This window comes from Rhinopithecus roxellana, chromosome 5 (assembly GCF_007565055.1).
Source record: "Rhinopithecus roxellana isolate Shanxi Qingling chromosome 5, ASM756505v1, whole genome shotgun sequence".
Classification (NCBI taxonomy): Eukaryota; Metazoa; Chordata; class Mammalia; order Primates; family Cercopithecidae; genus Rhinopithecus; species Rhinopithecus roxellana.
Genome location: NC_044553.1, coordinates 154336290 through 154480468, shown reverse-complemented (window position 1 = coordinate 154480468; position 144179 = coordinate 154336290). Strand labels below are relative to the sequence as shown.

General features: G+C 45.2%; 1 protein-coding gene across 3 annotated transcripts; it reads right to left on the bottom strand.

Annotated features, from left to right (window-relative positions):
- Nucleotides 1-31631: 31631 nt before the first annotated feature.
- LOC104654483 lies at nt 31632-80743 on the bottom strand. 3 transcript variants are annotated; one of them, XM_010353693.2, is made up of 3 exons: nt 79952-80128; nt 61274-61405; nt 31634-34439 (listed from the first exon to the last, which is right to left on the bottom strand). In XM_010353693.2, exons 1-3 carry the CDS (start codon nt 79961-79963, stop codon nt 34254-34256), a joined length of 330 nt encoding a protein of 109 aa, XP_010351995.1. In that variant the 5' UTR covers nt 79964-80128; the 3' UTR covers nt 31634-34253. The 3 variants fall into 3 exon arrangements, 1 of the variants encoding a protein (XP_010351995.1); XR_004057394.1 differs by lacking the exons at nt 61274-61405; nt 79952-80128 and adding an exon at nt 80599-80743 and having other exon boundaries at nt 31632-34439; XR_746849.2 differs by lacking the exon at nt 61274-61405 and having other exon boundaries at nt 31632-34439; nt 79952-80367.
- Nucleotides 80744-144179: the final 63436 nt, after the last annotated feature.

Here is a 144179-nt window from a genome sequence, read left to right as displayed (position 1 = left end):
AAAAGCAGACCCCACATGCAATCCTTTCTTGATGAAGATGCTGAAGGATGAGGCAGAGGCACCACCCAGATCTCAGTTCTGGCAGAACTCAAGGATGCAGCAGCTGTGTCCTGTGCTTGGCGTCTGCAGGGCCTGTAGCCAGAGGCCATGAGATCCGAGTGAACTGTGAGCAGGGCAAAGGGGCGATTTGGAAGTTGTTCCTGGGCATGTGGTCTCCAGGCCCCAGTCTCTGGCCCTCTTGGAGATTCTGCAAACTCCTAACAATCTTTAATAAATTCCTCTTCCATTTAAATCAGATAGAGTAGACTCTGTTGTCTGCAACTTAAAATCCGAATGGGCACAAATACATCCTCATTCTCATCATCATCACAATCTCTATGATTTGTATCTTAGATATAAAATGGCTTGAACCGAGTGTAGTGGTTCATGCCTGTAATCCCAGCACGTTGGGAGGCTGAGGCAAGAGGATCCCTTGAGCCTAGGAGTTCAAGACTGGCCCTGACAACATAGTGAGACCCACATCTGGTCTCCTTTATTTGTTTTGAGACAGGGTCTTGCTCTGTAAGATAAAGAAAAAATTTAAAAATTAACTGAGTATGGTGGTGCATGCCTGTAGTCTCAGCTATCTGGGAAGCTGCAATGAGCCACGGTTGTGCCACTGAAGCCTGGGCGACAGAGCAAGACCCTGTCTCAAAACAAACAAATAAATAATAAAATGGAAGGTGGGTGTTGCTGTCCCTATTTTCTTGAAGTTCATTTTTCTTTTGAGAGGAAAGGTGTCCTGGTATTTTTCTTTATCTTACTTTATATTACATTGTAAACATGCAAGCTATGCATGTATAATAGGTGTTCATGGTGTTCATTAATGATTCGCTGGCCACTGGCTACCTGGGTAGAGACGTGACATTTCCGTGATAAAATGTGCCCTAAGTCTGATATTTCATTCTTGGTTGGTGTTCTTATTAGGATGATTTCAACTGCATGTAATAGATGACTCCATTAAAAGTGGCTTAAACAATTAAGGAACAATTTTGCATGACCAGAAATTGGAGTGGATCCAAAAGCAGGGTGGAGTCAGTCAGTATTGCTTAACTCAGACACTCAGATGTCATCAGAGCCCCTGGTCCTTTCCATCTTTATACTCTGTCATTTTTGTATGGTAGCTTTTATTCCCAGGCTTATCTCCTTATGGTCACGAGATGGCTGCAGCACTTCCAGAGATCACAGATAGACACCAAACTTCAGTAATACAAAACATCAAACCACATTTATGTCCTTCCTCTTGAGGTATCCCTTTGGAAAGTGATGATACCCTTTCCAGAAGCTCCCCAACAGATTTTCCTTCATGTCTCATTAGCCAATAAATTATGCCCTATATCCTTTCTTAAACCAGTCCTGGCAAAGAAATAGATTTGTCATACTGACATGTATCATTCAGGATTCATGCCTTGGGGCTGGGGATAAAAGATGAGAAGAAGGGAGGAGTGGATTTTGGGTAGCAGCAAAGTTGCCTTCAGTACACTGGCTCTCAAGTTAGCTACGTCCACATGTTTTACCATCTCACAGCAGCCTCCCTGCAATAAGCAGGTCAGTGTTGCTGTCCCCATTTTCTTGAACTTGAATTCAGGCAGTTGAAAAGTGATTTGCCTAAGGTTGCACAGCTAAATCATAGGAGAGTTGGGATTGGAATCTAATTGATTCCAAGTTCAGCACCCCCATGGTCCCCTGAGGGGAAAGCACTCTTCCCACAGTTTATGCAGAGGTTTTGCTAAAGCAAGAACTTCATCATGGAAATAACTTGTTAATTGGAGGAGGCAGCAGAAAAATGTATTCCCTTGCTGGGTTTAACTTTGTATTTTAATAAACAGTTTAAAGGAAAGAGAAACCGTTTCCTGTTGGCTGTTGAGAAGTCTGACTCTGTGCTGCTGAAATATTTACTCTCCTGTAATTGCTGGCCATCCCTCAGGCTCAGGCAAACTGCTGCACAGGAGAAAAGAATTCAGCAGTGACTCAATGGGACTTCCACAGGAAGAAACTCCTGCCAGTGGCGAACCGTGGTTTGCTAAAGGTCTCCTTGGGAAGCTCATTGGGGATTTATTTCTTGGCAGGATTAATTTCTTTAGAGAAAAAATCTCAGCTGCCTCTTCCAGAGGGGGTTGGTGGTGGGGGGAGAAGGGGGTAGAATTTTGGTAACTTTCTATATGGCATTTTCCTCCTAAGTGCATGGGCTATGCTGGCAAGTCGCTTTGGATTTGACGGCCGTTTTCTTTCTAATTCAGATAAATTCAGTTTATTTTAACTCCCATGTACTGGAAGTATTCACTGTGTGGAAGGCCCTGTGCCAGCAGCTGAGGAAATCAGGGTGCCTGGAAGGTCCTGTCTGTCCTAAGGGCTGCACTGTCAGAAAGGAGAAGGCACTGATAACCCAGAAACAGGCAAGTCACAGTACAGCACGGCGTGGGGCTGTGCATGTCCAAGGACACCCCTTGTCTCACTTGGGGAGGTTAAGGGGCAAGATGGAAAGGCTTACTGAAAGAGGTGACACCTGAGCCAAGTGACACAAAAGAGGGATATTTCAGGGCAAGGGAATAATATGGGAAAAATCATAAAGCCTAAGCTAGTCCCTGCTCCAATCCCATGCACATGTCCCACTTACGATGCTTTAAATTCTGTCGTAAGTTTTTTACATCGATAAACTTAATTCTTTTCTTTAATATCCCTTTGTCTAGTGTAAGAATTAATTCTTACACCAAGGTGGTGAGGTAGTTGTTTATTATCACTGTTTTACAAAACAAAAACAAAACAAAACAAAAAAACAGGCACAGAGAGATTAAACAAATTGGCCAAGTAAGTACATGGCAGAGATGGGATGGGAACTCCAGTAGCCTCTGCTCTTAGCCACTATGCTGTGACTCCTCTCTATGTAGTACACATGTAAATGTTATTCATACACCGTATGCATTTCCCATGGCAGCAACAGTTATATAGATGATAAGCTTGCAGCAAATTTAATCTTAAAAGATAGGAATTTACATTTTCTCCCAACCTCTCAGTGGATTGATTTGGGCATCTACATTTTGGAGACCACACCTCTGAAATAAATATCAGCTTATTTGGAGGGATATGAGCCACAACAGAGTGTGATTGGTACAAACTGACCAAGGGGGCATGCATTACAGCAAGTGACATCTGAGATGAAGAGAAAAATCTCCCCTGGTTTTGAGATCCTAGGATATGTTGAAATGGGCCTTCTGATGGTCCTTTCTCCTCTATGCTATTGGAGAGAATGACAATAATAGGCTATCTAGAAGAGGACTTTACAGTTTATCAAACATATTCAGAGTTTCCTTTGCCCCTCACTACCACCTTTAGGGGGAATCAGGTCCATGATCATAATCACCACCTTACAGAGAGGAGATGAGGCTCAATGATGGGAAGTGATTTTAGTTCATGTCAGACAGCAAGCAAGTGCAGAGCCAGCCCAAGAAGCAGAACCAGGAAGACAGATGGCTTCAAGGAATATAAAGGAGACTTTGAATTGGGAGTTTCAGGTACCAAGTGGAAGCTGTGTAATTTTAGGAAAGACAGCAAAGGTATGGATGATTCTTAACTCTTCCCTTCTGGATGCTCAGCCACTGGTAAGATCAGAATATCTTGTTTTGCACCTTCATTTTCTTTCAGGCCTGTGGAGTTTTTTTCCAAATAGAGGAGGTCAGAAGTCCACTGGAGCTTCTGAAGGCCTGGGAATCCTAAACCTTTAGCAAAGAGAACCTCAAATAGGAAGGGATCAAGAAGCATCTGACCTGTCTTGGGTGGTGACAGACTCAGTCAAAACATTCAAACAAAGAGACTCAGAAGTCAGGTAGGTTTGGGTTCGAAAATCAGAAACTTACCCTCTCTGGGTCTCATCGGTCAAATGAAGATAAAAGAAAAGCTATTCCAGAATATTAATTGAGATGGTGTATATACAGAATATGACAGTGCCTGGCATGTAGTACATGCAATCTATGTTGGTAATTGGTCACTGCATGTTGTTGAGATGCTTAGAAATAATGTACATAAAATGCTTCACTCTGTGCTGCTTAGCAATTGTGCTAAAAGTTCTTACTACTGCGCTAAGAGCTAATGTTTATTGAGTGCTTGCTTTATGCCAGACACAACTCTAAATACCTTTCATACATTAAGTCAATTACTGTATGATTAATTGACATTAAGTCAATTAATGTATGAAAGGTATTTAGAGTTGTGTCTGGCATAAAGGAATTATTCTTATGACACTATGTAACTTAATCATTACAATGACACTATGAGGTAGGTACTATTTTGGCTCTGCTTGTGGATGAGGAAGCTCAGAGAATTTGCGTAACTCACTGAAGGTCTACCTAGCTAGGATTTGGAGTTAAGTGTCCTGCCTTTGGAAACTGCATTCTTAACCACAATAGTATTTTGCCTCTTGCTGTTTAATATTACTCCTACTGTTGTGATGTTATTCTTATTATTCTTTTCTATTATTATTCTCACTGTGATGCTTCCCATCACAGTGACGTTTTCAAGAATAGTCTTTGTGTAACTGGTATTTTCTTTTGGTTTCCTTCATGCAATTTGGGCATAGTACTTCCATGTGAGCAGTGAGTAGGGGAGAAGTCCTTGGTGGAGTATCTTTTCGGGAACACATATGTGTCCCATCTTGCTGTAGATGTCACTTTTCTTCTTGACGAAGGTTTTTCTTCTTAACACAGGGCAGGCTCCCAGCTGCGGCAAAGTGGATCAGCACCATGGAGAGCTCCTTCCAGTCACCAAAACGGAACACGGGCTTGTAGTCAAGGGAAGTGAAATTAAAACTCTGTTTTTATAATGGCAAAAACCACAATTTGTGGAGTGAATTCTATGTGCCATACACTTTTCATACCCGATCCTATTTAATTCCCACAACTACACAGCAAGGGATGATTATTCCTGTTTTTCACATAACAGAGGACTAAATGTCAGAGGTGAAGCAACCTATTCTCCACTGCACAGTTAGCAAGTAGGGAAGTCAGAGTTAAATCAGATCTTCTGACCTCAGATTTCTTGCTTTTTTACACTAGGTAATGATGCGTTATATTGCCCTGGCAATACAGTTGTAGGTTTCACCCTGGCTCCCTGACCAAAAGCCACTCTTATAGGAATCTACCCTTAGCTGTCAGAGCCAAAGACAAGAGTCTGAGAGAGTCCGCACTAGTTGTTTCCTTCTGTCCTTACCTGGCCATTCTACCTAATTACCTGGGCTTATCCTCACAGACGTAGCTTGCCATGAGAATGGGCCATGTATCTATACTGTTTATTGATGTGGCACTGGCCAGCTACCAGCACATACAGCAGGCACTCAACTAGTATCTGTTGAATGAGTGAATAAATAAATCAACAAGTAAGTAAGTGGATGAATGAGTGAATTGCCTTCAAAGGATCTTCCTCAAAGGCCTGGCCTCCAGCTGTTTGCTCTCCTTTTTTCTCTTGCCTCCTGAGCTCCAGAGATCCTCCAGAAATCTGCATCTTTGTTTCTGAATTCTGATAAAGGAAAGATGAGTGATTAGGTGGGCAGGAAGGGGGCTACCCAACAAGTACAGGGAGCTGTCCTTCTGTGAGGTAAGCAATAAGGTCCAATAAACTTGTGGGGAGACAAACCACTCCACTTGGAGAATGTCTTCCTTGTGTGAATGTATTGGAGATGTGCCTGTAATTTCTGTTTCTTTATTGATCATTGAGCACCTATTGTGTACCAGGGACTGGCTTAGGCAACAAGAAACTGCGCCAGCCACACTCAACTTCTTTTGCTCTCCTATATATTCCACACCCTCTCATTTCTTAGGTGTCTTGCAGGCTGTTCCCTCTCTTGGGAATACTGTTCTATCATCTGGACCCTGTGCCTGGATAATTCCTACTTCTCCTTCAAGTCAAAGAGGAAGCATTTCCTTCTGTGAAAAGCCCATCTTCTAACTCCCCAAATCTGTGGTCAGTGCTCCCTGTATCATCGTTGACTTTTCTTATCACTGTGCTTCTTAGTGCTCTGTAATGTAATTTTCAGCCTCCACGTCTGCGTCTTTCCAGGAGATGAGGATGGGGGAACGAGGGTCCCTTTTGGGCTCTCTGTTTATATTTCTATAGCGACTGGCAGCAATATAGTAGGCATCTAATAGATTTGTAATTAAGTGGTTACAATAAAACATATGCATAAATTTTCTGAGCACCAGAATAACGTACATAAATGTAAATTATTTATATTCTTCTCCATTGGGTATTGAAAAGGATGTCACCTTCTTTCTGCCCAGTCTATTATTAAGACATGAACCCATTTCTCTGATTTTTCTATCTCAAATGAATATCTCTTCCCACAACACCTACTGAGCACATATTTGTTGACAGACATTGTTTTACACCTCCTTCTTATGTATATTAGCTTACTTGATCCTTAGAACAACTTTCTAAAGCAGGTTCTACTATGATTCCCTACATCTTATACATGAGAAAAGTGAGGCAATGTGAGGTCGATTAACTAGTCACATATGTTTTGTATTAAAGTTGTTGTAGAAAATAGGTAACACATACAAATTAAAGCAAGTTTAATAAAAGAACAATATATGAGGTTGAAACATATGAGACTACCAATATTTATTGATTTTTGACTTTCAAAAATAGCAATTTTATAAGTTTGAACTTAATGCAAATGTATGACCAGGGTTTAGGGCAAGCAGCAAGTGATGGTGCAGTACGCTGGGGCTAGCAACCCAGGAAGCTGAGGCCACTGCTAGGTCTGAAGGAGCTAGAGGAGGTAGTAGTTACCAGAGCCCATAGAGGGAGCCATGTGGACAGTCCACCTGAGAGGAGACATGGCTATTAGTTGAGCCCATAGTGATCCAGCAGGGAGACAGGGAGCTGGGAAAACACATTTCTCAGCCTAGTTATTCTCAATTTCTGCAGTGGTTGCCAGGGCTTTCCATTGGTTGAGCAACTGGAAGCCGTGGGCCCAAGGCGTTTGTTGCTGCAGTCCATAGAGTTCAGCCTGTTGGGCACAAAGCAGAGTGTGAAGGGTAGAGAGTGATTTAGAGGGACAAATAGAAGACATCTGGCACAGCAAGTCAGTGAGAGTTGGGTGAAAACCCAGGCAGCCTAGTTAAAAAACCATGCTCTGAGCCAGAATCTCTCATTTTGAACTTGGTGGAAAGAGCTGAGTCTATATAGTCACTGCTGCACCAAAATCTCCTCTGGGGATTTCGATGGAACTTCTCAGGCACTCTGATTTACCAATGAATTATTCACCCTTTATATTAATATTTGATTTCTAACAAAAGACCTGGTTTTAAGAGTGCTTTGGTGCAAAACGGAGCCAGTTTGAACCCAGGGATGCAGCCCACTTTTGCAGGTCTTGTTCGTCTTTGGTAGTTAAATATTTTAGTGTGTAAATAAAGGCCCATGTCAGGCTTCATAAATATTTTAGAAGTTGAGGCTGGTTGTTGAGACGATGGCACATTAATGAACATTGATGGTGTCCAACCAAAGGGGGGCAACTCACTTAGATCACAAAATGTCAACTCTGGGACAAATCATGTAAACCTGGAATTTTTTAAAAACCCATACTTTGAGGAAATTTTGAGATAAAAAACCCCAAAACACCAGGTCTGAAAGAAAAAGAGATGAGAATATATTTAGAATATGTGTCCTGGCATCTGTGGCAATAGTTTTCCCTGGGGCTGAGGACAGCCTTGTTCTCCTTCCCACTTTGGTACCTTTACAGTTGATGTTTCCTCTGGCTCAAACATCTTCCACCTTTAATCCCATGACAAAATCCTACTCGTTCTTTAAGTCTAACTCTCCTAGGAAGGATCTCATGATTTTCCATCTTGTCCTAGGCAGAATAAAGCATCTTGGGTAATAGGATAGTTACATATCTGTCTCCTTGACTAGACTATGAATTACTTTCTTTTCATGGCTAGAGACCATGCCCCAGGCATCTCTGGAGCCTCCAAGCCTAGCATGGTGCCTGGCACACAGTGGGCGTTCCATACATGTTGGATGAATGAGTAAAGGAGCCAATAAACTCTATTGTCTCAGAGGAAGCTGTCTTCAGTATTGGCGGAAGGCTCACTCAGGGTCTGTATGAAATTCCATGGGAAACTGCTGTGTGTGTTTTCTGGGTACAGCAGGCAGCATCAGCTGGAATTCTAAAACGACAAGTGATGAAAGAGATATGTGTGCACTTGGGCCTTAGTTTAGGCTGCTATAACAAAAAACAATACCATAGACTAGGTGAGTTAAACAATTAACACTTACTTCTCACAGTTCTGAGGTCTTTTTTATAAGGGCACTAATCTCCCATGAGGACCCCATCCTCATGACCTTATCTAAACTTAATTAACTCCCTAAAGGTCCTATCTTTTCAGATTGGAGATTAGCAAATTAGGGCTTCAACATTTAAATTTGCTGTGGGGGTTGAGGGGAACACAAACATTCAGTCCATAGACACTGAGATACTGGGTTCTGCCCCAGAATGCATGTGTGCCCATAGTCCTGTGAGGTCAGTCTATGCCCACCTTTCACCCCAGGGAGCAATGGCTGGAATTCTTTAGCAACACGAGTCCAAAGTTAGAAGTCTTTGGACCAGACAATGCTGATTCAAGTCCCAGCTTTGCCATTTATTAGCTGTGGAATTTGGTACATGACTTACACTCTTATTTGCTTCAGTTTGCTTGTCTTTAACATGAAACTGGTCACACCTAGTCCTCTGGGCTGCTGCAAGTTTTAAATGAGATGATATATGCAAATAGGCAGGCACATACTCAACAATGAGTAGTATTCCTTTTCTTTCTCTATAGGCTGTTTTACCTAAAATCAGCAGAATCAAATGCAAGGCTTTGCATGATATTATTGTTCAGATAATGTTTAGAGGGTGAATAAGGGCCCGTGCCATGCTTCATAAATATTTTAGAAGTTGAGGTTGGCTGTCAAGGTGATGGCACATTTGTGAACGTTGATAGCGTCCAACCAATTGAAGGCAACTCATTTAGGTTACAAAATATCAACTCTAGGACAAATCATCTGAGCCTGGAATGGAAAAGTCTACACTTTGAGAAAATTTCAAGATTAAAAACACCAAAACATCAGGTGAGGAACAACCCAATGTTACCAAATAGTGGCAGAAAGGGATGATGCTCTCTAGCAGATCACCAGAGTATCAGTTAACAGGTTACCATGTGTTTCTGGTGCTTCCCTCAGTGTTTTCCATTCTGGTGCTGATCTACATCTCCAATGCCTCTCATCTCAACCTGAGTGCTGAACCAGTTTACCTTACTCGGCCTGATTTCTATCACTTCAATCTGAAGTGTTCTTCACACTTAAGCCAGTTATGTTCCTACAACACAACTCAGATCAAGCCCTTGTCTTGTTTGAAATCAATGCCTCCTCCTTCCCAACTGAGCTGAGTCCAGGGTCATTATGATAGCATTCAATGCTTGCTAACATCTGGCTCCATTTTTTTTTTTTTTACTTTGTGCTACTTTCTCCACTTCATCCAATGCTCTAGAGAACTCATTTTCTTTGTTCTCTGCAGAATTCTGCTTATTCTAATTTTGAGTCATTGCTTGTGTTGTTCTTTTCACCTGGGGGTGCCATTTATCTCATCTTCAAATGTTCAAGAGTAACTTGGCCTTCAATAATAAGTTCCACAGCATTTGGAGCTAAAGGTAATATTTTCTTCCTCTGAACCTGAGTCTGTTTTTCTCTGTGATTCACATACCATTATCACCAGCACCACCACCACCATCACCATCATCCTCATCACCATCATCATAATCACCACTACCACCAACATCAGCATTATCACTGCCTTCACCATCACTATCATCATTATACCCATCAACCATCATTATCACCTTCAACACCATCATCATCATCATCATCATCACCATTATAATCATTATCAACCATCACCACCACCATCATGATCTCCCTCTTTACCTCTTATTATTTATTACAGTTTAAATATATCTTCTCTGTAATTCTTGGTTGACTGCACCTTGAAGTCAGGGTTAAAATCTGTGTGATCTTTCTATCATAGGTTATATGCCCAGTAGATAAGTGCTAATTTATGAGTCACCTAGCTACCACAGAATTAGATAGTGTGAGGGCTAGTAAAGTAGCAAAATGCGTGGTCCTTGTTCTCTCAAGGACCTTAGATCCAGTTCTATGAAATGGAGTATGAACCAGAACATGGTGGTGGTAGCCAAGTCTGTCTGTGGAAGCCATGGAGGGACACCACTTTCACCTCCCTTCAGCATAAAACTCACCATTGAGCTGCAAATAGTACAGTTAGTTGACAGCATCCAGCTGCAACACCTTCAGGATAGAGATCATCCTCTTCCCAGCCAATGATGAGCACTGCAAGGGTACTCAGGGACATTCCTTCCCAACATGGAATGTCTTCAATGGGCAACCTGATCCGGGGCTCCCTGATTATTTTGTCAGGCCAGCATCATCGTCCAAGGTGTTTTGCACACTCCTGCTTCCTCTCCATTATTCTTCATCACACCCCACTCCAATAAATCTTTTAAATTATTAACTTGGCATCAGCACCTGCTTCCCAGAGGATCCAATTAACATACTATCTTGCTATTGTATTTCTCGTACTTTGGCAGGGCTTGGAGCATAGTAGAGCTGCACAAATCTCTGTTGAATAAAAATGTGAACAGATGCAAAGAGAAGGTGATGTTCTAAGCATCGGGCTTCCTATGAGCTATGATGGGATTATCCATCCACATTCTGGTTCTTTTTAGTCAAACTTAAATTCTGGTCCTCCTGTCACTGTCAAGTGCTTGTTGAGAATTTCATCTCCCTGAAGCACTACAATGGCCCTCCTTCCTCATGAAATGACAAAGGAGCTTTTATGGATATATATATTTGCAACAGCTCCTTTTCATGGCCCGTGCCATATCCCTCAGCTTGAGGGGCATTATCCATGCATGCTGACTATGCTCTAGCTCAAGTGTCTACCTTGCTCCCCACTTCTTTCCCTTTTATTGAAGCTGTGGGAACTCATTCATTCCACAAGCCAGTGAGCTTGGAATTATAGGAAGTTAATAGCCCCAAAGCATCCCCCAAAATGGAAAATGAGAATTGGTGACCACATACTCCAGCCTTTTATCCTTAGAAGGAAGAATTCAAAAGCTTCTCAGCGGGACTGAGGCTCAGTTTCTCATGCTGGTAACCAGCCCTATAACTGGCATTTTCTCCTTCCTTGCCTCATTCTGTATTTCTCCCCACTCGTGTTGTCTGTTTTTTCCCAAAAACCATCTGCAGCCAAGTTGTTATCTCAGATTCTCCTCTCAGGGGAACTCAAGCTAAGATGGCATTAAATCTGCATGAAGTCTATGCTCCTCAGTGACCTTTGATCCATTCTACGGAAGAGTCCATGGCTCTCACTTCTGCACACAGCCCCATGGTTTGGAAGTCCTGGTGGCTAAAGGCCCCTGGGTAAGTGAAGCCCTCATGTTCTCCCCCGTCTGTGCCCTGTCCTGGTGCCTTCACCACTGGGATTATTTTCATGACACTGACAGGGCTGTTTTCAGCTGGAGACACTGAGTGGATAAATCAGCACATGAATGTGACTCCTTTCTTCCTTTCCCACCTATGGACTGACATGGCCATAGGAGAAGGTCCCATGTCCATGGGGCCCACATGTCAGCTGGCCTACTGTCTGCTTTTTTGCTTTCTCTCTGGCATCTTTCCCTTCTTCCCATCAGGCAGTTGAGCTGGGTGACTGTCCTGGATGCCCAGGTCACCTTGGATCCTTCTTGTGTATTGGCATTTTTCTGGTCCATCTCTAAGCTCCCATAAGTCTTCAGTATTGGCTTTTGACTTGAAGCTGCTGAGGCTAACAAGTTCAGGCATTAAGACCAGTCCACTCTTCCAGATGTGGCAGAGGCTGCTACAGGTTCACCTGAACCCATTTCTTTCCTTCCCGCTCACACCCCCAGGTGACTCTTTCCAGCCTCACTTGGAGCTGCGACATTGTGGCTGCATTTTAGCCAGTGGAACACGGGTGACTGTGATGCAGCGATGTCGTAGATTTGGCTCACAGTGGCTCCGAGAACTGGATGTTAAATTTTCAGGAATTTTGGAGCCTGTTGTGAAGTTGTTGTTGGCTTGAAATTGAACAGGGTGGAGCATTTACGTCATGAGAATTGGTAAATGCTACAAATCAGATTTTTCTCAGGAGAGCTGGTTGTTAACCATTCACCAGCACACCACTGCTTGGATGCCTCCTCAGGGACTGACTTATAAAGTTCTCCCACACATAATCCGTGTTCTTTCCCTTTCTGCCACTGAATGGAGAGAGCCATTGGGACCGAGGGGAGGCCAAAGCCACAAGATGGAAGAAGCCTGGAACCTGGAATGACCACATGGAAGACCTCTCCATCAGGAGCATCTACTTTGAATGATGATGCAGGAGATAAAATGTATTGTGTTCAGTCAACAAGAATTCAGGTTTTATGTTACTGCATGAATTAGTCCATTTTCATGCTGCTAATAAAGACATGCCTGAGACTGGGTAATTTCTAAAGAAAAAGAGGTTTAATGGACTCACAGTTCCACATGGCAGTGGAGGCCTCACTATCATGATGGAAGGCAAAAGGCATGTCTTATATGGCAGCAGCCAAGACAGAATGAGAGCCAAGTTAAAGGAGAACTCCTTGTAAAACCTTCAGATCTCATGAGACTCATTCACTACCACGAGAACAGTATGGGGGAAATCACCCTCGTGATTCAATTACCTCCCACTGGGTCCCTCCCACAACACTTGGGAGCTACAATTCAAGATGAGATTTGGGTGGGGACACAGCCAAACCATATCACTGCAGATAACATTACTCACACTGACTAGTATATCAGAGTTTGGGTAAGAGCAAAGTTTGCATATTAGCTGTATAACTTGAAAGTTATATGACCTTGGTCTTAGGTTGCATAACCTAGTTCTCTTTTTTCCTTCTCTGAAATGGAGATAATGAAAGCATCTATCTCCTAGGGTGCTTGTAGTTTCAAATGAGATAATGAGCATGAAGCCCAGTGCCTGGTGGAATAAGTACATAATCAGTGTCTGTGATTATTAATGTTATCCTCTGCGTAGAGTTTTGGGTCTAAAAATTGATATCTTGCTTTCCATCTGGCATTGTTCCTTGTGTTACGTATCCTCTAGGAACCTCATGGAGTGGGCAGGCTTCAGTCTGGAGCAGGTTCTGGGTATTTACCAAATCCTGGTTATGATATCTGCTACAAGACCTAATCCCACTGTCATTTTTCATGACTGACATAGTAATATTATGTAACATTTAACAGTGTAGAAGGCAGAACCAGCTTCCTCCCAGAAGAAGAGGGTTTCTTCCAGTGATTTCCTACTGAAGCTTTGCAAGCACCAAGGTTTAACATGCTGCAAATTCGATGACTGTATCTCAGGTACTTTGAGCAAGAGCCCATGCTCCCTAAATGAAAGCAAATTTAATAGGGAAGGTAAATGTAGTATCTTGGCATGAGCCCTTAGCAGATAACCTTGGATGGCTTTGGACATATATGCTTTCTGCTCCTGCCTCCCAGAAAGAGTTCTCCCTTTGTGAAAAGATAATTTATGAGCAGGTGAAAGAAATAAACTGATGCTTTGTCATTGCAGTGGATTTCTCTCAGGCACCATTTCAAACCAATTGGTTCAATAAAGATTTACTGAGCACCTACTATGTGGCGGGCACTGTGCCACTGAGGGCATCAGAGGGGAGTTGAGGATGGGTGTGTCCACAGGAAACTCTCACAGTCTACTGGGGACCAGGGTGTGTCTTCAAGTCCTCAGAAGTCAAGGTAGGTGTGCTACTGTCCCTCTCCCCCAGGAGGCAGGGGAGGGTGGCCAAGGGCTCCAGGGAGGAGGAACAGAACAAGAAAGAAGGGCTGGACCACATCAGACTACCTTGAATTCCAAGCCAGATGTTTTAGAATCACTGGTGGTTTTGAAGCAGAAAAACAACATGATCAGAGTTGGCTGTCAAGGAGAACAGCCAGACGTGGGGGCCAAGACAGGAAAGGTGGGAAGAGACAGAAAGCAGCGCAGTCATGGTGCAGCCAGGAAGCACAGTTGCTACTGAGCACGGGCTCGAAGGTCAGCTGGCCCAGATTCAAATCCCAGCTCCGCCAAGAATTGGTAGTGAGACCTTTGGTAGGTTCCTTAACCTTGCCATGCACCAGTTTCTCACTCTAAAATGGGGATGACAGCAGCACTGATCTCATCGAGTTTTTGCAAGCACCAAATGGTGCCATGATCCTGAAGACACCTGGCACAACTGCTCACTTGGTAACTTGAAGCTCTAAGTATTGTCATCAATTAAGAGCTGGGCACGGTGGCCCACACCTGTAATCCCAGCACTTTCGGAGGCCGAGGCGGGCGGATCACGAGGTCAGGAGATCGAGACCACAGTGAAACCCCATCTCTACTAAAAATACAAAAAACTAGCCAGGCGAGGTGGCGGGCGCCTGTAGTCCCAGCTACTCGGGAGGCTGAGGCAGGAGAATGGCGTAAACCCGGGAGGCGGAGCTTGCAGTGAGCCGAGATCGCGCCACTGCACTCCAGCCTGGGGGACAGAGTGAGACTCCGTCTCAAAAAAAAAAAAAAAAAAAAAAGAGCCTATGATGGGGAAGCAGGCACTGTTCTAGGCACTGGGGTAAAATTGAAAAGACAAACATGGTAATTGGCCTTGCTCCTGGAAGAGACAGACCAGTATCCTCATCCGCTAGCATCTATCGACTGCTCATCACTTACTATTCGAAACACCTAACATGCTTTATCTCAGCATCCTACGAGATGGGTACTATTACTTATCTGTGTATTACAGATGAGGAAACTGAGGCACAGGGAAGTTAAAGAACTTGGCCAAGGTCACAGAGTTAGTAAGAGACAGAAGCAGATTTAGCCCTGGCCTGTTCTGATGCCGGAGCCCAAACACTACGTTAACACAAAAGCAGTGATAACACATAGAGGGCCCCCCAGTGAAGATTTAGGGGGCAGAGAAGATTTCTCAGAAAACATGATGTCTTAACCAGGGCCAGAAGCCAGATGAGTGTTACCTTGCACACATCTCACCCATTCTAAGTGACTCATTTCCCTACATTGTAACATCTTTTTTTTTTTTTGAAACAAAGTTTTGCTCTTATCACCCAGGCTGAAGTGCAATGGTGTGATCTCAACTCACTGCAGCCTCTGCCTCCTGGGTTCAAGAGATTCTCCTGCCTCAGCCTCCCAAGTAGCTGGGATTACAGTTGCCTGCCACCAAGCCCAGCTAGTTTTTGTATTTTTAGTAGAAATGGGATTTCACCATGTTGGCCAGGTTGGTCTTGAACTCCTGACCTTAGGTGATCCAACCACCTCGGCCTCCCAAAGTGTTGGGATTACAGGTGTGAGCCACCACGCCCGGCCATTTGGAGTACATCCTACAAATGATGGCATGCCATATGCAATGGGCACTTTTTCTTCTTTCTTGGAGACACATACAATCACGCACACTAGAAAAAAAGGATTAACAGGTAGGGGTTCAGGTGGAAGAGGAGAGGGAGACGTGCATCAAATAAATGGGGGGCCTATGCACAGGACCGGGCCCCATGTCCGGGGAACATGTATGGAATCTCCTGTGCCCAGGGGTGGCAACTTCCCCTTGTGGTTAGCGATGAAACAAGGAGCTGAGCCTTCCAGGTGTTTTCTCTTGTGCAGAAGGAATGAATACTCCTGACCTTCCTCAGCAATCAACCCTGCTGAGATCGAAACAAGGAAGTGTTACTCCTGGCATCTCCATAAAGACTGGGAATGAGAGGCCCTGGGCTGCCAGTGGTGCCTGGCAGGACCTGCAATGGGGCCAGACCCAGCACAGACAGCCCTTTCTGTCTGAGTGGAATCCATATGACTTACCATTTTGCAGCCCCACACCCTGCAAAATGTCTCTTTTTCCCTCTGTTCCTCGTCCTTTTCATCCTGCCCTGAGATCTTCATTTTTCTCTTGTGGGCCACATTCCAGGCTGCCTCAGTATAGAATTATTCCCTTGCCCTAGAGAGAGCCACTGGGGGTTCGGGCTATATCTTATTCCTCATTATGACTCTCTCTCCACCCTGTGTTATGTTGCACAATGGTCTGCACACTGTGAGTGCTAAATAAATGCTTAGTGCATTGATACAGATGAAACCCAGAATCTCATTTCAGGTCACTGAACTTTATAGTGAATCATCACACTGATACTTATAAATGATCTGGTTCAGCGCAGTCCTGACCATGAAGATGCCATTGGGGATGCTTGACTTTATTTTATCAGCATTCCTTCAATCCTGTCCCCAGTAATGACAGCATGAGACCTGGGAATTTTGAAAAGTTCCCAAGTGTAATCTCTGAATTGGAAATATCATCATTTCTAGGAATGAAGCTGTGAATCTATATTTGTTTTAAAGAAAACACAGAAACCCATTGAAAATTGGCTTACTCGAAAAAGGAAATGTATTGATTCTTTCAACTGAAAATCAGAAGCGCACTGACATCAGGTGTGGCTTGATCAAGGGGCTTTGATGAAGTCATGCTTCAGCAGGCTCCCTCCACACAGTGCCCCTGCTGCTTTACATTTAGGAGGTCCTGAGTCAAACACCATGACATCTATGCAGGGCGAGAAGGAAGCAATGCTGTGACAGGTTTGTTTCATGTGCCTACCGCCCTGGAGCCAGGGAAGGGGGTTGGTTCCACACAGACCTTATGGATTAGAAACTGAGTTCTATTCCCAGAAAAAAAGGGAGTGGATATACTGGGTGGGCAAAAGAATGGCTGACCCTTTTGGCTCCAAGAGAAATTCTAATGGACAACTGGGAAGACCCAGGGCAGAAGTCAGAGCTGGCTTTGAGGTCAGACAGCCTGGGTTTGAATCCTGGGTCTGCTGGCTGCATGTCCCTGAAAAAGTCACTCTGCTGCTTGATACCTCTGCATTTACCACCATAAAGTAGGAAGAACAACTCTATGGGTGTGAGGTGTGGTGAAGTTCAAATAAAGCGGTGGATGTATACACCTGCCCTTATGCCCTTATACAACAGGCCCAACCCCAGCTTGCCACTATTCCCTAGAGACAGATCTGTGTGGAAGGGAAGCAGGGAAAGAGGAGGGACAGGAAGTGACCTCAGGCCCCTGCCCACCAGCCCTTCATTCACTCAAACCAAATCACAGCTGGGGAAGGAAGCAGGCTGGGGTTGTCCCCAGGAGGCTGGGAGGAGCAGCACTGAGGAATGGAAGGGTCCTGACCTCTGCTGAGAGAACCCAGGCATTAATTATGAGCCACGCAACCTCAGCCAGTTCTCAACCTTTCCTTCTCATCTGAAAGTCGGGCGGATCATTCCTGCCCAGCTCTGCTGTTGTGAGGTAAATTTTGTAGCACTAGGCACAGTGGCTGGGTACAGACTCAGTGCATGGACAACAGTTCTGTCTCCCCACCTCTACTTGGAGGGGCAAGGCTGGACATCCACTCAAGCCAGAGAGCTGGAATAGGAGCAGGATAGAGTGAAACTATTCATTCATTCACTGATTCATTCATTCACTGATTCATTCATTCATTCATCCATTCAACTAATGGTTACTGCACATCTCTTAAGTGCTGGACACCGTTTCTGGTGCTGGGCATATAGTGTGCACAAGTCTCACATAGTCCCAGCCCTCCCAGAGCTTCTATTTCTGGCATGAGAACTTCAAACACCAGAAAAGGTTAGAGGAGGCAGCTTGACACTCCTTGGCACTTCAGACCCAAGGTGTCATATATGTTGGGATCTTCCACTGACCCCCAGATCCACTCTCCACCCATCTCCTTCAATGATCTGCATGAACCATCAACAGGTGCCTTTGTCCTCTGGCTTCCAGCTGGTTCAGCCAGTGGAAAGTTTCAACACGGGCCAGAGAGTGGGAGGGGAGTCAGGGTTTGGCATCTGTGCCCCTTGTTCCCTCCCTGCCATGTTGCTGCAGGTTGGCTGAGTTTCCTGGTGCCTGTAGAGCACCCTCTCCTATAGCTGCTCTGTCTGGGACTGGAGGGTGGATTCCCCCCTTCTCCTTTAGGCTGGGGGTAACAGTTCTGCTCTGTTACTAGCCCTGAGGTACTGCACTGTTCTCTTCTGTTTAATTGAACTGGCCTAGACTTTTGAAAGAGTTCCTTCTGTACCCAACCAGCACTCTGGTCAGCTGACTTTGTGTTCTCTGAGACTGGAAGATGTCTAAAGCTGATTCTTCCCCCAAGAGGGCACTTTTTATGGATTCCTGAGATCCATCCTGCCTCAGTGGGGAGGGCCTCTTATCTCCAATTCTCTGGACCACAGCACTTGCCTTTTCTCGGGCTGTCCCCAGCCTCTGCTGCGGGCAGTCAACTCCACAAGGTTGCCTTTGTAGGACTTCCATTGCCTCTATGGGTGGTCTTCTTAGGTGGGATTGAACGTGGACTCACCCTGGCTCTCTTTCTCTTGAGTCACTCATGCAGTCCATGGGAAACATGGTTCCTATGTCCTGACAACCTCAGGGCAGCTGGTCCCAGTGGAGCCACCTCTTTTGGCTTGTGGTCAGCTCTTTTGACTTGTTGGTCAGTTGAACTCTTGTCCTTGGGACACCAGTCTTCTGTGTTACCCACTTCCAACCTACAGAAACCCCCTACTATACTCTGAGTCATCTCCTTGAATCCCATCTTTAGAAGTGAATGGGGAGACACTCCCTGCCCTCCAGGAGGGTGGGGCTTATCTCACATCCGGGTCTTTTCCAAAGAAACACTCCCTGCAAGCCCTCTCCCAAGCTTCATATTGACCCTCATATACCCTCGATGTAAGCAAGCAGTTGTCTAAAAATTCACTTTGCTATCCATTGTCTACTGTATCTTGGTACCTCACTCAAAGCTATTAGACATCCCATTGCAAAACTTCTGTGCAGTTATAGGAGAAGACTGGAGATGGGATCCTGTGGCTTAGAAAGAATCAGAGTGAGTGACAGAGGCTTGAGAGGTCTGCCCGTGGGATTGAAGGCAAGGGTACCTCTTCTCTGAGTCCCTGTTTTCTCATCAATAGGACTTCAAAAGCACTTCACAGGGAGTGATGAAGATCCCATGAGGCAGAGCATTGCACAGGACCATAGTGGGTTCTTGGTCATCAGAGTGAACCACTGTTCTTGGTCATCTGCATCTGTGAAAACTCATTTACTTCTTACAACAAGTCTATGTAGCAAGCTCTATTGTTAACACTCCTGTTTCATAAGGAAGATAATTAAATCATGAAGACGTTGAGTAACTGGTTAAGGTCTTCTTGTTAGTAAGCAGTAAAGACAGGACCTGAACCTAGAGAGTTGAACTCTGGGATGCTGCTTATCACTGTGCCTTATAATCTCCAGAGAAGTGATGGCTCCTTCCCTTATCCCTTGAATTCAGTTCAGCTAGCTTGATCCCAGTCCTCCCTGCCATGCATCCCACACCCAGCTCCATCCTCACTGTAGCTCAACAAGTTACACAATAGATTGTGCCAAAAATTTGGAGTTATAGCTTATGGATGAACATTTGGAGGAGTTTGCACAAATCTGGGTTTTGGAACAAAACTGGGTCTTTATATACTTTACAGCCTGCTTGCCAGACTTCTAAAGCCAATGTAATCTCTGCTTTTGGACAAGGATAAAATCTACTAGCCAGCTGTTAACAAAGAAAACATATATCTCATTACTTGCCAGACAAGAGTGCCACACTTCCAGGCCACATCAGAAAAACAGGCTGTGTGTGCTTTCCACAAGCTTGCTATCACCTCCTTGACAGGGTAGCCAGCCTGCAGCCCGCACATCAGGAGCTGCCCCCTGTGTCATCAGCCAGGCAGGCGGTTCTCACCTGGTTGTGCCTTTGGGCTAGTCACTTGCTTGGCCTGAGCCTGTTTCCATGGACTAGAGGATGCAGAAGGTCCCCCGGCTGTAACAATAGTTTGTTGCAGGACAGCGAGGGGCTCAGATACTGACATAGGTCCACAGACAAGCAGACAAAATGGAAGTCAGCATTTTGTAATCAGATGTGTTAAATAAAGGGGAAGGGGGAAGGAAGTAAAGCTTGGGTTCTCAGGATCTCAGAACCCATTCATATCTCCCTTCCCCATCTGATTGCACATGGACCGTGAGTGTGAAAGGAGATTCTGTGTAGTTACCTCTTTTGATTGAGGGTTGAGCTCCTTTGATTGCAAGTGACATAATGTAAACCATTCTTTTTTAAGTTTCCAGGACCACAGCCCGGGAAGGAAACGGCTGCACGTGGGGCTCAAGGACTCCTATGTATCTTTGCGTTTTACGTCCTCACTCTGTCCAACCATCTTTCCCCCACAGCCAGAAATCAAATAATGTGCTATGGAGTAGTGGGTAAGCATAGGGGCCCTTATATCAATCTGCCTGGGTTACAACTGCAGCCCTTCTACTTAGGGGCTCTGTCCCATGAGCAGGTCTATTAACCTGTCTGAGCCTCAGTATTCTCATCTCTAAAATGTGGATAATATGATAATAAGCTATCTCATAAGGTGCTGCAAATACTATTGAGTATATGATAAATTCTAGCTATGGTGATGGTGATGATGATAATGATGATTATGTTGGCATCTCACAGCTTTGCCATTCAAGGGACTCTGATACTCTTCCTAACCTTTTGTTCTAATTGTCCCAGCTGAGATCAGGTGACTAACACCAGACCATTCAACTCTGGCCACATGACAGGTTACTCTGATTGACTCATTCATGAGCCAGTTGAAAGTAAGCGGGGAATAGCAGAGAGGTGGGATTTAAAAGATGGCAGCTTCTGCTAGAATCACATCAAATTAGAGAAGAACACCACATGGAAGAAGGAAATCCTGTTTTTGCAAACAAAAGTGTGGGTATCCACTAATAGGTACAAGAGTTGATTCTCCATGAGGACTAATAGGACCTCTCGCTGAACAGAACTTCATAAAACACTGAGCAGGGCTCTGGCAATGTGCTCACAGGGCCATATGTTTTGCTAAAGCACAATATTTTAACCACTGCTGGTTAATGCTGCTATCTCTTTCCAATCTGGTTTCCCCTCCATTACATATTCCTTTGTATCTGATGACACTGAGGTATGTTTGAGCATTTCTGGTATCTGGCTGAATGAATTATCGAGTTAGGGACACATTTATTTTGAGTTTTATGAAATAAATTGATTTCATTCACAGTTACTTTCATATATATTCAGGCTATTGCTAGCAGGAAGAGCTTCCAGGAAAACTGCCACTCATTTAACTGATTCAACTGGCATCATGGCCAAAAGTGAAAAGAGGCCAGAGGTGGATTCTTAATATGAACATTATCTGTGGTACCCAGCACCAGAAGTGTGTGGTTAATGGAGGTGAAAGAAGGCTTGAAATATATAAGAAAGAAGCTTGTCTGGAAAAATTCTGATTCTTTCAAGCTTCCGGAGTCTCATAGTTGGATGGTTTTAAACATGACAATTGGGACTTTTCTTTAAAAAGATGAGGTATAATGAGAAAGTCTGCACCTTATACAACTGTTTAAGCTGTGTACTGTGGAGTCTGAGAAGCTACAACATGCAAAAACTTTATTCAAGACGTTGGTATATAGTTGCATTTTAAATTAGTGCTTCCCTGATAGTTAACGATGCTATCAAAAGATTATTGGTTACTTCCTTTGTGAAATGTCTGTTCAAGTCTTCTGTTCATTTTAAAAATTGGAATGTCTTTATTTTTATTATTGAGTTATATACAGGATCGTTATATATCCTGACTACAAGTCCTTTGTCAGATAATGACTATTCATTTTCTAATAGTATCTTTTGAGGAGTAGAACTTCCGAGTTTAATAACATCTAATATATTAACTTACTGTTTTATAATGAGTGTTTTCTGTCTCCAATCTACCCAAGGTTGGGTAGATAGTCCCTTGTGTTTGCTAATAGAAGTTTTATATATTTAGCTTTTACCTTGGTCTTTGACATATCTCAAATTAATTATACACATAGTATAAGGCGAAGGGTTTAGATTCAATTTTTCCCCCATAGCGATGCTTAATTGTTTGAGAACTATTTGTTGAAAAATCTCATTTCCCTATTAAATTACATGGGTACTGTCATCAAAATCAATTGGTCTATTAGGTATGGGCTTCTTTCTGGATTTCCTTTTCTGTTCCATTGATCCCTGTGTTTCTCTTCAAACCAAAGCCACAACATCTTGTTCACTGTAGTTTTAAAGTGAGTCTTGAGATTAAGTGCTATAAATTCTCACACTTTGTTCTTTAACAAACTGTTTGGTTATTATACGTCCTTTGAATTTCAATATATATTTCAGAATCAGTTTCTCAGTTCCAACCCAAAAAGACAGCTGAGATTTGAATGCATAGACCAAAGTTAGGGAAAACTGAAATCTTAAGTATTTTGATCCATGAACGTGTAATAATATTCATTTATTTAGATTTTTAAGTATGTTTCTTGGGCCAGGCATGATGGTTTACACCTGTAATCCCAGCGCTTTGGGAGGCTGAAGCAGGAGAATCAATTAGGACCAGCCTGGGCAACATAGCAAGACCCCCTCCACACACACACAAAAAAAATCAGCTCGTTGTGGTGGTGCATGTCTGTAATCCTAGCTACTCAGAAGCTGAGGAGGGAGAATCCCTTCAGCCCAGGAATTCAAGGCCGTAGTGATCTATTATCATAACATCACACTCCAGCCTGGGCAACAGAGTAAGATCATGACTCTAAAAATCAATCAATTGATCAATCAATCAAATGTTTATTAGCAAAGATCTATAGTTTTCATGCACAAGTCTTAGACATATTTTTAAAATTTATTCTTAATTGTTCCACATTTTTGGCATTGATATTTTACTTTCAATTTGGGGGGGAAGCATTTTGTTTTTCATCATAATTTGAGCTTATGCTTTTCTCTCTTTATTCTGTTAATATGATAAACTACATTGATTGATTTTTCATTATTAAACTAACCTTGTATTTCTGAAATAGATCTCATTTTTCTCTTTACTTATGGCAAAGTGTGATTTGCATAAGAGAAGCTTCCACAGAAACCAGTAAGGAGGAATGGGGTGTTGCTGGGTTCAGGACAATTCAAACTTAGAAGTGCCTGAAGTGGAAGCTTCTCCCTGTCATGGTGTATCCACCACTCTCTGCCTGTGTGAGTCAGCTAGTGCTCAAAACAACCAGAGAATCCCAGTGGTAGACAACATGTCTCATTCATATGTCTTTGGGTTGATGGGAGGTGGCTCAACATGTCTCTTTCACATCTTTGGGTTGACAAGGATGGTTGTGTGAGTTTCTTAGAAAAACTAGGATCCTGGTTGTATTAGGGTTCTCTAGAGGAACAGAACTAATGGGATATATATACCCACACACACTCTCTCTCATATATATATGTTTATTATATATTATATATAAGCTTAATATATACATATGTATGTATTTATTAAGGAGCATTGACTCACACGATCACAAGGTGAGGTCCCACAATAGGCTGTCTGTAAGCCGAGGAGCAAGGAAGCCCGTGTGAGTCCCAAAGCTAAAGAACTTGGAGTGGCAGGAAGCATCCAGCACAGGAGAAAGATGTAGGTCAGAAGACTAAACCAGTCTAGTCTTTCCACGTTCTTCTGCCTGCTTTTACCCTGACTGCTCTGGCAGCTGATTAGATTGTGCCCATCCAGATTGAGGGTGGGTCTGCCTTTCCCAGTCCACTGACTCTAATGTTAATCTCCTTTGGCAACACCCTCACAGACACACCCAGGAAAAATACTTTGCAACCTTCAATCCAATCAAGTTGACACTGAATATTAACCATCACACTAGTGTGTCATTTTCAGATTCAGGTTGCAGCAGCAGCGCCCAGAATTCATTCTCTCGTGGTGATGTCAAAAACTGAAAAGTGAAAACTCCAAATGCAAAAGCACATGCCAAGCTCCTGCTTGCATCATGTCCACTAACACTCCTTTAGCAAAGCAACCTATACAGCCAAACCCAAAGTAGACAGCTGGGAGTTTAAACTTTGCCATGCTTAGGCCATGGGAGATGAGGAAAGGGAGAATATATGATACTACTATAAAGAGTTAGAACCAATCATTGGATCTACTACACCGTCCATGTTTTCTGCTCCTCTTCTGGTCACCTTACTCAAGCCTTTACGCTGTGCATAGTCCCTTAGAGTTTCCCATTCCTCCGTACATCACAGGAGCTCTCAAGATATTCACCCTTCTGACCTAGATTTTTACTGGAAACTCCTATTTATATCTCTTGGAAACTGGATTGGCTCAGCCCATCTTTTTAAGCCAATCTATATACATCAAGGGTCCTTAGACTGTCAATGGAAAGGTCAAAGCTTGGGTCAAGCATCAATCCTTGGACCAAAATAGTGGCTGTACTTGAGCAAACAAGAGTCTGGTACTATTTTCCTGCAGATTACTTCCCAATGGCGAGACAGCTGCCACTAGAGAGAGGAAGTTGGGTGTGGATGACATCACAAAGGGCACTACTGCGTGAATCGTAAGAACTCCTACAGCAGTATTTGCCTCAAAGAGTCTTGTACCTGGCAGGATGCATGAGAGGTGGCCGGGGGTGGCAGAGGTTGGGAAAGTAGTAATGGAGAATATTGCAAAAGAAGGAGTTGTACTGGCCTCTTCTGGGAGGCCTGGGGATAGGATAATAGACAGGAACAAAGCAATATTTAAAACATCTACTCACCTGTATGGCATGGGCACCAGCTAATAAGAACAAGCTACTAACCAATCAGAACAGGTGTCGGCCATGACACCCAGCCCATCTGTACTGGTTCCTACCAGCTGAAGACCAGCTCTGGAAGGAGGAAAGGAAACAGAAGGGAGGATCTAAGATGAGACTCCCAAACCTTGTTGTACCTAACTTATTGGAGATATAGTTGAATAATATGGAGTATTTTTACTGCAAGAGGAACAATTAATCTAGTGTGTTTTTATCCATCTCTAGGGATTCTATTTGGATATCATCGCATCCTCTAGGCATAAAGTGCTCAGACAATTCATTTGTCTTAAATCCACATAGCTAGTAAGTGGTAGAACCACTCAGCTCCATACACTTTCCAGTGAGAGCTCACTTAGCAAGAGGGATCTAGAGTGACACGCTGGTGGTTAGAGGTGGTTACTCAGGTTAACCTTGAAGGAGCTGAATGGAGCCTGTTACTCCTATGTCTTTGGGAAATAATGATAATAACTTTCATTCAGCAAGCACCTTGCATGTGCCAAGGACCATGCCGAGTGCTGGGCATGCATGATCTACAAATCCTTACAAAGCCCTTGCCAGGTAGCATCCCATTTTATAGATAATGAAGCTGAGGCCCAGAGAAATGATAAACTTCAGAAATATAAAAGTCATCTAGTGGCACAGAGACCCAGAACACTATGGCGACTTCTTCCAGAATTCTTCTTCCAGTGATTGATTACATCTCTGTCTTCTTCTGCAAAAGTAAAGAGGCAGAGGAGGAGACGTGAACACTGGCCTGGGAGTGCAGGAAGGATGTGGCTAACTTCTGACCATGACTGACGCATGGTGCCCTGTCCCATCCACTCCACAAAGATTCTCCTGAGGACCCCCTGGAACAAAGGGGTTAAGGTATCTGTCTACACAGAGGGCTCTGAAATTGCAACACACACACCTTTGCCTTATGAATAAATATATCTCTGCTTGTTCTCTTTGAGGATAGAAGGCAGAGTTCAAATCTCAAATCACTGATGAAGAGATCATTGCACTCATGTTTGAATATGTAGCTACTTCCAAATTCCTAATATTTAGTTTTCCAGTCACATAGAGCTCTGCTACCAACCCAGGTGAAACCACACTTAATTTTGACAATAAAAGGATTTTGAAACATTATTGCATCTGAATCTTGTATCTTTATCATTCTTCAGTGAAAAAACTTAAATACACATATCGGTCTAAATATATCTATCTCTATACATTCTTTCATCTCTGCTATTTATTTACTTTTTATTTATCCAACTATCTATCATCTCTATATAATTTGTAATATCTGTGATTAACTGCTAGCAGAAGCACACATTTCTCAGTTCCCCAAATGATATATAAAGATGTAATCCACACAACACTGAGAGACCAGAATTATTAAACTCAAAACAAGAAAATGAAGGCTCGGCAGCACTGCGGGTGTGATCCAAGAGCAACAGCCCATACGTGGCAGCATTGGGACTTGAACACAGGTTTTCTGCTTCTGAATCCCAGTTCCATTTCTGGATAACTTCCTGGCCCTCAGAAAAAAAAGGGGGGTGGTCCTTGAGGAGTGAGGATTGGCTTTCTGCACACACATATTGCTTTAGTATTCACAGGCAATGGAATGATCCACCAACTCTTCTGGAGGAAAATGGGATAGGTGAGAACTATCAGCAGCTTGGGTGGCCAAGCCAACATCAAACCAGAACAGCCTCTTGAAGCTGAGTTCACATGACTCTTCAGTACTGAGGCAGTCTCAGAACCTCAGAACCCAAAGTTCTGTAGTACAGTCTTTAGAACTAAAAACACTAAAGAGGGCTCTTTAGAAATGAAAACAAAGTTACCAAAGAAAGAACATGGCCTCAGCTGGGAGCGGTGGCTCACACTTGGAATCCCAGCACTTTGGGAGGCTGAGGTGGGCAGATCACGAGGTCAGGAGTTTGAGACCAGCCTGGCCAACATAGTGAAACCCTGTCTCTACTAAAAATACAACAAATTAGCTGGGCGTGGTGGTGGGCACCTGTAATCCCAGCTATTCAGGAAGCTGAGTAAGGAGAATCACTTGAACGCAGGTGGCAGAGGTTGCAGTGAGCCAAAATCTTGCCATTGCATTCCAGTCCGGAGGGCAGTGTGAGACTCCATCTCAAAAATAAATAAACAAACAAAGAAATAAATAAAAGAAGAAGAACATGGCCAACCTTCGTCAGGCAGTGACTCCAGAGGCTGGGATGACAGAGGCTTGGGTGGAGAGAAGGGGAGACAGTGATGGTAACCGTGGGCAGGACGCCACACTGTGGCGGCTGCCTGGTTTCTGTTGTGAGAATTATGAATCTCTTTGGAAACTGACTGAGGGGCTAGGCAAGCTAACCAGGCATCCACTCCAATAGAAGCTACCACTGTTCATTCTGGCATGCACAGGCTCCTGAGGAAGCGCCTGAAGTCAACCTTCTCTGGCTCGAGGTCTCAGAGATGAAACGGCCTGTCTGCATCTCGGCAGCTTTGATTTGTGGCTGGCCCACACGGATGGGTCAGTCAATCTGTGCCTTTGACCTTTTGTGCTAGAAACAATGCCTTCCTGGTTAAGAGAAAGATGAGATAAGGGAGACATAAAGTGTAGGCTTTGGCTCTTGCCAGAATTAAGGCTGACTCACCTCTCTGTGTTTGTTCTAACTTTGATTCCTTTAGTCCCAATGAGACAGATACCAGTTAAAAGCGCTGTCGTCTTATTTCTGATTAACGACAATACTTAGGGCTATTCAGCTATGACCCCCCTGCTTCCTGCTCTTGGCTGGAAGATGGGATGTTTCCACTGCCCCAACAGGATGCTGAGTGTGCTGTCCTCTTGGTAGTCAGGGGTGGATGACACTGTTGGATGGACCGGCTTTGAAGCTGAGCATCTGTCCATGTACCTGGCGGATTGCTGTGTCAGGGAGGGAGGTGCGAGGACCTTTTATTACTTTCCCATGGAGACATGCAACTATGACTCTTACCCCATTCTGGAAAAGTTGCCCCATTACTCCCTAATGGAAGTGGAGAAAGTAAACAAATATGGCTCTTAACGAAGAGTCTTTTTTTTTTTTTTTTTGAGGCGGAGTCTCACTCTGTCGCCCAGGCTGGAGTGCAGTGGCCGGATCTCAGCTCACTGCAAGCTCCGCCTCCCGGGTTTACGACATTCTCCTGCCTCAGCCTCCCGAGTAGCTGGGACTACAGGCGCCCGCCACCACGCCCAGCTAGTTTTTTGTATTTTTTTTTAGTAGAGAAGGGGTTTCACCATGTTAGCCAGGATGGTCTCGATCTCCTGACCTCGTGATCCGCCCGTCTCAGCCTCCCAAAGTGCTGGGATTACAGGCTTGAGCCACCCCGCCCAGCCTTGAAGAGTCTTTTAAGAGAAAATTTACAGCTATATAATCTTGCTTCTCATGGCAACATGTAGCCCATCTTCTGGGAAAAGTATCCACAGTTTTATGTAACATATTTACGAACAACAGAAAATATTGACAGTCTGTTCATCCCATCTGCTTCCCATGACAGGGAGGAATCATTGCATAGCGTTGCCAGAGGGTCTCCGGGTCCACAAGGGGATCTTTCTGGAGGTGTCCTGTTATGGGGGTCCTGCCTTTAGGGAGATGGAGGCCACAGAGTCTCATAGGTGAGCTCTTTTGGAAGAGGAATCAGGAATTTGGCCTCTGGAACTTTCTCTTCCTAATGTGTGGCATGCTCCTGGCCAGTCTGGGCTCATGAAATGCGGGTAGGGAAGTGCCTAAATGGCCAGTGGGGTTGTCGGTGTGGAGAACAGTGCGACAGGGAAGGGGGTAGGCTTTCTCATGCTCTGCAGGCAGCTGGTGGGAAGGGGGCCCTGAGCTAAGCATGGGGGTGGCAACATGTAAAGGAGAGGAAAGTGAGCTGAGGCCCTGGTGTTTAGAGGAGGAGGAAAGGGAAAGAGAAAGAAGGAATAATAAAGAGAGGGACAGAGGGAGAAGCAGAGGCAGAGAGGGAGGGAGAGGGAGAAGAAGAAAGGGGGCAGGAAGAGGGAGAGGCAGAGAGGAAGGGAAGAAGAAGGAGATAGGGAGGGAAAGAGAGGGAGGGACAGAGAGGCAGAGAGATGGAGGGAGAGAGAGGGAGGGAGAGGAAGAGGCAGAGCAAGAGGGAGAGGGAGGGAGGGAGGGAGAGACTGAGGGAGAGGGAGAGACAGAAAGGCAGAGGAAGAGGGAGAGGCAGACAGTGAGGGAAGGAGAGGGAGAGGAAGAGAGAGAGGGAGGGAGGGAGAGACTGAGGGAGAGGAAGAGCAGAGAGACAGAGGGAGGGAGAGGGAGAGGCAGAAAGGGAGGGAGGAAGAGGGAGATGCAGAGGGGGATAGAGGGAGCAGGAGAGGGAGAGAGGGACGGAGGGAGAGGGAGAGAGGGATGGAGAGAGAGTGAGAGGAAGAGAGAGGGAGAGAGGAAGGGAAGGAGAGGGAGAGGGAGAGAGGAACAGAGGGAGAGGGAGAGAGGAACAGAGGGAGAGGGAGAGAGGAACAGAGGAGAGGGAGAGAGGAACAGAGGGAGAGGGAGAGAGGAACAGAGGGAGAGGGAGAGAGGGAGGGAGACAGAGGAAGAGAGAGAGGGAGAGAGAGGGAGGGAGGTAGAGGGAGAGGGAAAGAGGAAAGGAGGGAGAGGGAGAGAGGGAAAGGGAGAGGAAGGGAGGGAGAGGAAGAGGGAGAGAGGGAGGAAGGGAGGGGGGAGGGAGGGAGGGAGGGAAAGGGAGAGAGGGAGGGAGGGAGGGAGAGGGACAGAGAGGGAGGGAGAGAGGGTTATGTCCTTGAAGCTTGCTGTAAAGGACACCACCTGAGACCACTCTAAGGGGATCATGGAGGAGATATTGGCAATGCTTGGGATGCTTTAAAGCGCAAGGCTGCATGGTTTGTAGCAAAACACGGACAAGGGTCAGCAGTAAGAGAAGAGGGGAATTTGTGATGGTATGTCTAAACCACAGAACACTGAACAAACACCACGAGGGCTTGCCCATATAGATCCACTGATATGGAAGCATATTCATCATTGCCAATGACAAAATTATTTGGGGGCAATGCTCATAGCATGAGGCCATTTTTTGTAAATTACAATATCCAATCTATTATTTATAGGTCAATGTCTGGACGGCCATTCAAGGATGTCATCCAGAACATCTTGTGACCCAAGTTACAGAAATGTAGAGAGCTGTCCACTGTAAGACTGCAGGGGCCATGGGTGCAGTGGCTGAAGAGTGTGCCCTGCCTGAAGACAAAGAGATTTCAAAATTCAAGAAAAAATGGACTCACCAAACAGATATGCAGGCCACCTGCTCTATAAATTACACACTAAATATTAATAGTGGTTGCTTCTGGGTGGTGAGATTTGGCAGTTACCTTAATTTTAAAAAATGCTTTTAGAGAGTTTTTAGAATTATAATAATTTTTTGACCGTGACTATGGGTGTGTGATTTATGAAAAGACAAGAAGAGTAGGACCGAGTTGCCATGTGAACTTCCCTTTCTGTCCATGGCATAAGGCCCCTCTCTGGCCCTCCCTGCAGGCAAGGGCACCATGCAGACTGGAGAGAGCGAGGCCAGGAGGGGCCCCCAAAATGTATGTCCAACGGCTCCCTGACTACCTTCATGTAGCAGCAGGAGCTTAGCATGACCTGAGCATGAGCTATGGGCCAGGCCTGGTGGTGCTGGCAGCTTCAGCTGGTCAGGCTCCTTTAATCCTCACAAAGCAGCTCCAGGCGGGACCGTGGTTATCCCCTCTTACAGATGAGGAAAGCTGAAACTCAAGAGTTCCTGTGAGCTGCCCGCCATCACTTAGATTGAAAGACGAAGAGATGGGACTCAGGACCAGGAGGTTTCTGGCCATAGGGCAAGTGTTCTGTGGCCCCAAACCACCAGGCTACACTGCCAGCAGCCCGGCTGACCCTCCGCTACTGGCACCCAGCCTTTCAAAGTTGCCTTCCCAGAGGAGAGGTGAAAGGCCAGTTGTATTGTGATCAGTTGTACTGTGTATTGTGGTCAATACAGGGCCAACTGTATTGTAATCAAGAAGTGCCAGAGTTGATGGGAATCTGTGTATTGTGACTGGGCTAGCCAGATGGTTCATCACACCACCTGGGCCAAGGCAAGGTGCTGACGGTGGGTGGACGTGGGGCAAAGACCTGATTCTGCTGGTTTCTGGCTGTGCAATTTCAGAAAAGTCAATTGTCTTTTTTTCCTTGTCTTGCAAAGTGGGGATAAACACACATACATCTCATGGGATTGTTCTGTGTCCCACAGGTAAGTAGAAAGTGCTTGGTAGAGTATATGGCCCTGGCATTGTTTTGGGTATTGCTATTGCTGGCCAAGGCTGGGCTTGGGGCTCAACCTCAGATGTTGAGGATGGAGGGGCACTGCCTGACTCTCCCTTCCATGTCCCTCCGCGGTGGCTTCAGATCTGGAGGAAGCTATGAGTTTGCCCAGTGTGTGTTCATGGTCTCTACTAAATTAGAAAGGAAATAAGACAGGGCATGCTGGAGCTGTGGGAAAGAGTGTCACTGCTCTGTTCAACATTGAACAGGCAGCTTTATTTCCAGGTGTGGATTAGGACAACCTGGAAGAACCACCCTGGGAGCAGAGGATTGGAAAGGCACTTTCCCCCTCAATACATTTCAAATTCGTATACTTGAAAAATCACGGAGGCTTCTATAATCCACACAAAACAGTCTCTGTTTAACAGCATCACGTTCAGTTTTTTTAAAAAAAATAAATAAATAAACACTATGTATAGGCAAAGGACTGACATTGAAATGTTTCATATTCCACAATGTTGAAAGAAAAGACATCGAGTATTTTTTTCCATTGCACCTTTATTATTTATTCTGTTCAATGTTCAGAATTTTCATACAGTCTTTCTAGAATCACATAGAGCCTACTGAGTAGCTCCTTTCCCCTGACATTGCTTTATTTCTAACCAGCCTCCTCTCATCCCTTGTCCTTAGTGTATAATATTCTGCTAGTGTCCAAGGAGTTCCCAGGGTTGTTTTTACAGGGGAGGGAGAAGGGTGTACAGTGGTATCCTGCGGCTTTAGCTCCTCTCCACCTCCTCTCTTGTTCAGCAGCCTCCAGACCCCCAAGGGCTAAGGAATCAGACACATTGGGTTTGGATCCTGACTCCACCAGGAGCAATGTGATCTCAGGGACATTTCTTGATCTCTCTGAACCATTTTCCCTTCTTCTACAACGTGGGGGAGGAAAACCTCCCTCTCTCACAGGGTTACTACGAGAATTAAATGACTCCAAGTATCCAAAGCTTTTGGCACAGTGTCTGGGCACACGGTACACCCTACCTGCACCTTAGCTTCCTTCCTTCTGGCAGGGAAGAGAAGATATCTGATAAATCAATGCCAGAGCCAGCTGCTCAGGAGCATTTGCTTTATAAATGAGCCTGGTCCCTTTAACAGAGCCCAAGAAATGACTCTCTAACGACGGAATTTCAGACACCACAGCATGGGTGAGGGAGAGATCTGGAGGCATAGACTATAGAAGCCTCAGAATCATTTGAATCCAGCCAGGCAGACTGCTGCTGCTTTTGCCTAGGGGCAAGGCTGGTGATACAGTTTGGCTGTCACACCACCCAAATCTCATCTTGAATTCCCACATGTTGTGGGAGGGACCCAGTGGGAGGTAACTGAATCATGGGGGCAGGTTTCCCATGCTGTTTGCATGATAGTGAGTAAGTCTCACGAGATCTGTTTTAAAAATGGGAGTCTCCTTGCACATGGTTCACTTTTCTTGTCTGCCACCATGTGAGACGTGCCTTTCACCTTCCACCGTGATTGTGAGGCCTCCTCAGCCATGTGGAACTGTAAGTCCAATAAACCTCTTTCTTTTGTAAATTGCCCAGTCTTAGGGATGTCTTTATCAGCAGTGTGAAAACCGATTAATACAGCTGGCAATGGCAGAAGGAATACTAACCCTCTCTTTTAGGCCATGTCACTGTAGCCAGGCAAGGACCCATTTCAGGGAGCCAGGAGAAGGGAGCCAATTTGTTTTTATGCAACCATCCCTGCCAGAGAGGAAGTTGCTTCACGTGGGTGTAAACCAGGGGCTTTAAAAATGCAGCAGTCCTTTAGGGCAATCATTAAATCCCCTCGTTATGCCCCTGAAAAGTCACTTGTCACAAGGCTGTCCTCACAGCCTGAACCACCATGAGCTCTCATGGGGGAGTTCTTGTGTCATTTATACCCCACCCACTTTTGAAGAGGATCCCAGGTATCTTGCCAAGGAAGGAGTAATGCACCTAGTTCTGAGCTTTCCGCCTTGTTCTTCCCAACTGTCACGGTATATGACCACTAAAATCAAAATCTGATAAACGAATGGTCACAAGAATGAAACAATAACACTGCCAATAAGAAGCTGAATATTCTGTTCAAAAGTTCATCTGCAAATACAGCCACGCTCTTCTTCCTCAACAGTAGTCCTTTTAATTTTAAGCTGATCTATCACTCAGCCCTTATTCATGCATAATTCTCAGTAAAGATAGGGTGCATCTAAGGTCTGCATGCCCACAATCGTTTGACATCTCCGAGAGAACAACAAAAAGCCACTCAATAGACAATCTTGAAACATGCACCAACCAAAACCATGGCTGGTAGTATGGGAAAATGTCCTTCAGACCAAAGAGGCAGAGAGAGAGAAAAGGAGAGAGAGAGAGAGAACAAGAGCGCAAAAGTAAAAGATTCGAGATGAGACAAGAGGACTAGAATGGCTCCACAAGAGAACACCTGCAGTTGGGGGAGGACAAAGCACATAAAACCAAGGAAAGCTCTATGGATCTGGGAGTGCCTTTCCAAGTATTTGGTTCATGCTAAAAAATACAGCATATTTATTAAAAATATATATTTATAAACCTTGATATGAACAGATACACACATCAAGCCAATGAAAAAAGAAAAATAAGTTATCTCCCTGGTATCAAATAGTTAGACACTTTTGATGAATGGGATGCCTGTCAAAGGGCTGCCCCTGTGGTTTTTCCACTAAATAGCTCGTCAAGTGAAGATGAAACACTTGTCCTGGGAGACACACCTCTGAGCCGTGTCCGCCCTATTCATCTTTTCAAATATGTGATATCCGTCAGCGATCTGGAATAATGAATTTCTGCACCCATCCGCTCACCGATGGTGTCAGAGGCTGGTTGTCCAAGCATTCTTCTGGGCCCCCTGCCAAAGACGTTGAGTTCCTAGTGCTGTGAATGAGTTTTGTTGGAATCATTGTGCTTTAGTGTCTGCTCCCTGCAGCAGGATCGGTCTATTTGTGTGACCTTCTGTAAAGTCTGAAGGTGCATTTGACTGGGTGGTGTGGGTGGGTCAAGCCTGCTGGTTCTCGCAGGGTCTGGTCAGTGATACGCTGACACGCAGGACTTCCGTCTCTGGCCATCCCGAGGCCTCTGAGGACGCTCTGGGCCATTCACAGGGTGGTGTATATGTAGACAAATATGATCACAATCAGGTTCAGAATGGTCCCGATAATCCCCAGCATTGCCAAGACACTCTCCTCCTTACTTTCTTTTTCTTGACCTCCTCTGTCTTCATCATTTCCACTTGTGATTACCATCTTGGTTGCAAATGTCTTTATCTTCCTCGCCAGGCTAACCTGTAATTGGAAAGAGGCAGCACAAAAGATGATCACTTATAAGCACGCCCTCCATAGCCAGGCAGATCTGCAGTGGGTGGTGATCTGCTTGCAGGTCAGACCGTGCTGCGGGGATGACAAATCACACAAGGATCCTATCTTGGGACACCTTGCTCTTGGCCATGGGAAAACGGCAGAACACAGCTAATCGGTTTAGAAGATGAGCGTCCTGACACTGGTACAGAGAGAGGAGCCTAGAAGTCTACCCGGGCACCACCCACTTTGTTGAGCTGGTTTTCCCACTTTCCCTTGAAGGAGAAACTGGGTCAGCTGCACTGCAGTGAAACTAAGGTCTGCGCCCTTCGTCCTGGCGGTGGGAATTTCACACACTCTCACATATCAGGTTACACCCAAGAAACGTGCTGTCCTGAGTATCCACGAAGTGTGTAGGGGGAATCACGGTCCTACCATGCTAAAGCTCTGACTGCGATATGGGTAGAGATGGTTGGAAGCCAGGGAAGGCGATTCATGGAGACCAGGCAGGATGGTAAGGGGTCTACGCAGTGTGAATGAGTAGTACCATGAGAAATTATCACAATCCTTGGTAGAAATAGATATTGCTACAATCATTCCAGAAAATTTCCTGGCATTAGTCAGAAAAGTGAACAGACATATTCTACCACTGGACACCTGCTCTGCCAGGTGTATACCCTAGAGAAGGCCTTGCTTCTGTGCACCTGGAGACATAGATAGGACTGTTCCCATGGGCTTCATCTGCCATAGCAGAGAACTGGAAGTTACCCAGATATGCACCGAGAGGAGAGCAGATGAACATGTGGTGGTCAGTCTCTACAATGGAATATTATACGATGATGAAATGAATGAATTACAGCTACATGCAACAGGAAGAACAAAGCCCAGACACTTAACGGAGGGAAAAAGCACATGGCAGACAAATTTGTGCAGCAGCATTTGATTCATAAAGGCTCAAAACAGGCAAAACCAAGTCATCTATTGTTTTAGAGATGAGCTCTTTGATTTTCATAAAAAGTAACGGAATGATTAGCATCAAAATGACTAGCGTAAAACTCAGGAGAGTGGCTTTCTCCAGGCAAGAGCGGAGCAGGCTGCCATGAAGGAGGGGCACCAGTGGCCTTCAGATACTAGTCATCTGCCATCTGTTAAGCTTTAAACTGTTCCTTTAAACTGCCGGCATATCTTCCAGCTACTCTTTTTGTATGCATGATACATATTGCCATAATCAAAATAACTTTTTATTTTCGAAGACAAAAAACGTGGCCATCCAGGAGGCAGACTGGGCAGTCAAAGCCTTCTTTTCCACCAATTGCTGGTCCAAACCATAAGTAAAATAGGACTAGTGTGTGTGGTGGTGGCAGCCCATCCACTTGTGATGTGATGTGCACCAGACCAGCCCCATAGCTACATTTCCTCCACTGGAGGGCTGCAGCTTTAGAGCCAGAAGGCTTTTCATACTTCAGGGTTTGATGATGGTTAAATTTATGTGTTGGCTTGACTGAGTCATGCATGCCCAGGTAGTTGGTCAGGCGTTATTCTGGGTGTGTGTGTGTCAGGATGAGATTAGCATTTGAGCTGGGAGACTGAAGAAATCAGACTGTCCTCCTCCATGTGCGTGGTGACGGACCAATCAGCTGAAGGCCCGAATGAAACAAAAAGGCTGACGTTCCCCCAAATTCCTCCTGCCTGCCTGCTTTCAAGCTGGGACAATGGCTCTTTCCTGCCTTTGGACTGGACGGTCGATTTTCAGGCAGCTCTTCCTGGGCCTGGAGCCTGCAGGTCTTCAGATGGAACCACACCACCGGCCATCCTGGGTCTCCTGCTTGCTGACTCACCCTGCAGATCTCAGGCCTTGCTGGTCTCCAAAATCACACGAGTCAATTCTGTATAACAAATCTCTTTATACACACCTATATATATATCTTACTGGTTCTGTTTCTCTTATTCGAAAGCTACCTTAGGACACACATCCAGGAAGGATCACAAATGGGAATCCAGGAATGTGGGAATGTGAAACGAAATGGGAAATGAAATGCCTGCACGCCCCTCCCTCCGTGCACGTGGGCCCCGAAAGGGCTGGGTCGCTCGCACCTTACAGAGCAGCTCTGGATCCGGAGGACAGTATATGTGAATGAACATCTGTACGAAGGAGAGGCAAGCACATCAGTGAAGAATGGAGGAACCGATGCAACACGAAAATGTGCGTGAGTGAACAAAGGAATGCCCTAAAGGCAAGTTTCATATTCCTCACAACTTTGGTTTACTAGACAGACCTACAGTGGGTTCCTACTCCCATAGCTCAGTTAGGGAAAGCTTCTAGTTGGATTCGTTTGGTTTTCCTGCTTTTTCTCCCCTCGTATGCTTTTAATGATGTATAGTAAACACACAGAAAAGTCCACAAAGTGTGTACAGCTTGATACATTTTCATATCTGTTTAGCACTGAGATAAAGAAACAGAGCCTTCCAGCACCCAGGGGCCTCCCACAGTACCCCGTCCAGTCACTATCCCTACCTCCTGAAAACCATTATTGTGGCTTCTAACACCATTGATGAGTTTTGCCTGGTTTTAAATTCTACGTAAATGGAATCATACAGTATGTCCTCTTTTGAGTCTGATTTCTTACTTTCTACACTGTGCCTGTGAGATCTGCTCACATCTTTGTGTATAGCTGTGGCTTATTCACTCTCATATGTGAACAGTATTCCACTGGATCACTACACCCAAAATTTATGTCTCTATTCTGTGGCTGATGGGCATTTTCGTTGCTTCAAGTTTGGGGCTATTATGAATAATGCTGCTATGAACATTCTTGTACATATCTTTGGGCAAGCATATACATACATCTTTCCCAATATTTCATATGAAGTTTTTTAACATACAGCAAATTCGAAGGAATTTTATACTGAGCACCCATAAACTCACCATCTCAAATCCATCACTAACATGTTCCCATACTTGCTTTGTCACATATCTGCCCATTCCTTATTCATCTATCTTCTTTTTTGGGTGCACTTTAAACTACATATATCATTATTACTATTATTATTATCATTATTATTTTAAGACAGGCTCTTGTTCTTTTGCCTAGGCTGGAGTACAGTGGTGTGATCACGGCTCACTGCAGCCTTGACTGCCTGGGCTCAAATGATCCTCCTGCCTCAGCCTCACGAGCAGTTGGTACCACAAGTGTGCACCACTATGCCCACCTAATAAAATTCCTTTTTGTAGAGACTGGGTCCCACTATGTTGCTAGGCTGGTCTTGAACTCCTGGGCTCAAGCAATCCTCCTCCTGCCTCAGCTTCCCTAAGTGCTGGGATCATAAGTGTGAGCCACCATGCTTAGCCTAAATTGTAGATATTATTTCACTTGCCCTTAAACACAGAAGCATGCTGCATGTTTTAACTACAGTTCAGTATTTATTTACAGTTTTCTCTTTTAATGTAAAATTCACATGTGCATTTCCTATTGACTACATACATACCCAGAAAAAGAGCTGCCAGGTACAGGGTATGCATATGTTTGACGGTAGTGGATACTGCTAAACAGCTTTTCAAAGTGGTTGTGTCTGTTTGCTACTTTGTAGGTGTTAGTGGATCCCCTATTTTTATTTTAGCGACTCCATGGCTCAAACTTTGCACCAAGTCATGAGAAGTTGGTTGTAAGAACCTTAGAAATCCACTCCCTTTACTGCCCTGGACAGATGTCTATCCAAGCACTAGTCATTTCTTTAATGGAGTCTCTGGTTTATCATTCATCTTCTTAGAAAGACTGCAAGCCCTTGGAGGAAGGACTTTTGAATCCCCACCTCCAAGCGTAGTGCCGGGCATGGAGCAGGAACTTAAGAAAATTGAATGAGTGAATGAATGAGTGACTGAATGAATGAGTGGGTGCTCTGGGGCAACCTGGCATCTCCCAGTCTCTGCAGGCCAGGGAATAGATGGCCAGGGTTGGTTTAAGAAGATGTAATTAATGTTGCCTTTATAACCAAAGACCCATCATCACAGTCAGTCAAGCAAAACAAAGTGCCTGTCATGGAGGCTGCTTTGTTTCAAGGCTTAATTTAGCCTCTTTCCTGAGTTAACCCGAGATAACTCTGACTCAGGAGGAAGTGGAGGGGAATAATCAGGTCAGCTGTGTTTACTTTCTGAGGACTCTGAAGCAAACAAAGACCTAGAAGAGACCTTCTCCAACTCACAGAAGAGTTGCATCTCAAGCATCTGTTTCCAAGTTGCTTAAGTCGTCAACTTGGAAACTTGAATTCCCTTGTAGACACCATGTTGGGAGTGTGGCTTGATTCCCCGGGGAGTTACTGAGGGCTTCCTTAAATGGAGTGGTTAGAATATTGTTTTCTTTGGAAAAAGTTGTCTGGCCAGGGTCTGAAGGATGAAGAGTGATGGAGGAGACTCACAGAATCCAGGAGATTAGCCTAGAAACCAGAGCAATGATAGAGATGGGAAAGGAAAACAGAAACAATAAGCAACAAGTATAAAAATAACTGCACATTTTAAAATGAATTAGACAGTGTAATGAGAATGTTTGTAACTCAATGGATGGATGTTTGAGGGAATGGATACCCCATTCTTCATGATGTGTTATTTCACACTGTGTGCCTGTATCAAAACATCTCAAGTACCCCATAAATATATACACCCACTTTGTAGCCACAAAAATTAAAACTTAAAAAATAAAAGTAAAAAAATTTAAAAAAAACAAGCAAAGGCTGGGGCCAGTCAATGTCTGACATAACGTCTGCTAAAAGGTATATACATTCATTTATTGACTCAGTCATTTACTCATTTCTTCCTGCCAGGGGCTGGGTGGAGGGGGAAGTGGGGATTGGCTGATAATAGTAAAGGCATCTCTTTTTGGAGTAATAACAATATTCTAAACTTAGATTTTTAGTGACGGTTGCACAACTCTAAATACACTCAATATACTAAAGTCATGAAACTGTACACTTCCAATAGATGAATTTTGTGGTTTGTGAATTATATCTCAATCAAGATGTTCATTTTTTAAAAACAGTATTTGCAATATAATCTGAAATATAAAGTGCCCAGAAATAAATCTAATAAAGAGGTGTGAAATTTTTATAAAGAATATTGTAAACTTTACTGAAAGACATAAAAGCTGACCAACATGAAAAGGAAGATATACCATCTTCATGGAATGCCAGCTTCAATATGCAAGATTCAATATCCTAAAAACATCAGTTTTTCCTAAAGTGTTCTATAGGTTTGTTGTAGTTCCAGTCAAAATGTCTACCGGGTTTTTGGTGTTATTTGATAAGTAGGTTCTAAAATGTCTATCAAAGAGCAAATGGATAATAACAGCCAATATGTTTACTAAAGAACAAGGTAGGGAAATCTGCCTCATAAAACATCAATATGTCTTAGGTCTAAGGCTTATACAAGCCTTAGACAAATAGGCCAAAGAAACAAAAACCAAGTCACACATACATGGACACTGCTGATCCACAGGGGGAAATGGGTCTTTGATGAGCAATGTTGGAATAACTGAGTATCTGTATGAAAGGATAAATGAAATCAAACTAGTAGCTCATCCATTCCAGATGGATTATAGATAAGAATAGAAAGAGAACACTTCAAAATTTTTACAAGGCAATATAAAGGAATATCTGTATGACCTTGGGGTAGAGAATGGTATCTTAACAAGACATAAAAGCTCAAACTATAAGGAAATTTGACAACCTTAAATTCAATATCTGTTTATCAAAAAATAAAGTATCATCAAAAGCAGAAAGTTAAGCCACAAACTGGGATATATACTACACATCATTCTAGTCTCAAATGAGTAAGAAAATGATAAATATTCAGTAGAAAACTGGGCAAAACCGTGTCCAGGCATTTCTCAAAAAAGTATATAGCCATAAAGAACCTAAACCTCAGTATCAGAGAAATGCCAGTTAAAACACAGTGAGCTACCATCAAACAGCCATAAGATTGGCAAGAACTAAAACATCTGACAAGACCACCGAACACTGACAGAGTCTGTAGAGTAGCAGGGACTCTCCAGATACCTATTGCAGGAGTATCAGTGGATACTGTCACTTTGGAAGACAGGATGGCATTATCTTATAAAGCCAAACATACTCACACCCCAGTGATCCAGCCATGCCACCTTGAGATACACACCAAGTACACCTGCAAATGCGCAGCAGGGTACATGGATAAGAGCATTTAAAGACAGCAATGTCAGCATAAGCGAAATGCTGAATCCAGCATCAATGGCCATCCGCAGTGGCCTGGATCTACTGTTGTAGGTTCTCATGCTGGAATAACACAGAGCGTTGAGGAAAAAATGAAATGCTGGAATGTGCCATCGCACGGATGAATTGCAAATACAATACCGAGTGAAAAAGCATGTTGCAAAAGACCACAGAAAGGATGTTCCCACTTAGGTGGGAAGTTCAGAAACAGGGAGAATCTAACAATATTTTATATGGAGATACAAGTGTGATAAAAACACAAAGAAAAGCAAGAGAATAATAAACCCCAAAGCTAGTGTAGTGGTTCCCATTAAGTGGACAGGATGGAGAGGATGCTCAGGGACTCTCTAAGCCACTGGTAATATTTCTCAAGCTGGTGGTGGATACATGAGCGCCTGCTCTTTATACTTCCGTTCTAAATATGCTTCTCATATCTATTCCATATTTAATAAGTCAATTGCTGATTTAATACTTATTAGTTAACTACATAATTAACAATAAAACAATACTGATATTAAAACAAATAACTAATTAGCAAAAACCATTTTTTAAAAAAACACAGGGTTTTAAAGACTGGGCATATTAAGTGCTGTGCTGAATGCCAAAAGAAGCCCTGCATGGTAACCAGGAAGGGAGCCACTTTTCTGGAAAGACATAGTGCTCCTCATGAGCACCCCTACTGTGCCAAGGCGATGGGCAACTCACTTTCAAGCACAGTTCTCAGCAAGCCAGTCCTCTGCCGGGCTGCTTCCAATGAGCACACTTGAGAGTTTTTAATCATTTGCTTAATTAGGATGCATGTCTTGGAAAATAAACCACATGAATATACAGTGACACAGTGCTGTGCGTGGTCTGGGCCTAGAGGCTGCAGGGCAGCTCGGGAGAGCCCTGCAGGGAGACTCAGGGTTCAGTGTGGAATCCCAGCCGGTCAGGGCTAGAAGGCACCAAGGTCATGGCTCACTGGGCCTGCCCAGCATCCATGGTCTTTCTTTTGGGATCAGAGTCTTGATTTTCCTCTGGAAAATTACCCTTTCCAATGGAGGCTGTCAATCAAGCTGCCATGGGGATAGGTCTGGATCCTGGCTAAGCCTATAAGATGCTCTCTCTCTGGAGCTTAGTCTTAGGTAGGGTGATAGCAGGTGGGTTAACCGTAAACACTGACTCATCCTAGCCACAGTGCTGAAATGAGGTTCCATTAGCTGCTGCCGCCTGGATGCCTGGAGCCAGGCTGACTTTTGCCCTTTCTAAAGCTCAGTTCACCATTTCCTTCTATCCCATGAACTACCCCATATCCCTGCAAAAAAAACAGTGTTTTTGCTTAAGGCAGCTGGAACCCATTTCTTACCAGTATCTGTTGCATGCAACCAACGAGCTTTTACTTGTACAGAAGGGGTATTCAAGTTTATTTTGTTGGCTTCTTTGAACTCCCCCTAGAAGAATACTCAATGCTAACCAAGCCTCCTCTTGAAGACTTCCCATCATTCTGGAATTTACCACCTCTCAGGAAGTATATTCTACCAGCTGATAGCTCAGTCAGGAAAGCCCTTTACTTTACAACAAAATATTCTTGCTTAGCTTGCACCCACTGGATCTACTTTTATAACCAGGAACTAAACAAGAGCAAGTCCTTATTATCCTCTGCAAGGTCGCACCACGGTTTTTTAAAAACTGATACTGAAGGAATGACAACTCTGGTTTCAGATATAGCTGGGATCCAACCTTGTCTCAGTGGTTTATCAGGTATGTGACTGGGGCAAGCTGCTTCATTCTCTGAGCTTCAGTTTCCTCATCTATAAAGTGGGAATAATAAGCTTGTAGGATTAAAGATATTAGGTGTAAGTCTCCTAGCTTGATGAATGGCAGCCACTACGATTAAGTGGTGATGATGATGATGACGACAATGATGATGACAGGCTCATTCTCATGACTTCACAAGCCCTTTTGTCCAGCTAAGCACCTTCTGTTCCCTACTTGTCCACATAGCCACCCCTAATCATGATCCCTTCTCCTGGGAAGGCCCACCCTAAAAATCACAGCACGCACAAGGAAAACACTATTCCAGGGAAAGCTTTTTGAGCCCAAACTGGGCAGGATTGTCCTCTCCCTCCTGGATGTGGCACATCAATGGATGCTAATAAGAACCACTTCACTTTGGGGCCCCCACAGCATGCCGTGACTCATGAAGCTGCAAAGCCAAATTGCTCCCTCCTGTTCATGGAAGGTGAGCATTTTTAACCCAAGAATAGGACTTAGTATTTACATTACAGTCCAAGGGGCTGACCTCTGCCCACTGTGCCAATCTGTTGAGTTCACCTTGGTTCCCAGATGATTGTCTTCCTACATAGGCACTCTCCTCCCAGCTTCAGATCATCCACACACAGGATGTGCACACTCTCCATACAGTTGTCTAAATGATTCACCTTCCAGTTTTTGACTAGGTTTCCAGCTTGATACCAACTAGCTCATTAGCAGTCTTCCAAGGCTGTCAATTGGTTACTATTTGCCTTCTCCTCTGGCTGACATTTCTCCAAGGTTGTTATAAAGTCCACCTAGAGGCCAGGCATGGTGGCTCATGCCTGTAATCCCAGCACTTTGGGAGGTGAAGGTGGGTGGATCACGAGGTCAAGTGATCGAGATCATCCTTGCCAAAAGGGTGAAACCTCATCTCTACTATAAATACAAAAATTAGCTGGGTGTGGCGGCCTACACCTGTAGTCCCAGTTACTCAGGAGGCTGAGGCAGGAGAATTACTTGAACCCAGGAGGCAGAGACTGCAGTGAGCCAAGATCGCACCACTGCACTCCAGCCTGGTGGCAGACTGAGACTCTGTCTCAAAAGAAAAAAAAAATTCCATCTAGGACTTAGAGGTCGCTAGGTTAGTGACCCTGCTGGACAGACCATGGCTGAGCGATATCCAAGATGCTGGGTCCTGGCACTCTCTGCAGCCTCTATTTGCCGGTGAAGTTTCCTCTTTATTACTTCTCTAGACCAATTTCTCAGAGCCAATTCTAAGAATTGGAGTTCGTCCCTTGCCAAGCCACTCAGTGATCAATAGTAAACTGGGGAATGAAAAATTCGTGTGATTACGACTCACTGATGCATTACCTGGCAGTTGAAAATGATGGTGACCATTTTCAGCAAACTAACACAGGAACAGAAAACCAAACACCGCATGTTCTCACTCATAAGTGGGAGTTGAACAATGATAACATATGGACACAGGGAGGGGAACATCACACACCAGGGCCTGTTGGGGAGTTGGGGACAAAGGGAGAGAGAGCATTAAGACAAATACCTAATGCATGCGGGGCTTAAAACCTAGATGATGAGTTGACAGGTGCAGCAAACCACTATGGTACATGTATACCTATGTAAATAACCTGCAGGTTCTGCACATGTATCACAGAACTGAAAGTAAAATAAAAAAAAAAAAAAGAAAGAAAGAAAAGGATGGTGACAGAGACCATGTGGTAAAAAAAGGAAGATGCCTGGCTAGGCAAGGTGGCTCATGCCTGTAATCCCAGCACTCTGGGAGGCCAAGGTGGGTGGATCACGAGGTCAGGAGATCGAGACCATCCTGGCTAACACAGTGAAACCTCATCTCTGCTAAAAATACTAAAAAATCAGCTGTGTGTGGTGGCGGGCGCCTGTAGTCCCAGCTACTCGGGAAGCTGAGGCAGGAGAATGGCGTGAACCTGGGAGGCAGAGCTTGGATTGAGCCGAGATCGCACCACTGCACTCCAGCCTGGGCCAGACAGTGAGACTGTCTCAAAAACAAAAGGAAGATGCCCATGATGTGATAAGGGGAAAAACACAGGATATTAAAATTCAGTTCTACTTACGACTGCAAATAATTTTTTTAAAATTACTTAAATAGTTTATTTTTGTTAATGATGGGAGTATTTTCTCAGTAAGTTCAAACAATGTTATCACAGGGAAGGATAAGCTAACGTTAGATCTAGAACAGTTAGTACAGCATTATCTTGAAATTTCAGGGGGAAAAAGTGGTTGACTGGAACTTCATCTATCTTTTTAACCAAACAATGTTAAAATAAACACATTTGAACAGAAAAATGTTATCTAGTTCTTTTATATTTCAAATGTAAAATACTTTAATAGAGAAAATTCCATTTTTCTGCATCTATTTAGACAATATTACAATAAAAGGCAGTGTGGAATGCAGAATGTAGCTAGTGAGAATATTAGATAATGTAAATTTAAGAAGAAACTAGCTTTTCCATATTAAATAAAGTCAATGATCACATAAATTCAACATGATTACAGGGACTAAAGTAAAAATACAAAGTACAATATAGTGCAAGTAAGATTTTTAAAACTTACTTGTCTAGGAAAAACATGATGGGGGAAAAATCAGAAATGTTCTATAACATAGCTGATTATGTTAATTTACTTTTATCACATTCAAAGCAATCAATATATAAATAAATAAAACTACGAAGACTACGAGTGCTTCTGTTTTCCAACAATCCTCGAAGAACCTCACCAGCCAAGTGACGAGAACAATGCCAGCGTGCAAGGAGAAATCTTGGTGTCAGTATCTCTCTGCTTGAGAGGCTGGAATTTGAAAACCAAAAGGGGTCGTTGCTGTATGTGAAAAATGACAAACGAGAGAGGTTCTGACAGCTTTTCTATAATACAGCAGAGATGTTCAGGCTGAATGGGAGTTGGCTTTTGTGTCATTTAATTCTAGTACCAACTTGTTTGTCAAAATAATGTCAGTCTCAGAACTAAATCTGTGCTCCCTGATGTGCTAAAAGGTACCAGACATTCCGGAAAAGGAAGACAGGGACTATTCTATCCAAATTCTTTCCATCGCTTGCTGCCTGCTTTCAATGGAGTGGCTCAGGCTCAATTGTAATTCCAAGTGTTTCTCCATCTTGAGAACATTTCCATATTTTGGAGTGGGGAAGGTTCACGCTGATCCTATCTACAAGAACAAGCTCCTGCCTGGAAATTTAGCATCGCTGTTTGACAAATCTAGCAGGTAAGGCCAGAGCACAGAGGAAGTATCAACTTCTCCCCTCGAGGAAGAGACCTCAGTGGTCACCTGAAACATAGCCGCCCATAGCAATGGGCATATACAAACGGAAGACAACAGCTCTGGCCTTCAACAAGCTCATAGCCCAAGGAGGGGAAAACACAAATTGATCTCTATGGTGATGAGGGCTCAGGGCACTGCAGAGAGGGCATGCAGTGAACTGTCCCCAGAAGATAAAAGGTCTGAGTGGAGACATCAAAGGCCAGTAGGACCATCTCAGATGATGGTGGGAGAAGGGCACTGAGGCAGGGGACTGGCAGATGCAAAGAAAATGTGCAAGTATGGAATGCTACATCGAGGAGGTCTGGCGCAGCAGCATGATGAGGGGGTTGTCCTAAGAGCTGAAGCTGGAGGGGGGAAGCAGGGACTAGAACAGAGGCCCTTGTAAGTCATGCAAGGCACTTGTGGAATTTATTCATTAGATGCAATGGGTACATGGATGTTCAATTCCTGTTTATTTTCTCAATCACACATATACACTATGTATACTCTTGTATGCATTAGATACTTTATACTGAATTTTTGAAATTCACTTGGCTCCTAAAATCAAACCACAGAAAGTAAAATGGGTAACCGGCTCTCCAGGACTAAATGTCTGGACAGGGTGGCTGCCAGTTCTGGCAACATTCCACAGTTGCCTTCCAGGCTTTCAGGAAATGAGCTGGAAGTCTCTGAGTGACAGAGTCTGAACCCAGGCAAGGTCTTCATCAGGGGCTGGGCAAGAATTTTCCAAAGGACAAACTCCTCCACATGTGCCCATGCCTAGCACAGGCAGCCACAGAATGGCCTGGCTGTCATCAGACGGCCACTCAAGGGAGATGGCAGCCAGGCCATCCCTGGTGATAGGAATTACTCCCAGGAGTTCCAAAGGACCACTGAAGAGATAAAACATCTGTAAAGCATTTAGTCTGATCAACGAAGGTTCACAATGATTAGCATTAATTACAGTGCTTCCCCTCCCTAATTGCCAAGATGTTGCTGGATCTGGCTTTGTACTTGATATCTGTCATGATGGAGCCAGTAGCTACTTAGCTACTATCCAGCCACACATGATGATAAAAGTCATAGCTACTAATTAGTAAATACACAGTTCCTCCATCCATCCACCCACTCAACAAATATTTATTTAGTACTTATTCTATGCTGGCCCCATTCTATTTTGTTTTGTAGAGATGAGGTCTCACTCTGCTGCCCAGGCTGGTCTCAAACTCTTGGGCTCAAGTGATCTGCCCACCTCCACCAAATGTTGGGATTATAGGAGTGAGCCACCATGCCCAGCCAAGACCCTATTCTAGAGACACTGCGACAGCACAGACAAAAATAAGCATTATCTGCATTTTAGAGACAAGGAATTGAGACTTAAAATAATTAGTGAACCTCTGCAACATTCCAGGAAGTTTGTAGGTACTAGGGATATGGCAGTGAAAAAAGTAAAGAAATGATCATAAACTAAGTTGCGACTTAAATCACGCAGCCGACATGACTCTCAGGTATTGCCCATCTCCTGCCTGCCCTCAAATGCCCACCACATTCCTGTCCCACCACCGCCTGCTGCGGCTCTAACCTCTGTGCGTTTGTTCACATGCTCTTCTTGGCTTGGATAACTACTGCTGGCCCTCTGAGGCTCAATTCCATTGGTAGCATCTCCTAGGACCCCGTCTTCGGATGTCTGGGCAACTCCTGCCCTATCCTGTGACCATCTCTTGATTTGGGTCTTTCCCCCACTAAACTGAGCTCCTTTGGAGGGTCAGGCCTGGGTGGGTCTGATTCACCTCCATGTTCTTTGGCCCCTGAGCCCGGCCTGGGGCAGCCACGGTGTTCTGTACTGAGAGTGAGTGCATGCATTGGCTCACTCTGAGAGGCAGCTGGGATGGGGGGCAGGGACAGCCTAGCCCAGCCCTCCAAGCTGGACTTCCCTATAAAGAGATGGCAGCGGCCGGGCGTGGTGGCTCATGCCTGTAATCCTAGCACTTTGGGAGGACGAGGCAGGTGGATCATGAGGTCAGGAGATTGAGACCATCCTGGCTAACACAGTGAAACCCCGTCTCCACTAAAAATACAAAAAATTAGCCAGGCGTGGTAGCACACACCTGTAGTCCCAGCCACTTGGGAGGCTGAGGCAGGAGAATCACTTGAACCCGGGAGGAGGAGGTTGCAGTGAGCCAAGATCATACCACTGAACCCCAGCCTGGGTGACAAAGTGAGACTTCATCTCAAAAAAAAAAAAAAAAAAGAGATGGCAGCAAGGATAACCTCGCTTATTTTCTTTCTCCCCCTGAAGTCTGATGGAAAGGAGGGATTAGTTTACTGTGTGTTGAGTGAGAAAAGTTTAAACACTGATCTAAAGAGAGAAAAAACAGCTCCCTGTACTGACACTTAAGGGTAAATTAATTAGTAATTCCTTTGCTCAATGAGAACACGTTTTTCAGTTGTGGGAAAGGTTAATTCTGTTAGTCTAGACTTCCCTGAGGAACACAAGTCACCAAGTATCTCTGAGGCAAGGATGCTTCAACAGTGGAGATGAGACACAGGCCTATGGAGCAGACCTCCACCCTAGCAACGTCACCCGCCACCTGCCTGCCACTTCCACCAGGCCATGGACCCCACTTGCCAGAGGGACTCTACCTCCAATTCCCAGGACTAACAGGGAGTAGGGGAAGGACCTAGGGATTTGGGTTCCAGGTATGGCCCTCAATGAGCTGTGTCACCTAAAATACATCAACCTCCCTCTCTGGTCCTCATCTGTAATGGATTCATGATGGGCTCAAATTGGGTGATAGCCAAGGCCTCTTATGGTTCCAATAGTGTACATGGAGAGGGGAAAAAGGCCATAATCTGAGAAAACTGAATTTGAGACTCTTGTGATCCCAACTAACTCTGTGACCAAGGGAACATCTCTTAACTTCTCTTAGCCTCAGTTTCTTTGCCTCTAAAATGGAGCCAACAGTAGAGTAAGCCCAGATTCTTCATGAGGTTGTTAGAGGACAAAACAAGGCGGCGTATAGGAGAGCCCTCAGTAAGCTGTCAGGGAGAGACCAGCATCTGCCCTTCCTTGATGCTGAGAGGACAGATGGGAGGACGCACTTTGCCTGACAGATCATTGCCTGGTGAGAAAGAGCCTCCATCAGAGTGACGGCAGTGGCAGGCCATCTGGAGCGGCTGAGTAGGCAGGAGCCCCAGCCCACTGGGTGCTGCTGCAGCTGCCCAAACCATGGCTGCAGACTCAGGCCTCCCTGCACTCCTGGGGACATGGGAAGTCACCCCTGGTCTCACAGCCTTGGAAGTGCCTCTTCCCACTGTCTGACTTCTCCCTGCTGTTGGCATCTGCTCTGATCTCAGAGCAAAATTGGCACCCAGCCTGGGTACCATGAACAGCATCAGGAGGCAGACAGATTCCTGAGCAGAAGGAGGTGGGTCCCTAGGAAGGCCCCACCTTAAGGCCAGGGAGAGCCTGAAGGCTGGGGACCGGGCTTCCAGTCCTGCAGATCGAACTGGGGACTTGTGGTGCCTTTTCCAGGCCCACCCATGACTGCCCATGGACCACCTGGCACACACTTCCTCTCCTCTGAGGTCCATAAAAGCCCCAGGGTCAGCCAGAGCAGGGCAGAGGATGGAGAGGACAGAGAGACCACAGGAGGACCAACTGCAGAGAGGATCTATGCTCTCTGCTGAGGGCTTCAGAGATCTGCAGAGATGTCGAGACTCAGTTGCAAAGAGGAGTCACCCTCTCCAGGGCCTCCTCTCAGCTGAGAGCTGAAGAAATGGTGGGACAACCTGCTGGCATAAAGGAGCCACTCACTCCAGGGCCTCTTCTCTGCTGAGAGCTGAACACTCAACGGGATGACCTGCCTACAGAGAGGAGCTACCCATTGCAGATCTCCCCTGAGCTGTTGTAACACTCAGTAAAGCACCTCTTCATCTTGCTCACCCTCCACTTGTCTGCACACCTCATTCTTCCTGGATGCGGGACAAGAACTTGGGCAAAGGCACCACTGGCCACAGAGATTTCTGGCTAGAAAAGCAACATCCTAAAGATCCCGTAACAAGAGTAGCAATACCCCCACCTTGCCCCTTATGCTTACCGTTGACTTCCAACAAGAAACAAATATTTTCTAATCCTTGAAAGCAAAGCTTTCTGGAAACAAAATTGACAACACTTAACAAAACCACATATACATTTCCCTTCCAACTATGCAACTCCACTTTTTAGACTCTACCCTGAAGATAACCTCCAATGCTATGAAAACACACATGCAAGTTCATCCAATGCAGCATCATTTATAAATGCAAAAATATGAAAAGCAACCTAAATGCTCAGATATAGGAGAAGGGCTGAAAAAACTACAGCACGTCCACACATAGAGTACGATGTGGTGGCAAAAAGGAAGGAGGAAGGACCCTATGAATGGACTTGGAGAGATTTCAAGCACCCAATGTTAACTTAGAAAAGCAAAGTGTCAAAGTGCATGCTATACCTCATGGAAGAAAGGGGCTACAACAATGCATGCATGCATCTGCTCACTTGTGCAAAAGAAATATAGGAAAGGTAAACTAGAAATTAAAGAGACTGGCTCCCTAGAGGAGGTGGGAGAGAAAGGGATGCAGAGAAGAGGAGGATAGGATCACAATGGCGAGGATGGGGAGGAAGTAATGCTTCTCTGAGTGTATCTTTTGCTATAGATCTGACTCAGGAGCATTGAGATGTTTAGCATGTCTTTCATATGTCCACACAAAACAATTCAAACCAAGACCTTAAGGAAATCCAGAATGGAATGTAAACATTAATAAGTGGACCAAACTATTACATATAAATAGTATTACCACACTGAAGGGGGTGGGAAAGAAAAGAACTTACCTAAGTAATTTTGGAAAACAGTATTTTGATTGGATAGCATAAGGCTGAAGACAAAGAGACTGTACACAAACACTATCACCTACTCAGTAATTGGGTAAATGTGCTTCTCATGGGGGCATGGGTTAACAAATCTGAAACTACTTTAGTGTATACTAGAATTAAATAAATATATTTTAGCTAACAAAAGCTGGGTTTCTTGTTGTTGGATAAAAAAGTTTCAAGAAAGGGAAAAAGTTAAAATGAGCCTTGTGATGTTGGACTAGAACTAGAGATACCAATATAAACACATGGTTTTTAATATACATCCAGGTAGGCAGACACAGAAATACAGATGAGTGTGCACGTGTGGATTAGTGCCTTTCCATGTCATTCCCAGTGATGTCCCCTAAAAGGCCTAAAAGCAATGACAGCTCAGTAGCAATAAACATACCTGGCACCCAAACTTTGGTTTCTCTACGCCATTCTCCAATAAAATGAACCTGGGCTCCTTGGAGAAGTGGCTGATTCCAGAGCTGAGGAAGGGAACATACAAGAAAGATAAGCCTTGAACATCTTGTGATATCAGAAAGTTAAGGAAGTGTTCCAAAAACAGGTGGGGGTGGAGGGGCTGGTTGAAAACACAGGAGCAAACCTGAAGGAACTTCTAATGGCCAAAGCTGGGACAATTTGAGCAAGAAAATAAATAAATACAGTCTTAGATTATAAATCATAGGATAAAAGAAATGTCTATGCGTTTTCATTGACATAAATAAATAATCACATAAATAAATGGGGGCGAAAAACCAGTTCTTTCTTACAGTAGAGTTCCAATAAATAAATGTAGGAATACAAAGAGAGAGAAACAGAAAAATCACCAGGAGGCACTCATGACAGTAATAATTATTGTGGACAAGATCTACCGATAGATGCTAAAACTAATGAGCTCATGTTTGAGGAGAAAGAGATTCACATGGTCTCAAAGTATTTCCTCCAAAGTATTTATCAATTATGAAGAAAAGATAGTAACTTTACAGTGAAGCCTGGCAGACATCCCTTTAACCCAGTGATCGAGGTCAATGTCACCAGTGATGTCCACACCATGAATCCTGATATAGGGCACCAAGGAGATCACAACATCAGCTCTGTAGGATTCTTGCCAAAAATGCACAACCTCAGTCCAAAAAAGTGCTTCAGACAAACTTAAACTGAGGGACATTCAGCAAAATAACTGACAAGTGTTCTTTCGAAGTGTTAGGGTCATGGAAGACAAAGAAAGACTGAAAACCTGCCCCAGATTGGAGGGGAATAAGGAGACATGGTGACTGAGCAGTGTGGGATCTGGAACGGGATCCCGGAACGGAAGGACATTCATGGGAAAGTTGGTGCAATCTGAATCGGTGTGCAATTGAATTAACAGTATTGCACATTGGTAACTTCCTGAATTTGCTGATTACACTCAGGTTATATAAGATGTTCACTGGAGGGGACACTGGGTGCAGAAGCTACTTCTACATCAGCTCAAAATTTTAAAAAGGGGTAATGCTTAAGTCCCTTATTCAACGATTTCACAAACACTTAGGCCAAACCACCAGGGTCTTTGCTAAGTCCTACTTAAGAATTTGCTCCAGTATCAATCCCTCTAGAAGATGTAGGGAACAGAGGCTAAGGAGTGCTGGATTTGAACCAGAGCTTCCAGAGCCCTGGTGGAATGAGCTGGTTTTGGTGACAGGCTCTGGGTCAGTCTTTGGTTACAGAAAACCCCAGAACTGAAGGGAGCTCTGGAACATCCTGCACAGGTCCTCAAACGGAGCTGGTGTCCTGAGGGGAAGGATATAAACACAGGCCCTGTGCGGTACCCAGCCCGGGCAGCCCCTCCACCTCCTGGACTTTTCTCTGCAGACCTTACCTGCCTTGGTTCTCAGAAGCAATCAGGGCCCGAGGCCTGGAAGGGACTCCTCACCTCTCTGGGGCTGAGCCTCAAGGGCTCTGGGTTCTGGGAACCCCAGCTTCTGTGTTTCAGAGATGACACCTGGGCTTTACCAGTACACAGCTGTGACCCACCTCTTAGGACTCGGCCTCTGGCTGAGCTCCTGTCCCAGGAACCTGCTTGGTGACCCTGGCCTGGGTTATTGACTTTCATGCCTGTCCCTCACCCGCCAGACAGAGTGGTCTGCCCTGCGCCTGCCCGGTGGCTTTGGCTGTGCTCCTGAGGCCTGCAGGTCGGCCTGCCTGCCTTCCTGAATCTTTCCGGGGCCCGCTTGTACTCTCCCACTCCCTCCCACCGTGCTCTGCCTATCACCAGAATGTCCTCCACAGGCCTTGAATGCTGACTGCTTGCCTGGGTTCAGTCTGTCTGCCAGAGTGACCTTTTCCCAGATCCCCAAAGAGGCAGGTTCTGGTCTAAGTCAACCACCCAGGCCCCCTAACAGGAGTCAGTGATGGCCTCTGTCTCCAGCAGGATCAAGCAAGGCTCCAGGTTTGTGCTGAGGGACCTAGCAGAACCTATGTTACAGGGGAGTGAACTATTACACATATGTAGCCCTCCAGGATCTGCAAAATCCACCTTGCCCAGCGATGGGGGATTACAGATGGCCACTCCCTGCTTCCAGTCATGAGACAGGGGTCCATGCTCCCTCCCCTTGGGTGAGAGCCCAAGTAGGTTCCTGGGCCAGCCTTACAGCCCAGCAGCTTCCATTTCCTGTGTCTTGGAACACTCCCTCTTCGGAAGCTGGCTGCCATGTCAGAATCCAACTGCCCTGAGGCCAACCTGCTGTGAGGAAGCCCCAGCTAGCCAGGTGGAAAGAAACAGGGGCAGAGAAGACCTACAGCCCTGGTTCTGCCGGCCAGCCCAGCCCAGTTGCCAGCCAGTGGCTCCAGCCCCAGGCACCATCTGCCCACAATACCCAGGAGACCCAAAATGAGAACCACCATCTGAGTCCAGTCAACCCACAGAACCCCACGAGATAACAACAACCTTCTGTTTCAAGCCACAAGTTTGAGGCTGGCTTGTTACACAGCAGTAGGTAACGAGAACACTGGCTGAAAGAGGCTTTTGTTTGCAATCCTTAAGGAAAAGAAGGTTTTTTTTTTTTTTTATGAATGTCATTTTTTTTCATCTGTAAAGTGGGGAGAATAATTCCACAGGTAACTGAGCAAGAACTGTGTGAGCAGGACAATGCTCGTTTGTGATCTGTGTTGAATGTTTGTCGCGGGTGATCTCAGGGGGTCTCTGGGCTTCGAGCATGGTCTTCCTGCACAGGGACAGTCATGCTGATGTCATCACCTCTTACTTCCTGCTTGCTGAGTGACCGTGGTCACATTTAAAGCAGCCAGCACAGCCCCTAGCATTGCTGACGGCTTCCCAGGGGCCAGGTAATGTTCTAAGCACTTTATATCCATCAACAATTTTAATCCTTGCAACAACAGAAGAGAGGAAGGCGCTACGATCACATTTTATAAATGGGCAAAGTGGAGCCAGCGAGTGGGAGAAACGTCTCCCTATTTCTCAGGGTGTGAGAGAGCTGGGATTCTCTCATTTTCACCAAGGCCATCTTCTGAACGTCCCCACTCTATTGTTTCTGAGCCTCAGTTTCCCTGTCTACAAAATGGAATAATAACGCCCACCTGATTACTGCTGCATGGATTCAATGGGAAACAGTCATCTTGTTTCGTACACATTTTTCTCTCTCTCTCCACTGCTATGTTTTATGGCTCAAAGTTGCAAATAACAGATATTTACTAACAAAATTTATGTTCTCAATGCTTTTTCAAAGACCCACCCATGAAAGGAGAATGCTTTTTAAGGAATTCCAGCTTAGAGTCCCTGATAGGATCAGAAATAGAAGTTAAACAATGCAGGGAAATGCAGATCCCCTCCTCTTGGGAAGGTGGAGGTGACACTGTCTCTAGTCTTTGTCCCCAAGGTCCATGCTGAGAGGTTCAAACAGACGAGGAAAGGGATGTGGTCAGACTGTCCTTTTATGAAGCAGGCTCCCCCACCCCATCCCATGATTACCCAGCACTTGAGAGTCCCCATTTCCAACTGCCCCTGGGGAGATCAGGGTTTGCTAAGGGCACAGAACAGCTCCCATAATTGCGATTTCCTAGCGCTCAGGTCTTGCTGAGCAAATGGCTTGGCCCATGCTAGCCATGGATCAACAGCCTGTATTTCATGAATATATTTCTTTGGCGGGCTGCACCCACCTACATTTCACTTACTCAGGAGCATTTGCATTTTAATGTGATTTTTTCCGACATGACTAGACAGCTGGGTGGGTTTTACCATCTTCTGAGATACAAAAATTCTCATCTCTGCATATGGATCCCTCCAACTGTGTTTTGTCCAGGCTGGAAATAGCATCCTTCTGAATGATAACTTTTTGAAGAAACTGCGGCTAACACGCAGGGAGATGTCAAGCTTACAATTTTGATCCAATACATGTCCAGATTAACAGGAGTTAAAAAAAAAAAAAAAAAAGACTTGAAAAAAAACGACTTTGCTATAAGGTGCTACACTGGAAAAATATGCATGATACTACTGCTGCCTAGCTATCTAAATTCCTGCTACTCTTCCCTCTCTGTCAATCCCATCACAACTAAAGGACTGAACATCCTTGATCTTTTTGGAAAATACTACCCCAGGGCCTTTACACTGGCTGTCTCCTCTACTGGAACACACTTTGCCCAAACTTTTGCACTGGCTGGCTCCATCACAGCATTCAGATTGCTCAGACACCGTGTCCCTGCAGCAAAAGTCTTCCAGGATACCCTGCCTATAAAGGTCCCCTATTCCCATCGCTCTCCAGCTATGTGCCCTACTTCATTTCATCGAAGTACCAAAAAAAGTAGGATTCCCTACTCCAAAGTATGCTATTTTTTCATTTCTCCTCCCTACTTTGAAGAGAAGCCACTTGACAACAATCATGTCCTTCACTGCAGCCCCTGTGCCAAGAACAATGCTGTACGGCAGAGGCTCAATGAATAAATATCTGCCCATTTTCCAGAAAAGAAAGCTGTGGTTCCCTGGGGTTAAGTAATTTGTCCACGATGGCACTGCTAGGCGCCAGGGCTGTCAACCCTTGGGACTGTCCTGAGCCCAAATCCACAAGATTAACTCCTGTGCTCTACATTAGAAAATTTACTTCTCCTGCCTCTGTCCCTTAACATCCTTATTACTGGCATCTATATGAGGCCTGGCGCCCAGGAGAGGCTCACAAAATGCTTACAGCAGGAGGGTCTAAATACATGAGCAGAATCCCTGGCCCCCAACTCTCTGGGGAGGAAGAGAATGTTCAGGCTTTTCCAGTCTGACCACTCATTGAACCCTCATTCCCTTCTCTACTAGTTTCACCAGATGGTTGCCCAGATTTATGCTTGAGCATTTCCGGGGCTGCATGAATCACCTCCCAAAGCAGTCCATAAGCAATGGCTCCTGTCAGCTCTGCTGGTCAGAAAGCTCTTATGCCGAGCCAGACAACAGCACTTGCTTGCTTCTCTGTTAAATACACACCTTCTGAAGCTATTGCCTGGACTGTCTCTTACCCATCTCAAACATTATGCTAGAAAATAAAAGAAAGAAATCTATACATCAGTACTGAAATAAAAAGCAGGGAAAAATACGCTCTTAAAAAATAGGTAAAGGGAGCAAAATAACTAACCAACTAAATAAACAAAAAAGAAGTAAAAGGCATCTGTAAATCACATGCCTTCAGTCCTGTCTCACTGCACATAAATGGGCTACATCTTTCCTTTACGAGCCTCTGTTTGCCTGTCCACAAAATGGTGATGTGGAGAAGGTGGCTGCACCCCTTCTAAGGGCATCTGCTTCTCCCCTTTTGCCATGAACTGTTTTTAATGCCCACAGTTCTTTGAAACCTGGCACCACTTGCTCTCCAAACTAGTATGCACTCCAAGGCCAGGTGGAACCGTTGGCCACCTTGTCATAAGCAATGACAGCTAACTTGGATTAAGGCTTACTATGCAACCAGTATGGAGCCCACCTCCTGCCCCGGCTGGCTCATTTACTCCCCAGCACAGACCTAAGAAGGAGGCACTGTGCCCTCACCAGACAAGAAACCCAAACCTTCACATGGCCAAGTCCTTTGCTGCCCTGGACTCCCACCAACTGGAGCCAGCAGCCCTGGGACAGGCCTGGCACTTGTGAGCCTCTGATCCCTGGCTCTTGTTCAAACCGTGCCTTGCCCCCTTTACTGGTTCCATCTAATAACACTCAACTTTCTGTCCAGACCGGCTCTGGTGCCGTCTCTGCACCAGTCTGCCTCAGTTCCCCTGAGCACAATTCATCACTCCTTTCCCCGCAATCACACAGCCCACTAACTGTACCTCTCAGCAGCGCAGCCTTCCCTCCGCCTCACAGTGCACCTGTTCACACGTTTGTCTCTCCCTCTGAGCTGCAGGGCCCTTGAGGACAGACACCGCATCTTAATTGACTCTGCACCCTTCTCACCTCTTGTATTTAAGCACCGTTTTATGCTTACAGGAAGATTTCATATACATCTGCTGAATAAATGGAAAAAAAATAAAGGAATAAAGAAAAGCTCCCAATAAATGGTTCAGTCTCAGATTCCATGTGATCTAAGGAGCATCCCAAAGCTGGAGGGCCGAGAAATTCCTTTGAATGATTTCACTGCTTCTCTCTGCAAGTCGGAATATTCTATAGGAGAAAGTTGCAGGAGCAGAAGATGAGGGTGACATGAGCTAAAGTATCTATGGTTTAATGGTTTCTTTCACATTTTCCTAATTTTGCACTGCTGTGATCTAAATGTGTCCCCCCAAAATTCATATGTTGAAATCTTCACCCTCAAGGTGATGGTATTAGGAAGTAGGGCCTTTGGAATGAGATTAGGTCATGAGGGTGGAGCCCTCATGAATAGAATTAATGTCCTTATAAAAAGGACCCCAGACAGCTCTCCACATCTCCCTCCACTACAGGCGAGGAGGCAGCATGAAGAAGGTCATTTGTAAACCGTGGAGCGGGCCCTCTCCAGGCACTCAATCTACTGGCAACTTGATCTTAGAATCCCCAGCTTCCAGAACTGTGAGAAATAAATGTGTGTAGTTTAGAAGCCACTCAAGTTATGCTATTTTGTTATAGTAGCCCAAATGGACTAAGACATGCAGCCTGCCTGCAGTCAAACACCCCCTTGAATTCTTCCGCATGCAGGTGAAGATTTACTTCTAACCAAGCCTCGGGGACCCAGGAGTCCTTCTAGTGGGTGCTGCTCCACTGTGGTCCCCATCTCAGAGCAGAGGTCTCCTGTTCTGAGAGGGAGAAGCCTGAGCTTTTTGTGGGGGCTGTGGGATACCTGGGAGTGGATTCTGGGGCCTCATCTTTGACAAAGGACATCAGGCCAGTGAGAAGCTACCAACCATCCTAGATGTGGCTGCATGGTCTCCTGACAACCATAGAGCTCCTGGGGCCTCCAGCATACCACGGATGAGTCACAGACCAGTGATGGGAAAGTCAGCTTCTCCCACAGCCCCAGTAACCAAGAGATGCCGGCCTCTATGCATTCAGCAAAGTGGGACAAGTCTTGGCCTAAAATCTACTTGAAATCAATCAAGTTTTGGGGGGAAGAGAAGCAGAGTAGAAATCAGGAGACTGGGGTTTGGTTACCAGCTACACATTTCTACCTGGGTGACCCTGGTCAGTTACCCAGTCTTTCTCAGCCTGTTTACTCATTGGCCAAAGAAGAATCTCACAACAGCTGCTAGACTTTTTTCAACTCAGAACAAAAAGGCACATGAGAAAGTGAGCAGCAGGAAGAGCAGGGTCAAAACAATCAAAAACTGACCACAGAGGAGACAGAAATAATTCATGGACTAAAGCAAGCAAACAAACAAAATGCTCTAATTACTGTTCCAGCACTCAGTGTACTAGTAGCTATAAAACAAAAATAGATTCTAGGAAAAGAAATGATCAGAGACAAGAAAAAGCTCTCAGAGGTTAAAAATGTTAGTGCCAACATGTTTTTTAAGAGTTAAAAAAAATCAAAATGACAAACTGGAAAATGAAGTCAACAAAATCTAGAATAAAGAGCAAAAAGGCAAAGAAATGAGAAAAATGTAGAAGAATACAATCTCATTCTGGAAGATTTTAGAGCTGACAAGTAAGGGGCTCAGATATGGAGAACGGAAAACAAATGAAGATTTTTAAACAATCAGTTCCATTAGAATCTCCCAGAGCTGAAGGACGTGGGCTTTCAGATGAAAGGGGTCCACTGGATGACCAGAACAATGAATAAATGAAGACCCACCCTGGAGACTATCCTCACGTAATACATGAACCCCATGAATGAAGAAGAATTCTTAAAATCTTCTGGACGAGAAAAACAGAAAATAAATAATCTATTAAGAACCAGGAATCAGACTTCTCATCAGCAAATGAAAAAAGGAAAACTCTAAAGTCTTCAAAATTCTAAAGGCGAATGATTTAGAACCTGGTAATCGACCCTCAGTGTGAGCATAAAATACAGACATTTTCAGACAGTTTACTTTCCATGTACCTTTTCTAAGGAAGTAACTTGAGCAAACAGAGCCTCCAACCCAGGAAAGCAATGATGGCGAGCCCAAGATGACCTGGGGGCAGCAGTCTTGGGGAGGATACAGTACCCTGGGTAGAGGAGGGGTGAGCATCCTGAAAGGGGTTAGCTCTCCAGAAATAAACAAAACAAAACAAAACAAAAAAAACAATGGGGAAAGGCTCAATGGAACAGGTGGTATGAAAAAAGGGAGAGTATGAAAAAGGCACATAAAGCAAGAAGAAAAAAAGAAAGGCAACCAGAAATCCCAGAAAAAATATCCTGCACAATGAAGTCATGATCCAAAGATGAAGCAAACTACAATATGGCATGCTTCCAAGCAACTGACATTGTGTAGGCGGGAGAACCCACTCGAGTCTGTTCTGGGCCATTCTGCTTTGAGTGGTCTAGGGGTTCTGACACTGATCTCTGGAGAAGAAAAGGTCATCCCAGCGCATGAGCGAACCCAGCATTAGACACCTCTAATGTAGCAATGATTACAGCAATGTCACCTACTGTTCTCAACATTCAGAGTCAAGCTATGGACAATGCATATGCTAGAGCGTTCAGGACAGGATGCAGACTTCAGCAATCTTGAAGGAATGTCAGCCTGAAGGTAGTAGGTGGGTGGCACTGAAGCTTGAGAGGAAAGACAAAAGAAACAACATGGATTCACAACCTCACCTTATGAAACAAGGAGACGGACGCACTGTGCAAGGGTGCTGGAGAAAAATGTATCTAAAGATTAAAAAGCAACAGATAGAAGCACTTTAATAAGCACAGATGAAACTGAGAGGAGGAGAAAGAGCCAGTAGTATGGCATGACTTCCTCTTCCACATCAGGAAGTCCATGACTGGGGTCCGAAGACGATCAATGTGCTGTCTGGATGCAAATCCTGGATCAAACAAAGTGGGGACAAGGTTGTGATGAGGATTAAATGAGTTTACAGGAAAAACATCCCCAGAACAGTGCCTGGCACAAAGCAAGCATTCAGGATTTGTCAGGGCTTTCATGATACACTAGCCTATACAATTTGATTTCTGACAATGTGCACGTGTTAATTTTTAAAAATGGTTTTACTGTGAAATAAAAAGATACGCCAAACAGAGCTATCTGAAAAAACAAATTCCGATGCAAGCCCGAATCACGGCATGACCTGTAAAGTACGATTTTAGAGCCCACTAAGCAGGCAAGGCAGCCCGCTCTGGGAGCTGGAGAGTGTCACGGAAAACATGGAGGGCTATGGTGAGGAGGCTTCCCAGAGCCAGGCCTGCAAGAAGACCCTGCCCTTTGCACTCCCAAATTGCAAACTGCAGAGTACTCTACTGCCACATGATATCGACATAACAAAGTGTTATTTTTTGCAAATGGAAAATAAATGTTTCCACCTTTTGGGGCACCTGGGCACTTTTTACAAACTGCTTGCAAGTGGGATTCAAACTGCTACTCTCCTGATTCCATTTTTATTTGCAGAGTAAGGCAAACAGAGCAGAGGCTTTCTGCTTCCGTTTTTGCGAAAAGAAAAACAAGTGAGGCTTGGAATGGCCTCTAGAGTTCCAGAGGGTGTGGTGCAGCTCCTGGCTGGCCCGTCACACCTGGCCCAGTCCCTTCATGGAAGTCCCAGCTTTATTCCACGCAAAACGGGGCAGGAGGTGCGTTGCCCTAGGAGGTGGGGCTGCAGTGAGTCTTGTTGCCACAAATGAAGTCTCCAGTGGGTACAGGGTCATGCCTGTGCACTCCCCCTACTTAGCTGGAACGGCCCAATCTCTATTTCTGGGGTTCTGCTTCAGTTTCCCCACTGAGCCTGAGCACTGACACCCTGCCTGGTTCACTCCACCTTCTAGAAGACTGGACTCTGAGCCCCATTTCTCCCACTGCTGACTGCATAATCGTTGAGATCGGTAAGAAAGGCAGCAACTGGGTAGGCGCAGTGAGAGGTGCACAGGAGTGGGGCCAGCAAGAAGGCCGGTTTGAATGTCCACTCTGTTACTCACTGACAGAAACGTTTCTTAACCTTGCTGAGCTTGGGCTTTCTAAAGGATTCAATAATTTAACAAATACTCGACCAAGTGCCCACCTGGGGCCAGGTACCATGCAAGGTGTTGAAGATTTGAGAGGTGCACAAAGCATGTTGCATGCTTGTAAGGAACCTACCAAGGAAAAGGCCACCTGGTGGTGGATGCTATGATGGGCAGGCACCGTGTGGTGGAGCAGCCCAGAGACACAGGAGCACAGCCTGCAGTGGGAGGGACCAGGGTCAGAGAGACTGCAACTGCGGGTTAAGATCTGAAGGAGGAACAGAAGTGGGAGAGTGTTCCAGTGGAAGCAACAGCACGTGCCATGGCTCAAAGGAAGAAAAAACTGGGCCTGGAACACCTTCCCGAGGTCTGGGGCACAGGGCACTGAGGGTGAGGGAGATGCCAGAAAGTTATGCCAGGAAGATCAGAGACCCTTGGAAGGGCTTTAAATCATTGGTAAAATTCCCGCTTTGCAGCAATGTGAGGTTGAGTGAACCATGATCCTGGAGTATGCGTTGGGAACTCCCTTGTAAAAGATATTAACATGACCATCCCACTGCCTGAGTTTTGGCTTGCCTCATTTGACAACTCTCCGCTCCCTTTCCTCCCATGCACGCACACACGCATACACACACACAGGCAGCACACACACTCTAAGAACATGCACACATGTGTGCTTTGCTGGAACTCAGGTCTTTGACTACTGGGCTAAAACGGGGCCCCACACTTCCCTCACCCTATCAAACCAGCAGGCACATCTTTCTACCTTGCCCAGTCCTAGCTTCCTGCCCTTCCCACTGGCCCATGCTCTCCTCCCACTGGCCCATGCTGTCCTCCTGGGTTAGACACATCTGTTCTTCCTGCCTAGACTACCCTTCTGCACATGGCCAACTACTACTCTTCCTTTAAGGTGCAGCTCAGATGTCCCCTCTCTGGGACACCTTGTATGACCCTCATCCAGCTTCAAGGCTGGTTCTGCACTTCCTGCACTTACCTGGCAGACAACATCTGTCACCATTCTCTGGAGATGCTGGCTGTCTGGCTTGACTCCCCGCCTTGGCCATTTCTGTGCCCTCAGCTCCAACCTATCACCAGGAGAGAGGTGGTGCCCAGCAGGAACGTGTGGCTGGGATGAACACTCCATCCCACAGTGCCCAGCACCAATATGCACGTGCCACGGACTCCAAGAGGAAGCTGCCTGTGGCTGAGGACAGGAGGTCTCTGGGTCCTCACTCTCTCTTTCACTACAACCGCATCTGCACCTTCCCTGTGCGTCATCCTTATCCCATCTGACCCTTGCTTAAAAGAGTCCTTTCTTTTAAGATCTCCTGAAGCTCTGCAATATGCAGAGAAGAAGGCTGGCCTTTGGGAAAGCCTGCTCTTCCAGGCATGGCCTTAGGGGCTTTTTGTTTTATGTAACATCCCAACAATCTACAGACCCTATAGCACAGCACCTGCAGAAGGTCACGGGCCTGGTTCCAAATCACCTTTCTCAGTCGATTGGCAACAGTTTATACCAAGAAAAAAATGTTTCGATGAGCAGAACTGTTGACAAGGGCCCCGCAAATCCTGTTCTTCATCAGCGTTTCAAATCCTGACCCTTATGTGTGAATCTCTCCCTCCCGCCCTCCTCCTGCTAGTGTGGCTGTCCTGGGTTAAGGTGCCTGGGGAAGGGGAACCCGAAAGCTGCTGAGCTCCAACAGGGCATGACTTTGTCTAATTTGTCAAATTCATTTAGGGGTCCCCAAGCCTTTGCACAGATGCAGCACATAGCGTGTTCAACGAGAGCTCGTTAACATCAAATGCATGGCCTGAACCCCAAAGAGGGGAATTTCTGACAAAATGGCATTTTTTCATTGAAAGGCGACCTAGACCAAGAAGATGTGTTCTTTCTCCTCAAACACTCTTGACATCTCACGGGACCTTAACGCTCACCTTAAACCAGTGCTCAAAGCCAGACAGATGCTAACCCAGCTTGGATGATCCAATCAGCAATGGTTGTTCCTCTTCTCTCTTCTGGAAAGCTGCCAGCTTCCCTGAGCAGTCATCTCCACAGGGCAGCTACCCACCAAAACAGGGCAAAATCGTCTTGCGACTCTGAATCAGCATTAGCCAGTGTGCCTGTGTGTGCCAGGCACACATGGGACCCACCATGTATATTTCTGCAAGGCTATTTGCAAATGACTGAACAGGCCCAGAAAGACCGGGCATGTGCCCACATAATGCAGCCACAATTCGGAGCTGGTGATGAATCTTAATAATGAATACAGCATCCATGAGCAGCTTTGAAAATGCCTGGTGCCAGGCTCCAGCTCAGACCAACTGCAACATTAATACAGAGTGAGGAGGCCTGGGCATGAGTACTTTTCAAATGCTCCTGGAAAGGTTATTCTCATAGACAGCTGGGTTGAGAACTCCAGCACTGGAGCAAAAGCCGCCTCTGGCAACGGGTCTTGTCGGTTCTCGTTAACTGAGCACGTGCTATGCCCCTGGCACTCCGCTGGCTGCTTGCCGGGGGTGGGGGGGAGGGAGTGGGGGAGGATCCATGGTCTTTCAGAAAGCAGCTCCTGCTCTCAGGGAGTAGCCAGGTAGCTTTAGGAATCAGGGCCACACACAGGACTTGAGGACAGACCCAACTCCTCAGAGCCATAAGGAGTGAGGGCGGCGCCTTCCCTGTTGGCCCCTGGCCACTTTCGATTCCACTTTGCAACAAACTTTTCCTTTATAGGCCAAACAGTCAATATTCTTAGGTCTGCTGACAGCACTGCCCAGCCAGGTTGTTCCAGGTTCCTGTCTGCTAAAACCCTGGATTCCCATCCTGCAACCCTGACTTTCCCAGCCTGCTTCCCACACTGCCAAAAGGAAGTTTCCTCTTTTCCAAGATCGCAGGTGGCCTCCCACCTCTCCCACTATCCCTGTCCTCACCCGCTTGGGTTTCCACTAGTCCTTGGCAGGGACACTCATGAAACTCTCTGGAGAGTCCACGTTCCCTCTCACTGGTCTCTATTGAGAAAATTTTCCCATCCCATTGGCCATGGTCACTGCAGACTCAGCACATCTAAAACTTGATGTGTCTTCAGAAATTCACTTGAAACTGCAACAAGTTTTCGGAGGGGCCACCTCCTTGCCCAAATCTACCACCTTTTCCTATCACTGGCTCTTACTGGGGCTACATGGCCATCTATCCCTGCACCACCAGACATATCGAGGTGCTGTCTTCAACCGTATTCTTCAATCAGGTCTTGCCACTTCATCCTGAGGCATCTCCCAGATAATAAGGAAAGCTGTGGACTTGGAGGCCTTTCAAGTCGTGCATGGTTTTAATATGCATCGTCTCATGGAAGCCCACAGCAGCCCTGCAGGGTGCTCAGAGAGTGAAGAGACTTGCCCAGGGGAGCCTCACAGGGTCACAGCAATGTGGGACTAAAGCTGCAGAAACATGGCAGCTCCCATGAGCCCGAAACTGCTGGAGGGGAAATAGAGATGGCCAGGCATTCCTGCCCTAGAGACGCTTGTCATCTGGTGGGGGAAAAAGAACCAGGCCAGCTCGAATGTCTAAGCTCCATGCCACTTCCCTAAACATAGCTTCCTCAGCCACCCTGAGGTCAAAATGATACCCTGACCAGTAATGCACCAGGTGCTGCCAGGAGCCCTGAGGAAGTCAACACCTCCAGCCAGGGGTGGCCCCGCTCCCCGGAACACACAATGTGCTCGCACTGCCACCCACTCATTGAGGCCACGCACTGGCAGCATCTCAAACACATGCGAAAGCGGCACAACCCGTCCCCAGGCTGGCAGCAGCTGACTTCATGCCCTTCCTGGCAGAGGGACTCATGAGCACAGCCCCTACTGGAAGCACCTCATGGGCCTGAGCAGGGGACTGAGGAGAACCCAGGGAGGGAAGAACACTGACCAGGCACAGAACCTTCTGGGTAAGAGCGTGGTCCACTAGGGGCCCCCTGGCAGTGTCTCAGTGTCAGAGCTGACCTGTGTCCCCCAAAAAGATATGCTCAAGTCCTAACTGCTAGTACCTGTGACTTCATTTGGAAATGGCATCTTTGCTGATGCAATCAAGTTAAAATCTGGTCACATGAGTCAGGGTGAGTAAACCCAATGACTAATGTCTTCATAACAGAAAAAGAGAGGATCTGGACACAGACAAATAGACACACAGGGAGAAGGTCATGCGAAGACAGGGGCAGAGGCTGGAGTGGTGCAGCTACAAGCCAAGAATGCCAAGGATTGTGGGTAACCACCAGCAACCAGGAAGAGACAGGGACCCTCCCCTGGAGCTTTCTGATGGAGCACAGCCCTGCTGACACATGGACTTCAGGCTTCCCATCTCCAGAACTACAAGGCCATACATTTCTGTTGTCTTAATCCACCCAGCTTTTGGTATTGTTATGGCAACCCTAGGAGACTAAGCACCCAGCTAGGACACATAACAGACAACAGAGCCAAGATCAGGAACAGCCTCTCAGCAGCATGTGTAGCGAGTGTATAGTAATAGGGAGATGAACTTGGCAGCAGAGACTCTGGTCCAATTCCTGCTCCATCTCTTCGGAGCTGTGTGGCCCTGGGCAGGCTCCTGAGGGAGTCTGAGCCTTTTTCCTCATCTGCCATTTTGGGCCAGTAAGCCTTGCCCACCTATTCCAGACTTGTTAAATTTGACCTGTGCCCATGAAGGGGCTTTATAAATAGAACTTACATGAATCGCAGGGCTCTTGTGGAGAGAGGGCGAAAATTATTCCAAAAGCCAGTGGTTTTCTCCAAAAAAGGAATCAACTGTCAAAGTTGACGTCATGAACACGACTGCTGCCGGCCTGTGTCTTCAGACTCGGAGGTGGGCAAGTGACAGGTTCCTCTCAAGCTCCAGGGAAAACCCTCGAGGAGGTGGGACCTTGGCTCTAGCTTCTGAACAGGGATGCACTTTCAGAAATCAGTCAATTTGAGTGTGTCTGCATATGCCAAACATTTGCTCTGTTTAAAAGTGTTTGCCAGCACAGATTTCTAATTTGTGAATGTTAGTTCAACCTCCCCATGGCCGAAGGGCTCTTTCTAAATCACAGACTAGATCATGTCGCTTCCCTGTCCCCCAACTTCAGCAGGCTCCAGACACAGGTCGACTCTTTTTGCTCCTGTCTGGGTTGCATTATTATTGTTAAAAATGATCTCTGAGGACTCCGAGTGCTGTGGGGCCTGGTGTAAGCCCACAGACTGGTTCAGCTCTATGACCAAAGTCTCAACTGTCAGTGGTGAAATGGGAAAACCAAGAACAATACACTCTGATTAATTTAATTACACTTGATTAATTTGATTAAGGAATAAATTTAAAATACTTTTACAATTCTAATATTAAGGTCTTCCTGTTTTCTAAATTATTTATCACATGCTGATGAGAGAAGGCAGATTAAAACTGGGCAATCTTATACCAGTTTCCCAACTAAACAAATATCCTCTTCTGTGGACATCAAAAGGCTGGCAACCACCACCCTAAACCAGGAATTGGCTTTGAGGCAAAGGCGTGGGGAATGCGCTATTTCTCTCTCCCCTCCGGCACACCCTACCTGGGGAACCTATCTCAGTGACAGCCTCGAGGGACAGCTTTCCCTACCATGGGACACCACCTCCCAGCCACAGCTGTTTAGAGCAGAGGGCTCCTCACCAAGCCAGGCCACTCTACTTCTCTCCTGGGAATTTAGGCCCGGGGAGACACAGTGAGCTTTAAGGCCACACAAATGTAGGGTTGGGGCTGCCATATTGGGGTGACCATTATTTGGCCATATGCTCAGAGGACAAGAAGAAAAACCCAAAGTTGAAAACCAAAGTTAGAAACAAAGGGTACCAGATGGTGAGACCTGGGGCTCCAGACAGACAGGAAGGAAGACATCCTGGTCACTGATGGCTTCATTTCTCCTTCACGAAGCCAGAATGCATTTCTTGCTTCAATTTCCATGAAACGCCAATTTCTTACAAAAAATCTCCCATTGCTGAGAAGCTAAAAAAGGAAAATTGCTTGAGCCTAGGAATTCAAGGCTCTAGTGTGCAATGATTGCGCCTGTGAATAGCCACTGCCCTCCAGCCTGGGCAACAGAGTGAGACCCCACCCCTTGGGGAAAAAAATCTCCCATTGCTTAGAATCATGTGTCAGGTTTTTTGGTTTTCTTTCTTTCTTTTTTTTTTTTTTTTTTTTGGTTTGTGTCCCTCTAAATTCCATGAGGAAGAAGACAAGATAGGCCTCATGAAATGCTCACCAGTAAAAAGCTGTCTCCTAAATGGTTGAGTGGAGGACTCATGGATGGATGGGCTGGCTGGGGCGTCAGACACAAGAGCCAGGAGAGCAGCCATCTCTGCGCTGCCACCACCCCTGCAGGTGCACAGGGAGGCCCTTCTGATGCTCTGCTTTGAGAGACCAGCCAGAAGCCAGACGGGGGTGACAGCTCTGTGGGCTTACAGGGAAGATGAGTTTCTACTTAAGTTCCTCCTCACAAGGGAGGTCTACTCTTGGTGAAGGACCGGGAAACAGGAAAGCCAGAGTTACTGGGAACAGTCAGCCCCCAGTCACGGGGCTTGCCCGGGGTTCGGAGAACCTGAAAGTTCACAGCGTAGGAGAGGACAGCAGCCTGCTAAGTGGTGGCCGGGCGGAAAAGTTAATAGTGGAGGCGGAAGATGAGAAGGGGGAGGGAGAGGAGGCGGTGGGGGTGGAGGGGGAAGGGCAAGCCAAATTCTCCTTCAGATGCAGCAGGCACAGTGCCCAGGGCCCACAGAAATGTTCCAATTTAAAATCAGAAGGAAAACAATGAACTTCTGGGTAGAAGAAAATGTTTTAATATATAACATCTATATGTTCATCTTTAATATCAGCTCAGTCCTAAGAAATAATTTTTAATTTTTCTTTTTATGGAGGAAGAGGCCCATGAAAATAGAATTGCCCAGGACCCAGGAAAGTGAGAACGTGGCTCCGGGTGAAGAGAAGGGAGGCCAGGGACAGCAGGGGAGGGGAGATGGTCTGCCCCAAGGGTTGGTACCAAGGGCCTCTTTGAAGCTGAGGAGCCGCAGCTGGACTCGCACACAGCTCTGCTTCCTTCTTCAGAAAGGACATCCAAAGGGGAAACAGCTCACATGCTTACAGAGGTCCCATTTCACGGGGCCTGTGGTGCTTCACACTTTACACTGCAGAGGGGCGACGGCCATGCTCAGGATCCGAAACCCCACTCTGCTGCCTTGCAATGGTCTACCTTGTGTAAAGCAACTGAGCACTCCATGGTGGCTTAAAATGTACTGGCACCCTTTGGTACCCCTCCCATTAGAGGATGGAGTCTCACTGTCCCCCATCCCCTTGAATATGGGCTGGACTTAGGGACTTGCTTCTAAGGATCTGTCAGAAGGGATACTATGTGACTTCTGAGGCTTGATCACCAAAGAGGATACAGACACCCCCACTTCCTACAACTGCCTGCTCTCTCTTGGGGCAATGGAGCCCTAGGCTACAGGTAGGCAGTACAGCTACCCAGCCACACGGAGCATGCACAGAGCGATGGAGAGTCTCAGCTGTGCCAGCCTCCCCACTCCCACCCTTAGGCTGTGCCCCCCTTCTCACTCAGGCACCAGACATTTGAGTGAGGAAGCCTCGCAGGTGATTCCTCACACGACTGACTGCAACCTCACATGAGGCCTGCAGCAAGGCCACCTAGCTGAGCGAAATAAGTGATTACCCATGTTCAAAACCACTATCTGAGGTGTTTTTGTATGCACCAATACATACTTGAAGGCTTAGTATTTTCATCTGTAAAATGGGAATAATAAAAGTAACTCCTTTATCAAGCTGTTGTACACATTCAGTGAACGAGTCCATGGAAAGGACTTATTGCACGGGGTCCCCACCCCAGTAAGCACCCAGTAAACATTAATCAAAGCTGGGATTACCATTAATTGTTGTTATTATGCCCATTTTTCAGAAGAAAAAACAGGACTCACAAAGGCTGAAGCAAATTGTCCAAGAATCATACAGGGAGTTAGACGATAAGCTCAGATTTCAATCCAGGTCGGTCCAGTGCCTCACAATCTGACTCGAAGAACAGCTTCAAATAAAAGGTGCATGTCCCCCAAAGTGACTGTGACAGCCATCAAAATCCTGTTGAAGAACTGCCATTCCAATGGTGAGACTGTAGGCACAGAGAGTCGCCAGCCAAGTGCAGCAGAATCTGGGGGGTACTAGGTCCTTGCCCAGGAAAACAAAAGGAACTGAGGTCAGATGCTCAAAATGTCTTAATAATAATTACCCTAAATCACCACACAGAACTCATACATTTTCTACACTGTTTTGTCATCCATCATCTGGTCGGGTCCCCAACCCAAGAGGATAGTTTTTATAGCTTTGCTCTCCTCTTTCATTAAAATGAGAGTCAATAAGGTGGTGAAACCTATGAAATGTGCCAGCAGGTAGATTAGTTCTGTCCAAAACTGCAATAATTTATGGGCCTCCCAAGATTATTTATCCAATACATATATTTACTAAGTTTGGGGGTAACAACCTGGGAAAGTTTGCAAACAATTCCTTGATGTTCCACGGGGCTGTGATGGATGCATTTTATGAGCAGGAACTGTACTTATAGATCTGCCTAATAAAGCCCTGAAGGTTTTATTGTTTGAAGTCAGCCAGCAGAGCTGTCATCAGCTTCTCATGCATTAAGGAGAACCTACTTGGTAAGGTGAGAAACAGTCAGGAGCGCCAGGCTGCCCCAAAATCTCAGCCAGACTGACCGCTGCACAAGTCCCTTTGCACAATGCATGCTCTGTCCAGTCACTAACAGGCCAGGAGTAACTTCCAGGTGCCAAGCAAGGTTCGCCCCAGGTACTGAGGATCCGGGGAACAGATAGTTGAGAGAAGGAGAAGGAGCCAGCGATGATGATCTCACGTGTGCACGAGGGGCTCTGAGAACCAGGATGAAAGGCTTTCCCAGGACCTGATGCTGCATTTCAGGAGGCTTAGAGCTCCAAACAGAGAACTCAGCCCCATCGACTTCCATGCCCAGATCCTGACAACCATTCTAATCTGCTCTGACAACTTGCTACTGAATTCCTTTCTCTGCTTGCATTCAACTTCCACACGAGCTTCAGAAACCAAGAAACAAACAAAGGGCCAGACATCTAGGGTTCTTGCCCAGCCCCATGGCTCTGGGCCTGGGTTCCAAGAGGGAAGACAGATGAACAAGGAGAAAGCCACGTCCTCCGTGCCTGGTGGGCAGCAAGACAGTGTGAAGACAAACTGTCCATTTCCAGGTGGACTATGCCAGCAGTGGGCACTGGGCATTGGCCAGCCTCAAGGATCATGACCGACTCCAGAATGATTTCACGTCCTGCTCGGCCACAATTCCGCTTCGCTTCTCTTGGCCTCAATTTGTTGACCTGTAAATGGGACCCATGGAGAATGGAGCTGCATTCCCTTCCCAGGCCCACGTCCTCGGGTGAGGAACCCTCCAGAGGGTGGCAATCTTCACCAGGAGGCTGACTGCCCAGGATGCCCTGCCCTTGGCACCATCTGGCAGTCAGCCAGTAATGAAGAGGGCTCTCTGCCAGGCCCACACTCCAGAGAAACCAGCTAAGAATTTGCCCACCGGCTTGTGGAACATGCTTTTCTCTTTCTCTCTCTCTCCTCCTTAGCAATAAGAAAGTGAAGGTCAAGGGTAGTATAACTACCCATGACCCTGAGATACTCTTCCCTTCTTCATGTTCCCTTTGTCCAGCCAGCTCTACAAAAGTCACCAGCCCTGCCAAGCATGTGGATTTCAAAGAAAATGGTCACTGAGTGGCACACGCCTTAATTCCTGACTGTGACCCCCTTTCCCACCCACTGAGCCCACTGCTGGGGGAAGCTCAGGGAAGCTGACCAGCCAGTGTGTGCCCTGGATTCTCTCAGCTGTGGATGTAAATCTGGGAGCATTGTTTTTAGGCCAGGAGCAGCCTGAATGCATTTGCAGAGGCACAGGGAGACCCACGGCTCGGTGAATCAGGCTGGGACACTGCCTGCTCCATTTCCTGTTGGCTAGAGTCCACGATGGCTGGGCAGCAAGTGCTGAAGCCAGCGGCTACCTTGCTTTCATTCCGAGCCTCAGCAGAGTTGGCGGGTTGGGGTCTGGGCAGCAGGGCCCAGAGGATCAGTCAATAGATACAGACAAGCAGAGACACTGCAATCAGAGAAACGGTGCCTGAGGTTACACCCGGGACAACCATGCTCGTTCCCGCACAGTATTTCTTCTTGAACATTTTACACATCTTCACTTTCCTATAATATAGAGGGTATGGGGGGCCATAAACAGGGCTACCAGCTATCTTTTTAATGCAAATCCTCAGTCAAACCCCTCCCACAGCTCCCTGTCACCTGTAAGACGTGGAACCCTCCTTAATCTAGCATTCAAGACCCACTCCCATCTAAGCAGGAGTGACCCAGCCTTGTCTCTGCCTCGTGGCCTCAGCCTGACTCTACAGACCTACAACACAGTCCCCTCTCCCTGATAAACAGGCCTCTGTGCTTCTGCTCACACTTGCCCTCCTACCTAGAGTGCCTTTCCCGCTCATCTCTGCTCAAGAAATTCCTTCTCATCTCCCAGGACTCCAGTAGAACGCCTCCACCCTCCCCTGGCCAAACCCATCTTTCCCATCTCTGCCTTCTCGGAGCATGTCAATCACTCTAATTAGCTACAGGTAGTTACGTAACAAGTTTTCCCCAACTGTCTCTGAATCCATAAAAGGCAGGGAATATCTCTACCTTCATCCTCCACCCCACTTTGCTAATGGCCTCTCAGTGAAGGCTTGGTCAACGTGTCCACAGAAAGCATCCCAAAGACCGATGCTGAGAATGAAAATGCTTCCCTCCTTACGATTCAAGGTAAAGCATCTGCAACGTCAGACCCAAAAGGGTCTGAAGTTGTCCCGGCCTTTTTCACTTGTCTGCACTGCTGGGCAGGCTGGCTTTCAGAAAACCAAGCCCCGGCCCCACACGCTGAGCACGCGTCCCATCTGAGAGACCCCACAGATCTTCCAGTGTCGCGCTCAGCTCGCCTCGGAGGGGAATCCCACAACATGGTCCATCTTTCCCTACTTGCCAAGGGATTGATACTTTCGAGTGCAGTTTGCTTAACCTAGGCCCCAAAAGGGCTGCTGTTGATACACAGGCCAGAGCAACTATTTCTCGGTAGGAGGGGAAACAAAGGCCAGAGAAATACTTTCCAGACCACATCGTTTCATCTGTAAGCAAGAGCGGCAGTCGGAGATACAACCACGCAGACACATAATGCGAGGACCACAGTGCCTGGACGTAGCAGGTGTCTTGTGAATATTTGTGGAAAGAAGAGAAGGAGGGATGACAGGGCCCTGGGATCAAAAGTGGCTGAGTTAACAGTTCAGCCCAAGAGGGCTGCAGTCTATACCCAGAAACTTCCTCTGAAAAAAAGTTCTAGAGCCACTTTGACAATGCAGTCCCATGATGAGTCACCTGTAATACGGTGCCGGAATTAAAGAGCTGCTTTGCAATTTATTTTTACTATGGTGGTGGGCAGGCCCAGAAACAGATTTGCCCAATTGGGCTTAAGAGTATCAGTCTGCAGCGGTTTTCAGCATGGTGGCGGGATGGAAAACAGAGCTTCACAGGGCTGTGCCCCACCTACCGGGGCTGGCACCCTGCCTTGCCAGTCCCCAGGTCCTGTGGCTCCTCGGAGTGAATGCCTGGCAACTGGGTGGGTTCTAGCGCTGTGGCACGAAGAGGGAAGCAAGGAGGGAGGTGGTGGGAGAGGAGGTGAGATGGAGGGCCAGATCATGCAGGGCCCTGAGGGTCACCTTAAGGTCCATGGCTATTGGGCACAGGGGGCACTGAAGCTCTCCCAGTCGAGGAGAAATGAGATCCTTTAAAAGGCCCATCCTGGCTACCATATGGGAAAGAAACTGTAGTGCGCAGAGGAGGAGGAGTGGGAAGCACGGTGAAGAGGGTCAAGTGACTCGGACAGCACAGCGGTGGGTGAAGGTGGGAAGAGTGGCCAGTGGGGGAGGTGAGTGGCACATTCTGAGTCCTTTAGAGGAGGGAGGGGCATTACTGATCCGCCACCTGTGAGAACCAGTGATTCTCGAACACCACTGTGCCCGAGATGAGAGTGACCTGGAAGTGTGTTAAAAATATAGATTCTGGGCTCCCCATCCCAGGAGTTCTAATTCAGCAAGTCTGCAGCAAGGTCCACCCGTATGCATTTTAATAAGCTCACCTGGTGTTTCCATGGAAGTGGTCCCTGGATCACACTTGGAAAAAACCTACAGTGGCCCAATCTTTGCACTTGAAACCAGAGAAGGGTCAGAGTGGGGGGTGGCTTGGCCCTAGGCACAAAGGTGAGAGGAGAGAGAAGGCCCCCTGCCTCCCAGCCTGGGCTCTCCCCACCAGCCCCCGTGTGCCTCCAAGTCTGCAACAGCTAAGTCCTCCAGATTCTGAACAGACCCCTTAAAAAGGGCAGAGGGTGACGCCCCACTAGCAACCTATGACAGTAGCAGCCTATGACACACTACAGCTGTCTGTGTCCACCACGGCAGCCTCAATGCCTAGCAGTGCCTCAACCAGAGCTAGTGCTCCATAACTGTTTGCTAAACCGTTGCCCCTGACTGAGGAAAGAATGACGGTGTGTGTGGGGGTGGATCCTAGTAATCAGACAGGACCAGAGAGACGCATGCTCTGTGGAGGAAGATGGCTCCATGCCTGCACAGATGGACAGAGCCACTCTCAACCGCCACAGGGATGTCCTCGAACAGACTCGAGGACATCCAGCCCTGGTGTAGAAGCTGCATCTACAGAGAGTTTTCAGACCGAAGCAATGTTGTCTTGTCAGTAAAACTGATAGAGGAACAGTCTCAACATTCCCTTTCAGAAGGCGGGTGTATTTTTCCACTCCTCCTTTTCAGATGAAGAACAAGGAATGTGGCTTTCACTTCTACCTTTAGACTTAACACTGCAAAACTGGGCGTACTGTTTTAGAAGTATTCAATAAAGCCCTCTGAGCAAGGATACTGTATCCATTCATAAATCATTTTAAACTTGCACGTGATGCTCTCCGGGGGTATTCACTTTATTTAAAAATATAAGACTTATCAATACTGATAATTTAAAAATGACTGTCGTTATCATCCATTTGCTGAATTAAAAGAATCAAGAAGTGGATCGGGATCCCGAGACCATATTAGCAGATAGAGGTGGAGAAACGTGGCAGGCTGGGAAAATGCCCTGGGCATTCTCTGTTTGCTCTTTTGCTTGGTGATGCTAAATGAGGTACATACAGCAGCTCATCATGGATTATTAAGAAACAGAAGCACCTGGAAATACATTGACCCTCACCGAGACCACCACCTGACCTTGGGATTCAGGTTTCAAAAATTTGGGTCCGCCGAGGCATTTAGCCTAGCCTCTCTTAGCCACCCCGAAGGACTTGGGAAGGTGGAGGTTTTTAACCACACGAAGTGCCATCTGCACTTGTCATAAGCCACATACAAAGACAACAAGAAACACACCTAAATTTCTTAGTGAATGTATCCTGTGATTCTTGTTGCTGGAAACAAGTGTGAAATCGTTTCTACTATCATGCCCCAAATAAGTGTTTGCAGTAATCACGTATCACAGGCCATGAACTTCTATGTCTTCTTATCTCATTCTCTCTGGTGACTCTGCAAAGCTACTCTTGCGTTTTCTACTTTTTAATAACTACACATATTAGAAATCTAGCCCAAAGCTGAAGCCACGGGGCACCTGTTCTCTTAAAGTTTGGGGGCAGAAGATGCAGATTCCATGGGCCATACTGAGGACACGCAATGTTATTACTCATTTACCAAAACAAAAATGTGTGCTGACTGCTGAGATGTGGTCAGTATTTTGCAGATTGTAGATGAAGCATAGTCAAGCTTTCTAACTCATTCTGTCTGCTTTTCCTCATTCATCACCTATCAAGAAACTTGAAGCTTTTGTCATATAAGTAGCTCAGTGATCCAAGGGAGATGAAGGAGGGGTCTATTGGTGAAGACGTCACTCGCATGACACAGGCAAGGCCAGCATCATAGACGGAAGCATTTTCAACTGCTGGTGAAGAAACCCAGCCTGAGTATCATTACCAGAATGTAAAGCCACGCGATGGGACGACAGAGTATTTCAGGGATTTTCCTTTGCTCTTTGTAAATTGAGTGTTACAGACAGGACTCTGGAATCTCCAGTCCTGGGAACGGTGGATGCTTGGCCAGCTCTACACACTTACAATGAAGAACAGCAGCTGCTATACTCACATGGGTGACCTTCCGAAGGCCGTCCCCAACATCAGCTACGACGGCATCTCTACTCCGTAATGTGAAAAGTTCTTTGACACCTACCTCTCCTCTCAAGTCCCAGGAACTCCTAAGAGCTGCAGATGAACCGTGAAGGTCTTACATATGTTCCTCTGAATACCTTCTCTAGTCTGTTGTTTGGGGGAGGATTTAACTCATGGGCATCCTGGAGGAGGAGAAACAGTTCTTTTGAAATCTTCTGTTACATAACTTTTATTGTGTCCCTTTTTCAGGAGGTGCAGCCTAGCGACAACTTCTCAGACTGATGTTGCATATGTCAGTTCATGTTCACTTCCCACAGAACCCCAGGGGGATGAGTGTGGGACACAGAGGAATTCTTTAGCTTTTCCCAAAGAATCACCAGCACTAACCCTTTTAGGGTTACACTTGGCTTATTTAGGGATCTTTCTGGAAATAGACATGTTTGACATCGTGTAGCTAAAAGAAATCTAATGTACTAACAAAAATCCTGGTGAATTTAGAGGTTTATTGACAGCAAAATCACCTCCACATGTTACTTCTGTCAAATCATCTGCATGCTTTTTTTAGTGCCATGGTTATCTAGAAACTGGGGAAGAAGGACGCAATTTGGTTGCCAGACAGACACACTGCGGCAACAGTGGAAATGAGGTCCAGCACGGGTTGATTTAAACCCCAGCAGAGTCCATTTAAAACATTGCTTGGTTCTGCCATTCAATAATTATCAGAGACTGAGAAAGACACTTCAGCTCTCTGAGCCTGGGTTCCTCATCTAGAACACGGGGTTCATAGTGTCTACTTTGCAGAGTTGCAAGGACAAAATGTTTAAGGGCTGGTGGTTCCTTTCTCGTGCCCTCTCTATCTGAAAATGACTGCAGCTTCGCCAGGGAGACTGACCTCAGACAACACACTTCCTTAGATGTTACAAGGAAGCCTGCGCACAAAACCTGGCAAAAATACCAGCCAAATTGACACTTCTTCCTCACCATTTCCCAGCTTCAGCTGAGTTCAAGGCTCTAACTAAAGTACTCTCCATTTTCAAAACAACTGCAAACAGTAATTCCATACTTCCCCTCCTTACCTTCCAGGAACAGCCTGAGATTGAGGCGAAATCTTCAAGTCCCCTGAACCCTAAAGCTACACAGATAGAATGTCATAGTCTTCTTACCCCATTGACCCAAATTACATAATGGTTCTTGCATCTTCTGCCACATGGATCCTAGAGAGGGTCATGCTCATTCTAGTGCTCTCAGATTTGTGCTGAGCCTCTACCATGCAAGGGGACTCTGATAGGGAAGCCGGCATAATCACCTTTAAGATCAAAGCTCCATCCTCCTTCACATATTCAGGGTGCAGAGTCTCCACTTAGGGTAATAAACAGCATATCTTCGATAATCACCAATTTCTTATTGTTTATAAGAATGTCTAATCGGATGTTATGTAACCTTAAAGTACGGAGCATTCTGGAGCTATTAATAACCAGCTATATCCAAATTTTGAGGATTCTTCAAACTTAGAGTTGGAGGGTGATGGCTGGTACCAATACTATACACACATATACATGCAAACGTACACACCCATTGCATATATATAAACCCAGATCCAGCAAACTGAAATAATTTGTCCATGGCCACAAAACCAATTAACTGAGTCAGGAATAAATCCCAGGTTTCCTGGCCTTTGGAAGCTGCTCTTTTCCTCCACACTCCGATCAGTCCAGCTGTGCCTCTTCACTGAGGCAGAAATGCCACAGCACTCGGGCTGTGTCCTCATGATCCTAAGTGTGGCTGCTGCAATCATGAGGGCATGGTCTCAACCTCTGACTTGGAATAGTAAGCAAACAAGGGAAATGTCTCATCGTTGTTATTTACTTATTACACATAACCCTCTTGTTCTCCCAAAAGAAATCTGAGGCCCTTAAAACATATTTTAACATGAGGCCATAATATGCATGGTGTGGCAGAGTTCAGCTTTAGGGATCTCACAGAAAAAAAAAAAAAAAAACCCTGAGTTTAAGACAAAGAAATACTGGAAAGGAAAAATTTATTCTTGATTGCTTATTTTCACACTGGGAGAAAAAAAGCAAAAAATATGAGAAAACTAATGAATTAAAAAATAAATATCAGTAACAAGAGTAATGTTTTGTGATGTAATCCAGCTTTGGCTCTGAGTAGTATGATCTATGACACAAAAATCGTTATTTCATAATTACCTCAGCATTTTCAAAAGCAACTTAATGAAGATTGTTTCTCTGCATTCATTTTTATTCAAACCCTTACCAGTTAATCATGAGAAGCTAAAACACACAATGCTAGGAGATTAATATCCCCACACAAGATGCATTATTTTTCCTTTGCAGACTGTATGAGCCTGTGAAAAATGAAAGCTTTGCTCTGGTTTTGTGAATTTAAAACAGTCACAAAACCCGCTGAGAGCTGTTTCTGGGAAAAAGGTGGGACACGCCCGTTTCATTTGGGATTCGGCAACACTTTAAGAGGTTCATTAATCCATATCTTAAAAAGACCCATGACAACCCCATTAACAGCCCATAGGTCAAAGTGATGGATTTAGCTCTAATCCACAGCCAAAAACTAACTCAGAGTCTGAACACCCTTGCGGCCCACCTTCCCTGTCCCAGCCCCTCTACAGCCAAGCTCAGGCAGGCTCCAGGCTTCCCTAATATACTCAGCAAACAATGGAGTTGGGAGAGTCTAAAAAAATAAATCACTTTATTTATTTGCAGTAATTGTCTGCGTTGGGAATGCTTTACCTATGCAAATAAGATTGATTCTTTTTGGGAGGGGCAGGAAAAGCTCACCAGCTTGCTGCTTTGTAGCCTGCTGGGCATCTTGTTAATGCATTATATGTCATCAGTTCTTAGGAGTTAATGTCATCTCTCCTACTGAAAGGCCTAACCTGTCCCATAACCCCAATCTGGTAGCTTGGAACATTTTATAGCCACTATGTGTTAGCCCAATAAATAATCTACTAAGCACAGCTTCAGCTTCACCTCTTTTGGGCTGAACCTGAATCTCGCAGCTCCCTGGAAACCAAGTACTCTTCTTGGAAATCAACAACCCATTCAGTGTAGAACGTTTGTCCAAATCACTGGACTAAGACACCCTAGTTCAAGCCTGTAACTTACTAGTTCTTTCACTCATAGAATCACTTAATTGAAGGGGGTCTGAGGGGCCGGTTAGTCCACAGTTGCTCTTGACTAACAGAGACACAGAGGCCCCTACTGCTAAGGGACTTGCTCTGCACCAACACAAATGTACGTGTAGACAGCTGAGCTCAACACTGTGACTCCACCATTGGAACAAGCCCCTCAGACCAGGATCAATTGATTCCATGTGGCTTCCCGCTTCAGGACTGAACTAAATGTACTTAAGCAAACAGTTAACAGCGGCAAGCCAGAGAACTGGGGGCATGCATCAGGCAGCGGATCTGCATTAAAACTCCTTTTCTTTTGGGCTCAGAAGTGTGAAGTTCTGCTGACACTGAGGGCTGGCAAATATGAGCCAACGCTGGGCCAGCCCCTGCACAGTGGCCCTCTGGGATCAGCCCCCGCTCCCGTTAAGTAACCATCTCCAAGATTTACAAAACCAGGGGCAAGGTAACCTTGATGAGCCCTGCCCCCAGGGAAAGGTTTAGGATGCAGTTCTGAGGCCTAGCATGTGCTGGGCACACAGGAGGAACCACTGTCTTTCCCATCCTTCAAGAGGACTGGGAAAACAGAACCCCAGGAAAGAGAACACCTAGTAAAACATATTATCCTCTCATCTGAACTAAAAATTAGCTTTATACTTGGAGTACACATTAGGGGTTGGCAGCAACGTGATGGCAGGATGAACAAAAAGTGCATGCTACCGGCAATTTATTTCATCAGAACAGATACTCATTGGAGCAAGTATATTCACACACATGCAATGACTCTTGAGACGGAAGAAGTCATTAGAAGAAATGAGACAGGTGTGTTTGTTACAAAGGGAACAGTCTGGCAGGGAAGTAGAGTACCCTGGTTTCCAATCCTGGTCTCCCACTTCCTAACCTTGTGACCTTGATTAAGTCATTCAACCTCTCTGAGCCTCAGTTTCCTCATCGGGGCCAAGGAGAAACAGGAACCTATTTCCCAGAGCGATTTTGAGGAGCACTGCCCGGCACGGCCTGGACACCCACTAAGTAAGAGTTGTTGCCCCCAAATGCTAAGTCTGAACCCAGCTGCATACACATGCCATTATCTAGACCAGACAGGTCTCCAGCTTGCATGTCAAGCCCGCATCTTTCTCCAGAAGGCAGAGGAAAGCACCAGGTCTGCCCCGGCAGTTCAGCCTCCAGGCGGGGTTTTGGGCAGGGGAAACTGAAGGATTCAATCGGAAGCCCCGAATGTTTCCAGGCTCTAAGTGGGGAAGGAGGGTAGGACAGGGGCCCAGAGGCGGCCTCCGGGCCCTGCAAAGGGAGCTTTGTTCGCGAGGCGGAGGGCCTGGCTTACCGAGAAGCGCATCCGGAGCCGGCTGGGGGGCGCGCGGGGCACGCAGCAGAGCCAAAGCTCGGCCCGGGTCCGGAGCGCCGGAGCCGCAGGAAGGCGAAGAGGAGGAAAAAAAGGAGGCTGCCGCCGGCTCCTGCCTCATTCTCCCGGGCAGCGTTGACCCGCGGGCCGCCGCCGGATGGGGCTGGCCGCCGGGCTCGGGACCCTGTGCGCGCTGCTCATGTCCCCGTCTGCCGCTGGCGAGGTGTGCGCGCAACCGGCTCGTCTTTGGGCGGCACCCGGGGGCTCCTCATGCCCCGCGCCGGGGCTCGGAGGGAGGACCTCGGGGAGGCAGCGAGGAAGGAAAAAGAGAGGGTCGGCATGAGAACACGCAGAGCTGCGCCCCGCAGGGGCCGGGGGCGGGCGGGCGCCAGGAGGACCGTGCTGCCCCACCCACCGCGCCTCTGCGCCCCGCGCTGCGCGCCCAGCGGGGCGTCGAGCCCCAGAAACTTTAGCACATGGCCGGTCCGGCGGCCGCGGTGGCCGAAGCTGCCCTGCTCTTCGCGCGCCCCCCACTGCTTCCTGCCCCAGCCCCAGAGCGCAGCTTACCAGCGGCGACCGCGACCGCAGCGGCGGGGCGCCCACCCGGCCGCACGCAGAGCAGTGCGCACCTGCGGGGAAGGAGGAAGGGGCTGGCTGCGTTGGGGTCTCTGCTGGGGAGGGGCACCTCGGCTGCAGCGATCGCCGGGGGTTAAGGCATCCTGCCCTGGGGCTGCGCGCGAGCGGGATTCGGCAGGCCGGGATGGGGGAGGATCTGTGCGCCCCCCGCCCCAAGGCGCCGCTGCTGACAACGCGCGCGGGCTTCCCTGGCCCCGGGTCTGCGGAGCCAGCCCCGTTACCTAGCGACTTGCTCCGGGGAGCCCACGCTGACGCGCGCGGCGAGCCGGGCTGCGGCAGCCGAGGGGCGGGGAAGGAGGGGAGGGGGAGCTCCAGTGCGAGAGGGCTGGCGGCTGCGGGCCGAGCTCCTCCCTCCGCCTCCCTCTCCGCGTTGGGGAGGGGTCCCGGGAAAGACGTGGCCTCCGCCTGGCCCTGGAGGATGGGAGGCCTGCGCGGGGCGGGGGAACGTAGGGAGGCACTAAGTGCTCCTGTCCCCGCAGTGGGGATGCAGCAGCAGGTGGCGGCTACGTGGCTTGTGGAGGCTGGGCACCCAGAGGCGCGCGGTGAGCCCGGCCCCGGCGGGAGCCTGGCGAATGTGGCTGTGGGTGCGTGGATGTGTGGGACACGCTCCTACCCACGTGGCGTACATGGGGACCTGGGGACGCGGGTGAAAGAGGCGCCTCCTCCTTCCTCTGGTCTCCCTCCCTCCCTCCTTCCTGGACATTTTGCTCCTGCGCTCTTTCTTCATTATGGAAGCCCAGGTTGCTCCGTTCCCCACTCCAGCTCCTCCTATCTTCCACGGAACAGGAGGATGGCCTGGCAGCTGAAGGTAGTTATGTCGTGGTCAAACCACTACACCCCCAACCCCTGCTGCCCTTTGGCCCCTCCCCAACCCACCCCAGTGTCCAGTTGCCCGACTCATAGGCCCTATAACCTGCCTCAGGGCGCCTTCCGCTTTCAGGACTTAGGACCTCTGACACAGACTGGGGTTCAAATCCAGGCCCCTCCAATTGCTTGCAGTACGCAGGACGTTTTTACCGTCTTCAGGAAGATGGAGTCCTTGTCTCCAAAGGTCATAGCTAAGTACTAGTACCCAAGGCCTTCCATGAATGTGAACATGATTTTCTAGAAGATAAGCAGCCTGTCTCCTGATTCTCTGGGACCTCACCAAAATCCACCCCAACGTCCAGGGAGGTAAGGCAAGTGCCGGGAAACACGACGAGGGGGGCAAATTGCCCAGGTCCGCTGGGTGCCTCAGAAGCAGAGCTAGGGGAAGAACCCAGACATCCTGGTTAGCAGGTTACCAGGGCCCACCACTGTGCCCCTTCCCCAGTTGGATGGTGCAAGGAACCTTCTGCCCCTACTTTCCAGAAGATCCTCCTGCCTACCAAAAGGCTGCTTCCTTCCCATTCCTGCTACAGAATAGGAATCACCTGCCACCTCACCCACAAGACCAACCCATACCCTCCCTAGCTGACCTTTCTGTCTTCCTCTCTGGTATGGATGTGGGGAGAAAGATGCAGAGGACAGACTCTTCAGAGATTTAGGGGAATCAGGCCTGCCCAGGAACACCCACACCCTAGCCCTGCAGCTCTACAGGAGAGAGTACCTCCATGAGGGGCTTTGGGAAACAGCAGAGTCTGAGTGATTTTTGTTGGCTTAGTGACAAGACATTTCCTCCAATTATTATTATTATTGAGATGCCAGTAACTCCTGTTGAAAAACCCTGCAAGTGTATCAAAACAGAAACCTTGTGTCTTAAGAAATCAGGGTCCAAAGGCCACACTTTTCTGAGAAAAGCACTTTGCATCCCAGCCTGTGTATAACAGTTGCATTCCAACATTTTCCAGTGAAATTGGGAGCAATATCTCTGAATTTCCCAACCAGTTACTATGGGTGGTTGCAGACAGGGAGCTGGACTATTCTTGGTGCCAAATTGGCAGCCGACTCTTTCTTCAGCCCCAGTTTCCCAATCTGCAGGTAGAGTTTGATACCTAATTTGTCAGGCAGCCCAGTGCTTACAATAAATGAAACCTCAGAGCTTGGATTCCATGCGTCCCACTATTCCAGGAAACAAAGCAGCATGTAAGGAAGTGCGATTTGATGGCACAAATGTCTCATTCATGGTTTGCGGAGATTTGAAAAATGTTGTTTGAGCACAGCAAAAGCTGGCACATACATCTTTTATTGGTGTGTGTATGCGTGGGGAAAAGGGGAGCAGGGAAGACTCCTACATTACATAGTCATTCTTCCTGTTTTTCTCAAATAATAGGAAGTAGGGAGTGCACAGGAAAGCCAGGATTGAGGAAGCCCATGATCCCTATGGCCACACAGGGATTGTTCCTTAGCAGTGCAGTGGAAGAACATCTCCCTGACTTTGTAAGGAGTATCTACTGAAGTCAGGCACAGTGTTAGGCACCAGGGATGCAAAAATGACTTAGATAAGTCTTCTGTCTTCCGGATCCTCATAGGTGCTTTTATTGAGGGCTTAAACCATGTCAGGAATTCCAGGTACCACAAGTTTTATCTAGGAAAGCTCATTTTAATCTCACCAAACCCTGTAAAGTGGGTCTATTATCTTTGCTTAAGAAGGGAAGCTCGAAAAGGTTATGTAAGTTCCCTAAAGTCATGCAGCTGGCCAATGATGGACTTGGGGATTTGTCATCCAGTCTTCCTAACCCCAAGCCCAAGTTCCCAACTTCCTATACTGTCTGCCAGGCTAAAGGAAAAAAATAACAATAGTAACATAGCTAGTGGCTGCTTGAGACTTAGGATTGCCAATGAGATGTGTGCGTGGAGTCTCCAGCATAGTTCCTGGAACAAAGTGAGCTGTTGATAAAAAGATAGTTATTCTCATCATTAGACCCTCATAGTTGTTGTGAATTGTTATGCTCTATCTTATAGAGGTTACCAAATACTATTCTTGGAGGCATAGAGGAAAGTGACTATACCTGTCTGCAGGGACTGCAGCTGGCTGCCCAGAGGAGGTGGCATCTGAGTTGGGTCCCCAAGGATCTGTAAATATTGGGCAAGTGATAAGGCAGAAGCAAGAACAAGCTAATCAGGAAGAATACGCAGGGGAAATCCCAGAGCTGGTAACAAGCAGCTCTCATGTGCAGGAGCTGAGAGAGAGAGACCCAAGGCAGGTAGACAAGAAGTTGAAGACATGGAGCAAGTCCTAGGGATGCTGAAGGACACAGGTGGAAGAAAAGTTTCGAAACTGTGCAGGGACTGCCCTTCTTTTGAGCTCTCAGGGAAGCAAGCAGAGAGGGAGCTAGGGGAGCCCATGCCTCCTGTCAATGCTGGTTTCCTCCCTGAAGGAGCAGGCAAGGCCATCTGCTGAGTCTGGCCTATGGGGTGGTGAGTGTGAGACAGTGGAGCAGGTAGCTGTAAGAGGATCCAGCCTCCAGACAGCCACCCAGGCCAAGACTTAGTGGCTGTGCTTGACTAAGGCTCCTCCCATCATTCATAAGGACAATGGGGTCCTGATCCCTACCAGCCTCCACACTTTGCAGGGACATGGTGAGGCACACAGTACACTTCACAGGTCCTTCTGTGTGAGAGGGCTTGGCAGTCTGTAATGAGTGTATTGTTTGCATGAGACACATAAATAGTACATCTGTTCCCAGCTTTTTGCAGATATTAGCCTATTGGATCCACAATCTAGTCCTTCATTTATGCATTCATTCATTTAATAAGTGTTTAATTGAGCACTTATTAGGTCATGTGGTTGCACAAAAAAGAGGCCCTTCCTTGGATCTAGGAGATTGAGGAAGCCTTCCTGGGGTGAGGGAGATTTCTAAGATGAGTCTGAAAGATAAGTGGGAGTCAGTCAAATGAAAGGGAAATGATTTGGGGGTTAGGGAGCAGAAATATTTCAAGTCCAGGAGCAGCGCTTGCAAGGACTTTCAAATACTGAAAAATAGAGCCCACGGAGAGAGGTCAAACCTAGTTGTTCCCTTTAGAGAAGAAACACTACGTGAAGTGTAGTCAGATAAGTGTATGATATGGGGTTGGGGATAGTAGGACCCAAGAGGGAGAAAGGACTTCCTTAGAAATGGCTCAGCAAAGATTGGAAGCATCTTTCCTTTCTAAAAATCAGTATCTATACTGTTAATGATGTTTTATTTTTTTATGGTGCTCTGAGGTGTTCAAAACCTCTCATTTCCCACATTTCATTGGCTCTCATCATATATATGGGGGTTTGGTCTGGAGGATTCCTCAGTCTCAAAGCTGATACCTGACAGACCCTGTGACTTGAACCCAGGGCTTCCTCCTGGGTGGTCTGGCCCTGCTAATTTTTTTTTTTTTTTTTTTTTTTTTTTTTTTTTTTTGAGACAGAGTCTCACTCTGTCGCCCAGGCTGGAGTGCAGTGGCACAATCTTGGCTCACTGCAAACTCCGCCTCCCGGGTTCACGCCAATCTCCTGCCTCAGCCTCCCGAGTAGCTGGGACTACAGGCCCCCACCACTGCGCCTGGCTAATTATTTGTATTTTTAGTAGAGACGGGGTTTTACCACATTAGCCAGGATGGTCTCGATCTCCTGACCTTGTGATCTGCCCACCTCGGCCTCCCAAAGTGCTGGGATTACCGGCACGAGCCACCGCCCCCAACCTGGTCCTGTTAATTTTTAATACTTGCACATCGCTCTTTACAGTTCACAATGCATGTCCTTCTTCCTGAGCTCACTTGACTCTGTCAGCATCTCCAGCTTCGAAGGAAGAAAATGCTAATCCAGGGAGGGGCAGCGTCTATCCAGCAGAGCCCCCTGGTTAGCAGGAGGCCAGGAGGGTGACTGACTGGGCTTGTCCAGACAGACTGCAGCCTCTGGGCTGAGCAGCAGTTTAACTCATTTGCATTCACGTGAGTAGAACAGCCTGTGTGAGTGGCAGGGCCTGAGTGAAGAGCACCATAAAGCACAGGTGAAATGAAGTGAAGAGGACTCAAACATTTGTTTAGGATCGGCTTTCAGGTCGGAAATCTTGCTGTGCAACACCCATATCGAGAGATTATCGAAATGAGATCATCAACCGACTACACCAAGGAGGTGGTGAAAGATTGAGATTGGGACAGCTGGGAAGAGCTGAGAGAAGTGACGAACACAAAAGAGATGATTTGGAAAGAGGATGCCATCAATTTCAAATAGCTGCAGGGTTTTCTTATAGGACAGAGCTTGATTAGCTCTTACAGGTGGCCCAAAGAGGTTGGAGTAGGCCACCAGGAAGACAATTGCTTTGTTTCAAGACGAGAAAGAACACCTTCACCCTTAGAACAGTGGTCAGCAAACCACAGCTCATGGGCCAAATCTAACTCACTGACCACTTCTGTAAACAAGGTTCTAGTGCCCACCCATTCGTTTTTGTCTTGTCTATGCTGCAAGAACAGAGATGAGTACTTGCTACAGAGACTGAATGGTCCACTAAGCCTACAGCATTTAGTATCCAGCCCTTTACAGAAACAATTTTCTAACTCCTAACTCACAGCAATATAAATAACAAATGGGCTCTCTTGGTAGGTAGTGAGTTCCCCATCACTGGCGGCATTCAAGCAAAAGCTGAAGCCTTGTTAAGCGGTGATGTTGAAAAGGGTCTGAGTAACCTATAAGGTCCCTTTGAGATTGTAAGAGTCCAACAGTTAATGACAATTACTCAAATTTCTTTGCTGTCTGCCTGTTACAATAGTCACAACTATAAATGAATAATCTATGAAGCAGCCTCCGCAGGCTTTCAGGACTACAGTTTTCATACCAGTATCCAATGCCCATCAAAGTGAGCAGTGGCTTTCTCTGCCTGTTTAATATGACAAGATAGATGTAGTACAAATCCAGGCAATCTCAAGGGTGAACATCTGTTGGAAATCTTTTTACACCCAAGCCTCTCCCACTGCGAAAGAGGCACTCATTGATGAATAAGCTCATTAATGAATAACTGCGTGGATCATTTCTAGGTCACCTTTATACCCATGTGGCTCATACATTACTATGTGTTTGAAAGGAATGAGGTATGGTACCAGCAAAATTAGTTTTGTTGGGCTTCTGTTGGTGTGTCTGGGGACATCATTCAGCAAATTCGCTGCCAGACCTTGAGCTGGACAAAGCACCTGCCTTTGAGGAGCTGGTCACCTCGGCCCCACCTAGCTTGGCCAGAATGTGATGAGGACCTGGTAGATTCCAAAGGCAGGGGGAGGGATATACTCAGCCGGTGGTGTATCTGTCTAGCAAAGTAACAATACTGCACAATGTTATTAACTGAAATTTGCTTTCTTTCCAAGTAGGATCACAGGCACAAAAATAAATAAATAAAAATCATCTCTTAGAAAAAAAAAAAAAAAAGCCTGTGGCCGTTTCGTTATCTTTCTCTCAACCAGATTGAATACAAACAGGTTCCATTTTCCCATCTCAGACTGTCTTGCAAACACCGTGATGTGATGGAAACAAAAGAAAATGTTCTTATGCAGTAATCCACAGCCTGCATGCTGAAGCCAAGATTTCCCAACCAGAAACAAATAATGTCCCCTTATGAATAGCATCGGCAAAGGCCAAATTGATTAATTCCTGTTTCTACTGTCTTTGTGCAAAGACTGCTTCCCTCATCCTGAGTGGCTCGATCCAGTCCACACCATGGTGAATTCCAGGCACTGATTTTTCTAAAGCGCTCATTGCTTTGAGTTTTCATTCCTTTCTCCCATCAAAGTAAGACGGCAGCAACAAACTCATTTTACGTTTTTACATTTTACATTTTTCTTGCTGCTGTTTTTGTTTGCAGGTGACAGTTAGATAATCAAGGTGGTTGGTTGCCATTGGCAGGATTCCCCAGCTGCGAGACAGATACCCCTAAGAGGTTTTCACCTGAGAAGCATTCAGATATTATTCAGGGCTTAACACATCCACTCTCAGTCACTTAATCATGCTCAAAACCTATTTGAACCAAACTCATGTTTGCTCTCCCGATAGAAGAAGTCTTGGTGTCGTGGCTGTGTTTATTTGGAATTTTAAAAGAGCACAGAAAATGTCAGGGATGTCCTCCTGGTGAGACATGAAAGAAGCATCACATAAAAATGCCACAGACGTTTCATGTATTCACAGGGATACCCTCAGCCCAGTGCTCCTTCATCTTCTATTCCCATTTTTGCCTGTGACGCAGACTGTCTAATCTCCGTGCTGAGGTCTCCTCTCTAGCTGAATCTTCCCTTTTCACCTCCCCACCAGGCCACAGGACACACCAACCTTAGCCCTGTTTTAGCTATCTCCCCCAGCCATAGCTTGGACAGTGTTGAATTCCTAAATGAGAGGTGGTTCTTCTTTTTTTTTAAATGATAACTTACAATACAGGGGGCAAGAGAGTAATAGCTTTGTCCCCAGTTAAGTACAAACAAAATGATTCCTATATATTTTATTTATAATTACTTGATGTCAGCATGCTTGGTTTCAGCTCCCAAGGTAAGATTGGAGAGCATTGTTAAATTAATTGCTCCGCATACACTGAAGCACACATTACCTTATTCCAAGGATAAATATTAATGTAGTAATTCAGTTCTGCTGGGGAGACTGTCCATAAAATAGACATACCTATAAAATTACTAAAAATGTAAAGGTTGTTGAAGTTCCTCATTCTTCCTCTTAGTCTCAACTCTCCATAATGTTAATTGTTCTAAAAGCTGACAAATATTCTCCAGTGACAGGGAAGCCACGGTAATTAAGAGATGACATGCCACAGAGCTGAACTAGGATCAGAGACCATTTCTCGAGCCACCACCCCCGACCCAGTTAACCACGTCATCTGCTAAGTTTGAAGCAAACCATCAAATGATTGCCTCCGTCACGTTGAAGGAGAGTCTCTTAATGGATCATGAGGAAGGCAAAGGGCTCCTCATCTTGTCTTTCCAATCTAGATCCTTCCTAAAACTTCTGTTTATTCTCACAAACCAGCCATAGGCCAACTTGGCCTGTCTGAAGCTCTGCATAAAGCCAAATCCAGCTGGAGTCCCTTGCTCTAGATTCCTCTAAATGAATAAGGAAGGAGGGGCTTTGGATGACTTACAAATATCTCATGAAACACAGGAATGTTGAATTGCTAGGGTGACCATATTCATAATCCATCTAGGACAATGTCTAAAGACATTTCATTGATTAAAGAAAGCTTATGCTTTCCATAGGAATAATCAGGATATTATATATCTCTGCTTAGTTTCGTCATCATCATCATTATCATCATCAGCAGCAGCAGCAGCATTAATTGAGCCTCTATTCTGTGCCAGGCCCTTTCATGTATATTATTTCTACATAAAATTCATACTACCACCACAAGCACACATCATGATTCCCAGTTTTCAGATGAAAAAGCAGTGACTGGAAAAGGCTATTTTTTAATCTTCAAAGATCCAAACTTAGCTAATGAATATTTCCAATTGTTAGAAGCCATTAATTTAAAGCTAACAGTAAAATATATGTATATATGAATAGGCAAAGGCTATTGCTAATAAAATGCAACACCTTCTGTCACATCAATGAACAAAAATGCAGAACTTTCAAGAAATAGTTTCTCACTTTTCAGACTAACAAAACAAGCAGTGGCTGACAGACTTACCTCTTTGCCTTCTTAATGGCTGGTGTGTCAAATTACTGTTATTTTCAGAGTTCACCCACTCAAAAACACAGTCACCGTACCTACTTTGGACAAAGAAAAAAATGTTCTTTCATCTCTTATCTGTTTTTTTTCTTAACACTTAAGATTTAAGTATCAGCAACCTTGTTAAAACATCATTGAAATCCATCACATTTTTATTAGAGATCACTGAAAATACAAGTCCAAAGGGTACCTCTCTGTTAGTTACCAACCCACTTCAGTCTTCTTAATTCCTTTCTAAGTTCAGTCACTAACTGCATTCCATAGCAGCTTTTACATTTAAAGAACAAAGTCCTGCTGTTGGCTTGAGTAGACCAGGAAAGTAGATGAAAGTGAAATGGGTGGCTATGAAAATGCTTTTATACACTCTCCATTTTCCAATCAAATTGTTGCCATTTTAGAAGTGGATGGCATCCTCGGGGTGTGTGTGTGTGCACGCGTGTGTGTGTGCTTAATCAAATGACTGGAGAAATTATGAAAGAGAAAGATGCAAGCGATAATATAAAAAGCAGGAAGCAGCGACGGGTTTCTCGTGATGACTTTGAGTTAATACTCCTCTGGGGAAGACAGAATAAAAAAAGGAAAGCACAAATACAGCAAAATCTGTCCTACAGAGTTAAAATCTGTTGGATCAGCCAAGCTTTTCTGGTAAAGCAGTACAGAATATCTGTTTACCCTGTTAATCTTAACTCTTACAACTGGAAAGTAACTAATATCTGAAGGTTGTAATCTTCTTTGGGGGTTGAACATGATGGAGGAATGATAAAGAAAATGTGGACTTTTTTTTACATTAACTTGGGAATGCTGCCTTTAAAAACTAGCACAATGTTGCCCTTCTCTCCCCTGACATAAGATCAGTTCATGAATGTGTATTACAGATCCAGCCATGGTACTGAACCTGGGATTTCCTTGGTGCAGTGTGATCAAGAAGCATGCATCGTTAGGGCCAACCCTAGAAACTGAGGGGTTTAAAGCATCTAGAGATGTTTTGTTTGTCTTTAGCTCTTATTCCAGTGCTAGATTTCTGGGAGAGGTTCACAGGGCCATATTGGTTCTTCCAGTAAGTGACAGACAGGCACAGATTGCGAAAATCTACTGAGGGTTATTTCTCCTTTATGCATGGTTGATGTTAGTGGTGGTGGCTGTAGCTACTGCTTATTGAACATCTACAACTAGCTCTACAGAATGCTGGCATTCCATGTCTTGTTTTATATAATCCCTCCATCAAACCTGAAAGGTGGTTCACATATTCCCCCACACTTACAGAGTAGAAAGCTGAGGGTCAGGAATGTGAAGAACATGCTCAAAGTCACTACATCAGCTATCTTTGGCTGTGTAACACATTCACAACACTTAGTGACTTAAAACAACACACACTTGTGATCTCACAGTTAGATGGGCACAACTCAGTTGAGCTTTCTGCTCAGGGTCTCTCTCAAGTCTGAAATCAGTGTGTCATCCAGGGCTGGGAGCTCATCTGAAGGCTCAACAGGGGATGTGTCCACTGCAGGCCTTTTCTCAGGATCTTGTTGACACAATTTAGCTCCTTGAGGGTACTTCCTAGATGACTTCTGGCCAGTGGCCACCGGCAATTCTTTGCCACATGAGCCTCTCCAGTATTGCAGCTTGCTTCATCAAAGTGTGCAAGGCCAGAAGACAAAAAAGAGAGCTGCAAGAAAAACAGAAACCAAGATCTCATGTAACCTAATGACAGAGGTGACGTCCCATTACCATTGCTGTATTCTATTTGTTAAAAGCAGATCTTGCTCACATTCAAGAAGAGGAGATTATATGAGGGTGTGACTCCCAGGAGACAAGGACCAGTGGGGACATCTTATAGTCTGCCCACCATACCACTCATCTAATTCCAGTAAGTGCCCTTGCCAGCATCAGCTCTTCATAGAGCACTCCTATTGCTACTTCCTCCTTGGCATATCTTTCTTATCCTTGGAGGCTCAGCACCAGCCACCTTCCTCCGAGAAACCTTCTCTGGTAGCTCCTGTCTTCCTTTTCCTCTCTCTCCCCCGTGAATCCACCTAGTACTTATAGCAGCAGATAACAGCAACTGAGAGTCAGTTCTGCTTTTTGAGTAAGCTCAAGACACACTTTCGAGGGGTACATGTTCTCAAACCATGCAACATGATACCCCAGGATTCTGCAGAGCTTCCTCCAGGCTGATGTTTTGGAAAGAAAGGGAGGGCAGAGTTCTGAACCAAAAAACACAACACTCACCCAACATCTGCCCTCGCTGACTTTATATTAGATTTCATTTGACAAAGATTCCATGCTCAGTATATATTTAAAAGACATTTGTCAGAGAAGCTATATTACAAATGATAGGTTTCCCACATGGCCCACCACTGTAATATTTATTTGGGAAAATGTATTTAAAAATCCAAATTTAACCCTAGGTAGACAGGAATATCCCCAAGTGTTGCTAAGATGTGGGTGGAGGATGGGGAGTGGGTGTGCAGAAAAGAATGGTAATTTATTAAGTATTTTTGTCTACTTAAGAGAAAATACTTTTGTATGTGCCTCCTAGGATCCACCCAGAGGTATCCTCTCCATTCCCATTGCCTCAACTTTATTCCTGGCATTTGGACTTCCTCACCTGAGTGCCTCAACAGGTTTCCACCTGACTTCCTTGCCTCCAATTCATCCTCCACCCTCTACATCAAGTGAGCTTCCTAAACTCTAAGAGGAAGCATGCCATTCCCTTACCCAAACCCCTTTGATGACATCCCCCAAGACAAAGGCAAAATTCTCGGTTGGCTCATGAAGCCTTTCATGGGCAGCTGTCATTTATGGATGTCTTTATCTTTTGAACAACCTCTCTACACTTTGACAGTTCCCATATATGATTCCCACATTCTTATGATGGAATAAAACCAGCATCCACAATAACACGTTCCAGCCTTCCTTGCAGCTCGGACGCAGGCAAGCTCAGACAGGCTTCTTCCAATCAGACCCCCACTGTGAGAGCTGGATGCCAAAGTGTTACCTGAAGCAGCAGACCCAGTGGTGAGCTGGGAGATAGTCTCCCACCAGGCAGAAGGGCGGGAAATCTAATTTCTCCGGGAGAGCTTTTGTTATCCAGTGTGGGATGACGGGTGCCAACAGTGGGAATGGGCAACCATGATGTTCTGGTGTGCTGGGTATCACCATGGCTGCAGAGTTGCTGACTGCATGGTGTCTTAACCCTGTGAGCCAACTAAGAATGAGTCTGTGATATGGCACTAGGAATTTTGACTAATACCAGGTATTTTATGTCCCAGCCCTGGATAATTTCTTCAGCCTCTTTCTTGGCACTTTCCTAGCATACTCTCCACTCTGTGGTCTGAGTGTATTAAAGATGTTTGGAACCAACCAGCTACTTCATTTTTTTTCTCTAGTGCCTGGGCATTTTTCACATGATGTCTTCCATGTCTGAGGCATTCTTAGTTGTCCCTTTTTTACCTGGATTACTCCCACTCAGTTTTCAGTTGCTATCTTAAGTTTCACTTTCCCTGGATATTTTTTTTCGTGACTCTCAAGTTTGTGTAAATGTCCTTCTTCAAGATCTGTACTGCCCTTACTGCAGCACAGAAACAACTGATTTTAATAGGCAATTAACTCATGTACACCTGCCTCTTGATCATGGGCAAAGAACATGTGTACATTGTTCACCATTTGCGTTGGGCAGCTACAGTTTGGCATGTCCATAATTGCACTTTTTCTCTTGTCGTGGGAAATGTTCTATCCAATTCAATCAGCCAGAATAGAGGCTGCTGCCTCCTGCGGATTTCCACCTCCCTGGCCTCAGTGGTTAGTAGTGTGGATACCTGACACAAGCTGGGATGATCAAAGCTCTTCATTAGGAATTTTCAACAGGAAAGGAGAAAAACCGGTTTTCAGCCCTGCCCAGGTTCCAAAGCTTGAGATGCAGGTTCAGGGATTTTAGTGGCCATGGCCTTCATGTTATTTATCTATTATATAACAAGTTACCACAAATTCAGTGGCTTCAAAAACATACATTTGCTATCTCACAGTTTCTGTGGGTCACAAATCTGAGTACAGCTTTGCTGGGTCCTCTGCACCAGGGCCTCATCTGCAAGCTGTAATCAAGGTGGGAACAGATGCCCCTGTCTCATCTCAAGGCTCCGTTGGGGAAGGATCCGCTTCCGAGTTCACATGGCTGTTGACAGAATTGGGTGCTGTTGCCCATGGACCCGAAGGTCTGAGTTTGTTGTTGGCTGGTGTTGGCCAGAGGCTCCCTTCAGTTCCTACGTGACTGTTGACTGGAGGCTGCTGCCCCCAATTCCTTGTTACTGGGGCCTCCCCAACAGGCCCACTGGCTTCATCCAAGCCAGCAAGAAAAAACACGTTAGCAAGAAATACATTACCGTCTTAGGTAACATAATCACAAAAGTGACACCATTTTACCTTTGCCATATTTATTGGTGAGAGGTAACTCTCAAGTCATGCCCATACTTAAGGATAGGGAATTGTATAATGTTGTGAGTGCTAAGAGGCTGGGATAACTGGGGGCCACCTGAAACTCTATCTGCCACACACCTTCTGGGTAAAAGTCATTTTGGAATAAAGCAGAAAAAAATAAAGATTTGAGGGTGTTGCAGGTTCTCTTTCCAATTGTACCTGACTCCCAGCTGAAATCCTACAAGTTTGGTTCATGACCCAATAAATTAGCTGACATTATTACCTTTTTTTTCCCCACATAAGCCAGTATGTTTTGTGTCCATTTCAACCAAAAAATTTCTAACTAATATGTAATTGTACTTTTAATACCTAGCATAGTACATGATATATGAGAGATGACCCTAATTATACTTTGATAAATCAAATTGAGAACCCTGCCAGTTGTTCAAATATTTTCACAGTATCTTTTTTATTTTTATTTTTTATTTTTTGTTTGAGACAGGGTCTCACTGTGTCACCTAGGCTGGAGTGCAGTGGCACAACCGTGGCTCACCACAGCCTCAACTTACTTGGGCCTCAGGTGATTCTCCCTCCTCAGCCTTCTGAGTAGCTGGGACCACAGGCGCACACCATCATACCTAGCTAATTTTTGCTTTTTTTTTTTTTTTTTTTTTTGTGGAACCTGGGTTTTGCCATGTTGCCCAGGCTGGTCTCAAACTCTTGGCTTAAGCAATCTGCCTGCCACGGCCTCCCAAAGTGCTAGGATTACAGGCATGAGCCACCATGCCCGCCCTACTTTGGCAATTTTAAGTCACCAAATCACAGGATGTTGGAGCTTAGAGCCCTCTTTTTAATGTGCTCATTTTACATTCTGAAGAAATTGAGGGTGAGAGAAAACAAGTGAATAATGTGACCTTGGCTACACAATTAGTTATGTAGTGATGGAGCTGGAACAGGGTTCTAAATCCTAACTCTGCATCTGGTCCTCTCAGCAGGAAAGAGACACAACTAGACCCTAACGCGAGAGGAATGGGCAACTCAGTACCATGGAGAGAGACTTGCATGTGCCGGCTCCTCTGTGCCCTTAGCCTTGAATAGCCAATGGTTTGAGTCCATGAATTAAGTATTGCAATAAGAATATTTGGTGTACCAAGTACAAACTTAGCTGACTGAAATTATTTGTTTTGATATGATTAAGAGTCTCAAAAGTATAAGAACTATATAGCACATTCCTCTTGTGGCTGTTAGTCCTACATAATTTTCCTTAATGCTTGTCAAAACAGGAAATTTAGATAAGTTGCTATTCTTTTACAGAAGTTCAGTGATTCTTGATAGTCAATTTGTTTTAGAAAGAATTCAGCATTCTTGCAGTACAATGATCTAAAAATATGCTCTAGGAAAAAATTATTTTATAGCTTTATGCAGAATGCATGTCTTTTTTGCTGAATAATGTTCTTTGCTTCTGCAGAGTCATGTGCATTCCCCACTGGCTTGGTTCACATAGTCCAGATAGTTGAAATGTTTTGCTTGCTCTTTTTAATATTTGAAGGATGTCAGCATGCATTTTGGCATAGTTGGAAATGGCCCACAAGGGGTTCTCTTTACAATATTTGAAAAAAGTTAATAATGTCTCAAATTTGCTAGTTGTAGAAAATTGAATATAAATATTTTCAGTGGAAAAATATTACCTGACTCAAATTTCTCTAATTCTGCAGTTTTAAGGCACATTGAGTGTGACGGTGGTTTGTAAGTGTTAAAGCATGATACAAATGTTAATCGTCCTTGTTAGCAATAATAGTATTGTTGCTGTGAAATTTATTATTAACAGACCTGGGGGCAGGTGCTCCTTTTTCATTTAACACACCCACAAAAGAGATGGCTGCAAAGATGGTTAAAAATGGTATTTCAGTACAAGAAGCTGGGAGAGAACTGTTGTAGAACTCACTAAGTGGGGTTGGGTCCATCTTTGCCAGCAGATTTTGAACTCCTCAAAGTCTATTCATCTTTTCATCTGCCCCTTCCCCATGCCAAACACTAGATTCACAACAAATGTTCCTTGCTTTGCAACGATGCCTTTCAAAGCCAAGTCACTCAAACTGAGCAGTTATGCGTGTTGCGGAAGTGCCGAGTTTACCTTCTCCATCAATCATATCTTGTGGCTCTTTTCTGTCTCTTGATTTCCTTTGAAATACCAGAAGTTGTACAACTTCAACATGATGCTAATTAGAAATTAGTGTAACTCATAGAGAAAATCGAAAATCTTTAAAGCGGCAGCAGTGAAGATGAAATATGACAAAGGAATGGACAAAATGGGTAGTTATTTTATTATGCTATGTAGCATTTCATTAAACTTTTAATGTAGGAAATTCAGTGTGGGAAATCTCTTTTGAGTGCTTTAAACAAAGTCGCGTCTTTCAAAAGATGAGAGCCATTGTTAGCTTTTGTCACTGTAACTCAGTCACATGAAATTACTGACCTACATTAATGACTGTTATCCGATAAGGCAGGTTTGACATCACTTTGTTTTGGTGGGGGGTGATGGCCCTTACGTGGCTGATACTGGTTTTTGATCTTTCTCTTTCCTATCCTATTGTCAGCTCCATAGAATGGAAACTCAAGATGACCATAATTGATATTTCTGCCTTTTACTAATAGTGTGAGCTTAGCAAGAGATTTCTCTACGTCTCTGTTTTTCTATCTGTAAAATGGGAATGATAGACTTGCTTCAGAGGCTTCTTATGACAAATTAAATTAATCTACATGAAAGTACTTTGCAATCTTGTAAGGGGTTTCTCCTGCCCTTCCTTGCTCCCACTTTTCCTCCCTCCCTTCCTCCCTCTCTCCTTCCTTCTTTCCTTTCTCCCTACCCTACGGCAAACAATAGTTGTAACGGCATTTCTATTAGAAGAAGGCACGGGGATCAGCAGAAGCAAAGATCTTCCAGGTAATGGGGGTGGATCACGGTTGGGATATTACTTGTACGTTATTAAATTTCACATTGAATCTAGTAGGTTTATTTTGAAGAAACCTTGCAAATTTTATCTTTCTTCTTATTTTTGTTACATTTGTTGTTGATTGTTGGACACTTGGCAAATAAGCCTACTACTTGTCACGTTACTGGAAAAGTTCTGTCTTCATTATTAACCTTCAAATCATTTGTGTCTTTTCAGATAAGCTTTGGAGATATAAACACACAAAGCTTCAGAACTTGGAAGGGCCTTAGAGAAAATGTATTCTACTTCCATCATATTGTGGAAATGTGAGCCAAGGCCCAGACAGACCAGTAAATCAGTAACAGAGTTGAAAAAATAATCCAGGTTCTTGTCCGAGGCTCTTGTTGCTACTCTGAACCACTCCCAGCTCTGAAATCTGTTCCCATCTTCCTGCTGTCAACACCTTTCTCCCAAGGCATCATCACCTGTTTTGTAATCCAGTCATTCAGGATCCAAGGTGAAACTAGCAGTGCCCTGGATACCATTCTTCCAGAAAAGAAGCCACTGACAGTGATTGAGTTCGGCATCATGGGCAGACATATTCTGGTTTGGTCACTTTGAACTGACTCCTACTTGCTTGGTGTGTTTTGTGGCATTCCAGAGACCTGGAAAAAATTCTGAAACTAGTGAAATCCCCAGCTTGTTATCTACACTGGGACACGTTGGAAAGAACAGAGAACTGATCACTGGGATCTGGCCCTAGCTCTTCCCCTAGCTCTCCATATGACCATACGTCACTGAGCTTTTTCATTCATGCATATGGCCAGACAGCTTTTCAGTGCATTCAGTCATTAAAGCTCATGCCGGGCACCGGGAATCAACCCACATTCAAAACATTGTCTCTGTTCTTGGGTGGTACAGTCTAGTGGGGAAGGCAGGCATACAGAAAATATATACTGGGCTGCAGTAACTGGGATCAGGGAAGGCTTAATGAAATTGTACCAGACATACACTGGAGGTGATGTCCAGGAGAGACTATACAATAAAGGTGAGGTTGAAGGTGAGAAAGCACTGAAGGAGTCTTGGAAAACAGGTGGATTCCAGAGGCGGAAAATGGTATTTTCATACATTCATTTACTCATTCATCTGCCCATGCATCCATTTATTCCATTAACAGGTGTTAAGCATCCCCTACAAACCAAGAAATAAGGAGATGAAAAACAGTCTCTATTTCCACAGAACTCCTATGAGCTTGAGCAAAGACTCCAGGGCCACAAAAGAGCAGATGGGTTCAGGGAACTGCAAGTGACTCACTCTGGCTGGAGCAAAAGCCTCCTGTGTAGCAACAACAGGAAAGACTAGAGAAATGGACAGGGCCTTGTACACCATGAAAGGCCTTAAGAACGGTCACAGGAAGTTTATGATTTACCTGGAGGGCTGGGATGGGGCAGGGATGACATCATAGAGAGGAGGCAGGGATGACATAACCCAATTTGAGTTTCTGGAAGACCTTGCTGGTTGAAGTGTGAAGAACGAATGGGAATGAGAAAGGACAGAGCAAAGAAAAGGGAACCACGTGGGAGGGTGTTGCTGCTGTCACGGGAGATCTCATGTTGACCTGGACAAGAGCGTGGTAGAGGAGACAAAGAAGATCTTACTGAGCAGTAATTACAAAATCTTATTTTAGATGCTCATTTTCCAAAAGAGAAAGTTGACAGATGATATGTCTTGCCCACAGGCATGACCCTGCTCAGAATTCTCCTACATGACATCTGATGCTCACTCTTGGGAAAACTGGACCCTGTATTGGTTCCACCACTGGCCAGGGATGGAGGTTCCCTTGAGTTGGGTCTCAGTTTCTTTGTTAGACAGTCTGGAACTTGAGAACTGATATTCCTCTGGCCTCAGCTCTGTGACCATCTATGCCTGCTTCCTGGGAGCTGACACCTGATATTTGCAGCATCTGCTTTTTCCAAGGACATTTGGGGTCTTGCAACTTGGGTGATTTTAATAGATACGGTCCTCTAGGAAGACATAGGCCAGGTGAGGAAAAGTGGCAAGGGCAGGGGTAATTAGGAAAGCTATCTTAGGAAGCAGTGGTGGAACTGGATGAGGTACAGAAATAAGGAGGGCATCTAGCTGGAAGAAAGGAAACCTTCCTGGGTACAGAACAGGACTGTATGGTGGCCCTGGCAGTTTATGGTCAGCAGCTGTCCTGATTGGCCATGGCCTCCCAGGCTGGAGGGTGGATATGATAAACATCATCCTGAGCCTATGCCAGTAAGGCAATGGTCTCCTTCTCTAGGATGCATTTAGCTGAGTGGGAGGAGAGGTAGGAGAAGGATTTGGAAAGAGAAGGAAGGGGTGTCCCAGGAGTCAGACAGAGATTGATGATGGAGGTCTTGCACACCAAATGGAAAACATGTGCAGACGGGTCTCCACTCACCTTCTCCCTACTCTCTGAAACCATGATACTGACAGTCTAGGCTTGTGCTTCATAATGCTGGCTCCCTCTCCAATCCCACATGCTCAGCCTCTCTATGCCTTGGTTTACCCACGTGCAATAAGGGATTAATAAAAATAGGACTAGCACATTGTGTCTGTTGAAATGGTAAAAGGAAATAATACATGCAGGTCCCTAGCACAGAGCTTGGCATATAGTAAGAGCTCAATGCAGACTGCCTATTACTTCTATTTCAGAGGGGCTCACTGGGTCCTGAATATTCTGGCCTGGCTGGTGTGTTTCACAGTGAATGTCTTTGTGTGGATGCTTCACCCTCACCCTCCGAACCCCAAGCTATTCCATGACGAGCAATGTGATTCTTTTTTTCCTAAAAGACTCCTGTCAGTTACATACATTTTGCATGATCCCCTTCTCTTTAGAAAGTAGGTTTTCAAAAATAAACGCAATTTAGGATGACATACTTTCCTCCTGCCTGCTACATTTCCATGAGCCCTGTTCAGCTGGAAGGAAAATCAGCCAGGGGTTCTCAGTGAGTATACTCAGCTGTGGAAATCCTTGAGCTATAAATAGGGAGTGTGTGTGGGTATATTTTTTATAATATGATGGACTCATTTTTCCTGATCATAAAATCCATGGCTTCTATTTATAGCTACAATGTTGCTCGTTAGTACTGAGGGATTTTAAAAATAGGTTCCAGGAAATAAGATGTGCTTGGCTAACTCTCTCAGTATGGAGGCAGCAGAAGGGGCCTGGAGATGTGAGCCTGAGATTTAGGGTCTTTTGTTAACCCCATGATGTCTCTGAGTTGTCCTTGGTTCCAGGTTCCCTCGGGTCTTGTGCTTTCAATTTGCATTACATTGCTTGGGCGAAGAGATTTATCTATTCACTCATTGAGAACTTGCTCTGAGCCAGCCATGCTGCCACGCTTACTGGGGAAATAAATAGAAAGTTCATAGAACCAAGGTGCTCACAGCCCAGTGGGCAGACCTGTAAATACATACAGGATTCCAGGATGAAAATGTGATAAATGCCATTGCACTGGTATTAGGAAAGGCCTGGGAAGCACCAAGAAGGTACACGTAATTATGCCCACGGCAGCAGGAGAGCCACCTGTGGTTGATGGAACAATGGCCCCCAAAGATGTCCAGATCCTAATCCCTGGAACCTGTGAATGTCATCAGGCAAAAGAAACTTCACAGATGGGATAGAGTTCAGGATCTTGAATGGGAGATGGGAGACGATCCTGGATTGCCTTGTAGGCTCACTGTGGTCACAAGGGCCTCATTAGAGGGCAGCAGGACGGTCTGAGGAGAGAGACAGAGGAGAAGGTGATGTGCCTACAGAAACAGAGAGAGATTGGAAGGTGCTACGCTGCTGGCTTTGACGATGAAGGAAGGGGCCATGAGCCGAGGGACGCAGTCCTAGGAGCTGGAAAAGGCCAGGACACAGCTTCTCTCCTACAGCCTCCGCAGGGCAGCACGGCCCTGCCAACAACTTGGTTTCAACCCTGTGAAAGTGATTTTGGACCTCTGGCTTCCAGAACTGTAAGAGAATTAATTTGTGTTTTTTTAAGCCACCAAGGTTGTGGTAATTTCTTTCAACAGAAGCCATCAGAGACCAATATACCACCCAAGGTACCAATTGGTACTGGCACCAATATACCAACCAAGGACTGTTGTAAGGCCCATCAGGTGATCAGAGCCACCCGATACCCATTCTTTTCTGATGATACCTGCACCCCACTTGTTTAGCTGAACCCCTTCCTTAGCAGAGCTTGTGTTTCAGTGAGGCAGGCTCACCTCTGATTCTAGGGTAGGGCACAGTGTTTAGGCCTAAACTAATTAGTACAGTTACTGTTCAGGCTCAGGGCTGAGCATGCATCATACATGGATCTAGCTAGGTGAGAGCCCAAGGTTTTGTTTGTTTGTTGTAGAGACAGGGTCTCACTCTGTTGCTCAGGCTGGAGCACAGTGGCGTGATCATAACTCACTACAACCTTGAATTCTTGGGCTCAAGCTATCCTCCCACCTCAGCCTCCCCAGTAGCTGGGACTATAGGTATACATCACCATACCCAGTTAATCTGTTAATTTTTTGTCAGGACGAAGTCTTGCTCTGTTGACCAGGCTGGATGGAGTGCAGTGGTGCCATCACAACTCACTGCAACCTTGACCTCCTGGGCCCAAGCAATCCTCCTGCTTCAGCCTACCAAAGTGTTGGGATTACAGGAATGAGCTACCATGCCCAGCCAAAAGCCCAGGGTTTTCTAGGATGGTTGTACAAGAAGATGCTTTCTCACTGCACCCCCGCCTCCCATCTTTGAGGATAAACGAGGAAGCACGTCTTCCCAAGAGGCAGGGGCCATGTTGAAACCATGAAGAAAGACTCACCCTGAGAAGAACTCAAACACCAAACAAGCAGAACTTGGAGATACTGAGAGAAACAGGGTCCTGAGCTGCTGGACTTTTCAGATGCACAAACCCGTTACATTTTTTTATTAAAAATGGTTTGAGTCAGGTTTTCTCTTACTTGCTCCTAAAGTATCAAAACAAAGACTAGAGAGACTCTGCTATGAGCAGAGGGAGGGGAAAATGGGAAAGAAGATGAGAGGCAGGTATTGTGATTGAAATCTGCATGTGGTAGAGAGCCCGGAAGGCCAACCTCCCTCTCATTGCAGGTAAGTGTGACCTGGGATCAGGTCCCAGTACTGTGGGTTTTCGGAAGAAGCTTGGCCAGGATTGATTATAAACTGTTGTTTTGCAGATAAGGAGCAGGAAACACACAGAAAGAGAAGGGCTTGTTCAAGGTCACACAGTGAGTTAGTGGCTGACACAGAACCGAAGCCACCTCTTCATTATCCTGGCCTGGTCCACCCGGCTCTGCTCAGGCCCAGTTCTGCTGTATGGCGATTGGTCAACCCAGGGCCGGGTCAGCCACATACACACAGGTGCCCAGAACCCCACCTGGGCAGTCCACACCCAGGGATTCTAGGTGGCCCAGGCTCAAATGAAAAATGCTTCTATGCTTGCTGTCTATATGTGGCTCACTGAGGAAACAAAGACAGTTGCACAGGACCATGATTTTTTTTTTTTTTTTTTTTTTTTTTTTTTTTTTTTTTCTGTAGCCACAGCAGCCTGGAGTGGGAACAGACCATGAGATTTGGAGTCCTGGAGCTGAGTTGCGGCAAAAGCTGCCTCTTACGCTGTCTATGCCCATGGATAGATTGTTCAACCCACTGTTACCTAACTTGATCTTTCTACCTTTCAAGGGATGCAAAACGACAGAGATAGTGGAGGCAAGGTGTCTTCTGAATTGCAAAGTGCTGGACATCCACCATGACGGGCATCACTCGGCTGATTCCCTCTCCCCTTGAAAGTGCTCTACAGAGACTGGGGTCCTTGACAGACATCTTTGAACTAAAATGCTCCAGCCTTCCTTAGTTGGCTATTTTCACTGGCCAGAAAACACGTGGGATCAGAATGTCAAATAAGACAATGATATTTATTTGTTAAGCTTTGGAGACATGTGAAAATGTTTGTGGGAGGTTTGACGGTATGTAAGATATTTCTTTCTAGGAAACAGTATGAGATTGTAGCTAAAGAGTGCATTTTATCAAATGTGAATGCTCCTTCCAAGCCATTGTTGTTCCTAGCTCTAGGTTCAGAAAGAATGTCTCCATTTCCTCTGCAACAGCCGCAACACACTACAAGTCAATGTCTAGTCCGTGAAAGTGCAAGATGAGTTATCCTGGGTTCAATCAAATGGAGGGTTTTGTTTTGTTTTGTTTTTTTGTTTTTTTTTTTTTCTTGAAACAGTCTCACTCTGTCATCCAGGCTGGAGTGCAGTGGTGCGATCTCAGCTCACTGCAACCTCTGCCTCCTGGGTTCAAGCGATTCTTCTGCCTCAGCCTCCTGAGTAGCTGAGACTACAGGTGCACACCACCACACCCAGCTAATTTTTGTATTTTTAGTAGAGATGGGGTTTCACCGTATTGACCAGGCTGGTCTCAAACTCCTGACCTTGTGATCTGCTTGCCTCGGCCTCCCAAAGTGTTGGGATTACAGGCATGAGCCACCGTGCCTGGCCTCAAACAGAGCTTTGAAGTCAAATCTGGGTTTGTTTGCCAGCTCTGTCAAGTGCTCTTTGTGTGACCTTGGCCAAGGGGCTAAACTTCTCTGGGAATCAGCTCCCTCTCAACTGTCACTGCCTCTCAGGTTTGTTGAAGGATTAGATAGAGTGCGTGCTACCTAATTTATAACTTGTCCATGGTGGTCATTATTGCATTGGTGTTGCCATCCTAACCATCATGACGGGCAGAAACAACAGTGGAAGATGGAGAGGGAACAGGCTTTCAATAGTCCACAGCATCCTTAGGCAAGGACCTAACTCCGCAAGAGGACTCCGTTTATTTAGCCAGTATTAATAAGGATCCACAAGATGCCCACGGCAGGGATGCTGCTGGGATGAAGGAACAAAGATAATTGCTCTCAAACAGCCCACAATATGGTGTGGATGCAAACGTGAAAACTATCACACAAGACAGAAATAAAGAAATGCTGAGAGATAAACAGACAAAGAAGCCTGTAAGAGGAAACCATGAATGCCATCACTGGGGATCACACAATTGTAAACCCAGTAGGGACTTCAGCGATCAAATGATGCAACTTCTATTTCGGTGGAGAGGCTGCTTCAATTCCATAAATAGCCAAAACGGAGGGTTAAAGATAAACCTCCAAGTGTCAGGCCAGAGGAGATCTTTGATGGTGCAATCCAGCAGGGATTTTTCAATCATTGATTTCTGTGCAGTGAGAAAGATTTTTTTTTTTCAGCTAAAAGGCTTTAAAAAGTTTGTCCTTCCTGCCAAACTCAGGGATACATGAACTTTCCCTCCACCACGATGAATTGTGCAGTGCAGCAAAGTCTGCACATTGGGGAAGACAGACTAATTTGTGCTTTTATCATTGAGTGCATCTGTGTAGTATTAAAGTAGGAACTATGAGCCACAAATAGGGAAGACGCTCTTCCTGAACTGTGACCTTTGAGCAATCACAGATGGAGAGAAAGAAACACTCTCTGTAGTGTCATGAGAAGGTCCTGTGATGCTGCTGGTTGCCCACTGATATCCACTATCCCTGAATTATTTACTTTAAAAACCCAGTTTTTAGAAGATAGCAAGGAACCCAGCTTAAAAATACCACCACATTCCCCAGCTACGCTTTCACAGCGTTCCACTCAGTGAGATGTAGGTAGAAGTTTTGGGGTGGGTTCCAAGACAGCTCCTCAAAGGGAGCAAATTCTTCTCGTTTGCATCTTTTCTCTTCTTCCATCCTCCTGCCCAAAACATAGATGTGATGGCTGGAACGACTGCACCATATTGCAACCATACAAACCAGGCTAAGAACATCAGGGTGTCACTGGCCCTGAACCAATGCTGGCCACTCTCTTCTTCTGAATTTATCTTTTTATGAGAACAATAAACCTATATTGCTTATGTCGTTGATATTTGGTTTATCTGCCGTATCACTCAAGTGCCAATCCCTAAGTGATAAATGCTAATAATATGAGTATAATCCAACAAGATTTCCATTTTTAGCTTAATTTAATTTGTTTTTAACAGTTTTATTGAGGTGTAATATACAAAAACTGTACATACGGAATGTATATAATTGGATGAGTTTGGACCTATGCATGCACCCCTGAGGCCATTACTATAATCTGGCAATAAACATATCCATCTTATCCAAAATTTCCTCATGCCCTGTTGTCTTTATTTCTTATGGTAAGAACACTTTACATGAGATCTACTCTCTTATTTTTTCTTTCTTTTTTTTTTTTTTTTTTTTTTTTTGAGACGGAGTCTTGCTCTGTCACCCAGGCTGGAGTGCAGTGGCACAATCTTGGCTCACTGCAAGCTCCGCCTCCTGGGTTCACGCCATTTGCCTGCCTCAGCCTCCCAAATAGCTGGGACTACAGGCGCCCGCCACCACACCTGGCTAATTTTTTCTATTCTTTAGTAGAGACCGGGTCTCGTCGTGTTAGCCAGGATGGTCTTGATCTCCTGACCTCGTGATCTGCCCACCTCAGCCTCCCTCTTAATTTTTTTAAGTACACAATACAGTATTGTTAACTATAGGCACTATATCCCATCTCCAGAACTTATTCATCTTACATAACTGCATTTTTATACCCATTGATCATCAAATCCCCATTTCTCCCTGGCAATCATGATTTTTTACTCTCTGCTTTTATGAGTTTGACTACTTAGATACCTCATATAAGTGGAATCATGCAGTATTTGTCTTTCTGTGGCTGACTTATTTCCCTTAGCATAATGTCCTCCAGGTTCATCTATTTGGTCACACATGGCAAGATTTTCTTCTTTTTAAAGGCTGAATAATATTCCATTGTGTGGATATACCACATTTCCTTTATCCATTTATCCATTTACCCGTCAATGGATATTTAGGTTGTTTTCAAATCTTGGCTATTGTGAATATGCTGTAATGAACATGGGAGTGCAGGTATCTCTTACAGATCCTGATGTCAATGAATTTGGACATATATATGTATATATGTGTGTGTGTGTGTATATATATATATGTATGTGTGTATATATATATACATATACTTAGAAGTGGAATTGCTGTAGTTTTAACCATTATAAAATATCCCTAAATTCATTAATGTTTGTTTTTTTAAGTAGCACTGTTAAATGTACATTAAAGAACATTCAGATGACAATGTCACCCATTTATGCCACCTTCTTCTCTAGTTTCTTAATTCAAGTTTAAGCCCAGGGCTTACATAAGTCAGCGTCTGAAGTTTCACTCACCTTGGGCCATTGGCTTTGATGCAGAGCAGTGTGGAGACATGCTGTTTTCCATAATTTCTGTTCATGACCTTCATTCTGTAATGCCTTAATTCAAGGCATATTGAAGAACATTGGCACTCTGTCTGCATTTCCTATTTGGTTAAACTCAACATTGTGTTTTTTTCTTAATTGAGTTTCTATTGCTGGAAGGTAGAAAGCTTCTCCTGGAAATCAGCAAGATTCTGACTCATGACTCCTAAGTCACCGTCCTTCATTAGCCTGGGCCGGTCACACTAACTCTCCCAGCTTTACCATTCTCTAATCCATTCCAGGGGGTCAGTCGATTTCTCTTGCCACCAGCTAACTGCATTGCCTGACCAGCGTCATCCTTTTATACATGTCTCACGACAAGACAAAGGCTTCACTATATATAGACAAGAAAAAGGTTTCGCTATATAGGTTGTGAATTGGCATGCTTACCGCCCAGAGGAAAGGTTGTTGCTTTTCAAGACAATGAGAACGTGCAGGACCCCTCTGGCCACAGATATTGGCTTTACTCTTAGTAAATTTACCTCCCGCAGATCTGTACTCAGGCCCTTCTGCCTGCAATAACTTCTGTTTTAACACTGCCCTAGAATGTAATCTTTTTGAAGACATTGCAAGTGACAATTAGGGATTCAGTTTAAGATAAAATCCAACTCTAGGTGGTGCTGCCAAGTCAAATAACTCAAATTAGTTGACAGCACCTGACAGGCAGAGGCAACATTTGCACAGAGGACAAGTTCTTTTAAAAATCAATTTTAAGGTGTAGCTTGATTTCAAGACCACTGACATTTGAAAAGACAGGATCTTATATTCGAGGAAATACAATGTAATAACTGTTGAATGAAATTGGCTAAGGTTAATTCTTTAGTAAACTCTATATTAAATAAATTCCATATCATGAGTTCAGCTCACAGCAATAATTTTTCTATGTCATCTTTATAGCATTCAGAGATAAAATAACTCTTTCGTGTGTTATTAGAGTCCTTACTAGACTTCAAGATCCACCAGGCGAAGATGAGGAGGTAGTCAGGTTCTATGGTAACCACTATACCTAGCACTATGTCTGCCACATAACTGGGGTTCAAAAATACTTGATTGATTGCTGAATGACCTCCCCTGGCTAGTGACGTCAGGATTCTGCTGTCAACAATGATTGGAACAGCTGTATCCTGAAACAGCAGCATTTGAGCTTGGCCTGCATGTAAAAATGGGCGAGGAAGGGAGTGGAAGACGGCCAGTGGCAGAAGAAATATACTGGGAGGGACTAGAGTTCTAGCTAAAGGAACAACAGCAAGAACAAAGCACAGAGATAAAGATATGCCAGGAATACTGCCTGATGAGGTGGGGGCTTTCCGTGATAGGGGATTCAAGAGATAAGGAGCCATGACTGGAGAGGTTGAGCCAGGACAGCAATAGGTAGAGCATTCAGCACCTTCGCTGTGTGCTATGGAATCACGAATCTTTCGAACCCCATTTGGCAGAAGTTCGAGAGTTATGAAGTATTTGACCTTTATCTTATGCTATTTAAAAATGCTTTTCAATAATCAAGTCAGCACTAGCACTTGAGCCAAAATGATGAACCCTTTTTTATTTCAAACTAGTCAGCTGGGTTATCACTTCTAAATGTAAGCACAAATATGACATTTCCTGCTAAACAAACTCCGAGTCAAACTCTAATTATCCCAAGGCTGCCCTTACCAGCATTTATGCCTCAGCGTGACACTGTACACCTTAAGAGTCCCACATCTAGATTTTTGAAAACCTCTTGCTCTCTGATTCTGACAGTCCTTAAGCATGTTTTGTTGTAATTAGACCTAAGGATAAAATAGCTGGACTACGTGGCAGAATAGAACTCATCTGTTATATTAACACCTCTTCTAATATCCCCAATTAAGAATGGTACTGTGGATTAAATGGCACCCCCCAAAAAGTATGTTTGAGTCCTACTTTCCAGTGTCTATAAATGTGACCTTATTTGAAAATAAGGGACCTGCAGAAAAATGAACTAGATCCCTATGTCTCGCCACATACAAAAATCAAACCAAAGTGGATTAAAGACTTACATTTAAGACCTCAAACTATGAAACCACTACAAAAAAACATGGGAGAAAATCTCTAGGACATTGTCTGGTCAAACATTTCTTGAGCAATACTCCACAAGCACAAGGAACCAAAGTGAAAATGGACAAATGGGATCAAAAGTTAAAAAGCTTCTGCACAGCAAAGGGAACAATCAACGAAGTAAAGAGACCACCCACAGAATGGGAGAAAATACCTGCAAACTACCCATCTCACAAGGGGTTAATAACCAGAATATATAAGAGCTCAAACAACTTTATAGGAAAAGAGAATCTAATAATCTGATTTTTTAAATGAGCAAAAAACGAAAATAGATGTTTCTCAAAAGAAGACACACAAATGGCAAACAGGCACATGTAAAGGTGCATGACATCATTGATCATCAGAAAAATGCAAATCAAAGCTATGAGATATCACCTCACCCCAGTTAAAATGGCTTTTTTCCCAAAAATAAGCAATAACAAATGCGGATGAGGATGTGGAGAAAAGGGAACCCTCATACACTGCTGGTGGGAATGCAAATTATTATACCCACTATGGAGAACAGTTTGGAGGTTCCTCAAAAAACTAAAAATAGAGCTACCATATGATCCAGTAATCCCACTGCTGAGTATATACCCCCCAAAAAGAAAATTAGTGTATTGACATGATATCTGCACTCCCATGTTTGTTGCAGCACTGTTCACAGTAGCTAAGATTTGGAAGCAACCTAAATGTCCATCAACTGATGAATGGATGAAGAAAATGTGGTACGTATACACAGTGGAGTACTATTCACTCATAAAAAAGAATGAGATCCTGTCATTTGCAACATCATGGATGGAACTGGAGATCATTATGTTAAGTGAAATAACCCAGGCACAGAAAGACAAACATCACATGTTCTCACTTACTTGTGGGATCTAAAACTCAAAACAGTTGAACTCATGGACATAGAGAGCAGAGGATGGCTACCAGAGCCTGGGCAGGGTAGTGGGGGAATTGCAGAGGGAGGTGGGGACAATTCATGGGTACAAAAAAAGTTAGAATGAATAAGTCCTACTATTTTATAGCACAACAGAGGGACCACAGTCAATCATAACTGAAGTGTACATTTTAAAATAAAGGTTATAACTGGATTGTTTGTAAATCAAAGGATAAATGCTTGAGGGAATGGAAACCCCATTCTCCATGATGTGCTTATTTCACATTGCATGCCTGTATCAAAACATCTCACGTACTCCCATAAATATATCCTCCTACTATGTACCCACAAAAATTAAAAATTTAAAAAAAATTAAAAAAGGAAAAAAGGATCTTTGGGGATGTAATTCCTTTAAAATGAAGTCATATTGAATTAGAGTAGGCCCTAGTCGAATGACTGATGTCATTAGAAGAAGAGGGAAATCTGGACACAGAGACCCAGACACAGGGGAGAAGCCCACGTGAAAATGGAGGCAGAGATTGGAGTGATGGAAGGTCAGTAGCTGCTGAAAGCCAGGAGAGAGACATGGAACAGCTCTCCCTCACAACCCTTGGAAGGAACAAACCCTGCCCACACCTTGATCTTGGAGTTCTAGACTCCAGAACCATGAGATAATTAATTTCTGCTGTTTCAAGCCACCTGGCTTTTGGGAATTTGCTACAGCAGCCCCGGGAAATGGATAGGGATGGGGACACTGAGACGGGGTGGCTTGCCTAATGGGCTGGAGTAAGTTTTTCACAAAGCAGTCGCAGGCTCGCACTCTGATGTCTTGGGCACACTCCCAGCTCAAATGGAAGCATGTGTTGACCTCTCAGCCCACATGTCACTATGCTTTGTATGAAGAGAGGGAACAGGAGAGAGCAAGGAAGTTATTGTTAGTTGGTACTGGCCCTCCAGAGCAAGACAGCTTTCTTCCCACTCAAATCACTGTGCTCTGCTTAGTTGCCTAATGCATTTCTGTCACATACTAAGAATATTCCCAAAACTGTAAACTTGACTATGTCTCATGAGCCCAGAGACAGGTTGGTGGATTCCATTTGTCATTCATCTGCTCAGTTCCCATTTAGCCAGAGTTGTTAAAAGAATGATAAGAAGAAAATCAATGTGCATTTTAGTTCCATTAAAAAAATGAATTAATAAGAGAATATCCTGTCATCCATACAACTCCTTATAAGATCAATTATCTGACTCTATTTATAATTCAAAGTCTTTTCTAATGCGTGAATTTTTTTTTCAATTAGAGGTTTCGATTTTACTTTTCAAGGACTTCACTGACAAGTTATATTTGGGGTAGGTTCCTTTGATCAAATTTCCCTGGACTTTTTCAGAAGACTCAGAACATCTGATCCAGATAACACCAATATAAAGAACAAGACTCAAACCATGTTTCCGAAATTCTCATGCCCAGAAATCCCAAGCCATTAGCTTGCATTCCCTTACTATATGTGATGCTACAAGTGATGGGGACAGGGGAGGTAGGGGCAGAAAACTGGAGTGGAAAATGCTGACTTTTAGATCAAGATCTGTACGCTTGAATTCTGCTGTTTATCCGATGAGCAACCCTGGTAATTGAAATAACCTCTCTGAGCCTCAGTTTTCCCTCTGTATCTTGCAAAGTGACTCATGGTTGTCAGAGGTCAAAAAAATATATACACATTTTGGGTAGGAAACCTACTTTCTGAGCAGGAAGGAAAACTACCGCATCAGAAAAACTAAATGCAGTAGGTTCAAGTTCTGAACCCAAGTTCAGCCGCTTACTGCTCAAAAGCCAAACACCAGAGACAAGAGTTGATGAGAGGAAATGCGGGTTTATTCAACAGCTGGCAACTTAAGGAGATGGTGGATTAGTGTTGCAAAGAACATCTCAAGTGCGTACAAATTGCAGGCTCTTGCTATGTTAAGTGTAGGGGGAAGAGTAGAGGGTTGGGATCAAGAGGTGACCAACAACTGCAGGCATCTGGGCACCGGCAAGCTTCTGAGGAGGCTAAGAACTTTTTTGTCTTTGGTCAGTTCACAGTGCTCCTATAAATCTTTAAACAAGACATAGTTGTTTACATACTTCCCCTTTAATCCTAAAGTTAGTTTTAAAAACCACGTGATTGCTGTTTTTGCATATTATCTCAGTGCTCTAAAGTTATCCATGCCTATGTGCAGTAATGGGTAAAGAACACTTAAACAAAAAGTGGAGTCAGTTATGTCAGCTCTTTGCTGTTTCACTGCTACAGAAGTCTATGAAAAGTAGTAGGAGGTTTGTGAAACTATGGGATGTGCACACTGGGAAACATTTCTTCTGTTGTGGCAGTAGGGAGAGAAAGTACTAAATTAGGGACAAGGCAATGTCAAGGTCAGTAAGATGTAAGAAAACACAGGTAAGATAAGGGAGAGGAGGAGGCTGCAGAGTGCTGGCATTCTTGCGACCTCAGAAATGATGTTAGCCAGGACTTTAAGTTGATTTCAACCAAAGATACAGGAAAATCTGCTTAAGACCAAGGTGTGCAGGCATCTACTCTGCTTTCCCTGCATAGGGGTTCCTCCTCACACAGGTGAAGTAAACAGCGATGGGGACAGAGCAAGTGCTTCTCCTTGCAAAAGGCACTGGAGTGGGACTTGGGTAACATTTGACAGAAGATGAAAAGGGAAATTGTATGGAGATGGGAGAACATATTTAGAAGGGCTTGAGTACATCATAGAAGTGTGTGTGTGTGTGTGTGTGTGTGTGTGTGAGTGTGTATGTGAGAGAGAGAAAGAGAAAGGGAGAGAGAGAGAGAGAGAGAGCGAGAGAGAGCGAGAGCGAGCTAGGCTGCATGCCTGAGAGCATCTCAGGAATGCCTGCTGGTTCCCCTATGGGATGGTTGTGAACTGGAAAGAAGCTACCTGCTCCTAAACCTACATTGTCTCAAATATCCTGCTTACCATATGACCACAGTGGGGCCTGGGTCAGGGGAGGCAGATTTCACAGTCTTAGTGGCCTTTGTGAGTTTGTGTAACTATTGTGGTTTTGGGCAATTGTAGTGGGCTGCCACCTCAATGACTCTCTATCCCTTTTCACAACCAAGAAAAGTTTAGCCAGCCCAAGGGGAAAAGGTCACTAATACATATGTAAAGTACCATGCTTATAATAGGACACTCAGTAAATATCAACTTTATGCACTCTTATAGTTGTATCAGAAAAGATCAGAATTGCTTGTCACAGACAGGCACAGAAACTTTAGACACTTGGCACAGATACACAGAAATCAGAGTTGCATTTTTTTTTTTAAAGAATCATTAAAACAATCCAGTGATGTACAGCTCTGACATACGGCTCTGCCACCAGGGCTAGGGGTGGAAGAAGGGACAAGAAAGAGTTATTAGTTATAGGGTCCAAAGTTTCAGTTAGACAGTAGGAGTAAGTTTTTGCGATCTAGTGCACAACACGGTGACTATAGTTGATAATAACTCATTGCATATTTCAAAATTGTTAAAAATAAGTAAAATTCAAATGTTCTCATCACAAAAGATTAATAACATGTGAGATGACAGACATGTTAATTAGCGTGATTTAATCATTCCACAGTGTATACATAGGTCACATTAGACTCCCTAAGTATATGCAATTATTATTTGCCAATTAAATTTTTTTAATACACAAAGCAAAAAAAGCTGAACTTAACTATTCCTGTAAATAAGTGAGAAAAACCTTGGACAAAGATGCAAAAGGCTGGGACCGTGGATTTAACCATGGCCTTACTTGGGTATCACCCACGGAAGCCCAGTTAACTCCCTCCTTCTCTTTGGTCAGCTCCGACGATGGATCACTCTTCTCCTATTGTTCTGAGTTCAGCAGATCATTCTACAATTTGCTCTGTATTTTGTGGAAAGACCTAGTGAACAGAAGGCAAAAATCTTTTCTTAGTAAAGTGGAAATAAAAATATTATGCTTTCTTAAATTAGAAAGAAAAAAAAACATTTTTAAAATTAATATTTTCTTCATCTAAACTAGCCAAATATTAAAAACAGATTCCTAAAGGTGATCAGACAAAAACCTTGTTAGAAGAGTATCAAAGAACACAGAGAGCTTGGAAATAGACATGTGAATTTAGAATATGAAGAACAGAATGTTTCATATCGGTGGAGAAAAAAGGACTATTTAATGAATGATTACATTGGATAATTGGCAAAATATTTGAATAAAAACATTCCCTGCATCCTTCCTTATGCCAAAATGAAATCCAGATGGAAAAAGATGGAAATGTAGGAAATAGAAACACAAAATAACAACGCTAGTTATTAATAATTAGAAAACACTAGGTAGTCTCCGTGTTGGGCACAGTGCCTGACACATTCAAGGCACTCAGTAAACATTTGTAATATCCATTAATGCAATGCTTTTTATGTGCCGGATTCTCCACAGAGGAGTGCTTTACCTGCTTTTTTTCTCATTTAATCCTCAAAACAGGGATATAACACAGGATATAATAGTTCCCATATTTTATGTATGAGAAACAGAATCACAAAGAGGTTAGATAACTGCATTGAGAACCACCAGCTAGCAAGTGTGGGGATGACATTCAAACCCTGAAATTTGGACACCAGGGCGCTCTCTTGTTTTCTTTTCGTGTGTATATGTGTGTGTGTGTGTGTGTTGTGTGTGTATACGTATTTGTGTGTGTGTGTGTTTCCGGTAGATTTTAGTTTTTATCTTTTTATTATGGAAAACCTTAAATATATATAGAGATGGAGAACATGGTACCATGAGCCCCTGTGGATGTATGTACCACCCTCCATTTAAAACAACGATCAGGGCCAGTCCACTTCATCTGTATCCCCACGCACTTGGGTCCACTTCGGGTGACTTTGGAACAGATCCCAGACTTATTCATGTGAAAATATCTCCGCATGTGGCTCCAAAAGACACAGGTATCTTTCTTCGAACATAATCTCAGTTCTATCATCATTCTAACAAATAACTATATTTTTATAGCAAATATTCAGTCAGTTTTCAAACTTTCCTTCCTGTTTCATTTTTCTGGAGAGAGGGATCCATTTCCTGAGGTTATCTGACATGGCTCTCGAGTCCCTTCTACCCCAAGACTCCCCTTTTTTCCCTTTATCCTTGTGAATTATCTGTTGAAGAAGCCAGGTCACTGGTCTGCAGTTTCCTATTGTCTGGGTTCCACTGACTGTGTCCAGTGGTGTCATCGAGCATGTGTCTCCACCCTTGCATTTTTGCAGACTGGCCATCCAATTTGGTTGAGCCCATATGGTTTAGTTCATACTTATGAGACAATATTTTGTTTTGAGATGGAGTCTCACTTTGTCGCCCAGGCTGGAGTGCAGTGGCATGATCTCAGCTCAATGCAACCTCCGCCTCCCAGGTTCAAGCAATCCTCCTGCCTCAACCTCCTGAGTAACTGGGACTACAGGCACACCCTGTAGCCACCACACCCAGCTAATTTTTATATTTTTAGTAGAGACAGGGTTTCACCATATTGGTCAGGCTGGTCTCAGGTGATCCACCCTCCTCAGCCTCCCAAAGTGCTGGGATTACAGGCGTGAGCCACTGGCGCCCAGCCGAGAATAATTTTTTAAACTGTGAGGGGAAAGAAGAGCTTTCCTTGACATGATGAAAGGAAAAGAAAGCAAGAGGAGAAGGAGGAGGAGGAGGAGGAAGAGCAGGAGGAGGAGGAGGAGAAGGAGGAGGAGGAGAAGAAGGAGAAGGAAAAGGAGAAGGAGAAGAAGAAGGAAAGGAAAAGGAAGGAGGGAAGGGAAGAATTGGCTGGGTGTGGTGGCTCACACTTGTAATCTCAGTACTTTGGGAGGACGAGCCAGGCAGATCACTTGAAGTCAGGAGTTGACCAGCCTGGCCAACATGGTAAAACCCTGTCTCTACTAAAAACACGAGAATTAACTGGGTGTGGTGGGGAGTGCCTGTAATCCCAGCTACTCAGGAGGCTGAAGTGGGAGAATCATTTGAACCTGGGAGTTGGGAGTTGCAGTGAGCTGAAATGGCGCCACTGCACTCCAGCCTGGGTGACAGAGCGAGACTCTGTCTGAAAGAAGGAAAGAAGGGAAGGGAAGGGAAGGGAAGGGAAGGGAAGGGAAGGGAAGGGAAGGGAAGGGAAGGGAAGGGAAGGGAAGGGAAGGGAAGGGAAGGGAAGGGAAGGGAAGGGAAGGGAAGGGAAGCGAAGGGAAGGGAAGGGAAGAAGGGAAGGGAAGGGAAGGGAAGGGAAGGGAAGGGAAGGGAAGGGAAGCGAAGGGAAGGGAAGGGAAGGGAAGGGAAGCCAAAAAATATTTAGAAAACAGTTAGCTTTTCCTGTCTAAATATTTAGAATTCCCTTCCTTTATGACAATCTTTCCCTCTCTCTCCGACTAGGTCAGAGGACGTGCGATAAACTAGGGAAAATATTTGCAATGCTTCCATCAGTTAATATCCATAATCTATAAAGAACTCCAACAAATTAGTAAGAATAAAACAAACAGCCCTTGGCTGCAGTGAGAACATGCACTGAGCACTCAGCTCTCCTACTGTGGGGGCACAATTGATGGGCAGCTTCAACTTGCCTGGAATTCAACACCACATTTGTCCCAAGTCCATGCTTCCCAGGGCTGCTCACAGCCAAGGGCAGGAATGCAGGTCTCTTCCTGGGACAAGACACTCCCCTGAGGGTGACTTGGTTGGAGTCCATGTTGGCCTGCCTGAAACTTTCTTGGAACTGTGGGGCAGTCTGATGCTCTGTCTACTCACCTCTCTTTTACTGAGGCTGCATTGTATGACCCTTCCCACCCTCTCCAGCCCCTCCCCTTCCTCACTAACTCTCTCCACATCTAATCCCATCTCAACATCTGCTTCTCAGAAGGACTCAACCAACAAACCCTCCATGTTGCACCTGTCAGATGGAAATGATGAAAATAACTGATGATTATCACAGTGTGCTGAAGTTGGCATGCTTATCCACCATGATGGGGGGTATGAGTGGTTAAAATCATTCTAAAAGACAGTTTAGCAACATGTCTCCAACCTTGTGAGTGGCTAACCTCTTTAACCCCAAATTCCACATCTAAGATTTTAGTTTAAATGGTATGTATTAAAAAAGAAAATACATATTCATCTCAATTGATGAGAAAAAACCTTTCATAAAATTCATAGCCTTTCATGATTAAAAGATAAAAACCTCTTAGCAAAATAGAAATAGAAGAGGACTTCCCTAACACAAAGAGATGTATTCAAGAAAAATGCCCGAGGGCAAGAACTGCATCTGCCAGGTACCAGGGCCTATCCCTGGCTCAAGGTCAGTACCTAAAAAGTCTGTATGGAATGAATGAAAGAAAAAGGGAATGGTCCCTGGCCATATTTTCAGCCCCATCTTCCGATCCCCCTTTACACGCCTCTACTTCAGCTGAACAAAATGACTGGCACTTGCTGCGGTGGTCTTAGAACTCCACTTTATTGGGCTGGGAGTGGTGGCTCATGCCTGTGGTCCCAGCACTTCGGGAGGCCAAGGTGTGGGGATCACCTGAGGTCAGGAGTTGGAAACCAACCTGGCCAACATAGTGAAACCCTGTCTCTACTACAAATACAAAAAAAAAAAACCATTAGCCGGGCATGGTGCTGTGCACCTGTAGTCCCAGCTATTTGAGAGGCTGAGGCAGGAGAATCGCTCAAACCCAAAAAGTGGAGGTGGCAGCAAGTCAAGTTCACACCACTGCACTCCAGCCTGGGCAACAGAGCAAGACTTCGTCTCAAAAACAGCAAAACAAAACAAATATTGAGCATCTGTGTGCTGAGCTGAGAGTTGAGCATTTGACTAACGTCATTTCTAATTGTTGCTACAACCCTGAAAGTTGGAGAGAGTTCCCCATTTTATAGAAGAGGAAAGTGAGGCTCACAGATGCCAATAGCCCACTCATGGACACACAGCTAATGAGAGGCAGCACTTGGATTTAAGTTCATGTGACTGCCGTGAGGGCCTGTGCTCGCTCCGCCCTATCACACGGCCTTTCTGGGGCAGCACTAGGATATATGAAGACCTTGTCCTTAACATTGAATGACCTGATACCTTGTCACTTGATCTGAAAAATGACACTGTCCAGTCCACTTCTCCTGGCTCTGCGTGTACATTATTCTCTTCTGTGTCTCCTGCGCACTGAAAACCCCGTTGGCCAGCATCACTCTGCCCCATGCAAGAGACCCTCCAGCCACCCTTGAGATTTTAACCAGTGTGAGTGCCAGCAGTTGGAGCTGGGGACAGGATGGAAGGGACACACTGCGAAAATGGAACATGTGCATTTTCAACAGCCTCCTCCAAGGTCATGGCCTCAGGCCTCTGTTCCCTACACCCTCCTGGAAATGGTTTAATCACAGGCTGGAGCCACAGAACCCCCATCTTCATTATAGCCCCAGGAAACAAGGTGCCAGGCCCTCTAGAGCAGCCTGCCCGGAGCAGGCTGTCTTCTGCTAGTGTCAATTTCAGACATTAAGCCTCAGCCACCTTGACAGTACCAATAATAATTTACAGGGGGTGGGGAAGATCTAGTTTGCAGAACTGTAGAGGCTGGAGAGCCCTCTGGCTTTGCTAGTCATCTTCTAATCCAAATTTCTTTAAAAATATTAGTAGGTTAATTAAAACCAGCAAGAACAGCAAAACCACATTGTTACTCAAAGGGCCAAGTGCTTTGCCAAGGTGACATACTTGGCCAGGGGCATAGTTTTGGATGGAAGTCACGGGTTCTGTCTCCTGTCTGATGCTCCTTTGATCTGCCAAGACCCTTGGGGACATGACTGCCCCTTAGTGTCCCTTCCCATCCTAAGGGTGCAGGTTGTAGTTAAGAGCATATGATGGTCTCAGCCTAGCTCTGCCGATTGCCAGATGTGTGGTCCTAAGCAAGCTAAGAATCTCTTTGTGCCTCAGTTTTCTCATCTGCAAAATAAAGATGATAAAAAATGATATCAATCTAGTGGAGTTGTGAGGGTTAAATACATTAACATATATAACGTTTTTAATACAGTGCCCAGTACACAATAAGCACTGAACAAATATCGGCTATTACTATATTAATTGGTAGCCTTAGGTCAATAAACCATTGTGGAACCTTTTTCAGGAGTGAAGTTAAAATGATTTGTACCCAGTTTATAGTAACTCTTGAATGAGTGAATACATGAATAAACAAACAGATGAAGGACGAGTGAGTTCAAATACCCTGAATGGTAGTTAATGGCTTTGATATTTTTCCATATGACGTGTCCACTGAACAGAGAATTTCCTCACTGTAAGTTACTGACAGTGCCCTCAGACACCATGGCTTCCCAATAAGGTGAATATTTAGGAGCAGGGGGCTTTGCTGGGTGATTGGATCTCCAAATTAAAATAATCTCAGCCACAAAGATATCAGGCCCTTCCATGTTCCAACACAGGCTCGTGGAGGCTTTGTTTCAGGGGAAGAGGGAATCCCAGCTATGACTGACATTTATTTACGCTCACAAGATGGCTTGTCTGCTGACGAGGAGCTGGAGTGTAGCAGTGAAAGTCAATGACACAGAGAAACAGAAATAGATGGGGAAGGTAAAATTATCTCTTGTTTTGGCATCTTCTGCTCTGCCAGGAGCACAGTTAAATTCATACCATCTTAGGATGCCAGAGATGAGGTTTGCCTTGGAAGGGCATTCATTCTGTCACCAGCTAGAAAGCATTATGTGCTAGGTGCTGGGCCTGAGGGTGGCAATGCAATGGTGCCCCAGTGAGGCCCATCTCCTGCCCTGGGTCATGGAGAAGGGAGGGAGACAATGACCCAGCATTTCAGAGTGCTCCGACGGACAGCTGTGAACTGGATTCTCATGGATATAAGATGGGGAGATGCCTCTACTAGAACTTCCTTTTAGGGTCAGGGAGACTGTGAAGGGGAGGGGATACTTGAGCTGGGGCCTCAGTGGATGAAGAGAAGTTCGCCAACCAGAAAAGCAGGAAGGCCCCCTAACGGAGGCAGCAGCAGGTGCAAAGACTGGGGGCTGTCCAGGGGACCTCCAACCTGTGTCATGGCTGCAGCAGCAGTGAAAGGGTGTCAGGGACGGGTGGGAGATGGGAATGAGTGAGGCTACAAAGGAACTGAAACTTTATCCTGCCACCATTGCAAGGGTGAGTAGGAGAGGTCACAATGGTACCAGCCCATCCCCTCATTTTCATAGAGGAAGAAAATGAAGCCCCTGGACATGGACACGAAGTGACTCCCCCAGAGACACAAAACAGGTCCATGCTGGTGCAAACACCCAGTTCTCCAAATGCCCCATTCTGATCCTTTTCACCCCACTCTATCGTCCCCTCTAAACCTAGGAATTGAACAAATATATAACACGAAGCAAAATCTACTCAGAGATAGGCCACATAAGGATAAAGATTTCTGGTTAAGGTTGTTTGAAATTGAGTTCCTGTTCTACTTAAGCGCTCAGAAATTCAGTTCAGTCATTGTAAAGTGAAGGTTATATTTTCCCATGTAGGACTAAGTGAGATAGAGATTGTGAAGACACACAGCATAGTGCTTGGAGAGCAGGCAGAGGACAGCCAATAGCTGCCGTAACCATTGATGGGCTGAGACCTTATTGGTGCCCATTGGTAAGTGGGAGTCCAAACTCAGTTCATAAAATAAAGCTGTAGACTGGTGGTATTTTCTTGGAGAATCTTCAAGGAAAGGCTTGGCTCTCTGTGATAATGGTTTCCTTTGACTTACCCATCCTCTCTTAGCCAAACTAGTACAGAGCCACCTGGGATTTCTTTCCTCATGCAAACCTGCCTGCACAGCATTGGTATTCTAAGCAGCTTTGGTTCTCCGAAATGATTACCCACAGTTATTTGGGGCACTAATTTGCATGTAGTGTTTATTGCATTTTGAAATGGTTCTTTTGTTTTCAGCCCAGCAGACATAGTGGAGGAGGAACATGGGGAGGAGTGTAATGTATCTTAATTTGGGGGTAGCTAACAGTCTTAAACCAAGCTCTGAGATGTACCTTTGAAGCTGAAGCTGGGCATACACTAGGGTGAGGGAAGTGGGAACCAGCCCCTGCAAAGTATGCATTTCAATAGAACACTGCATCTTTTTTTTTTTTTTTTTTTTTTTTTTTTTTGAGATAGAGTCTTGCTCTGTAGCCAGGCTGGAATGCAGTGGCGCAATCTCGACTCACTGCAACCTCCACCTCCGGGGTTCAGACAACTCTCCTGCCTCAGCCTCCTGAGTAGCTGGGAATACAGGCATGTGCCAGCATGCCTGGCTAATTTTTTGTATTTTTAGTAGAGACGGGGTTTCACCATGTTAGCCAGGATGGTCTCGATCTCCTGACCTTGAGATCTGCCGCCTCGGCCTCCGAAAGTGCTGGGATTACAGGCATGAGCTATTGCACCCGGCCCACATTATATCTTTTAAACAAAGAGTCTTGGATGGCATATGATTTTCGAGCCAAACAGGTAAAGGGGAGAAAAATGTACTTAATTAAATTGCATAATTAAAGAACAGTAGGCTATGCCTCATCTTATAACAACTAAGTCCTGGTGAGTCAACCTCACTCCATGGAGTAAAACACAAAGCCTTTTCACCATGCTCTTCTTCTTTGCCTCTTAGCAGCAGGTGGCCTGGTTATCTGTTCTAACCCCTTGACATTCTCTCCTACCCTGACTTCCAAAAGTCTCTACTGCCTTTGGTCCCCTGCTTCTCTCTGACCACTTTCTCCTGCCCTGAAAGTCTGTGTATCCCCAGGGTCACTCCTAGGACCCTTCTCTTTGCTGTCTCTTCTTCCCTTCTTAGGAATCTGTCATTCTTTGCCAGGCTGTCTCCAGGAGTGAGACCCTGTTTAAAAAAAAAAAAAAAAAAAGAGGGCCAGGCGCAGTGACTCACTCCTGTAATCTCAGCACTTTGGGAGGCCGAGGCAGTCGGATCACCTGAGGTTGGGAGTTTGAGACCAGCCTGACCAACATGGAGAAACCCCATCTCTACTAACAATACAAAATTAGCCAGGAGTGGTGGTGCATGTCTGTAATCCTAGCTACTCGGGAGGCTGAGGCAGGAGAATCACTTGAACCCAGGAGACAGAGGTTGCAGTGAGCCAAGATTGTACCACTGCACTCCAGCCTGGGCAACAAGAGTGAAACTCCATCTCAAAGAGAAAAAAAAAAAGAATAACCCAATTCATGTGATCAACTTTCACACCTGAATCATGGTAGGCTGTCCCAGGCAGAGCTCTCTTGGTTATCATGAAAACCAGTTGATATGGTTAGGCTTTATGTCCCCACCCAAATCTCATCTTGAATTGTAATCCCCACAATCCCCACATGTCAAGGGAGACACCAGATGGGAGTAATTGAATCACAGGGGTGGTTTCCCCCATGCCGTTCTCGTGATAGTGAGTTCTCAAGAGATCTAATGGGTTTTTGGGGGCTCCTCCCCCTTTGCTCGGCACTTCTTCCTGCCACCTTGTGAAGAAACTGTCTTGCTTCTCCTTTGCCTTCTGCCATGATTGTAAGTTTCCTGAGGCCTCCCCAGCCATGCTGAACTGGGAGTCAATTAAACTTCTTTCCTTTATAAATTACCCAGTCTTGGACAGTTCTTTATAGCAGCATGAAAATGGACTAATACACAAGTTATCCAGCCCCAGCAAATGGAAGGGTCATTGAATGAACTTAGCACCTTCCTTACTTATAGGACAGAGTTTCAGGAAACACACGGGGTCTCTGGCTTCTTCCAGCCCCTTCCCTCTCGGGCCTCATGGTCTTCCAGCTTCGCATCTCTTACAGTCTGTGTACCCTCTTGTTTCTGCAAACCACACTACTTCATCTCTCATGGTTCTGGCTTAGCGAGACACCACCCCCAACTATAGCCCTCCAGATCTTCTTGTTGAATGGCTACCACCTCTGACCTCTGTGACTCACTTCCTCTCATTGAGCATTTCATTGACTCAGCCCAGTCCACAAACAAGCCAGTCTTGAGTCATGTGGTCATGCTTGGTCCAATTGGCTGTGGCAGGGTTGAGGTCACATGACTGCTCTTTGCAGAGGAAGGCAGTGGAGCTGATTAAGTCAGAAGGGGAAGTTGGGTGTGGGAGGCAAACTGATGGCTCTGTCTGCTGTACAGGTTTTTCCATGAATATTCCATTCAGGAATGTTACTTCGAAAGCTGGGAAGAGGGACTGCCCTGTTCTTGGGATTGACATTTGCTTCTCTGAATCAGGAGTTTATGGTTGGATTTCCTTTTCTGTCTTCTGTTTTCTTGTGTCTGAAATGCTAAGAGATTGGGAGTGGGAATAAGGGACAGAGAATTATGACTTCGACTTTGGCTTTTGTGCAATTTCTGATGTAATGCTATGTGCTAGGAGGTTGAATACCTCCTGCTGTCCCTGCTGTGCCACTTCCCAGCTGGTGGTACCCTGGCCTGGTCACCTACCCATCCTGATTAAACTGCATGACAATGTATTGAATTAAATGATAAGGTCTGTTGTAGCCACCATGAATCCTGTCCTCACTCAGTCAACAGTCAATAAACATTTATTTTTATTACATGTGTGATAATGAAGGCTCTCTCCCTCTGGCGGGTACAGAGAAGCAAAAGCAGGGGATGGCATTTGCTAATTTCTTAGGCTATTTCCAGCCCTCACATTGACTGTTTTTCAGCTATCGCTGCCCCAAAACTGGATTAATGTCACCCTGCAAGAAAGAACCAAAGAACAAGAGGCCAAGTGTGAGAGAACACATAAGACAAGGCTGCTTTCCAGGAGGGAAATTGAAACGCCAAGAATGCAATTGTCACCAGAGAGGAATAGGGCCTGCCCAAGAGGACAGGAGGCATAAATCTCTCCCACTTTGCAACTCTTCCCAGAGCTCTCTCTAGTGGGGAGAGGGAGAGAAGTTATGGGAAGAGGGTTGACAGAGCCCCATCTCTGAGCTGGCCTGTGCTTTCCTGACAAGGAATCAGACACACCAAGTTCAAGGCTTGGCTCCATAACCCCAGGGCAAGTTGTCTAAACTGTTCTTTCTGTTTTTTCAGCTGAAAATCTGAAAATGAGAGATTAAATACTTTTCTCCAAGAGTCACTGTGAGAAATGTATGTTGCTATATATGGAGATGACACCAACACAGTAGCTATTCAAGAGGCGTGAGCTTCCTCTCCCTCAAGCTGGGAGGCCCATCAATCCCAGAGCCGATGGAGCACAGTGACCATCCATTTAATCCTGCAGAGAAGGAAACTGAGGCTCAGAAAGGGAATGACTCTTGCCTGAGCAATGGTTAGGGCCTTGCTGCTGACTGCACAACTGGGTTACCCTCATCACAAGTCCTGTGGGCCAGGCTGGTGGGATCCTGTGCCTGTGGATGAATGCTAGCACCCTAAAATGGATCCTTAACAGAACCAGTGACCTAACCCTCACCCAAAGCTAGCAGATACTGCAGAAACTCTGAGCAGTTGCTCGAGGTTTGGGGATTCACTGTATTGAGCATGAACTTCTGGAAGCTCCCAGTGAGTACGGACACTGTGGAGATCCCAAGCCAGAGCTGAGACAGGACCTGAAGTTACCCCCAGAAAACCCGCCAGGGTAACGGGGAGACAGAGGGATGAGCACCTAGTTCTGAGGATCCATTCCACCCCAACTGCCTTCACTACGGCAAAGGCCCAACCACTGAGTAGATTCCTCTTGTGTCTGCTTGCTCAGCATCTATTGCATTCATTTTAGTGACAGCATCCCAAATTTCCTTGGAGAACCACCCCTCCCCATTCTTAAATCCAAGATTTAGTCTTCTGACTCTTACTCTCTTCTTCATCCTCCTCTCCCGGGATGGGCATAGCAACATGACTAGCTGGCCAATCAGAGCATGGCATTATCCTCTACCTACAGTGATTGGTTCAGAAATGGGCACATGACCCAGGCCAGACCAATTAGAGCTAATGAAATTTAACAGGAATGCAAATGACTGGCAAAGAAACCCCCTGCCTTTTCCCTAGTGAAAAGATAGGGTATAAGCCTGGAACTGCCACGAAGAAAAGGTAGCCTGTTAGTGATCACAGCCTCCACAGAAATGCAGGTTGGGAGGTCTGCGTGGGTATAGCGTGGGGCACCAAAGCTTCAGAGAGAAATACTTCTGATCTTTCAGCTCTTGGTGCTCTGGGAATGGAACTGGACCCTGTCTTTGGGGCTGACTCCAGCTTTGTTCCAGAAGGTACAATATTCTGGTCATTTGGGTGCTCCAGACAATTGTAAGGACAATGTTTACCCAGTGTTCTCGGAGCAGCGCTGAATAATCCCAATGCAGTGACTGTTCTGTGTAAAAATGTCAAAGACTGTCTTTACCGTGGGCAGGGTGATCCCTGCAGACATAGTTAAGGTGTAAGCAGTGATGGGCTGGGAGATGTACCACCCGGAACCCTCTTCAGGGAAGGGCCTGTCGCCCAGTCGCCGGGCCTGCTGTCAGCCCGTTCAGGGACGCTTCAGGCTAAACTTCTCTGGGACGGCTTCACAGGGAACCCAATGGCTGCTATGAAGTACTGCTTCCTCTATTAGGATCCAATGAGAGAATTAGAGAATTGGGGGGGTGGGGCACAAATGGCAAAGGGCAGGATGTCACCACCTGGTACAACTGAGGACTAAAAGGAGGAAATGTACACGAGGCACCCGCCTCTTTCCCTCCAAATAGAGTCAAGGCCAAGGAATATCAGAAGCAGCAAGATCCCATACTGATATTTAGATGCTTCTTTTAAAATAATTCCTGTATGTTGCACTCAAAACTCAGAAAAGTCTCTTAACCCAACAGCCTTAAGCTAACTGTGACTGTGGTGCATCTGGTTCGTATTTGGACTGGAAATTGAAGCTGCAGCTCCCCAAAGGTTATTCAAAGCTGTCCAGAGGTGATGGGAGGAGGTCAGAGCAGCAGCTGGAGTGAGAGGTGACAGCCTGCAGTCAGGACAGCTGGTACTCGGATCCCCTGGCTCAGGACTTGCTTCCTGTGGTCTTACCCTGGAGGGCCTCTGGCTAAGGAAGTCTGGCATTAAGGGAAGGAGTAACTTCCCTGAAAACTGGGATTTGAGGACATTAGCATGACCCCAGACTTAGGACATGTTTGCTGAGGAGCCCACAGGGAAGATGGCCGAGGGAGGTGGGATAAAAACAACAACCCCCGCCTCAACAGGCCATCGGGGAAGGAGGAGCACCCTGGGGGAGGGGCTTGCTGTGTGCTACAGCCTGGGAAGAGGAGAGGAGAGGGGAGGGAAGGGGAGGGGAGGGAAGGGGAGTGGGAGGGGACTGGTTGGGGAGGCCATTCCCTGGTCTGCTCTGGCACAGCACAGGGCCCAGAGGACCTCTAGATGGTGAGACTGAAACTGGCTGTGCTGGGAGGTTCCCACCATGTACCCTGAAGGAAAGGGCAGGGCTGAGCTGTCATTCCTTTAGGCTGTAGGTCCAGGCGTGGGACCCACAACCAAGGCTCCTGGCTCTCCACCCTTTCTGCAGCCCCAGGAGCCTGGGGCGGCCTCTCAGTCACTCTCAGGACAAACGATCTTGCTGAATGCATAGAGTCTTCAAGGAATAAAATCAAGGATTTTTCATGCGCGTGGTCAAAGCCTCACATTAACGTAGCAGAGTGAAGGAGGTTGCCCCATTTCCCAGGTGGAAGTATTGAGGTGCAGAGACATGAGGGACGTGCCCACGATCACAAACACAGCAAGTAGCAGAGCCCCTTGAGCTCCCCCTCTGCCCCCAAGCTGTCCTAAAGCTCCTTCTTGCTTTATTTCTACCCCAGTCTCCCATTTAGGATGTAGGTACAGTCTAAGCCCATTTGCTGAATGCAGCCAATGCCATGTGAGGGATGGGAGCCAATGTCATGTGAGTGATGGGAGCCGATGCCATGTGAGGGATGGGAGCCGATGCCATGTGAGTGATGGGAGCTCCAACCCAGCCTTAATACACGTTTTCTTGTTCGGTGACTGTTTCATCTCCAGGGAGCCAGTGGGGCTGTTAGGGCTTGCACTGCAGTGTTTACAAGATGAAGGGGTCCAGCCAGGAGCTACAGTGGAGTGGAAGGGAAAGGCCTGAAACAGAAAGAGCAGGATCAGAACTGGGGCATGGTAGGAAAGAGGCAGGTGGAGGGACCATGGTAGGAAAGAGGCAGGGTGGAAGGACGAGCTTCAGGAGTACCCCTGCCTTGCCAGCCTGGGACAGTGTCCTTGGCTCAGACTCTGTCTCAGGAGAGAGAGGGGGGAGGGAATTACTGTGCACCTGTTTGTGGGGGACACTGAGGATAGGGCCACCACACAGAGCCTCTCTTCAGTTTTTGTAATCACAGCCACACAGGAAGACCCACATAATGATCTTTTTGGAGATGAGAAAGCTGAGGCTCAGAGAGGTTAAGTTACCTGTCCAAGGCCACACAGTGTGCCTGGAATAAGAACCTGTGTTCTTCTGCTCATGGGCTGAAAGCCAGGCTTCTGCCCTTTGGGTCCAGCATCTCCATCAGCAAGCAGGCAGGGCAGCTAGGAAGGCCCCTACGCTCACGGGGAAGACTTGCGTTTTGACCTGGGGACCAAGCCACTTTCAGTGTACCAAGAAGCCCTGTGCCCTACAGAGATAACAAAGCTGGTATTTGCCTCTCTTGGTTCAGTGCTCTGTGTGCAGAATTCATTGGCAGGAACCCTGGAAGGGAAGGGGCTGAATGAGGGGCTATAAGCAACCAACCCCACCCCAACCTCCAGTGGCAGGGGCTATTATTGTCCCCATGTTGAGACATGAAACCAAGGGCTGTCACGGCAGAACCGTGTCCCCAACCAGTGTGGCACCAGAACCTGCTCTAACCATGGCCTCCCTTGGCCTCAGCTGGTGCAGTCCTCAGCACAGACGAGGCTTGCCAGGCATGTTTGATGAATGACTGAATGATGCTTGGGTGATGCCTTATTGATCCATGAGCTCCCCAAACAGGGAACAGAGTCCTCTGCACATGTGTCTCCACGGCTAGCCTCACACACAAGTGTGCATCTGAGTAGGCTGTTGGATGACTCTCCTGGGATCTCTGCCAAAGCATGTGGCTTTGGTTTTCCTGCCTCTTCCCTTCTCCAGTGACAGTATCTGACCTGACCATTTGCTTCCATGAAGTTGGGGTTGGAATTACAAAGACCCGATAACCACAAGGCCACTTGTGGTCACTGGAATTGGATGTACAAAGGCTTAGCTCTCTGGGACAGGAAAGAGGAACCAGCCATAGCTCCCCTGAGGGCAGGCAGGGGCCCGCAGGGCTGGGAAGGGAAGGCAGAGCCTGATTTACTTTCGCTTCTGAGGCATTCCTGGGTAAGATGGGCCCATCCTATTAGTCATTCTGCCTGAATGGGTGGAGCTGAGGCTGAGCCCTTTCCCCAACTCTTTCAAGAAGGCTAAAATGTCGGTGGAATTTTCTTCCTTTAATGGACAAAGAGGGGCATATTAGTTTTCTGTGGTTGCTGTGACAATCCACTATAAGCTGAGTGGCTTAAAAAAAAAAAAAAAAAAAAGGTATTCTCTCAAAATCTGGAAGCCATGAGTCCAGAATTAAGAAAGAAACCATCTCTTGCTTCCCCTAGTTTCTGGTGGTTGCGGGCATTCCTTGGCTTGAGGTCACATCACTCCAGTCTCCACCTTCCTCTTCACATCATCTCCTCATGGTGTGTGGGCACATGTGTGTGTGTGTATGTGCCCACACTTTCAAGAGTCTCAGAGTCCAGTGTGAAAATCCAACCAGTACATGCTCAATGACCATCTTTTGCATTGTTCTGTAAAGCCAATCACTACAAAGCTGTGTGATGCATTCTGTGGTTAGAATGTGTGACTGGTGAGGTGGCTTGTGGTAGTAAGCGGTGAATTCTACCTGGAGGATCAGGGCAGGCTGCTCCACAAAGGGGGCCTTTGAGCCTGGCCTCAGAGGAAGAAGGGGAGTCCAGGAGGGAGCATTGACCAATGGAAGACAGCAGGCCCAGGGTTGTCTCTGGAAGGTCAACAGTCCTGCGTGATCAGGCAGAGCGCAGGCTCGTTGGATGAGAGGACATATTTGGAGGCGGGGGGGAAGGGGGTGCTGCAAAGGGTGGTCAGGGGCATTGCAAAGGCCTTCCCTCCCCTGCTAGGAAGTGAAACCACCTTGCAACTTTGGCACAAAGTATGATCTCTGCTGCATTAACCCAGATGCATCCTTTTCCTCTCAAACATGACTTCCTCAGAAAGACCTTTTCCGGACTACCCAGACTCCAGCACTTTCCTGTGATTTTATACTCATGGCACCCCATGCTTGTCTTTCCCTCATTTGTACACACGCGAGGGGCAGCTCAGGTTAATGCATAAGAGCAGGACACTGGACCAAGACTGCCAGCAGGTGATGTGCGGGACTGCATCATTACCCTGGTTCCTCACCCATCCCTGCTTACCCTTACCAAGCCAGTTTGCAGTACCCTCCCCGTGGGCAGGGCTTGCTGCCTGCCCCTATGTTTGGCTACTTGCTTTGCTTTAACCGGTGGAATTATGGGGGAAATGACAGGGCACCAACTCTGAACCTACTGCTTGCTCTCTTGTACTTCTGCCATCCCTATAAAAAGGACATTCCTGGACTGGCCTGTTGCTTTCAGAAGAGGAGGAGAGGCATGTGGAGCAGAGCCAAGCCCCCACTGGCCACTGGCACATAGATGAGAACAGGAGAACCGCCTAAATGAGCCCAGCCTGGATCAGAGCCAATACCCACCCAACAACTTGTGACAACCAATACATGGTTGTTTTAAGGCACTAACTTTTGGGACTGGTTTATTATGTGGCTATAGCTAACTGATACAGGTCACCTTGGGCAAGCTAATTAATCCATCTCTGCCCCCATTTTCTTTTTTGTAAAGTGGGGAAATGAATAGTACCTGCTTCATGTGATTTTTATAAGGATCAGATGAGTTAACAATTGTATAGCACTTAGGTGCCTATATACACATTTGTTTAATAAGCATCTTTGTCTTTATTCGAATAATGCTGTTTCCCCAACAAGACTCAATAACTGTTTCTTCGTAATGTCCCCAGCGACTAGTACAATGCTTGGTCCATAAAAGGCATTCAATAAATGCCTGTTGAATAGATAGTGGATTTTCCTAACACACATATAAATTACAAGACCAAATATGGAAATTCCTTTTTAAAAAAAAAAAAAATGCTATTTAATGAGCCCTTACTAATTGCCAGGCATGATGTGAAACAACTTATGTAGAAGTGGGTAGAATTATTATGCTCATTGTAGAGACAAGAAAACTGAGGCTCGAGGTTAAGTAACTTGGCTGCAGTCACACAGCTAGGAAGCAGCAGAACTACAATTTGACCCCAATCTGAGTTCCTGCATTCTTTCCTCCACCCCAGCGTGCGTCCCTGTGTGCAGATGGCAAATCAAAGCCAAGATTATTTCCCACTGTAGGAAAGGACTGCAGGTAATAAGGAAGGGGTCAAATACCCAAAAGGGCAGGCTCAGCCTTCTGAGGACCTTCTGAGAACCGGGTCCTCAGAAGGAACTCTTTAATTAGATGAATTCAGCTTTTTTTTTTTTTTTTTTTTTGTGGGAGGGTCTGATTGATGTTGTCACTGCAGGAGGAAGCCCAGTGTCAGCATATTCTCCAGGAGCATGGGCTGGCCTCTCCCCCAGTCGCCAGCTCCATTTTCTGAAGGTGGTTTATTGGAGTTTGCTCCCCGAGGGCCACTTCCTGAGCGGAACATGAAGGCAATAGCAAGATGCTTATGTGGAGGTTTTCTTTCTTGGGCAGGCGTTGGAAGGGTTTGGAAGCCTATCTGAGTAAGCAGGTCTGGGCAGCCTGGGACTCCTGGGGCTCATATGCTCTGAGCTGCTGAGAGAGGATGTCAGCACCTCCTTGGTGGACCCACCGTGGGGCCAAAACAAGAAAGGGCCTTCCTGTGACTTCCCTGCCTGCTGCTGCAGCCATCCCCTACCCGCTAGGAGCTTCACATTCTCCCCTGGGGCCTCCTGAAAGCAGGGGGAACTGGAGAACATGAATCACAGCACCAGGAGCCATGGTTCTAGCAGTCTGGTGTCAGACACATTCTACCAGCTGTGCAGACCGTGAACAGTCAAACAATGTCCTGTGCCTCAGTTTTCCCATGTGGAAATTAAGAACTCTAACTGCTCTGGAAACCATAGTTCAGTACCCTAAAGAATAACAATATCTATGCATGTATTCAACACTTCCTATGTTCTAGGTCCAGGGCAATGCATTTTATATATATGACCTCGTGCAATCATTTAAAAAACCCAATGAGAGATTGTAGGGTTGATTTACTCTTTATTTTACAAATGATAAAACTAAATCTCAGGAGATTAAATAAAAGTTGCTTACAGTTTCAGATGTCAAACTTTGGAGCATCCACTTGGCATCTTTTCCACCTTTCTCCTTTCTAATAGAATCCCAATTTTATCTACGTAATTTTCTGTCTCCACAGGGGAAAGTGACCACATCCCTGGCTCCAGGACTCAGTCTCACTACCTCCAACAAGCAACGTGTGTTGTTTGGTGGCTATGCCGCTGGCCCATGGGTGAGCACAGGACTTGTATGGGGTGAGGGTCTCCTGAGCTAATGATGTTGTTCTGTGTGTGACCTCGGTTTCTATGCAGCAATCTGATGAGTATGAAGGGAGTCACCCTTAGGATGAAGCCAGTGTGAAGCAGAGATGGAAGAAGTGGAGTCTCTGATGACATTATTGAGCCATTGAACCAACCACTCCTGATGCTTGCCCTCCCTCTAGATTTCCTCGGCAGTCAGATAATCAATGTCTTTATTTTTCAGTCTAGTTTGAGTCTATTTAAATCATCCTGAAAGACACATGACATGAACTTTCATCAGTTCAACTTTGAACCCATGTCTTTCCAATCAGTACCTAAAATGACAAAGATTTCGTATTTGTTCCATTAAAGAATTCAATAAGCATTTGCTGACTGACTACTAAGTATATAAATATTTTACAAACATTTCACTTTATTCTCATCATGGCCTGAGAAGGCACATCAAGTTAAGATAATTTTTCTCCCAAAGGAACAAAGATTCAGAGAAGTTAGATGACAGAAGTAAAAGACACACAGCTATTAAGTGGCAGAAAATAGCTTCAAACCTGGATTTCTCGGAGTCCAGAGCCCATGCTGTTTTCAGCATTGCACACCACTTCTCCAAAACCTGTGAGCTCCAAGCTTTACCCCCTACCCACTGAGATTATCAGCAATCGTATCATCAGGTCAGTTCTAATCCTAGTTTTAACCACCCCCATATACACACTAGAAAGTTGCCCTTAAGACACTGGAACCCATTATGAACCCATTGTCTTTTATCCTCAGATCAAGTGAGAAAGACCACCTGGAAATTTGGAGGGGAAGCAAGGCTACTTCCTGCATTTCTAAAGAAAAGAAGGAAATTCTACCAACAGTTCCCTCCTAAATGGATTTGCTAGGGTGAACTCTGCCTTTCTCTTACTTCTGATTCATTTCATCCCCAGGAAATTACATTTAACACAAAGTTGTTAAGCGACTACTATGTGCCAGGTTCAGTTCTCAGTGCTGAGGATAGACCAACAAAGAACTCAAGGTCCTATCAGTGGTGTGGACTGAAGCCTAGCATTTGTGGGGCCATGTTTCTTAGTCACCTAGTATTTAAGGGCTCATTGCTCATGCATCACTTCCTCTTGTTTTCTATTCTCTTATTATACCATTTTCCAGTAAGGCATCTCAGGGACCAAGGAGACTGGGAAACTTCTACATATTTTGGGGAACACATTAAAAAACTAGGAAATCCTATAACATAGTTACCAAAATTATGCTGTATTTTAAATACATACATTAACTAAAACAACACCTTGAATGTAAAAAATGCAATGACACATAGTTATGCTCTTCACAGAACAAAATACATAATTTTTAAAGGTTCATTTATTCACTATCTATATTCATTGTGCCAGTTTAAAGTTGTGTTAGTCTTCAAGGTTGTACTACTGGCACATGAAAAGCAGATCAATGTTACAGAAATAGGCAAAAATACATACAAGAATTTAGTATATGATCTCTGCAGTTTTGGCAAAGTAAAACTTTATCATTTTGATAAAGTTCAATTTGTTAACGTTCCCTTTTATGAATTATGCTTTTGGTGTCAGGTCTAAGAACTCTTTCCCTAGTCCTATATCCTGAAGACATTATCCTGTGATTATTTTCTTAAAATTTTATAGCATAACATTTAATATTTAAGTCTATTATCCATCTTGAGTTAACTTTTGTATAAGGTGTCAGATAGGTCAAGGTTTATTTATTTGCCTATGTATGTACAATTATTTCAGCAGTATTTGTTGTAAAGGCTACTTTTCTTCTATTAAATGCTTGTGTACCTTTTCAAGAATCATTTGGAACTATTTATGTAAACTATATCTGGATTCTCTATTCTGTTCCTTTTATCTAGATGTGTGTCCCTCTGCCAATAAAACAGTCTTGATTATTGTAGCTATATACTAAGTTTTCAAATTGGGTAGACTGATTCTCTTTCAAAATTGTTTTGGCATTTTTAGTTTCTTAGTCTTTCCACATATATTTTAGTATAATTTTGTTTGTAGTTACAAAATATTTTTCTGGAATCTTATGAAAATTGCCTTAAACCAGTTTGTCAGTTTGGTGAGAATTGACATCTTTGTTATTTCCAATTCATGAACATGGTATGTCTCTCCATTTATTTGGATCTCCTTTGATTTATTTCATCAGTGTATTGTAGTTTTCAGCACAAATGTCTTTTACATGCTTTGTTAGATTTACATCTGGGTATTTCTTTTAATATGTGATTGTAAATGCTATTGTATTTTTAATTTCAGTTACCAGTTCTTCACTGATAGTATGTAGAAAGGCAGTTGATTTTTCTATGTTTATCTTTCTTCCTGTGACCTTGCTGAACTCTCTTATTATTTCTAGGAGGTTTTTTTGCATATTTCTTCAGATTTTCTACATAGGCAATTATGTCATCTGCAATAAAAACAGTTTTATTATTTCTTTCCAATCTGTATGCTTTTTTATTTTTACTTCTTGTCTTATTCTACTGGCTAGAACTGCCAGCAATAGATTAAATAAAAGTGGTGACAGCGAGCATACTTACCTTCTTCCTGCTCTCAGGGAAAAGTTATTCAGTTATTGATCATTAAATATAAGGTTAGCTGTATTTTCTTTCTTCCTCTAGTCCTATTTTCCTAAGATTTTTAAATAAAAAATTGGGGTTGTATTTTATCATATTCCTCTTTCTTCATGGATTGGTATTATCATGTAGTATTTTTCTTTAGCCTATTAATATTGTGTATTACATTGATTTGACTTTTAAAAATTGAACCATCCCTGCATACCTGGAATAAATCCCACTTTGTCCTAGTATATGCTGAATTTTTTTTTTTTTTTTTTTTGAGATGGAGTTTTGCTCTTGTCACCCAGGCTGGAGTGCAATGGTGCAATCTTGGCTCACTGCAACCTCCACCTCCTGGGTTCAAGTGATTCTCCTGCCTCAGCCTCCTGAGTAGCTGAGATTACAGGCATGTGCCACCACACCCAGCTAATTTTTGTATTTTTAGTAGAGATGGGGTTTCACCATGTTGGCCAGGCTGGTCACAAACTCCTGACCTCAAGTAATCCACCCACTTCAGCCTCCCAAAGTGCTGGGATTACAGGTGTGAGCCACCGTGCCCACCTGCTGAATTCTATTTGCGAATATAATGTTAAGGATTTTTGCCTTTGTATTCATGAAGGATATTGGTCTTAGCATTCTTTTTTTTTTTGTATTAGCTTTGTCCAGTTTGAATAGAGAGTAATACTAGCTTTGTAAAATGAGTTGAGAAGTGTTCCCTTCTCTTCTGTTTTTAGGAAAAGTTTGTATAGAATTAGTGTTAATTCTTCTTTAAATGTTTGATAGCATTCTCCACTGAAACATCTGGATGTTTCATCTTCAGTGAAACATCTGGAGATGTTGGGGGGCAATTTTAAAATTACAAATATAATTTCCTTAATAGTTATAGGTATACCCAAATTATATTTTTTCATATTGAGTGAATAGTGGTTATTTGTGGGCTTTTGAGGAATTGGTCTATTAAACCTAAGTTTTAAAATGTATGTGTGTAGAGTTCAAAGTATCTCCTTATTATCCTTTTGATGCTTGCAGGGTCTATAGTGTTATTTTCCGTTTCATTCGTAATATTGCTAATTTGTGTCATCTTTTTTTTTTTAGTTTTTTGTTTGTTTGTTTGTTTGGTCAGTCTTGCTACTGACCACATTTGTCAATTTTGTGTACCATTTCAAAGAACCAACTCTTTGTTTTGACTTTTCTCTATTGCTTTCTGTTTTCAGTTTTACCGATTGCTGTTCTTGTCTTTATTATTTCATTCTTTTTCCTTACTTTGGGTTTCTTTTGCTCTTATTTTTCTAGTTTCTTGAGGTGGGAGCTTAGATAATTGATTTAAGACTTTTCTTCTTTTCTTGAGTATGAATTTACTGCTAAATATGTCCCTCTCAACACTGCTTTAGCTGTGTCCAACACATTTTTTAGGTCATAGTTTCACTTCCATTCATTTCAATGTAATTTTTCATTTCCTTTAAGACTTCCTTTTTGAACCATGAATTGTTTAGAAGTATGCTGTTTCGTTTCCAAATGTTTAGAGATTTTATCGGTTATCTTTCCGTAATTTACTTCCAGTTTAATTCCATTGTGGTTGAAGAAGATACTCCGTATGTTTTCATTTCTTTTACATTTGTTGAGGTTTATTTTATAGCCCAGGCTATGGTCGATCTTGGTATATGTTCTTTTTTTTATTTTTTATTTTTTATTTTTATTTTTTATTTTTTTGAGACGGAGTCTCACTCTGTCGCCCGGGCTGGAGTGCAGTGGCCAGATCTCAGCTCACTGCAAGCTCCGCCTCCCGGGTTTACGCCATTCTCCTGCCTCTCCCTCCCGAGTAGCTGGGACTACAGGCGCCCGCCACCTCGCCCGGATCGTTTTTTTGTATTTTTTTTAGTAGAGACGGGGTTTCACTCTTAGCCAGGATGGTCTCGATCTCCTGACCTCGTGATCCGCCCGTCTCAGCCTCCCAAAGTGCTGGGATTACAGGCGTGAGCCACCGCGCCTGGCAATCTTGGTATGTGGTCTTTAAGCATGAGAAGAAGATGTATATTTTGCTTTTGTTGGGTGATGTGTTCTACAAATGCCAGTTAGATTCTGTTGGTTGATTGTGTTGAGTTTTTGTATATTCTTGATGCTTTTCTTTCTAGTTCTACCAATTGTTCAGAAATGTATATTGAATTCTTCAACTACGAATTCTTTCTCATTTCAGTTCTATCAGTTTTTGCTTCACACATTTTACAGCTCTGTCATTTGAGACATACACACTTAGAATTACTATTTCCTCTTGGTAAACTGACTTATCATTGTATAATATCCCTTGCTAGCTCAAATAATTATCTTTGCAGACTACTTTATCTTATATTAAGATAGAGACTCCTGCTTTCCTTTGATTAATGTTTGCATGGATATATATTTTTTCTATCATTTTACTTTTTTTTTTTTTTTTTTTTTTTTTTGAGACGGAGTCTCACTCTGTCACCCAAGCTGGAGTACACTGGCCAGATCTCAGCTCACTGCAAGCTCCGCCTCCTGGGTTCACGCCATTCTCCTGCCTCAGCCTCCTGAGTAGCTGGGACTACAGGCGCCCGCCACCTCGCCCGGCTAGTTTTTTGTATTTTTTAGTAGAGACGGGGTTTCACCGTGTTAGCCAGGATGGTCTCGATCTCCTGACCTCGTGATCCGCCCGCCTCGGCCTCCCAAAGTGCTGGGATTACAGGCTTGAGCCACCGCGCCCGGCCTCATTTTACTTTTAACCTGCCTGTATCATTATGCTTGAAGTGAATTTCTTGTAAGCAGAATATAGTTGAGTCATGTTACTAATCTCTGTTTTTCAGTTGATGTGTTTGAGTGTAATTATTTACATGATAGCCCTTAAGTCTTATTTTTCTGTTTGTTCTCTCTGTTTTGTTCTTTCTTCTAGTGGGTTATGTGGACATTTTTAGATTTACAAAGATGTAGAGTTTTGATTTCTCTATAATGTTTTTAGTGGATCTCTTTGTGTAGGTTTTTTTTTTAGTGATTGCTCCAGATATTACTTTATATACATAATTTATTACAATCTACTCTTATCATTTTTATAGTTTGAGTAAAGGATGATACCTCACTTCCTTTAATGACCCTTTACTCTCCCCTATGTATAGTATAATTGTATTAGTTCATTTTCACACTGCTATAAAGAAATACCTGAGACTAGGCAATTTATTTTAAAAAAGAGGTTTAACTTACTCATAGTTCTGCATAGCTGGGGATGCCTCAGGAAACTTAAAATCATGGCAGAAGGTGAAGGAGAAGCAGGCACTTTCTTCACAAGGTGGCAGGAGAAAGAGAATGCACAGGAGAAAATGCCACTTTTAAACTATCAGATCTTGTGAGAACTCCCTCACTATCACTATCACAAGGACAGCATGGGGGAAACTGCCCCCGTGATCCAATAGCCTCCTACCAGGTCCTTCCCTCATCATGTGGGGATTATAATTAGAGATAAGATTTCGGTGGGGACACAGAGCCAAACTAGATTGATAATTTTCTTAACTATTTCTTCTACATACATTTAGAACCACATCAGACAATGCTAGAGTTTTTGCTTCAAACATCAAACACAGTTTAGAAAACCAAAGAGGAGAAAGACCATCTATTTTATAACCCATACTTTCACTTAGCCATGTTCTTTCTTCCCTTCAGATGTTCCAAGATTCCTTCTTTTATTGTTTCCTTTCTGTTTAAAGAACTGTCTTTGGCCATTATTTAGGGCAGGTCTGCTGATGACAAATTCTCTGAGTTTTCCTTCATCTGAAAATGTCTTAATTTCTCATTCATTTTTAAAGGATATTTTCACTAGATGTAGGATTCTGGACTGACAGTTCTTTGCTCTCAGCACCTGAAAATATTGTGCTACTTACTTCCTTCTGGCCTCCATATTTGCTAATGAGAAATTCACTGTTATTCTGTTTGTTTTTCCCTTATAGGTAAGATATTGTCTTTCTCTGGCTTTTTTAAAGATTTTTTTCATGTTTTTGGTTTTCAGAAATTTAAATATGATATGTCTTGGTGTGGATTTCTTTGGTTTATGTTGTTTGAGATTTGCTCAGCATTTTGACTTTGTAGGTTTGTATGTCTTGCCAACTTTGGGGAGTTTTAGCTATTATTATTTCTTTGACTACTTTTTCAGCACAATTCTTCTCTCTCCTTTTGGGGCCCCAGTGATACAAATTTTAGATTTTTGTTGAGGTTCTACCGGTCCATGAGGCTCTGTTTATGATTTTACATTCTGTTTTTCCTGTGTTGTTCAGATTAAGTAATTCCTATTGTTCCATCTTCCAGTTCATTAATTATTCTCTTTATCCCCTCCATTTTGCTGTTCAGCCCATCCACTGAACACTGAACTTTTTATTTTGGTTACTGCATTTTTCAATTCTAAGTTTACCTTTTAGTTCTTCTTTATATCTTTCCATTTTTGCCTTGTCTTTCTATTTCTTTGCTGAGACTTTCTATGTTTTCATTTGTTACAAGCCTGTTTGTCATTGTTTGTTGAAGCATTTTTATCATGATACTTGAAAATCTTCATCAGATAATTCTAATATCTCTGTCATCTCAGTGTTGGTGTCTATTAAATATCTATTAAATGTCTTTCCTCATTCACTCTGTGATCCTCTTGGCTTATGATATGACAAGTGATTTTATTTTAAGCTCTGGACATCTTAGTTTTATGCAATGAAGCTATGAATCTGAGTGTTTTAGCTATTTTTAATGACTGCTCTAGCAGGGGAAGTGGGGACACTGCCTTGTCATTTTTAGGCAGAAATAGAAGTCCTGAGTTCACATTTGGCTTTGTTGATATTTGAGAAGGGGGTTCTCCATTTTGCTGGGTGAGAGTGAAAGTCCAGCCTCCCCACATGGTCTCTAGTGATATTGCTGGGAAGGAGATCTCATTGTCAGCTGATAGGAATGAAATTCCTGGCTTCCTAATTGGCCACCTCTGACATCAGTAGGGGTATTGGGGTGTCTTGTCAAAACATCATGAGACCGAAAATCTAGGCTCTTCTTTTGCCTTTTTCTGTCATGAGTGAGGATAAGGGTTTCAAGGTTCTGTGTGTAAAGTGTTTGGCTAATGTAGAGCAGTTATTGGGGGCAGATTTTGTTTGAGCTTTTGATTTTGTCTGCTCCTGTCCATGTTTCTGGGAGAACTGGCTTCTTCACATCCAATTCTGGGATATATGAGGCAAAGAGAAAACCCAAGGAACCCACCACCATGTTATTCCCTGGGTTCTGAGGTCTCTAGCCTTTTACCTTCCCCTCTCTATCTTGCAGGAGCTCCGTATGTTTGTCTTGCATATAACGCCTAGGCTTTTCGTTGCACTTAACAGGATGAATAGAGAAAAGTACACCTACTTTTTTGTCTTAGGCAAGTAAGTCCCCTCAAAGATACACTTTTAGTTGAAAAAGGAAGGTGCAGAACAGAGAGTGTGCTCTGTGTAAGCACACATATGTGCAAAGACTCTCTCTGGAGAGTCAAACACAAAACACCAATCACATGGCTTCCAAGGGGACTGAGGTCAGGGAGGAAAGAAACTTATGCTTCTCTCTATATTCTTTTGTAGCATTTCAAACTTGTACCATGTGCATGCGTTGCATATTCAAAAGAATAAATGGTTTTTAAAAGAATGCAGCACGATGTACATTTTTATATTCTCCAGGAATATTTCCCTGACTGTCTGCCTAACCTTGTGTTCTGGGCTGAATTATGTCTCTTCCAAAATTCATATGTTGAAGTGCTAGCTCCTAGTACCTCAGAATGTGACTGTATTTGGAGATAGAGCCTTTAAAGAGGCAATCGAGTTACAATGAGGTCATTAGAGTAGGCCCTAATTCAATATAACTGGTGTCCTTGTAAGAAAAGAAGATTAGGACACAGACATGCACAGAGAGAAGACCACGTGAGGACAACAGGGGAAGACAGCCGTCTGCAAGCCAAAGGGTGAAGCCTGGTAAGAACCCCTGCCAACACCCTGATCTCGAACTTCCAACCTCCAGGATTGTGAGTAAATAAATCTCTGTTGTTTAAGCCAGGCAGTCTGTGTTACTTTGTTATGGCTGCCCTAGCAAACTAATCTAACTTGTTTGGAGATAACACTGAAGGTATGAAGTTGAGACCCTTGGTGAGTGAGAGACCTGAAAGAGACGGCTCTCCGACCACACCAGCCGAAGTTCTGCCAATGTTCCTACTGTGGAGTCTGTGAGGCCCGGGCTGCCTCTCGGATGACCCTTCAGCCAGTACTCCCTGAGTGGGGAAGCCTGGCTTGCTCCAGATTTTCTGTTATGGTGAATGCAGTTTGGGGAACCTTCCCAATACGACATCATCAATAACAACACTGATACTGAGCCTCGCTTGGCTCCTTGTGTTCATTCTCAATCGGTTACATACCCAGAGGGAAGGGGAGAGATTAAATAGGTTCCCTCAGACTTCCAACAAGAGCAGCCCTGCAGTTTTTTGGTGCAAATGCTTTGAAGAGCATCGTCCTATATGTCTCTTTTAAAAAGACCTGTGGGATGCATCCCACTCTGATGTCAAAGTCAGAAGCATTTATTACCCACTTAACAGCCTGTGCTTCTGTTACAAACATCGGAGTCCGCCTTGCTCTTTGCCCAGACTCTTTCTACTGTGGTAGAAGGCAGGCTACTTAATAATCAGCTACGAAAATAGCCTTTCAGTCATTTTTCTCTCTTCCCTCCTGTGCTTTTTGTGTTTTTCAGAGTTTTGTTTCATTTTGTTTGTTTTTAATCTGTCCCTTTTTTCTGTTTCTCGTTTAAGTTAGTTTTTAGTATTATTTTACCCATGTTTTTGTTACACGCTCGCAACTCTGAAGATAAGCTGATGTGCGAATACAACCAGGTGGAGAGAGATAACCCACATTCTCTTGTAACTGTAATAGTTACAATAGTATCAATTATAATAACAGTGAATGTTCACTGAACAGTTTTTATATACTCATGACTCTATGGTGCACATGACATGCATCATTTCACTTGATCTTAGAACTGTCCAGGGGAAGATATTATTGTTCTCAGTTCATAGAGAGAAACTGAGGCTCTGAGTGATTATAACATATGGCCACAGCCCACCTCGCTTATAAGTAACTGATTGTGCATTTGAAACCTGGCTGTTGAATTCCACGGCCCAAGCTTTTAATCACTGAAATGCTACTTGGCAAAAGGAAGGGCAGGTGTCTTCCTTGTGCCTGGCACATGAAAGATACTCTTTGCATAATTGTCAAATATTAGCTTAGTGAGACAGGGCTTTTGCTCTATTTTGTTCATAGCCTGGCACTGAATAGGTGCTCATTAAATATTTGCTGACAGTATCAAATGAATGAGTGCATGAATGAATGAATACAAGGATGAACATGAGAATCAAGAGCTGTGGGAATTCAGAGAAGGGGAAGCTTCCCCCACTCCCCAATTTGGGCCAGGTGAAATACGAGAAGAATCTACAATAGCTCTTCTGATACTAGCGGTAAAAAATCCTGACATCATTCCAAACAGGGTCTGTGTTGCCCAGCCCACACCTCAGGAGATATCAGGAGGCTTAGGAGTGTGGGGAGGGCAGAGATTTCACATCCACCACAGCAGAGAGAGGGCTCCAGAAGAAACCCCAGATCTTCAAGCTGCACACAGGGTTGCAGTCTGCACAACTTCTGCTGATGGCCCTGCTTACAGGTATGGGCTGGAGTTGCTGCACCTCTGGGTGCTAAGTGGTTGGGCGCTGGGCATGGCTGTCCCAAGCATGGTTCGTGTACATAATTTAGAAGGTGAAAGTGCAGAGATGCTCTTCAAGTTGCTCCCAGAGGTGACGTGCATTATCAAAGGGGAAGAACCATCCACAGAGAAGGCAGTGATTGCTTGGGGAGTGACTGGAGGATGGGATTTAGTCTCCCATAGCCTTATCAGTTATTTGCCCCATTCTTCGTTGTGGACAACTGATGGTTTTCAGTCCCACATAGAGGGCTATGGAAATACCCCAAGCCCCCATCCCTGCCCACAAGTCCCTCACCTGGTGACACAGGTGCTGTTACAGGCCGAGTGTCCAACTCATGCTGGCCCCCCTGGCTCTGTGGCCCCATTCCTGCTGACCGTGTGCTCGCAAAAGATGTGTTGAAGTGCTAACCGCAGTACTTCAGAGTGAGACTTTATTTGGGAATAGGGTCATTGCAGATGTAATTAGTTATGATGCAGTCATATTGGAATGGGGCAGGCCATTCATTCAATATGACGAGTGTCCATATAAGAAGAGAAGAGACAGAGAGAGTGGAAGGCCATGTGATGGCAGAGACACGCCGGAGAGGACCACGCAAAGCAGAGATGGGAGTGATACAGCTGCAAGCCGAGGAATGCCAAGCTTTGCCAGTAACTGCCAGGAGCTGGGAGAGACACACGGAGCCGACTCTCCTTCCAGTCCCTCCAGAGGGAGCCAACCCTGCCCAACACCTTGATTTCAGACTTCCAGCTTCTAGGATTGTAAGAAAATAAACTTCTGTTGCCTTGAGTCATCCAGTCTGCGGTGATTGGTTACAGCTGTTGTAGGACATGAATACTCTTAGCCATGCTGCCCGAGTGCCAAGACACTTCTCAAATCATCTCGTTCCCATGTGCAGGAACCTTCAGTGGCTCCCCATTATCTTCAGGACAATGTGCAGCTCTCTGGGATGATTCACACGGACTTCAAAATCCGGCTTTGCCTGGCCACCTCTGTGGCCTCCTCCCTGAGTCTCCCTGCCACTGTCCTTCCAAGTCAACCACAGCAATGCCTTCATGAACCCCTTCTTTGTCTGGAAAACTCTTATTTATTCTTCAAAACCTGGCCTAAATGTTCTCTCCTTCAAAAAGGCTTCCAAAGTCTATCTGAGCAGAGAGAACTGGTTGCCTCCTCTTCAGTGCTTGAGAGCACCCCGAAATACCTTTGTGATGGCAGGTAACACAAGAACATAAGCTCCATGAGGACAGGCAGTTTATCTCATTCACTGTTGAGTCCTCAGAGCCTAGGTAATAGTCATTCACTAGGTATTTGTTGAATAAATGTATGAATTAATGCAGGAAAGAATGAATGAATGCAATGTGCCATAATTACAGTCGCTTGAGAGACTGAGTCCCTTGGTGTCAGGACGATGTCTCATTTGTGCTGTGCACCTATGGATGGCAGGGAGAAAAAAGGTTTCTTTCCAGCATCTGTAATTGGAAAGGACGAGGTTTGAGGGGCACAGGACTAACGGTAATAAAATGAAGCCAGGCATACTCCCCAAAATAATAAAAAGGCATTTGCAAGCCTTCACATCAGCTGACTGTAACTGCTTTAAGAAAGCACAGAAAACAGCCGGACATGGTGGCTCGTGCCTGTAGTCCCAGCTACCCTGGAGGCTGAGGCGGGAGAATGGTGTGAACCCGGGAGGCGGAGCTTGCAGTGAGCCACGATCCTGCCACTGCACTCTAGCCTGGGCGACAGAGCGAGACTCTGTCTCAAAAAAAAAAAAAAGAAAGAAAGCACAGAAAACAAAGAAGGTTCAACACAAGCAGTCCCGCAGTAGTGTGTCCCCAGGTTCCAGAAACAATAGACATTCCATGTCATCGAAATTATAGGACTGCAGCTGGAGGTCATCGTGAGGACAAAGGTCACCTGCATGGAGAAGCCCTCCCTAACTGTGCGATGTAAAGTGGCCATCTAAATTCCCCACGTAGCCCTTGGCATACTCTGCCTCTTGCGATCTCTTTGTTTATTATCTCATCCCTCTTCCTTCCCCTGTGGTACATCAGAGGCTGGCGAACTACAGCCTCTATGCAGCAGGTGAGGAAACCAACTCAGGGAGGGAAGGAGTCTGCACTGGGTCATGCGGGAGGCAGCCTTGGAACTCTCATGCTATTACTGGTCTGCTGTTGCTAACGGAATGTTAATGCTTTGCGTTTGATCCCAGCCCATGGAAAGTGGAACGCCAAAGCAGGAAGGACCCTCAGAGACTGTTCAGCCCAAATGTGCTATCGCAGAGATTAAAAGCGAGGCTCACTTACCACAGGGGAAGGAAGAGGGATGAGATAATAAACAAAGAGATAGCAAGAAGCAGAGTACGCCAAGGGCTACGTGGGGAATTTAAATGGCCACTTTACATCGCACAGTTAGGGAGGGCTTCTCTATGCAAGTGACATTTAAACGGAGATCTGACTGACAAGGAGTCAGCCTGCTGATGATCTGGGGGAGGAATATTCAGGGCAGAGTAAAGAACTGTGCAAAGATCTTAGAGTCAGATTAGTTACAGCGTCACCTCTGAAAGAGGAAACACTGCAAGATGCAAAGGCCAGCAACCAGTGAGTCTTGCATGGCCTCCTGGCTTAGGTCAGATTCCCTAGAAATGGAGCCTAAGATAGAGATTCTTGTGTGAGCAATTTAAAGAGGAAGTGTTCTCAGGAGACACCTGTGAAGGAGTCAGAAATGTGAAATATGGGAAGGGGACAAGCCAGGCAAATGTGTGGTTTAGGGCGAGTCTGGCCTCCTGACCCCATGGGGAGCTCTGGAGCTTCGGATGCACCACAGAAGTTGTCTTGGCAGAGGCAGGAGGGCTGGGTGGTCACACCCCATATCAATCCGCTGTTGGCCACAAGTCACTCCTAGGGGTTTGGCCATACATCCCAGGCATCCCTGGGCAAAGTAGCTCCCATCAACCAAAGGCAACGTTCCAAAAGGATGCAAACATGAGCTGCTGGCAGCCAACACCTGCCGCATCTGGGAAATGAGTACAGCAGCCCCCAAGAGGAGTTGGGTGAAGACCAGCATGACTCAGTGCACCTATGGCACACCCTAAATCATTCCAGATACTTTTCCACCCATTGCCCCGTGTGATATTTACATCACCCTGAGTGGAAGTCATCACTATTTTGCAGATTAAAAACTGATGTTTAGAGAGGGTAAGGTACTCGCCATGGCTCACTCTGCTAGGAAGTTAGTGAGCTGGGCCTCAGACCTAGGTTTTCTGATTCTCTTTAGGCTACTTCAGACTGCCTCCGTTGCATATATAAATACTCCGAAGATGCAGGCAGTAGGTGCCATTTGTTTTATACCTTGCTGCATAGTATATGTATCTCATAGCCAGAGATGTTAACACACTCCTTA

What these genes read in the sequence shown, in the direction of transcription:
- LOC104654483 (XM_010353693.2), bottom strand. An exon ending in ACCAGGTGGCCTTTTCCTTG is followed by an intron (nt 34,440 to 61,273) that starts GTAGGTTCCTTA and finishes TTCCAATTACAG; the next exon opens with GTTAGCCTGGCGAGGAAGAT.